Source organism: Cygnus olor, chromosome 3 (assembly GCF_009769625.2).
Source record: "Cygnus olor isolate bCygOlo1 chromosome 3, bCygOlo1.pri.v2, whole genome shotgun sequence".
NCBI classification, from domain to species: domain Eukaryota; kingdom Metazoa; phylum Chordata; class Aves; order Anseriformes; family Anatidae; genus Cygnus; species Cygnus olor.
In genome coordinates, this window is record NC_049171.1 from 98,711,673 (window position 1) to 98,853,321 (window position 141,649).

A 141,649-nucleotide genomic window follows, 5' to 3' on the forward strand; every position below is an offset into this window, starting at 1 on the left:
GGACAACGCTCTCAAATAGTCAGGAGCTATTGGTCTGATTTTGGGGCAGTCCTGGGTGGAATCAGGAGTTGGACTCAATGATCCTTACGGGTCCTTTCCAACTGAGGATATTCTGTGATTCTACGAACAGGGGAAAGCTCAGATAATATGGAACTACACATCACAACTAGGAAATCCTTGAGAAAAGAGTAGAGCATCACTGATGTTCTTAAACACAGGAGCACTCATTTTTGTGCAGTTATTATTTATTTACATTTCTCTGTCTGTAAGCCAGCTAGGGAAAAAAAATTATTTTTCACTGTTTATACATGCAACTTGTTTACTGGAGGGAAGGTGAAGAAGAAAAAGTACAAAATTTACAACAATAAACAAATTAGGCAATGAGGTTGGTACTGCTGTGCTTTTTACAAGAGTTATGTCCCAGATCTCTTTACACTAAAAATTCAGTGTTGAGTCACTTTACAAAGCTTCAAAAGCTACAAAAGGTCAAACATGCGTTTTTGAAAAATACTTAGCATCAACAAATTAAAAAGGAAACCCACCTGTAAAAATTTCTGGGGACACCCCATGACATAAAAATAGATGCAGGAGAGTAGTATTTCCCAGGACAAATAAATAAGAGACACTAGACTCAGTATGTTTAGTGTTTTCACACAGAATCTGCTCACTTAAAAACCTGCCTTGTAGCATTAGCAGCAGTGCAGAGCCAGCGGGAAATCAGGAAACCCAACCCTAAAGCTACAGGATGCAAGAACTGCTTGTATTTGAACTGTGGGCAGGTCCTGACTATTTGCAAACTTTGCATGAGGTTAAGAACAGGTAAAAGGGAGAGCAGACCAAGGGGGTGGGTAGGAATAGAAATAAATAAAAAAAAAAAACAGCACAAAGGCATACATAAATTGCTACTCTTGAAAAAACGTGGTAAGAGTTGTACTTGCAGGTTGTCAAGTACACCACACGTGGAAGAAATAGTTAGCATTTTACCTCCTTAGGCTATGTTTTTCTTCTAGAAGCTGAGCTAGATCCTCAGTGGCTAAAGGGCATTAGCATGAATTTACACTAGGAAATGAAAGAGCCAGCCATGCCTCTGAGAATGAAAAAATGTGTTCCTTATAAATTTATTTGCCACCTGCTGGCAATGTAAAGAATTGTGCAGCAATCTGCACATATGAAAGTTCCTTCACGTAGCATATAGAATATCCTACAACATCACATACCTTTGCGAGCGCTGGAACTTTGTATAGGCATACCAAATCATGCTTAATGACTTCTCTTTTTTAGATAAAGAGAACCTCTGCCCCTCTTCCTACCACCTGTCTTGTAGTGTTTCATTGTAGCTACTACTTCTACACGCACCCAATTCACAAAAGTACCTTGCTTACTTAAGTCTTCCTGTGGCTATACAACAGGGATAAAACATTCTCTGTAATTATTACATTTGTATTAAACCAGAAAAAGTAACATTCATGATAGATTCGGTTTCTTGCTATTATACTTAATATTTTAAATGATGAAGCAACAACTGACACATTCAGATTGTTTATCTTAAATGATATTCTGAAACTTGTGGTTATATACAAATTCTCAAACTATGAACGTTAAGATCGCATGGTGACTGTCTTCATAAAACAGAGCTGCTTGGTCAACCTCATTGTATCTGATTCCATTGAAGTTTAATTAATCAGAGTACAGGCTTGCTTCAGATAGGCTGCAATCCACAAAGACACCAACACCAACGAAGTTAGGACTTGATACATGAAAAGCTGATCAAGGGGCCCTCAGCTGCCATGTGACACTTGTTCGATTTGAGAGCATCGCCAGCAGAAAACGATCTGAACAAATCCAAACGTCAATGTGGAAAGGCCAACGTGCTGCACACTCAAAATCTGGAGACAGATACCCACTACAGGGCCTTTTCTGTGCCAGACAATTGATACTGCATTTTATTCCTCACTCAACTGGGCTATACTTAAAAACAATAACACCCACCAGATCCTATTGCAGTAATAATTTGGCAATGACCTTTAAAAGACAATTTCTTCTGTTTGTGTGTTTCAGGAATAAATAATAGGCATGAACAGGATTTACGTTAATGCTGAAACTTCAATTTAGATACTAGTTAGATACTAGGTGCAGGTACAGAGTAACACATCATCCCTCAGCCAATACTGAGAAATTTAACTTCTCTGAACTCACATGGAAAACAGACAAATTACTGGCTCTTCTCACATTTCCTGAAGAGAAATGCTTCATGAGTTTATTTTATTCATAGACAATTAAAAATACATTTTAGTAATGTTTCCCATAAAAATCTTACCAATAGCACAATAATGAAATCAGTGCAACCAAATTAAAAGGACAGAAAGAAATATTTACAATCATATCGTATGAAAATTGCAAGACTGGAAATTCTCAAGTGCTAAGGTGGCTGCATTCTACACGGATACGGGTATGTTTTCTTGCTTACACTATGAACCAGTACCATCATTACAGGCACGCCACATATTCATGCTAAATAGTCAGGTGACCAAATATTATCCTTAGGCTGACAGGCAAAACTCCTCTACCAAAGCCAGTGGGAGGCAGGCATCAGCATCCTAGGGCCAAATTTAGTCCTTCAGTTCCAGGAGTGTCACGTGGTGGGTGGAGATTAACTACTGTAAACCCAGAAACATGAAACATGGAAGAAGCGTATTAAAAGTATTTAAATACAAATCTTACAAAGAACTTAATAGTTTACTTTATGGAAGATTAAAGACTATCAGTACATTTTAAAAGCACAAAATAGAGGGCCTAGTGCTCAGTATTCAGACTGAGCACAAGTTTTTAAAGACTATTTACACCAACAACATTTGCAGATTCAGCCTTGAGAGCCTCTAAAACCAGTGCCAGAAAAAACAGGCTCTTGCAGCAAAAGAATATTAAAAAGTCACCATTCAAAATACGTCATTCTTAAGAATTACAAAAAGAAATCATAATGGAAGGAACATGGTTGTTAGGCTTCCAGATTAACCGAAACTTCCAGTCAATTCATCTATATTCTTGAGCATATTGCAAAGGCAATCTAAATAATATTTACAGTAATTCTTGCCGCTACCCAACAAAACCAAAGAGAGAACTGTTCGTTGACTGACGGCACTCTATGCTTTGCACACAAAACAGTCTCCAGTTTCTTGGGCAAAACAATCCAGTGTTTGCCACAGGATTTTAACTACGAATAAACAAAGTTTGTCTTGAAAAGCAACACATGTTAAGTGAATTAGTTTGTTCCATTAGTCTATTTTTAAACTACTACATCATATTTACCGAAACAGCTATGGCATAAGAGGTTACACAGCTAGGCTTAAGTAATACCGCAATCTGACACAATCCACTTGGTTATGCCCTGAACTATTTACAGTGAACTTGATTCAACCAAACCGCTTGGTTCACGAAAACGTCCAAAGAATCAAGAATTACAAGTCCATATAAGAACCTTTCCTAAGAAGATTTTTTGGGAATGATTTAGTCATGATCTGCTTAATTTAAGATATTTATATACTGAAATACACCCACAGCCAAAAGCCTCACTGGAAACAAGTCCCAGCATCTACATGTGCACTAGCAAACAAAGGTAAGTCTGTGCCCTTGGACGTAGCAGATGGAAGGGAAAGTGAGGGGAGAAGGAAAGATGGAATCTAGTTGTGTAGAAAGAAAATCAATTAAGTTGAGATGTAAGTATTGACATAAATACACAATTCTGAAGAACAATGAGCAACTAAAAAATCGTGATTATGAAATGAGTTAACTTTAGCTTGATCCTTAAAGGGGGCAGGCTAAGCAAATGCAGATGACTACAGCTGCAATACGTTTTTTAAGAGAATTAAAAATCTGTATTGGCAAAATAGCTCCACATTCCATTTTGGCAAAAACTATGCTAAAACTCAAACTTTCAAGCACTTCCATATTACCTGCTGCATCACTTTCATATACAATTTAATACTAAGGGATTTTAACTTAACGACATACAAGATAAAGTACTTCACTCAATACAAATGCTTATACAGGAACCTTAATCTAGAAAGGAAAGAATGGAGGCTAAGAGTTTCAGGAGAATATAAATTGTGTTCCATTTATGCAGAACTTAAGATTTTCCAAGTTCTGTGAAAGTGCTGTTAAATACCATAGAATCGTTAAATACCAAACCCAGATTTTCTTCACTTACTACATTTAAGTGAACCAGAACACAACTGGATGCTAAGCCTGTATGACAAATGTGAATAAATATAACTGTTCCTGCAAACTTTGGTTTGCAGAATGTGACATCATAAGCATATATTTTAATGGGAAATCTTTAAAAATTACAATCATGATACTTCCGTTGCTATTTGTGGGCAGAAACTAAACCCACAAAAAGAAACTCTCTAGAGGCACAATATGAACATTTAAGCCCATTCATTCTATGATATCCCGCTAAACCCCAAAATAAGTCAGATATAAACTCCTAGAAATCCATCACATGCTCAAGCAAGATAGATGTATACTAACAAAAGTAAACTAAATTAGTCTTCTAAATTAACAAAGAAGAACCAGAAAAAGGGAGATTGGAACTAAAAGCCCCAGAGTCCAATTAATACAGTTTTAAAGCGAATTCAAAGCACTTATGACACTTAAGAAATCTGGCATCCACTGTCTTTTTGAGGCTTTATATCTGGTTCCTTCAGAGGCTTTACTTCTTCATCTGGTTTTGGTTTAGCCTGTGAACAAGAAAAAAAAAAATAAATACCACAAGTACAAACCACTGTGTCTGCACAGCATTTATGCGTGGCTAACTTTACATATCCTAAACTAACAGTCCTTTCTCTTTTCAAAGCTGTAGCCTTTGACCAAAGAGGAAGGAAAAAAGCTCAACGTTGACTATTTCAGCATCCGTAAATGAATAATTTTCTTAAAAGGACCTTTCTATAGCATTCACTCCTGTAACATCTCAGCATCTTATACACATCAGAGAATTTCCTCCTATTCAAGACTTGAAAAAGAATTACTCCTAATTTCTAGATGCCAACAGTGTGGCAGAGATTAAGTGACTTGCCTCCTTGCACAGGAGAAATGTGAGCTCAGGTGGTAGCCTTGTGTTTATACCCTGCATTGAGGTGGAAAGCATTACAAAAGAACAAAACACCTATTTATTATAGACAGAATAAAGCTAATGGGAAAGAAAAATGTATAAGGTTATCTTACAGTGTCATCCTTTGGCCTCTTGGTGAGATCAAATGCATTAAGTGTTTCAGGAGTCCAGTGTGCATTCAGTGCAGGAAATTCAAAAGGAACAGGCTCTACTAGGCCATAGTTTGCTTTTAGTTCCAGCTGGGGAGCCTCTGCTGGCACCTTCTGAAAATAGCTGTAATAGAATACAGCAGTATATTGAAAACACAATGAACTCTCTCTGCAAGTCTCGTTTGCAATTCTAAAGAAAAACAATCTGGGCTTTTACAGTGGCTATCGTTGCTGCTCTCATTCCATTTCATTAAGGCACCGTCCAGAATGCATTCTCTCAGCAAGATTTAAAACAAAAGCAATTCCTTCTTGGTATTGTTCATACCCAGTTAGGTGGGTTCTTTCCTACTTGGTAACCATTATTCCCAAGGCATCAATGAGAAGACCACCTTTTGTCTAGAAAGACATTTAGAAAAACAAACAAACAAACAAACCTCAAAATATGTCCCAAAGTAAAGGATACGGACAGCTCTTTGCTTTGCTACTGCAAGATCAATCTTAATGTGCCACACTGCGTAACAGCGATGACATTGCAACACCCACAAAGACTTGCTCCAACACATAGCCTGAATGAGGATATAAATCTATCCTTGGCAAACCAACAATGGTTGGAAGCTGACAATTACTGATATGCACTAACTTGCTTCCTGTGCTGTGTCAGAGCCCTGTGGCAGGCACATCTCCCTAAACAGTCACTGGTTACCTGCTTTCTTTTCCTATTTGCCGTTCAGCTTGACATACTTGACAATCCTTTGTGTTTAGTCAATTCTTGGTGAAGACACAGGTCTTCAAATATTATAAAAATGGGAAATAAACCTATTATGGAATACTAAGTCATGAGGGGAAGAGAGAAGGGAATCAGCAAAAGAGTTCTAAAGTCAAACTAATCTTGCTATTTCAAACCATTTTGAAACTCGTTTTTTGGAAGGGACAATAACAGAAATCCCTACTCTTAACGTTAATTATACCTAGCTTGGTAAAGCTCTTAGCACCCTAAGCATGTTATTCATGGAAGGCATGACTTCTCTGGTAGCAAAGCGGAATCAGCTATCAGTCTTCTCCATTTCCCCTCCGTCCTCTTTTGTCTACTACATCCCAGCAGCAGGGAAAAGGTCATTAATGCAACCCAGCAGCCTCTGCAGGACTTTCTCTTGTGTAGAAGAGAAAGTAGCTGAGGAACGAAGGAAGGAAACAGCTTAAGCTCTCCAGCACATCACTTCAACCTACATAGCTGAACTGGCATAGAACACAGGGTGATAGCACAGACCCACAGCAAATCTGATAAGAGAAAAAACAAAGCAATTTACAGTTCCAAGTTACATCTCATGCCCTAAAGAAATACAAGAACTGAAGAATAATTTACCATCCCACCCTGAAATAAAAGCAAATGAGGTATTAACAGTCCATATAGAGTACTGCACCAACCCCAAATTACTTACATGAAACCATTCTCTCTCTGGCATTTTTCTAGTGTGTTCTTGATCAAAGTTCCTAGTTTCCTAAAGAAGAGATGTCCAGAAGGTTTGGCAGTAGTCCCAGGCCCTTTGGTTTCTCCATATTCTTTGCACAATGCTTCAGCCTTGGCAAAAACTTTGCAAGAAAGGAACGTAATAAAAATCTGTTACATGAGTTTGTTAAATGACAGTTCTGATCTACAGCTTGAGCTGTAAGAGACATCAGAATCCATTCAGGCTTCTTACTTCTTAGAAACAAAAATAAACTAGCTAAAAGGCAGCAGCACTTCCAGCCAAGATTTCCTGCATCCAAAAAGTAGACTAGGAACAGGAAGAAAAAAAAAAAAAAAAAGATAGCTTTCTGAGTAGAGAGAATCACGGAAGCATTCTTACTTTTGGGGCAAAATGCAACAGTAAGCCTGAAAACTGTGCAACACAATAGGGAACAAGAATGGGTATGAAGATATCCATGCAGAGCTGCTGTACAAAAATAAACAGTACTTAATATGGAGTGGGAAAACAAGCACTCTTCTTTGAACAGCAGGCACAGTAAAAACACAATATTTGTTTTACTGCAAGTAATCCAATTTAGTTTGTTCTTACTCAATTCTTTTTATACATTTTTAAAATTATAAGTTTCACATAAGATGATTTGAGCATTTTTACACATTGTGGTAAAGTTACGCAGTGCGGGCCACTGGGGTAAAACAGAAAAAGCTGCCTGTCTTTACACAATACAGTAGGAACAACACATTTCCACATGAGCAATAGTTTTGAAGGAGAATGCTGTTCAGAAGTCCTTGAACTACTACAAACCTGTATGTAGCTCCACTAATCTACCTTTCAAATGAATAGAAAGGAAATAAAACACTGAAACCTGTTTAAAAAATGAACAAAACCAAAACAAAACAACTTTGAGAAATGAGTGATAGTCTAGATTTACTATTTAATCTAAGACAAAGCCATCTCCAAAGCAGAAAATATTGCAGTAACTTAACACACAGAGCAGAAAACATGCTGACCAATCAATTCATTTTTATACTGTATTGTAGGCAGTTCAGAGCCAGCCTTTAACAGGCTGAGAAATGAAGAAGAAATTTTCTGCAGCCCCCTTATGAAAGACAGCCTTTGGGATGACAGATCCCTCCCCCCCCCCCAAAAAAAAAAAGTATTCTGTCTATTTAAAAGTGTGCCGCATTTTTACCAGGCAAGAGAGAAAATCTTCAGTTTGTAAGAGACAAATAAACACAACACAGCAAAATAAAACAGGTATGTCATCATCAGATACATAATCCCGTCTCAATCACACTTACATTTCTCTGATTCTTGGAGAGATCTAATTGCTTCCCCACATTTATCACTGGCCAGTAAAGTTTGACCATGGTAACAGTACGCCTAATGAGAGAGGACAAAATCATTACCAGTATCAGTGGGTACTTCCCATGTCAACTCACTTTTGCTCTTCCTTAGATCAGTTGTCTTTGAAGCTGCCGTTCCCTGTAGACAGGTGACAATTCGGGAATGCAAGTCAAAGCAGCACGCGCTGACGACACAGTACATTTACTCTGAACAACGCAGTTCAACACAAACACTCGAGCTGGGTCTAAAGCAATCTGCCTCAAGTCTAGCCAAGAGTAACTTTGAGCTTCATGAAGGCTTTCGCACCAAAAGCATCAGTAAATAGTCTAGTTCAAATCTCTGTCTCACTGTCTCAGTGTGCAGCATTAAACCCTATCACAGAATGAGGATCAACATCCGTCAAGTTTACAAAGCAAAGACTAAAAACTAAACCACCTTAACACACAAAAACTGAGCCTGCAACAAACATTAGAGAATCCAGAAGAGAGACCAGTTCTACTCCCTGAGATATCTTGCCGTAGTCTAACAACTTTTCCACCCCAAAAAGCCCCATTCCTGCACACTTACGCTTGAAGACAATACTGTATTCCAGTGAGAACTGAGGCCTTTTTGCTATTATCAGGAGACATTGAGTTTAAATACTTAGCTACTAAATACTGTAAGTTAAGGAACAATGTCATGAACTAATGTATACCTTGCATATCTTCCTCTAATATCCTATCTCACAGTACATCAAGCGTTAATCTGTCATTGCCCATATTACAGAAATTAAAAAGTAAAAGACAATCAACTACTGCAGCTCTGACCATCTCTTACTCTGAAGCTTGCTAATAAGACTAGAAGTTTTTAATTGCAGGTTTAAAGTAAGAGAAAGACAACTGTTTTAACGGTGTAGTTTGGGCCCTTTTTTTTTTTCCACTATGAAATAGCCACATCACATACTATGACAGGACAGAAGAACTAACCAGCAATCAGCAAATGGAGCAGCTGATAATCCCAAGAGTGCCATTGCACCAGAGATCAGTCATGATAAAAGGGACAGGACTTGGAATTGCACTTAACATTTGATGCAGCTTCACTCAAGGCTTTCATAAAAAAAATGAGCAGCTCTGAATTATGCCTAGAATCAGACTTTGATAAAGATAATGGAAAACAAGTATTATGCTCAACCTGATTGGCTTCACTTAAAGATAGGTGATCACAGTAAATTCCACACTGCAGAAATTTCACCTGGCTCAACAAAAATACCTTAAATGCCCCTGATACTGCAGTGTCTCTTCATAGCATGGAAAGAAAGTCAAGGCAATACATAACCCCCATTCCCTATGCAGACCTTAGATAACATTAAAAATCGTGACTGATGTTAACCAAGTACTTACGTAGGCCATATAGAAACAGGTCTTCAAGTTTAAGTACTTCCTCCATTTACCTGCATAGGCTGGATCCAAACTGGACAATGTTTGATCTGTGAATATATGTAATGTTACTCTTTAAGACATTTTGAAAAAGAAAATCCCCACACACTCAAAGACTAGAATTCTTAAACTTAACATTGGATCTTAACTACAAAGTAGCTACAAAGTGACATAAATTACTCCCGCAAATGGGTAAAGAAACTATGAGAAAACCAAAAACATGCAGTTTATTGAGCTGTCGTGCAGTTGTTCCTAGAATCCCCAAAACAGCTGACCACTATGTTTGGAAGGCTAATTTTCCCAAATATTTTTAGGCAGCATTTCAAAGTTGGATCCTAGCTTAATTTCAAGCAGCGACTTATAAAAATACTATGTACGTTACAATATTCTCTCTCTCATATTTATTCATGTACTCTTGCACTTTTCCCACTTGCCTTTGCAAAGCTACAGATCAGCTTGCTCATCTGTGAGGACATAGAGAATTAAACTGCTACACAGCTTACTTGTCTGCATCACACTCTGCTGCCCAAAGACAGCCAAACACACTCCACTTACACCAACCATATGTTTGTTGCCGTTGCTCATTACTGTCTTGTCTTCTCTCACTAGCATTTCCTACCACTAACTACCCACTGAGAAGCAGCCTTAATATTGCAATTGACAAGCAATTGAGTATGTCTGCTGGTAATAACCAGGTCACTAAGGATAAAAAAACAAGACGCTTACCAGCTTTTTGGTAAAAGTTAGCTGTTTCATAAGCAAGAGCAGCTATTAGACCTGGATTGTGTTTCAGTTCAATAGCCCGAGCAATTGTCACTGAAAAAAAAAAAAAAACCAAACCAAAAAAAACCACATTCCACACCACAGTACTAAAGCTTAATTGAAAACTTCACACTAAATTAGCAGAGACATTTTAAACCCTTTACATTAGCAGAAAACAAATATGTTCTCACAAGTTAAGCAAACTGCAGAATGAAGACAGACTGTTTCTTGAATAGAATAACTTCAAATTGATAGGAAAGCTGAAGGACTGTTAGTCCGAAGACTAAACAGTAAACAGACACTGGAAATATTTTAAAGGAAAGGAACTGGGAATTTATGTTAGGCAAGTGTGAATTAAGTATGGAGTATGTTGATATTTACTGCATGAAAGTAAAGAAGAAGACACACATTTCTCCAATGTACTTAAATTTATAGTATCAGACTGATTTGGGGCATTTTTCTCCTAAAATTGTAACTTAGGTTTCATTAAAAGCAACCACCTCCACTAAGCCACAGTACTTCAGAAGAAAAAGCTGGTATTGCTGCAAAGCAGACTTCACAGAAGTCATAGACAAAGACTACCATTTCCCAACCCCAACAAACAGGTATTTGAAGGTACCTTCTTGAGCTTCTGCTTGGCACTGTATGATGTAAGAGTCTATAAGTCGAGCTTCCAAATCTCTTCCTTTTTCTACAGGTGTAATCAATTTTGGAATATGACTTTCCTAAATACAAAGCAAGTCTAAAGTCAGTTTAGGTTTAATACCACTGTTGCCAATGCAAAACACGTCCCTTATTCCTAAATGGATGGAACACTCAGTGAAGGTCCCAAGACAGCTGGCCACACTGTTGCAGGTACTAGTGGGTAGACAGACTGATTACTCTTCCACTGCCAATGAGAAAAAGGGATCACCTGATAACAACATATATTAATACACTTCTCTTCCCTGTATCACTCAGGTAGTCTAAAGTATTGGTTTACTCTGTAATCTCATCAGAAAAGGAAAGGCTTTTCTAAGAGAAAAAGTCAAGTACTCAGAGACAAAGAACAGACAGCAAAGACAGTTTTTCTACCTTCAAATGCTTAAAGATCCCAGCTGCTATCTTCAGGCTTCTGTGGACATCTTTTGCTTCATCTTCTGTTATACTAAGGAAGGACAGAATACGGAGTGAATCACAGAAATTTTAGTTGGAAAGGACCTCTAAGTGTCATTTACTGAAACACCCAGCTTTGGAGCAGAACCAAGGCCAACAGTTGATCAAGTCAGTTATGTCTTTGTCTAGCTGAATCTTGAAATCCTTCAAGAATGGAGATACCACTCTCTCTCTAAGTAATCTGTCCCAGTACTGTGCTACCTTCATAGCAAAAACTTTCTTGTAGTGTTCAATCATTTAATAATCAAATAGAACTCACCTGTAAAAAGAAACACAAGAGCTTGTAATGACTTTTAAGTAAAAAGGACCCTCGATGTTAAAAGTCAAAGCTTTAGAAATCTGCAGGGCTAAGCGTCAGCAGAGTTGTGATTTTAAGAATCTGAACTTTGTACTTAGATGTCTAGAGCAGGAAACAGGAAGGCTTTATTCACAACTGACACTTTCTCTATACCATAGCCAGGTGGTATCAGTACTCTTCATTCACAAGCAGAAGAGGGGACTGAAGTGCACTTGCACATTAAAAACATAAACGAAGGCCAACTGCTCCCTTGAACATTTAATGTCTCAGCTGGACATGAACTATAGCAGTCAGAATTCAGAACCTATGATTTTTGGTGGGATATTGCTGCAATAGAATTACTAAGAAAAGAAAAACACTTACTCTTCTTTTCCAGCAAGTCTTGATGCATATTTTGTGTACCACAGAGCTACATTAAAACCCATGGAAACCAGTTCAAATACTGCATCCTGCTGGGCACTAAAGGAAAACAAACAAAAAAACACCACCCTAAACAATTTAGTATTTTCAGTTTTGTTCTGACAAACTCTCTGCTGACAGTTCGGCAGCATAAGCAGGCATTTCTCTTCATAAAGCACTTTTCTTGTACAAGTCAACAATTCCCAGTTCAAACATACTTACTTGCGGAACTGACTAAAAGATTTCTGTTTTTACTTATTCCCTTTAAGAGTTCATAATTTTAATTTCCCGCATTCAAATGCCTACCCTTCCCATTTGGGAACTTTTATTTTAAAACAGTAACTTGAGATTTGTTTAGCTTTGGGCGTGGCTGACATTTTTCCAATTTTTTTTTTTTTAAATTGCACATTTTGTGGAAAGCCTTGCTCTGGAACGTCTGCTTTAAAAAGCGTAGCTGTTAAGTGAATAAGTCAGAGTCTATTACATCTCCCTCAAATGAATGCTATTGCAAGTATTTATATAACTGCAGTCAAATGGCATGGGCAAATAACAAGAAGTTTCCGAAGCTAAAAACATGGCTTTTGAAAAGACTGCAACTCATAAGCACAAGTTCAGTATAGCCTAGGAGCTAATTATCTTTAAAAAGAATGGTGTGAGAGTGAGGAGAATAATGCTGGCACCAGAACAAATGTTCACACCCGTGACAAAATTAGAAGAGAGCCCTAATCATCAGATTGTCTTCTAAGGGGAATAAAAGGTTTGAGGAAGTCGAGCACTGCTTCTAGATTAAGTGTGATAAATGTGTAAGCATGGTTATACAACACAGTTACCTACAATATAAAGAGACAATTGAATAAACCAGAAGGTTCTCTCCAGAGCTACACTCCTACATAAAGCAGGAGCTTTGTTTGTTTGTACTAGGAGTGTATGTACCAGGAGTTTCAGAGGAAATCAACAAAATCAGACCTTGAGAAACATCTGGACTTCAAAAAAAAAAAGTCACAAGGTAGTACTGCCAAATGAGAAAGTTTTAAAACGTAGTAATCTATGCTTTCATATTCAATTCACAAATATTCTCAAGGTTCTTTTTTGCACTGTTCTAGCCAACCGTAGATATAGCTTGTAGATCAACTTAAAAACAATGAGTCCTCCTACCATTAACATGCATTATCATGTCTTTTTATATAAATGCAGCACATGCTTCAGTACGTACACCTTAGTACACCTAATACAGTATGGCAACTATCAAAAACACAATGCAACAAATTTTTGAAAAATACTCCATGTGCAACATCTGCTGTATGTTTTGTAGCATTCATTACATTTTCAAGTTTTCCTTCACATGTTCTATTACATATATGCGCAGATGACAGCACAAAAGAAAACAGCTGCATACCCTATAATCATAAAAGCATACGTACCTGGGAACATGCCCTTGTAATGTGTCTGTCCACTTAAAGTTCTGAATATATCGCAACTTGCATTCTTGGGAAGAGCCATCCAGTGAAAGGATAAAACCTACAGAACAAGGAAAAAAAAAGTACTGCCAGGCAATATCAAAGAAAGAAACAGAAACTAGTAACAAAGAAATGGGGATGAATGAGAATACAGATAAATGTTTCTTGTTGTACCACTGAAAAATCCATGTTACTTGCTGGGACTTTTACTCCTCAGTATCTTGAGAGTAAGACTTGCAAAAAGACAAACTGGCTATGATAAAAAAATAAAAAACACCTTGCCCAGCAGGCTACCATTCCACAGAATCATACAATGATTTGGGCTGGAAGGGATCCTTACAGATCATCTAGTCCAACCCCCCGCCATGCACAGGGGCATTTTTCACTAGAACAAGTTGCAAGCCTTCAACCCTGCAAGTCTTTTCCCTGCCTACGGCAGGCCCCTTCCAACCCAAGCCATTCTATGATTTTAAGTCTTGATTGCTTAAGGAAAACCTTGCAGATGTCTCCCTGTCCCATATGGTGACTAGCTGGGAGTTTGACAGAGTTGGGTACAGGATGGCTGTGGCTGCTCACGAGTGCCTGTTGCTGCTACTGTAATGATGACAGGGAAATTCCAGGGAAAGCTGCCTGGTCAACAGGAAGAGGAAAAAAAGGCTTATAAGCATGGACTCAGCTAGTCATTGGGGCTGCAGGAAATTGCTTCTTCATGTCCAGCTGCCCAGAAAGCAGCAGGCACTAGGATGGAGCTCATGCTATGGAATGTTCAAATGCTAGCGTATGCAAGCCTAAGAAAGATTTTTTCAGGGAGGAAAAAGATTGGTTTGGGCCTAGTCAGGTCTTACAGACTTCAAGAACTCGAGACTTGCAACACCATCGATTTGGGCTACAATTCTCATTTCTGACACATTTATGAAGACAGAACATACTTGTTTCTTTCATGTGCGAGAGATTTTAGTGACCAAACACAGTGTTTTCCTGAAGAAACTCTCCAACTCTTATCTGCAGTAACTTTGACTGTTATCTTAATTTTTCTAAAATGTTTAATTAGCTTACACCCCTGCAAAGACTGAGAGAACTACACCAACTTGAGCTGCTTCACCTTCCAGACTGAAGGGTAACACATTTTTCATCAGTCATCTGATTCCTGTAAACCTGATCCTGAGTAACTTGTCTGAGCACCTGACTGCTACAGAGAGAGTTATAAAAATATTGGCAGGAGGAAGATTTCAAGGGAATGCTCCATCACAGGTGACCACCTGCTGAAAATATGGATGCTATGCTAATGAGAAACTATATATGCCCAAGATAAATAGCAGCAGAAGTGTAAACTTGCAGTAAGTTCGATTATCTAGTATTAGACAAACCAGGAGTTTACACTGAAGAGGGACTCCTAACAACTAAGTAACAAGATTCAATTTATACCCGAGCAATTCACCCCAATGGTAAGAGACAAACATTTGCTCCTCCAGCAAGCAGAACGAGGTTAAAAGCAAGAGGACAGGACTGCCGACACTTTCTGCTGTCAGGTCACAAAGGACACTGAAACTTGCAGAAAGGGCCTCACAAGTGCCCATGACTGGTATCAAGCACAAAAACCATGAAGATACTTGGCTTCCTGAGAATTGCAGAGCTTCTTACATTAAGATTAGCTCAACGGACAATCTGAGAGAAGTGTCATTAAAATGCAAACTATGTATTTCTTGTTTTATTAGCAGTTTTGCATGTTCTTACCTTGTAAGAGTGAGAAGTACAAGTCAGTTGCATTCTTCATCATTTCTGGATTGCAACTCGAGTCTGTAAATAGCTCCAATAGCCGTGTTCGAGATAGTCTCAAATCACTGTATGGGGAGCAGAAAAAGGAAAAAAAAAAAAAAGAAAACCAAGAAGTTTAACCTGAAAACACACTGTTAAACCCACCCATGTCTACCACCACTCTTTTGGCTAAGGAAGCTAAGCATTCAATTTAGCTACCTTAACACAAGGAAAGCTGCTTTAAAAGAAAGATGCCAATCAATAGAGAAAAATCTTCCTTTCACCTCTGGATACGTAAGGTTGACTTTTTTAGTTTAAAGTGTAATCCATTGTGGACAGATAGCAATGGGTAACCAGTACTTATTGTTTTAGTTTGTGATAGAACAATAGATTAATAAATATTCTTTTATCTCCAAGAGGTTGGGCGCAAGAGAAGGAAAGAAGTAACAAGAAGCATTCTTCAACATTAGAATAGGATAAGCATATGAAGAGATAAGGATAGATCTACGAAAACTGAGATCTCATTTCATCATATTCCTTGCTACAATCGAACATTCATGTCTTACTTATGGAAATTACTTTAATCAATCTTTTGCAGAAGAATGCATAGTCATCAGAAAGACAATGAAATGTTTAGTCTTTTGCCTCTGAATTACTATAATAGGTCTTGCTGTATACTAAGAAACTTGAAAACTGGATAATTCATTCTTTGTAACTAAATGTTCAGCATTATCAGTGTTTCATTGTCTCCCAGCCCACACATTCCTAGTTATCTTCAGAACAAAAACTGAAGAGTAACCATTATTTTTCAAGATGTCCTCCAAACTGTCAGAGACAGACTGAAGTTAATCACAAGCACACTTACTTGCAAATCTTTGCTGCGGCTGGAGTGGTGGCTACCCCGTAAAAATTGAACGGGACAGGAGCTGTAGCCTTCAAAGGGTTGCGATGAAACCAGTGAGTCATTTTCTTTCTGTAGTGTTGTTTACGTCAAATCTGAAGTGTGGAAAGAAGCGAGTGCCTGTAGAAACAGAGACAAGTGGGGTGCTCCTCAGTTCACAAAAACAAAATAAAATACATTCCAAATGCAAACAATTAGGAAAGACATTAATTTGAGCAGTTATATATATAATTACACTAAAGAACGTTTTCTACTTGAAACACTAAGCTTTCATAGGCCTTGTCCTCATTGTTCACATGCTTAGTTTTAGAATTTCATTCTGTTAAAATACATATTTTTTTATGAAGCAACTATTTTAGGTAGGGCAAAAAGCTATACCTTCTTTGTTCTATGTTGCTGCATACCTTCTTACTTAAAGAACTAAAAAATCGTTCTCTCTTGTGTAAGGCTGAATATTTCTGACGTCATTTACAGGCATATCTTGGTTCATTACGATCATTATATTGCGTCTGATCGATGTATTACTAGCTTTTATTGAGACATTACTGATATCGATGAAGGTAATTACGTAATAACCCTTACTGAAACCTGGACATACTTGCAACAGAGCTGGCGATGTGGTAGGGTACAGCTAAAAGGGCCTATCTTTTTTCTTTTCCTTCAGTTTCAGGGAACATATCTAAGACAGGCGTTCTGACGATGGGTTTTTACAAGCTTTCAGCAGCGATGCACGGCGAGAGGACGGCACGTAACAAGCCCAAGCTAAACCAAGGAAGGTTTGTACAGAGCAACAGGAGAAGCCTCCTCACCACGAGGACACACAAAGAGTGCCCGGGCAGCTCGGGCCCACGGCGGTTTCCCAGACCCCAGCGGACAAAGCCCTGAGGAACCCAGCCCGGCCCCACAGCCGACGCCCGCCCCGAGACCTGCCTGGATCTCCCCCGGGACGCGGCGCCGGCCTCCCGCGGGCTCAGGCGCGGTGCGCCGGGCAGGGACCGGGCCGGGCGCCTTCCCCGGCAGCAGGCAGGCAGGCCGCTGCGGGACCCGGCGCCGGGCCCGTCCGGTACCGGCCCCGCCGCCGCTTCCGCCCGGCCGCAGGCAGCGCCAGCGGAGCGCCGGTGCCATCGAGCCGCGCGGTGCGGATCCGCCGGTGACCCCCCCCTCCGCCCCCAGCCCCCGCACCGGGCGGGCACGGGCACGGCCCCGGCCCCGCTCGCCGGGCCTGCCGTGCCCCGGGGCCGAGGCGCAGCAGCCGGGGCCCGCTGCCGGGGCTTACCCGCGGCCTCCCTGCCGGCGGGGACCCCTCGGTGCCACCGGCGCAGGCTGTCCGGGAGCGCGGGGCGGCCCGCGGGGGGCACGGGGCTGGCTCCCGCAGCAGGCGGAGCGGGGCCGCCCGCGGCAGCGCTGCTCACCTGGGGCCCTTCGGCGGCGGGGAGCGGCGGGGAGGAGCAGAGCGCCGCGGTCCCCGCCCGGGCACGGTGACGGTGACGGGCTCGGTCACGGCCGGGGGCGGTGCGGCACGGCGGGGCCGGCGCTCCCCCAGCCGCGGGCGGGCGCTGCCGCCCCGGTAGCGATGTCGCGGGCGCGGCCGGCGCAGCCGCCCTCGCTGGGCGGCGCTGGCGGGAGGCGGCCGCCGCGTTTGGTTGTCGCCGCGGCGGGGCTGGGCTGGGCCGGGCCGGGCCGTGCCGGGCCGGGCTGGGCTGGGCAGGGCCGGGTTGTGCCGTGCCGTGCCGTGCCGGCGGCGGGAGCGGGGCTGGCGGTGGCGGTGCCCGGCGCGGTGCCCCGGCCCGGGGTGAGCATGGTGCCCTAGTGCTGGGGCTATGTCGGAGGCGGCCCGGAGCCTCCTGCAGCGCTGGGGCGCCAGCTTCAGGAAGGGCAACCGACTTCGACTCCTGGGGGCAGCTGGTGGAGGCCATCGACGAGTACCAGATGTGAGTGCGGGCACGGGCCGGGCGGCTCCTCGCGGCGGGCCCCGGGCCGGGCCGGGGCGGGGCAGGTGGCCGCGGGGCCTAGGCCTTGCCCCCCCGCCCCGGGCCTCGCCGCCGGTGCCGTTATGCAACGCGCGGGGGCGGCGGAGCGGGGCGCCCCGGGGCCGCCGGACCCCTCCCGGAGCGGGGAGGGGGGGGCACCCGGCCGCGGCCAGCCATGGCGCCCGGCCCGCCGGGAGGCAGCCGGCAGCGGAGGGCGGCGGCCGGGCGGGGACCCCCGGCGGCAGCGAGGAGCCCGGCGGGCTCTGAGTTTGTCCCGGTTGCTTCCCAGCCGACTTCGGCTGGTGGGTCTGCTGGAGGGAGGCGGGAGGGCTCGCACTTGTTCCCCGGACAGCCCCAGTGCTGCCGGCTGAGCTCTGCCGCTCAGAGCAGCCGTGAGGTACCACGGCCTCGTCAGCTCGTGGGCTCCCTGGTTAGGATGGTGTGGGTTCGGTTATCTGCAGTCTGCTGGTGGTGTCCTGGTGGTGTCCGGGTCATGGCCAGCCGTTACTGCAAACCGTGTCGCGGGGACCTTTTCCAGATCTGCATATCAGAAGACAAAAACATCCTTCAGAAAGTAAAGGAAGAAAAAACATCCCTCAGAAAGTTAAATAACTGCCCTTATGTGGGCATTTACAAGGAGCAGAGTAGGATCCTAATGCTTCAAACCACCTTGGCAGTATCAGCAGTCACTTTCATTTGATGGCTTTCCCTCAGAATGAAAAGTGTTTAGGCTTCTCAATCTGAGCCTGCTTCACTAAGAAGAAGGGTCACTAAATGTCCGCAGACAGTCCAGTTCAAGAGATGAAGCATGGCTTGTATTGCCTGCCTCCCAGCATCACTCGTGTCTGACAGGAACTGAGGTGATTTCCGCACCCTGGCTTTATCCTGGCTTTGTAGCAGTGCGATACCTTTGTTAGAAAGCTCCTCTTGGTAGTCACACTGTAAGTTACTCTTGCAAGCTTGATCAGTGAGTTTCTTCTGAACAGAGAAGTAGTCAGTAGATGAACTCTGCGGCTCCAGAGGAAGAAGAAAGGGGGGAGAAGATCAAAGGATTGCAGGGATTTCCTGGGAAGGAGCAGAACCTTTTCGGGGTGCATATCCACTTCCTTTAGGTACAGCAGGTGGATTAATGACCACTTCGATCTCTAGGGTAGAAGCTGCCAATAAGCAGCACAGAGCAAGATACGTCCGTGTAGCTGTGGAGACATAACAGCATGGTTTCATGCTGTCGCCTTTTCAAATGGCAACCTGAGATGGGAGTAATGAGCATGCTGGTGAGCTGGCTGGATGCTGCTGGCATTGGCAAGGTCTGTACAGATCAATGCAGGAAGGCTGGGCATAAACTGGTTATGATGAGCTTGCTGACACGGAAAAAGATCTTCTTGAGTCGAAGTTAGTTTCTTTCAGGGGTTTAATGACTGCTGACTTAGAACATAGGTGTAGAACGCTTGCCTCCCGTGTCCAAGGGGACCTATATCTGCTCAGGTATTTACGTTGATCTGGGAACTTTGTTGCAAATATCAACCCTTTCTCACTGAGGTGCTTAATCCCATGAGAGCCCCCTGAGCCACCAGCAGCACCTTCTGTGTCGAACACTCCTGTCTGTGGAACTTGGTCCGATTCAACTTTGAACAAGCTTCAAGTGGGACACCAGATGCATTGATGTGGATTAGGGTGTGTGGTGTTCTTTTTTTTTTTTTATGAGTGACAAATGGAAAGAGCATTGTGTCACTAATGCTTGCAGAATTGTTAGTACCATGGTGCTGTCTGTTGTGGGTGGTGTATCACTGCTATGGTGATGTGTTTTTCTGAAATTGTTGGTTTTAAATGCCCTATGTGATGGACATGCATAGCTTTCTGTTTATCACCCATGCTATACCGCCGGGGCAGCGCTGAGGGACTGACTGTATGTTTGGGTTCCAGTGTGTTTGTGCTTTTTGACTTTCCTCTGCCAGCATCTTTTCCCCATTACGAACAGAGATTATGGCACTGAGCTGTGAAGTTACATTGTCCCATTTGACTGCTGTTTTGCTACTGCTAGTTGAAAGCTGCAGTAGCTTCAATCCTTGTGTCTTTTTAATAGGGTTTATTTTTAGGAAAAAAGCAAAGGAGTAGTTGAGGTCTGGTATCTGTTCCCTCTACAGGCTTTGACAGCAGCCTCTTTTTGTGTACGTATCTGTTTTAACCTTCCCTCCCTGCCCCCCCAAACAGACTGGTGCCCACTGCACCCGTGGCATAAAGCTGAATTCCCCTAATAGCACAACAGTACAAGAAGGTTTCCGATGGAAGTACATTGGGGTGTCCCAAATGCTGCTGTTTTGCCTGGGTTTTCCCCTCAACGCCCCTCCGTACTGCCTTTAAATAAATGTGTATGTCTACATAGATATATTTTTGCAGAGAATGACAACAATTGCACAGTTTCGCTTGTTTAATTTTCCCCTTCCTCCCCAAACGGAAGCTGTGACTCTTCCCATAGGTTCCCTCTCTAGCTTCCTTTCGCTTTCTCCAGCTGTTTGCTGACTGTTACTTCCCAAACCCCTTGGTACTCCCGTCTCTGTGCTGGTAATGGGTGGAGTCTGGGCTCTGTGTATGATGCTGACAGGCGCAGATGTGAGCTAATGCACCCTGAGGGCCACAGCCAAGGTGCCCCGGTCTCTCGTGGTGGGAGGGCATGTGGCCAGTACCTGGGGTACCAGTTCTTTATGCCTGCACCCACTTCTCCTGGCCATCAAATTCTCTGTGAGAAACACGTGGGCTTGTGTTGCAGTGGGCTGTTTTCATAAGCAGTATACTTTATGTAAAAAAAACGAAACACACAAAAAGGGAATGGAAAGAGGAAAAAAGGTCAGTGCTTATAAAAGGGGCTGTTGGTTAGAAGATCATTCATACCTGTTCTCTCTTCATGACACATTATATATGTGGTCTTTCCTGCCTAATGTAGGTACTTACTGTGTCTGACTTCTGTTTTGTTTGTTTTGTTTTGTTTTTCTGTATGGCCTACCATACATGAGAAAAAGAAACCGTTTGGAGCAGCAGTCTGTGAACCTTTCTGCTGGCACATTTTCAGGAGTGGTGGTGGTGGTGGCGGTGGTGGCGGCAGTGGTGGCGGCAGGGTTCTGTGTTGTGTTCTCACTCTTCAGTTTTCTGCCCCTTTCCCCAGATTAGCGAGACATCTGCAAAAAGAGGCACAGTCTCAGCACAACAACTCAGAATTCACAGAAGATCAAAAGGTAAGTGTTACCATTTGCTCAGTCAAGGAACTTGACTCATGGATGTTGATGTGGTATATTGTTCTTTCTATCTTGCAGACCAAAGCCTTATGACACCTTTTTTTTCCTCCCATAGTATGCAAAAACACAAGCAGAGCCCAGTGTGGGTGAAACTGTTGCTGTCATTAGATGTGACAGATGCCTGGCTGTGTAATACTGAAAGTCTCGCATGCCAGAGTCCTTCATAAGCTGGATGTTTCTTTTTGTGGGTGACCTTTTGATAACTTGCTTATACAACATTAGCACAATTTATGTTGTGAAGCCTGAATACAAAATGTATTGAGCCGCAGCCATCGAGGGTGTGTGTGAACAATCTTAGCTTAACATGTAACACCTGACTGGGAAGAGTCCTGGCAGAATACTCCCTACTAGTCTCAATGTTCCTTGTTTATAACCTTTCAAAATATTGAGCTGATTTTACTCCTTCCTCTCTCCTCTCAGATGAAAAGGCTGTTTCTTGTCTGAGCATCATATTGATGCAATTCTATGACAGGATTTAACAAGAAAATGCTAGCTAAGGTCCAACAAACTCAAACATCTTCAGCAAAATAAAAGGAAGTACTTTGGAATATGAGGTCTTGCTAAACTCTAGCACCTTGTATAAAACCGTGTTTTTATTAGGAATACTGAATCAGAGAATGCCTGTATTTCCAGACTTCCAGATGATAAGATCACTTGTTTGTGCAATGGCATTGCTTGGACAGTGACATTTCCTAGCCCAGAGTCCAATGTATGGTAAAAGGGTGCTAGCGTAAATGGGATCTGTGTTTGGAAATGTTAGTCCGGAAAACAGGTCTTGGCTACACAAATTGGAGATGAACTTGATGTGTTTAAAAAAAAAACACAATGCCTCATTTATCACAAAGAAATACAGCTTTACATAGAGTCTGTCAGTGGTTTATAAATGTTTCTTTGACATGTACCAACAAAAGAAAGCAAAGAGCTGGCCTCTACTGTTCTATTTACCTTCTGTGAAGAAGAAGAGAAGGCTCATGATAGTCCTAAACTGAGTCAGAATCTTGGAGAAGGGTTGGAACCACCTTTCGTGACCTGAAGGATCCTTGTTAACATCGGGCAGATGTTTTTCCTTTGATCAATTCTGCTCTGTATCCCTTGCTGGTATCTTTCTCTATTGCTCTCAGCTATAGTCGTCTTTACTGCATGTTTCCCCTCGGTGGTTGCTTTTGAAAATATGGTTATTTCATGCAGGAGAAGCTGTTAATACTGCTTCAGAGGCACCATCTCCTGAGAGTATAGAACCATAATGACACAGGACTTTGTTTCCAGACGTTCCCTGAGTCTTAGGGAAAGGATCTAATGGTGGAAATGAGTGAGACCAGCCACAAGGAAAGGCCTGAGAGGTTGAGGAAGCAGAGATAAATGACCTCAGATGCAAGTTGTACCACTGTAATCATGTACTAAGGAAACAGTCTTCCAAAAAGAAAAAATAAGGAGTGACTGTTCTGAATCCCTGCAGAATGATACCTGTATTTCTCTCTCTTCTTTTCTCTCTTCTCATCAGCTGATGCACTTAAATTTTGAGCCTTGTTCTCAAATTGTGATTCCTATTTCATTAGCAACATAGGTAGCCAAGTTCTCCAACATTTTGTGGAATCTTTCAGTAAGAACATTCTGTTTCCCTCCTCTATCACAAGTAATGCTAGTCACAACAACAAATGAGACAGCTGCCTTCTGCTTTCCTTTAGGTATTTCATGGTTCTGCGGGCTCAGTCATTTTAAGAATGGGTTTATTTTATTTTTAATAAAAATTCATAGTAATAATTTTTAAATCATTTACAATTATTTAAAAATATTTAAATTTTATAATTTTAGTTATTTGTTTTTATGTATTTTTTTTAATATTTATGCTGTTGCTTTCAGTGAAACTCTGTACAGCAAAATCTTATAGTCTGACAGCTCGTTGCTCTCCTGGTGTTCCCTATCTCTGCAGGAGCTTTGTTGGTATAATTTAGCAACCATGAGCAATTACTGTCATCACTAGTACCATTCACTCAGTGTCTCGGAGTAGAGTTTAGCATGCTTCTAGGTTTTCAAGCAGCTTAATTAACTCGAAGTATATCTTCTCTCTTGCCACCCCTCAAAAATGTCCATGGTTAAACAGCCGGTTTTGCTGCAATATGTTCCTGCCGAGGCATCCACCAGTGTGCTATTTCTTCTGGGTTTTGGCAAGTTTCTTATTCCCTAACTTCTTGTCTTTTCCGGGTACTGTATGCCATGTAAGAGCCCCTTCTTTATTTATCTGAATGCATACTTGTGTGTTCACTTCAGGGTCTATCTATCTGATCTCACAAGCCCAGGCTGCAGATAGCATTTCATAGATTGGAGAAGGCAAGTTTGTGAAGCTAGTTATGATTTCCAGTTGCTTGGTCTACCCTCATTTCAATCTTTGTATGGATTTACAGCTAGGTGTTTTTTTAAAGGACTGTAAATATTGATGAGAATTCCTGTGAGATTGTTACTGTTTCTTACTACATGTGAAGAAGATGGATTTCAGCAGTGATTCCTCTGTACAGAGGGAAAACTACTAGCTTTGCCACTACAAGGAAGGGGCATGGCTAGGTTCAAATCCCCAGTCCTGTCTGTCTGTATAAACTTTTAACATGTTTGGGTTTCCTTCATGCATCACAGGTGGTGTTACAGTGCAGCTATGGCTATGTCGTAATTGATGGTGTGTTACTTGCTAATGTAATCATTCAGTCTGGTAATCTGACAGCACTTGATAGCTATTACCAATTTCTTTCTTAGATGTAGTGTGAGCTAGTTATTATTTACTTTATAGTAAATGTATAGTTTATGATAAGAATTTAGACATTTGAAGATTTGTACGTCTTGCCTTTTTGCTGTCAGTCTGGAATCTGTTTTGAAAGACTCCATCGTCGTGCATCTTCATTTGATAGGGAAAACTAGGCTCTAGAATTTGTAGTTCATTCCTGCGTTTTCAGCTTGGGGGGGGTTGTCTGTTTTACATCTACTGCTGGATATAGTTCTGGAGTTTTAGTGCTTAGGGAAGGCTCTGTCTTGATTTGCATAATTGACAGTGCTGGCATCTTCATTAACCATTATGAATTTTGTCGAGGAATATAGAGAAATACTGTAAACAACAAATCATTGTGTTTAAATCTAGTTGCTCTGCAACAATTTTAAGGAGGCTGTGCAGCAATTTCATCACCTAGAAGCCGTTAGGGTATTAACATACTCTTACCGATGGACTTAACCTCGGTCTTAACATCTGCATCCTGCCGTTGTTTGTTCTACCTTCATTCTCTAAAATGATGCCTTCACTCATGATCAATCACTGTGTTTTGCTACATGAGTCGATGTAGTTAGGTTTGGCCGTAGCTGTCAGCTTTCCTTCAGCTATAGCTATCGTCACCCAGTTCTCTGTGCAGTAAATTTGACCTTTAAAGCCCTCTGCTAACCGCAATTGTTGTTTCTTGTGTAGCTTTTCTTTTTTTTTTTCCTTTTGTGCTAGGCTGGGTTTTGTGCAGTATTGGAAAATCATGCTTTTTGTGCAATGGTAACTTGCTGAAATAAGAGCACTGTTGCACGGTCTTAGCATGATTCATGGAACTACTGGTCTCCTAACAGCCTAGACCTCTCTTTAAAGCCAAACTCTGCTCTGGCTCTGTATTTATGCAAACATCTTCGACTGCTTTACAGTTAGCACAGTCATTACTCACACAACTGCACTGAAGAAACCTTGACTATGAGATCGACTGACATTTTCCTTTCTAATCACCAGTTTACATTAAACTGATTCTTAACTGCTTTAATCTAGCAAAATTAATTATGACTTCAGCCTTTCTAATGAGATGCAGAACATTTTCCCTGCTGCAAAAATGAGCTTTTGCATGGGATAGTTGCAGCTGAAAATGATAGCAGTGTTTAGCTGCATTTTTAACTTTTGGGTTGGGTGTGGTTCCTTAAAAAAATAGTTATGAATAATGCCTGCTGGGAGCTTGCCATATTTCAATAGATTCCATATAAAACCTATTCTTTACTATTTTAAGACTCCCAAACTCTCTTCAATTAATCTGTTTCTAGGGATATTGTTGCCCTTCAGCCCCCAGAAGCCAGAAAACACACATTTTATATAGCTGTTTGTCCTGTCACGAGTTACCTAGTTCAGGCAGTTCTAAGAATACCGAGTTAAGAGTCTGCAGGATTGGGAATGGTGGTGTTGCTGAGCTTATCAGTGAATTAGCTAAGGAGACAGGAGATGGGAAGTCTTTCTTGAGACCTAATTTATAGTATGGGTTTCATGCTCTGTGTACAAGATGGAGAGCAGTGTGAAAATCTGTTCACAAGTTTTGATTCCATAGTGGGGCACTGAGACTGTGCTGGCACCCTGCAAACTTACTCATAGCTCACTTTCTCTGGTGCATTTGGAAGGGGTTTTGATCTAACATGGAACTGGCATGCTCTTTGCTCAGCCATGAACACCCGAGCCATAGGAGCAGCTGGGTTTTTGCAAATCACGCAGTAGCAGTCAAGCCTCAGAGATTTCCCCTCCCTTCCCCAGGGAACTTCTTTGCATTCCTTTCTTTTATCCATTACTTCACACCTTCCTCTTTGAGATTGTACCTTTGCAACCATATCTTTCCAGATGTTCTCGTATAAAAAGGAATTCCTTATGGTACACTGCAGCTGATGAAAAGGATGCAGTGTATGCCCTGCCTAGAGACTGAGAATCTGCTTCTGTAGTACTACCTGATGTCCTCACACCAAGCCTGAATATGTATGTACATCTACAAAAACAGTGTGTGGACATTCGTATGTGCTCCTTTCCTTTTCAGAAATCTGTTTCCCTAATCTATGCTGGAGATGCAGCTGTAAATCTCTGTTATGTGGCAAGAATGTATTTCAGAGAGGTAGAAGTTTGTTGACTGAACCTAGGCTGTGGAGTGAACCTCCACAGAAATGATGAGCCGTAGTATTTTTACTTTGCATGTTGCATGCAAGCATACAGTCAGGTTGCCCAATGTTAAAATTCCCAAACAAGACACCACTGCATATCCTAGGCAGAGGAAAGAACAACGAATGCCCCGTGCTAATGATGCATGTCACTCACTGCTTTCCTGGAAGGTGCTCAAAAGAACTTTTATTTTTTAAAGATTCCATTACAATGGGCAGTAATATAAACTGCAAGGATGTAAAGAGCGGATTAATGCTGTGTTGTAACAGAGCATTTAAAAGAGGAGAGAGAACCAGCTGGGGAGAAATGGTTTTGGAAGCTTTGAGCCTGTGGTGGCTGTCAGAAATCAGCTATCTGAGGCTTTTACACAGTCTGCCTGTTGGCTCTGCCCTTGAGGTAGTGATGTCCGATCTGCTTACAGATCAGCTCCTTCACTCTTTCAGCTTTCAGCGTGGCATACAGCAAACAGACACCAGAGCTGCTTAGCTTTCAGCCCAGCGTACTGAGCACGTGGTGGCCTAGGAGCAGGTTTAGAAGCAGCTGATATCCCCCTGCAGAAGTCAGGGCAGATGACCGGCAAAGGTAGCTGTGAAAGCATGCCCAGTTCTTATCTGCTGCTACGAGTCTCTTGTAGCCCTAAAACACATCCCTAAAACATAACCCTCCTTTAAAGGGAAGTTCTGGCTTCTGACTGATACCATATAACTTGCCAGATGCTCCTGCTCTTGAAGTTCTTTGCTACAGTTGTACTCTAGGAAATCTTTGTCTCCCCCTTGCATCTAGCTTAAGGGGAGGGCTATTTTTTGATACTGTCTGATTTAAAAGGAGAGAACGAATCTCACATGCATATTTCAAGTTTTATCTTCCTTCTGGGGGAAGACTTTGAAAATGAACTCCTTTTCTTTATAGCTTCACTGTTGCTGTTTCTCTTGCCCTATAAATGTTCCACAGACTATTTGGAATTGTATTTTTTCTTATCTGTGCATATAGACTTAGTTTTTCTTCACTGAAGCCTTTTGGTTAATGAACAAACTTGTGTGGTCAAAAACAGTAAAATAAACCACGCAGGTGTGTCCATTTGATGCCAGTTACCTTGTCTGAATTCCTCTTGATGTTTTTCATCTGCCAGTAATAGAAACTAATGTGACTGCTGCTCCTCAAGCTTCTTTTTTTGTGAAGCGTAAAAGCTTCAGTAGCACTGTCTTAGAAGTAGGACCGCTAGTGAAGGATGGTTATGAAGCTCTTTCCTTCCTTCTACATTTTAAAATAAAAATGAGAAATTACTTCACTGTTTTGCTCAGGGATATTTTAGCTGGCAAGTCTGAATCCAAGAAAATCTATTTCATGCTTCTGTCAGACTTTAAGTGTCTTAGCAAATTACAAAAATAAAAACTTGGAAACATAATCCACCTTTATACTTCATTTTACACAAAAACCCACAAAAGCGGACCATGCTTTTTCAGTGTTGAGATACTGGGCATTTGTAAACTCTGAGGGGGGCTGACTTGGTCTGTTGGGATTGTAAGCTAGATAAACCCTACAGTTCCCTGAAAGGTCAAATTTTAACAAACCACTCCAGGTCTCAGAAGGTAAAATAAACTGTTTTTTGTATTTTTGTGTATTTTTTTTTCTGGCTCTCCCCTGTCACTTCAGAATAATTGAATTTGTAAAAATATTATGATGTGGTAGGCATTATTACAGTTTTTGCAAAGTGAGTGACCCTCCACTTGTGCTGATGAGCTGTGGAAGGGGAGTTAAATGGCAGGTGTTTCAGTTTCATCTATTGCACTTACAGAAAATCTTGCTTGTGTATAAAAAGCTTTTGATGCTAAGTGATCAGATACTGAGTAATAGATTTGAAATCTTTGCAGGAAAAACAAATTTTCATAGTTACATTAAAGAAGAATGTGAATACGGAAGAACACAATTTCAATTTTTTTTTTCTTCCTTTCAGAAAACCATAGCTAAAATTGCAACATGCTTGGAACTGAGAAGTGCAGCTTTACAGGTATAGCTCTCTTTCCCATGTGATTTCATTCTTTGGTGATAGGTAACTAATGCTGGTTTTAGACAGTTTTGTGTCTTCAGGCATAGCTAAAACTTCTGGAAACAGAATGAACAGCTCCTTGAACATTTGGACTTTCCAGGTTGTCTACACGATGCCCCAGGTGATAAAACCTTTTCTGTTGAGTTAATAAGTTGAATAGGCTTACTCAGAGAAGCAGATGTGCTACTAGCCAGATGAAGAAGCTTCATCATCAGGGTTGGATGGAGATGAGAATCATTGTGGTGAGCTCTTAGGCTTGGCAAAATACTGACATATCCTGTATACTGTAACTTCTGCTAGTGTTACAATACTGGAATTATGCCTTGAACGGTGTGGGCTCCTGTGGGAGCATCACTTTTGCAGTCTTAGAGGTGATTTTGCTTCAGAACAACTCGATCGGGGAAGAGTTAGAATAAGTCCCTGTGTCCTAATGTTCCTGTGCATGGTAAGTATGAAAAATCAACCAGCTCATTTAAATCTTTTAATCTTGTATTAGAACTTGGAACATGGGATACATTTTTGTCAATAAATGAGAAGTAGCTAACTTTCTGCCTCATCTGTGAACCTAGCCTCAGTCAGGGAGGTTTTGTTTGGTTGTTTTGTTGTTGTTGTTTGTTTTGTTTTTTTTAAGACAAAGCTTTGAAGTAACTTGGTATGCTTGAATAAAGGGAACACCTTGCATGCTTATTATGAGGTGTGATAGTTTTGTCTGAGGGGAAAGTGCATACCCAGATTTAACGCTTTCTTTGTAATGTCCTAGTCCACCCAGTCGCAGGATGAATTTAAGCTTGAGGATCTGAAGAAGTTGGAACCAAGTAAGTAGTATCTTTGTATTTTAAGTGAGTGACATTGACCATTATAGTGGAAAATGTGACAGCAGGATGAATACTGACTGACCACAATGTGGTTTGACAGTAATGTTGTTTTTAGATAGTTCTTCCAAGTATCTGTTACCACATAGACAGAACTTGATGTGTATTAAGGAATTTAATGTGGGTAACTTCAAAGTATAGTAGTCCTAATGTTTCAGATAATGTATTAGTCTTTTTGTCTCAATCAAGTAATTCTTTGGGTACTGCTGACTTCACACACAATCGTAATTTAGGCTATCTGTTGTGCACTATGTAATCAGCTGGAAAATTTACCTGCACATAACTTACTTGAACTGAATTTCAACACTCTGTGGTCTTCCTACTTGCAGTATTGAATGTATTTTTCTTCCGAAAATATTTAGCTTGCGCTCATGGTAGTCAATCACCTGCCACTTAACCACAGTGATGTTACGAGACTAACAAAATTAGGAGCAAAAGTGAGGATGAGAGTCAGTCTTTGAAGGGTTTTGTGTTGTGGCTGTTTATTCCAATCTGATCCTGGGTCAATTTTTGGTATGTCAATCCAGAAGTAACTTTTTCATGTAGGAAATATCTGTTTATCTTCTACGTTTTCCTTCCAGTAACACTGGTTGCTTTATTTGCAAAGTATCCTTATGATCCGAACTTCCACATCTAAGCGGTATCATCCTGGATGCTGACATTTGTTGTTCCTGGGGAACAGGAGACGTGGAAGAGTTTCTTCCATGATGGAGAAAAATGGGTTTATTTTGCTCTTTTCACAACGGTATCATTTAGGGAGATGTTGGGGATAAAAATGACGTGCAGTGTTGCCACTTCATGAATAAGCAGTTTCTCTGTTCCCATTCTCTAAGTAACTAACACAGCATCCTACAGAGAAGGTTTTGAAGAAGCAGGACGTTGAACTGAGAGGTTCCTAATATGCGGACTCAATATTTTTGTACAGACGCTTTTAAACTGTTTCCTGAAAAAGGAAAGCGGAGGTACACTACAGGACTGCTAGGTTTGTGAAGACCATAAACTCAGGAAAGTCTTAGCAATGTGTTAAAAGTATGAGTTTTTTCTCATGCTGTATATTGCATGTTTTGCCTGTGCATCCTCTGATTTGGGATTATTTCATAGGTACACATTCTGTTTACAAAGTATTTTAATTGTTGAAGTAATTTAATGACTGTAGATCTTAGACTCCATTAGGTAAATGGCCTTTGAGTGACTAAATGATGGAAGAAGACTCACATTTACAAATCCAAGGAAGTGAATATTGAAGGGTAAAGCTTCCCTCGAAATGCCTCCTTTTCTTAAAGGCCAGTATTTCAGTTACAGTGCAACAGTCCCCTTCCTCAGAGAATTGATTTTTAGCTGTCAAAAAACTGTTCACCAGTGTGAAGCACATTCAACCCACGCTTCATGCAACAAGCGACTGTATTAAAACTGAAGAAGAGCGTGTGGCCATCAGTCTTCAAAGACACTGAGTTATTTTCCTTGGAGGAGAATGGGTGCTTCTGCAACAACAGTTCACCATTGATATCCTTGATGTTGCTCTGACTTGGATTGTTCTCTCTCTCTGAATTGTGCCTTTGTTTTATGGTTTTTAAGTGTATCTTGAATAGGGTAAATCTTAATCAGGCCAACACTAATCATTTCAAAAAATACACTGTGAAGTGTTTCAATTTGTTGTCATTTTTTTTCTTACATTCCAGAAGAAAAAGCTTTAAAAAAAATAAAAAAAAAAAGGACTGGCAATGCAAATAAGCAATTCCTTTGTTAGGTCAAGACATTTTGTTAGGGTGGAATGAAACAGCTATTCACACAATTTCAGTTGTTTTAATTACTTTTGTGCCTGAAGTGGTCAAAATGGCTGAGAAATTTGGTTTGGGTATTGTTCTAACAACCAGGGCCCTTAGATTTGCTTTTTTTTTTTTCCTGTGTTGTCAGGTTCTAACTTTTCATAATTGTTAAGCTTGCATTTCGCACTGAAGCTGTTGGCTGGTTTTGTTTGTTCATAGGATTTGTCACTGAATCTCTCGTGCTAGGATAATGCTCCAGGAGGGTCCATACACAGAGATAGTTCTTTTGAGATTATGTTGTGTGAAATCATTGCCCACACGCTGGATCTTGCAGATCTTTTTCTTGTTAAAGCTTATGCGAGTGTTATAACATACTTTAGAATTAGAATTAGGCTGTGTGCCAGTATTGGCATCTGTGTGTAAATGAGATGAAGTGGATCCAGAAATGCTCTAGCTGAAAACCGTGTTTTTTGGTGAGTCAGTTTGGTGACCTCCTTGGGCATGAGAGTAACACTGGCAAGAAGGTGTACTTGGGAAGGCGCAGAACAGTCTTTAAAAAAGATTTCTGTTGTAAAAGCAACATAAATACAAGACACATTGCCGGGGATCTGCCCTTTAGTTACACAAACCACGAGCTTTCTGTGAATCGTTTTCTCAGCAGCGGCATTACAGAGGGGAAGTCCTCTTTACTCCAGAGGAGATGCACACTTAAAAATAAGTAAATAAATAAATAAAAGTAGCTCTTAAGCGTGGGTGTCTTATGCAGTGTTGCAAGGGAGATTCCTCCTCGTAATAACCTAATGTATTTTCTTTTATCTGATTATTTTGATTTAAATCAACTGAAACTCTAGCTTGTGAGAGGTGTAAAGAGGATTTTCCTTTTCCTCGAAGGGTGGTTGTTGCATTGCTTTCGTATTTCATCAGACTGAGAGCTGCAGATCTGGTTCTTATCCTGGTGATGTGTTTAAGGGGTGTGTTTAGTAAATCCCAGTATTGTGACTTTGCAAAATTGCTTGCTATTAGTGATTAGACAGAGTTGAATGCATCCTAAAGTCTTGATCCACAATGCTCTGCTGTAAAAAGGCAAGAGATTTTGGGTGGTATTTCCAGAAGTGTTTCTGATCTAAACACTCAGCATCATTTTTGTTAATACTGTCCCCAGGAATTTGGAAAGCACTGAACTGTCAGAAGCGGGTTTGATACCAACACGTGTGTAGATGCAGCTCTGCGGTAGAAGTGTGTATGCCTGACTGTGCATGTAGAACGTGTCAGGACTTCAGGTGCTGTAAAGCTGTTCACCTTTTTCTCATGGTGCTCATATTGGTGGAGTATTTTGTGCCCTCTAGTGATAACTGAGATTATTTATGAGAAGGCTTTTTTAGGGGATGTTCATTCATGTCGTAGGAGAAGCTGGTTACTGGAAGAGGGAAGAACCTAGTGCATACCAAACTTTGGAAGAGGGGAGGAGAAGTACTGCAGTTTCTGTCACTTCTGTATAATGTGCCTCTGATCTGTATGAAATATTACTTCACTGAAATTTTTCTTTTTGGGGCAGTTTCGCTTTCTATCTTGGTATGATAGAGCTTTCCAAGAGCAGGGGAATTCAGAGGGAGATAAAATCCCTTCTTTTCCTGAACCTGAGCTGCGCTGGGAGGCTGTTGTCTGCTGTTAATCAGCCACTTTCCTGTTGGGAAGTGGCTGCGATTCTTTGCCGCCACGTTGAGATCTGCATTGCTGATCTCTCAGGGCAGAAGCCTTGGGAGAGGGGGAACTGACTTGGTGTCAGTTTTGTCTGTCACATATCCAACAGCAGACAACTTAAAGCTCTCTCTGTATTTATGTATTGGGTCCCCCTGGAATCAGATAGCATCCATCTTCTCAGGTCATGGTACAGAAATCAGAAAAAAAATGATGAGCAAGGACTGGGAAGGTTTTTTGTTTGTTTCTTTATAGTTTACTCAGGGGTTCTTTATTCACTGTAGTGTTTGGATGTCTGGTAGCTAACGATGGAGCCCACACGGAGTGACATGACTATGAAGAAGGACAGAGAAGGTCTCCTGCTATACCGGCTGAGTTACAACGCGCAGAGACAGAAAGGGCCTAGCAGTGGTTCTTTAAACATAGCTGGTGTTTAAGTATGTCTGGGATTTTGTGTTATGTTAGTGCTGCTTTAACACAATTTTGTTCTCATCCAGAAGTTCCAAGGGGAGATTTCAAAAATGTGCTTTGAGAGGGCTTACTGCAAAGTGAGACCAGTGAGAGGACTTGTTTTTAATACCTCCTCTCTCCCTTGCCCGGGCCAGGATCCTCATTCTCTGATAGGGGACTGCCTCTCCCTGCAAGCTTTCTTCTCTTTTCAGGCCTTTTAGCCATCGTGAAATGCTTATTTCATTTATATGCTTTCGGAAATAGAACTTTTACTAGCTAATGCTTTCGGAAATAAAAGCTAAAGTTGTGATTATTAAAACTTGAGTAAGGTTCTAATACAAATGGCAAAGCTGTGGCATTACAGTGGATGTTGGAGGCCATAGCCAGTGTTTCTGGATCTTAATGCTCAGATATTGCTCTGTGTCTCTTTTGAACTTTGCAAATCTACCCTCCACATGCAGGAGGAAGTAGGAAATTTCGACTAAGTTATGTGTTACCAGCATTCTCGGACTCCCACGGTGGCTCTCTGAATGTGCAGGGTAGGTGCATATATGCTTAAGCCTGTCAGTTCTGGAGACTTCAGACTGTTTGGAGCTGATTCCAGTAACATCACCCTTGCTTCAATAGCTACCAAAGATTGCTACCATTACCTCAGGGACCTGTAGCTTTTCCTCATTGTGCTTTTAGTTCTTGCTATGTTTATCTTCCCTGCCTGTATAAATGTGGTGATTAAGTACTGCAGTCACAGTTAACCAGTATGAAAGTTGTAGTGGTATGACTCATCAGGTCTGCACTGATGTTTAAAGTATGAGATTTTTTTTTTGCCATGATCTGATTCTTTTAAAATTGTATTTATTTTGTGAAGTTGCTATGAGAATGGACATAGTTTTGCAAAGTGGTGGAATTAATGCTTATTTAGGAAAATAAATTCTTACTGTTTTTTTTCTCTGCAGTCTTAAAGAATATCCTCACTTACAATAAGGAGTTCCCCTTTGATGTTCAGCCTGTCCCACTCAGGTAAGAGAGAGAACTGTGTCACTGCATGTTACACATAGGTATCTGAACGGGCATGGTCTGGGAACTGCTGTACGTGAGACACGTGAGAACTTCGAGAGCCACCTACTTGCTGCACTGCTTTGGGTAAACTGGTTAAAAAAACTTCTGAATTCTGGTTTTCTAGGTACCACTAAAACTAAAGCCCTTGCTTTTGGTAAAATCAGTATTTGGTAGGCCCTACATCTCTGGAATTGCCAATATTTTCTTTTTAGACTTTGTGCTTTCTACATAGCAGAAAGCTTTCTACAGCAGTCACCTAAGCTTTCTACAGTAGTAGCTAATGAGAAAAGTGAAATGACATTAATGTGCTCCTGTTCTATACTCAGTTGCTGATGTGCAAGTTGAAAGTGAGATGATGAGTGACCTTTGGTCTCGTTCTTCTTTTTCATATTTCACAGGAAGATTTTAGCACCAGGAGAAGAGGAACACTTGGAGTTTGAGGAGGATGATGAGGAAGGAGGAGCTGGAGCAGGGTCTCCAGACTCGTTTCCTGCTAGAGTTCCAGGTAGGGGCACCAGCCTTGCCGTACCAACCTATACAGCACGTGTAAGTTCTGTCTCTTTCTCCACCTGTGATTTTAAAAGTTTGGATGAGGAGCAATAGGCTGTATTGGAAACTCTAGTGCTGTATTGGAAAACCACAAAAGTGACCTGTGGACCTTTTTCCTCAGCAAACTAACTCCTATTCCAAATAGTTGTACCCATAATCTGTGAGGTGGTACCAGCTACCTCAAATAATTTGTGCATTCCATGCACTTCCTTAACCATATTATGCGAAGTGTTCCAAACACGTTCAGATAGAAACTGTGGCAATGTTTGCTCCTTCAAGGAGCATGACATCCTGCTAGAGATGTGGGGAGTTGTTGCTGGTTAGTTTCCTGTTGTGTCATCTGGTGAGACAATAGCTTGGACTACAGTCAAGCTCGGTGAGGAGAAAGAAGAGTAGCTTTGGCTTGCTGACTTAAGTCCTTGTCCACACGAAGGCATTTTATAAATGGATATACCTACTGATTCTGCAGAAGGTCGTCTTGTAGCCTCAACTTTTGACAATTTAATAGGTAAAGAAGTAGAAAGTTCCAACAGAAGGTTTTTTTGTGTGTGTGTGTGGTTTTTGTTTGTTTGTTTGTTTGTTTTGTTCCTGATGTAGTTTATTTGCAGTAAAAACAAGTTTCTAGTTTCAGAGCAGCCTGGCAACCTTCTTATTTCAAGAAGGAGGTAACAAATAGGGAACCTAGAACTGGAATTATGGTTGAAAGAGATAGGATGTTTCATTACTTATGCAACAGTAATGAGATACGTGTCTCTGTCCTTAGATTTGAGACTTGGCATGCTGCTGAATGTGGTCCCTGCAGCCTGTATTGGTGTAGGAATGTACACTCTACAGTTGCTTATGCTAAGCTTACAAACAGGCTATAATATATTGTAATAGTTTGATGCTGGTATTCTACTGTCTTGATCTTTGATATCCACTGTGATTAATCCATTTATGAAGACGCATTCTATCCGTCCTAAGTATAACATCTATTGGAAAATTCATTTAAGGCTTCCTCTGAGTACCCGTGTGTGTGTGTGTGTGTGTGTGTACGTCAAACTCTAAAGTCTTTTTGATTATGTTAATGTGCATAATTCCATTTTTTTTCCTGTGTGGTATTATTTTTTTTTCTTTGACAACTCTAGGTAGCTAGATAGATGTCAAGTTTAAGGAAAAGGGAGATGCATACTTCAGGTTTTGCTTTTTCTGTACTTTTCAGCACACTGGTTATTTAAGGTGTAAGCTGGGGAAAAAGTGAGAGACATCTTGAGTAGCTCGTGATATGCTTGTGAATCAGTCAGGTTGTGACTATTACCATAGTTACCTCTGTGCACCCTATTGGCACTGTATGCATATAATGGACATAGAGACTGTGTGTGTGCTTAAGAAAGAATCTAAGCTGACTGTAGGCAGGTTTTGTCTACAGTTAAATTATTCTCAAAGAAGTAGGGTAACTAAATCAGAAAGAAGGGAGGTTTGAAGTATATATTTTCTTACAGAATTATTCCTTGGTAAAACCATGCTTTTAAGAGGAGTTGCTCACACCTCTTCTTACTGACGTTTTACATTGTCATCTACTTCATGAACTGTCTGTCTGACTTCTCTGAACCTTTTTGCATTAAGGTAAACCTCCCTATAGCTATGATAATCTGAACCCCTAGGGTGTTGCTGTATGAGCTGAAAACAGATCTAGTTTTCCTGTTGAATGTAAATTTGTGTGACGTTTCTTACCTTATTGGATGTTAGTTGGTTGCTCTTTCTGTGGGTGACGAGGTTTAAGCGAAAGCAATTTGCAGCCATCTGAGGTGAGCCTTGTAAATGGACTTTCCATATTGATTTGAGAGAAGTGTTGCACTCTTTGCTTCAATATGCCTTTAATCCATAGTGCATAACTGTATTGTCTAACTGACCATTGTCTTGTCTTCTACATGCATGGCTTCATCGTTATCACATTGCACCATTCATCTAACCCAGGAGCCAATGAAGGTATGATAACGTTTTAGTACGTACTGTTATTTCTCTGATCTTGGTCATGTAGCTGTAATGTTTGTCATTCAGCTGTTACTTTCAAAGCTCAAAATACAGCCTTTGGTAACACAGTACTAGGCATCTATGTGTTGATCTTCATCTCCTTTCAGTAGCAGGAAAAGGGAAACTCTTATTTGGTGACAGATGTTACGGTGCTCTCTAGAAGTCTTAATGTGCTAATAAAGATGTGCTGACTTGTAGAGTAGCCAAAGGCAGGAGTAGCTAGATTTTCTTTAGTGGAATACACATTTGATGAGAAATCTTACATTTAAAAAAAAACAAGGACACATGTAGTTACACTTCTGTGCTGTGTGAAGATGAATTGACCAGGGTCTTGCTGTCTCTACCAGCTGAGGTTTCCCATCTGCCTTTCTTCTGGTTATATACTACTTTATTCCAGTGCTGTGCTGGCAACAGATTCTTCTGTAGTCCATTTCTGTTTGTAAACCCAGCAGGAGACCCGTCACCTTTTCCCCTTTCTCTGAACTGGGGGCTGGGTCTGGAGAGACTGGACACCTGTCTTGGTGGCAGTGAGCTATTAGGTTGGCTCACCTTTATACATCTGAAATGCAGTTGTAGGAGGACACGAACAATACACTTGTAGATGCTCTCTTCCCTCTCTGGCAATGACTTCCTGCAGTTGTGTTGGAAATGGCTGATACTTTTCTCATAAAAAGCCTCAGTATTAGCCTGCCGAAGACTTATGGGCTCAAGCTATGGCAGAAGACTGGCACTGTGATGCCCAGCCACAGCGAAGTTATACCTGAGATAGGTTACTGCCAGCTAATGGCCCCTACGTGAAGTGACTGCAGAGGCCTCAGCAGAAGACCTGCTTGGGTGATTGTGGCTCATGTGGGACGGGTTACAGTCAGCCGCTTTAGCCCATCGCTGGTTTAGATGCTACTCCAGCTGAAGCAGCAAGGAGAACACGTTCCTTAAAGACTGTCTGTCGCAATGTCCCCTTACCTACTGGAAGTGGGCTTGACTTTTTGTTCATTGCAATTCTGGAATTTCATACATTCTGGAAAGCATTTTTCAAGAACAGAATTTTTCTCAAACCAGAATTTTTATAGTAAGTACCAGAGTCTGATACATCTCATAGGTGATTTTTGTGTGTCAAGTATCCCGTCACTTAGCATATTTCAGAGATGGATAGGAAAACTGGAAGTTACAGTTCTTGGCTCTTGGCAGGGCATGCTGCTTTTAGGAGACAACTGAAAGGTGGTAGACCAAAGTTTTGTGCTGAAGAGAAGGCCCTTATCTACCTTCCATTAGATTGTAATAAAAACTCTGGCTTTTAACGTCTGTTCAAGTGATATAGCAAGATGAACTAGATCGTGTATGCTTCTTGGCAGAAATGGATGCTGTCAAATAAATTCACTTTTTAAGGTATCTTCTACTATGGTCAGAAACCCGTCCCATTACTTTAGAAGAGTGGGTCAAATTCTGCCATGATATGTTGTAAAGCGTCCGCAGATGTGGTACCTTGAAGGTCATGGCTCTGCTAGTAGCCAAGGCAGGGAGTTACAGATACGTAGTGTCTCACAGACGGGAATTCAGACCTTGATGGTGGTCCTGAAAGGGGGACTGAGTGCAGGAGTGCTCATAAAATCTTGCTGAGGCTGTAGTGCTAGAACTGGATACGCTGCCACCTCTTTTAAAGCTAGTTCCTCTAATATGATAAAAACTCCTCAGTTCTCCAGCTCTTCAAGCTTTGATTGGGGAGAAAAAGGATCAAAGAAAACCCATATTGGACTTGCCAAAGGAAACTATTACTTTGTTTAGATCTCATGCCTTGGGAATAACTTTTTTTTTTTTTAATTAGAAAATCAAAACTTTAATTTAAACTTGCTCGTGAGTCTGAGCATTTTTTGTCTTGATGCTTATTCATCTAATACCAGTTTTCTTTAAAATCAGCATGAAGAAGCCTACCGCATTACTGATTACAGAATCTCTTTTTTTTTTTTTTTTTTACAGCTTTTAGTAAGTTTGGGTAATTTTGTTTTCTTGTCATTTTCATTGTCTTCCTCAACTCTACAAAGATTCACCTACACTGTCCACAGTGTGTGACCACAAAGATTACCTGATCCTAAATTTTCTTGATGAAGAGCTAGGAACTGCTTCCTTAAAGCAGAAGGAAACTTGAGGGATTCAAACACTATTTTTTTACTCTACCGTTTAAGTACAGATCAATACAATTTAGATAATTAAGAATGTCTCTCTTGATTCCCTTGCACCCAGTGGGATTTGCAACAATTTCATTTTCTTCCTTGTTCTCCCAGACTAAATGTTCAGCATGAAGCCAAGTCATGTTCAGTGGGGTGGGTACTCTTGATTATGTGTCTGAACTTCCTGCAGCTGCAGATTGAATCCAGCTTCCCAAATTTAATCCTGAAAAACTATATAAATTGAATTCCATGCATGAGTTACTCTGCATGAGAGCAAGAAAGAACACTTTAAACAAAGCTTTTCTCTGTTCTTAGGACATTTTTTAAATTTTTGTTTTGTTTTGTTTTACAAATTCATTTAACCTGAGGCAGTCCTGTATTTTTTTTTTTGTTTGCTTGTTTGCCTTTTTGGTGTGGACTTAGAAATCCACCATTTAATGTGCAGACACACATTGTGTGCTGGCGGGATAAGAAACCTTGGGTTTGGAACTCCCATTGGAAAACAGCCTCTTCCCTGAGAGGTGATGGGATGAGCAAGGCCTCTGCTGTAAAATGACTCAAAGGATTAATGATGTGCTTTACTCTTTTCAGGTACTTTATTACCCAGATTGCCATCTGAACCCGGGATGACATTACTCACCATCAACATAGAGAAAATTGGTCTGAAAGATGCTGGGCAGTGCATTGATCCTTACATCACAGTCAGTGTAAAGGGTAATGATTTCTGTTCCTGGCTCCTCGTTTCTAGTTTGGAGAAAGTATTTTCTGAAAGTAGTGTTTTTTATTTATTCAACCTGCAGGGAAAAGCATTTGTTTGGACTTGCATTTATTGTTGTGGTCTTAAGGCTTCTGCTTTTTTGAGGGTGGAAAAATCCTGTATTTGGGAGATACTGGGAGGTGAATCACTGCAGAAGAAGTGCCTTCCCCAAGCTGGGAGACGAGTACTAGTGACTTGGCAGATTGTACTTCTCTATGTCATTTTCTTTAGCTGACTCTTAAGTACGGATCTGTTTGGACTGCTTGTACTCCTCAGCAGATATTGGTCTCTGGGCTTCCTGGAGACAGCAAACCACAGCCCACTGGCTCCATTCTTGCCCTATCATTAGGCCAACTTTTTAGTAAAACAAAGATCTCCTTACCAAAAGGAATGGGTATGAAGTTGAGAAGCAAAGCTTTAAAGTGCCAGCCTTGGCACTGAAATATTTCAGCTCATGTGTTGGGCTAACTGTCCCATCTTCACGAGTCTCCGTGAGTCTGGAAGAACCTGTGTCGCTATCAGCTGCGGATATGCGAGGTGAGGTTTTCTCACTGTTTCAGATAACAACATGGTTGATGGCTTTTGCTTGAGGCTGAGATTTTTGGTATTCAGTCTTTCTGGCAGGAGCATCTGTCTCGTGCCCGTTTCTTAGAAGGAAGCCACCGTAGTCAGAATTGCTTACCTTTACACCATCCTGCTTGACTTGTGCTCATCTTTACAATCTTTTGAGGCGTATGATTTTTCTTTATCAGATAAAAACTTGCAGCTGAGCTCTGTTCCATCGGTGACAGCCTCTATTCAGTTGTGACAGTGACCTTCTATATATCCTCTTTAGACATGCTATTAGTCCCAAGTGTAGGGATGCGATGCCTGTGTTATCAGGCTGCTTCACCTGCTGGACAAGTTCTTTGTCAGAAGTGGGGGTCACGGTGTTGAATGCCACTTGAATCCCAGAGATGTTCTCAAATGTTACCTGCCAACATACATACACAGGGAGCCTTATCTAATCCTGCTTCCTGTGATGATTTTTCAGCAGTGAAGCTGGAACATGACTGTCGCCTTCGTCAGCCGATACAACTGCCTTTTTGTGTTTTCAATCTTAGAAGTACGCAGTATTTGTGTTTACGGTGCTGCCTTAAGTTTGCAGCATTATTTTTAGCTTATGTAACTATTTTTCAGGCTCCATTTCTCTGGTCACTTTTGGATCTTTCTTTGCCTCCAGTACGCCAGAAAGCTGAGGGACAGGTGACTTCAGTGGTGAGGCTAGCTGGATGGATGTGGGTTTAATCAAACTGAGTTTTTCTTGGCCAACAGGGAAATACCAGCGCTAACAGGGTTCAAATGTTGGATCCTGGAACTTATCAGAATTTGTAAAGCAAACATTCGTTGTTCCTTTCCACTGAAGTGTTTGTCAGTCTTAACTTACTGCATATTGTTAAAATTGTTGCTTGCCTTCAGAGCTAGCTTTCATTTCCTTTCTGGAGCTGGGGGAGTCTGTATTTCTAGGCTTGCTTTCCCAACAAGTCATTCTGTTAACGTGTGGCACTCTATTAGCAAACTCTGGTAAACGGCGGCTGCCAAGTAATGATGTAGGAAACTAGGGTCAGAAGGGGTGTGTGTGTGTAGGGGGTGTATCACCTATTCTAGTAATGGTGACTTTAAACTTTATTTTTTCAAGATTTTTGTTGAGTAAAATTGACTCCAAAAAGTCGTTTTGTCCATATTATAAAGAGTCTCAGGGTGATTAGTTGTTGGTGTTTTTGTTGTATGTGGTTTTTTTTTGTGTGTGTGTTTTTTTGTTTTGTTTTGTTTTTAATTAGGCTGCTCTCCTGCAGATCAGCAGAGAGAGATGTTCCTGCTGACACATTGGTGATCCCTTTCCATTCCCTGAACGAAGTGTGTTCAGCAGTGCTTCAGGTCCCCATCCTCAGCAGAAAGAGTATTGTCTGTGGTGGCTTGTGCCTGAGCAGCGCAACTGGTGCTGACAGCTGGAGTCCAACCTGTGGCCGCCTGTGCCTCTGACTGTAAAAAAAACAGGAGAGAGAATGCATGTTGACCCAAAGAATTGTGGTGCATGGAGTTAAATCCAGTTAATCTTGACCCAAAGATTTGTTTGTGGTGAATGGAGTTAAATCCAGTTGGAGGCCAGTCACTAGTGCTGTCCCCCAGGGCTCGGTTCTGGGACCATTTCTCGTTAATATCTTTATTGATGATCTGGTGAGGTGATAGAGTGCACCCAGTGCACCCTCAGTAAGTTTGCAGACGACACCAAGTTGTGTGGGAGTGTTGATCTGCTTGAGGGTAGGGGGCTCTGCAGAGGGATTTGGATGGGCTGGACCGATGGGCTGAGGACAATGGGACGAGGTTCAACATGGCCAAGTGCCGGGTCCTGCGCCTGGGGCACAACCACCCCAAGCAGCGCTACAGGCTTGGGGAAGAGCAGCTGGAAAGCTGCCTAGCAGAAAGGGCTCTGGGGTTACTGGTTGATAGCCAGCTGAATATGAGCCACCAGTGTGCCCAGGTGGCCAAGAAGGCCAACAGCATCCTGGCCTGTATAAGAAGCAGCGTGGCCAGCGGGGCTAGGGAGGTGATTGTCCCCCTGTACTCAGCTCTGGTGAGGCCGCACCTCGAGTGCTGTGTTCAGTTTTGGGCCCCTCGCTACAAGAAGGGCAATGAAGATGGTGTAGGGTCTAAAGAACAAGTCTTACGAGGAACAGCTGAGGGAACTGGGGTTATTTAGCCTGGAGAAAAGGAGGCTCAGGGGAGACCTTACTACTCTCTACAGTTAAGTTACTTCCCAAAGGAAGTTGTAGCAGGGTTGGGGTCGGTCTCTTCTCCCAAGCAATAAGTGATAGGACAAGAGCAAATGGCCTCAAGTTGTGCCAGAGGAGGTTTAGTTTTGGTATTAGGAAAAATTTCTTCACTGAAAGGGTTGTGAAGCATTGGAACAGGCTGCCCAGGGAAGTGGTTGAGTCACCATCTCTGGAGGTATTCAAAGGACATGTAGAAGTGTTTCTTAGGGACATAGTCTAGTGCTAGGTTAACCGTTGGACTTGATGATCCTAGAGGTCTTTTCCAACCTAAATGATTCTATGATTTTCTTGCATCGAGGCAACAAAGCAGGGGGGCCTGCAGTGATTGCAGCTTGTATAAGCAGTGCCAGCTTTGACCTGCATAGAGGGGAACCTTTGGTGCCATATAACTCCCTGCTGGTTCTGCTGGCAGTTCTGAAGCCCTGCAGGAGTCCTGCTTGCAGAAGGAACGGCATCATTTGCTGGCAGCAGACAGAAACGTCCCCTTAAAATAAAAATGGGAATCACTCCAAATTTTCATCTTAAACTGTCAGAACTCTACCTGCTTTCATGTTGCTGTAAAAGATAAAACTCACTGACTGTGAAGGGGTATGATTACCCCTCTTCACTCCCCCCCCCTTTTCTTTTTTTTTTTTTTAAGTTTAGGGAAAAATCCAGGTGGACATTAACTTTTTGTGAAAGTATTAGGATTGATTCATAAAAGTCTTGAAGCAGAACCTTAAAGTCTAAGAAGCTTCTCCCATTCTCGTGCTATTTCTTTCCTGCAGATTTGAATGGCATAGATCTGACTCCTGTGCAAGATACTCCTGTGGCTTTGAGGAAAGAGGACACGTATGTCCATTTTAATGTGGACATCGAGATTCAGAAACATGTTGAAAAACTAACAAAAGGTATGTGATATGAAGTACCAAAGTGGGGCCCAGAAACTTTGAAAGTGTGGATAGTAGGTTGCTCCTCATCCAATAAATAGGCCATGCCTGAGCTGCTGCAGGGCTCAAGATCCAGACAAGGATAAAAATAGACATTTGCATCCTATCTTTTCCAAATTGGTCATTGTGATGACTTGCAGACAAGGGAGGAATGAATGAAAGCAAAAATGCAGCAGTCTGCTCTGCTGCACTGGTATTGAGTTTCTTTGTGACGCTTTTAGTTGCCTGGATATGAATAATTGAGTGAAGAGTACAAGCTCTTGTGAGTGTGATGAGTATTGTAAGAACATGGTGTATCTTTTAAATGAATTGCTAAAGTGTTGGAAATAATTTCATCCAATATATGTAGAGCATCTTAAACTGCAGATAAATATTAGCATAACTGTTGATCATAATTGCTAACTTTACTATTAAACCATTTTCCATTTTAGGTGCAGCTATTTTCTTTGAATTCAAACACTACAAGCCTAAGAAAAGGTTTACTAGCACCAAGTGCTTTGCTTTCATGGAGATGGATGAAATTAAACCTGGGGCAATTGTTATAGAACTGTAAGTGACTTGCAATTATTAGATGCCGATGACAGAGGAAGCGAACTATACTTCAGTTAGGATGTGTAGCTTGTTGTATTGTGGAAGGTTTAATGAACTCATTGGATTAAGTTACATAAGGAATATTCTATTTTTAATAAAGAAGGGAAGATAAAACACTTTTAGACAAATAAAATAGCTATAGACCTTTCTCAAAAAAAAAAAAGACTATTTCCAAATAAAATGCTGGTGTTTGTAACTGAATTTTATACAAATTTAACAAATTCTGTAGGGGAGATTTTCATTTTGACGTCTGCTTGAATGTCAGATCAGCTGTACTTAAAAACAAAAAAAAAACAATAATTTTGAACTCCCATGATCTTCTGATACAGGACTTCTGTGCAGGAAATATGAAATGAGACATGGGATACTGATTTGAAATAGATTTTTATGAACACTTCAAAGCAGTGTTAGGTGGTGGTTTTTTTTTTTTTTTTCACTCTAGGTAAAGAAATAGATTAGCCAGTTATAGTGCAGTGGTTATGATGTGCATCCTAACCTTGCTGTGTGGGTGAAGGTCTGTCAAGTGAGGGTTTTGAGTTGTTTTTGTTTTCTCTTTCCAGGAAAGAGTGAACCTTGCAGGTGAGGACGGTTGTAGGAAGAGAGCTTAACTTAATCTTTGCTAGCTGGAGTACTTGTTTGAGTTTCTTCCTGTAAATCCATTTATTGTTCCAGTAAATCATATCTGATGTATTTAAAGATTATTGTAATAGGATCAGGACAGGACAAGCATTCTAGTATGCTTTCATCTTCCTCGTGGCCATTAGCACTCGCATTAATTTACTTTCTTGTGGTTACAGGTACAAAAAACCCACTGACTTTAAAAGGAAGAAATTACAACTGTTGACCAAGAAACCACTTTACCTTCACCTCCATCAAACGTTGCACAAGGAATGACCCTATTTGTGAGACTTCTGTGAACTGAACCACAAGTCATGGTAGCTGTGTGTTGTAGCCTTAGGCTTCAAGGGGCAGGAAAACGACTGTGTCCATGCCAGTAGGTCAAACGGGACCATCACATACTGCACAGCACTACTTCAGGGTCAGAGGCAAGCCTACCATCCAAGTGCAAGTTTTTTTTCAGTACCTTCCAGATCCAGGTTTTTCTGAGAGCCCTGAAATATTTTGACTGCTTTTCCTAATTTTGCTGTTCATCACTTTTTATCGTAACCATTATTATCCTTTTGCCTCAAACTCCACCGAAGGTTGGAGACTGCCCCTTTGCCAAACCTGTAGCAATAAAGATGTGGCAGGCCTACTAACCTGTTTACACTCGCTGTGCTATTGTAGTTCCTCTCATCTGCATTTCAGAGTCCTCTGTAGGGGGCTGGGTGGCAGAAGTTGGAGGGGAGGGACGAGGTGGGGTGGGAAGGAGCTTGAGCTACTGCAAGTGATTATAAAGTGAGGGAGGAGGTTGTGGGGTCAAGTGGCCAGGAAAGAGCTCCTCAGTCAGCTTTAGTCAGGCCAGGAGGAGGACGACTGCAGATGAGAAAACTGAACTATGATTTTAACAGCTGAATCTTAGTTCTTAGCTGTGCCTGATCCACTCTTACTGAGTTTTGGATACAATATATATAGGTCAGTCCTTTAAATCACAATTACTCCCTAACAGAACTAATTTTTGTGTATCTCCTCACAGAATGATTTGCAAAGATGGGTGGGAAAGGAGAGAGGCTTCCTTCAGGGCTTCATCCTCACGGTGGTGGGTATTTCACCATTTCAGTGATAGGACAGGCCCCTCAGTGTTCAACAGGATCAATTTTCCAGAGCTTTTGATACAGTAGATCTGGCTAGCAGGTTGGCCCACCTTTTACAAGAAACTGCTGTTCTTCTGGAAACTGATTGTATGCAGTTTTCTGCATATTTTGTGCGAGTCTGGAAACTTACTCCAAAAATGACCTTTTTATGTAAGTAGATAGGATTATCATTTTCTGTATTTTTGATTCAGTGTATAATAAGCTGCAGGACATGGGCTTATTATAACACACTTGCATTCACTTTTTGACCTAATAAAGGGACAGAAGTAGAACCCAGTCAAATCTTTCATATATTTAATACAATACTGTAAGGTTTGATGTATTTCTTGCATATCTAACTAGTGCCTAAATACTCTGCTATGCTAACAAAAGACCCAGCACCCAAACTAGTGTCAAATATTAAGTTTATTTTAAACAGTCTGGATGCAGATCTATCACTAGTCTCTTTTTTTTTTCCTGTCATGTAGCCCCCCCAGATGTCGCAGTGTGCTTTAAATGGAAAGGATGTTATTTTTGTCATGAGAGTTGTCTGCCTGTAGACAGGCATTCAACACTTTGCTTTACCATACTGATGAGGACAAAAAGCTGTTTTGAACAGCTTTGTTTTTGTTTTGTCCTCACCTTTGAATCTTTTTTTTGTTTGTTGTTTTGTCCTAGCCTTCGCACCTTCCCTCTGTATGGCATAACTAGGGATAAATCTTCCTTGCTGAGTAACTAATACGTTAATATGACAAAAGCCAGCAATGGTTCTTCCAAATTCTACCAATAATTGGAGTTTTTTTTTTTAAAAACAAGCAATTGAATGTTCCTGTTTACAGGTCTTTGCAGTGCCTACTCCAGTGGTATGACATGTTGACAGTATCAGACTATCAAGTCCTGAAAAGATATCCCTATGAGTTACAAAAATACCTCTGAAGGAAGCATTTTGAATACCATACAAGAAGAGGATCCCTAAATTCTTAAAAAAAAAAATAAAAAATCGTTCATCCTTCAAACTCTGCGAAAGGATAGAGCAAAGCGTTAGTTTAACTTCTACAGCTGCAAATAAATCTAAGCTAGAGCAATAGCTGTGTTGCCAACAGCCCTTGGCTAGCTCAGGTCTCTTTCTGACCTAGGAATCTGTAGCACCAAGCTTCTGTGCAGCTTGTACAAGCTGTCTTGCTCAGCAAGTGACAGTTGTGTGGCTCTGCCCCTGCTCTACCATCCTACCATTGCTTTTGGGAATCAGTCAATGCCTGGTGAAAGCACTGAAGCAAGTTACGTGTTCTGCCTGTGACTAACAGCGCGCTCACTGCCCTCCTGTTGCTCCCAGAAGATGGTTCCTTCCAGCTTTAAGTTAATCCCAGCTAGGGTGGGGAAGGGAAGAGACGTTCAGCATCACAAAGCTTGGTGTTGGGGAAGGGAAGATTCTGAACTTGGAGGACCTGACTTTCAAATACAAATATTCATCCATGTATATGTAATTAGCCACCGTTCAAATTGAACATTTTCACTTAAATTACAAACCTGTTGTTCCAGCTGCTTGACTCTTCCCCAGCTTGTAGATGTCTGTATTATCGCCAGTTATATGAAATGTCAACTTTGAAGTATTTTTGTTAAATACACAAGTAGAGCTTTGTATTTAACTAATTGTGAATTAATGTCTGTCGAGTGTGAAATACCATTTTTATGCTTCTATCCTTTACATTTTTTTCTGTCAACTGTCTTTCATTGAGAGGACTACTACTTCCCCCTCCACAAGCACTTGTATTATTTTATGCTTTAGTAATGTTCTATCTTGTCCTTCATCTAACTCTGAAGTTTAATACTTGTACTGTAAGACTGTAACACCTACGTGGCAAGTTTAATGGCTGCTTGTACTCTGGCAGTAAAGCTGTAATGGCCTTCACTAGATTTTTATTATTCCTAGTTTTCTCTTCCCTTTATTTTTTTTAGCCTCCCTAAGTACTTACGTACAAACCTAAGGTTTTTTGGTTTTTCAATATAAATGAATAATCTTATGAAGTGCAGACTTAGTATTGAAGAACAGTTTAGCTTCCTTGCCACTAAGATGCAAACTCACCTCTCAAACCTTGGCTTGGGAGCATTTAGCAATCTTGAATGCAGAAAGTGGTTATTCAATTTCTTAACTTCTAGAGTGCTGGAGCCCTAACCTGTATTTCTGTACTAACCACATGACCATGGAATTCAAGAGCTCAGGGTGTTCAAAGTTTCCAGCTCTGGCCTGCCCTTCAGGTGAGGAGGTCTCTATCCCCCCCCCATCTTCATGCATGAAGCAAAGCAGTAATTTGCTAGACTAGTCCAGCATAACGTTCAGTCAATCATTAATCTTGCAACATCTGCAGTTACTCAGCTTGGACTCAGTTCTTCAACTTGGTCATGGCTGGTTCAGTAACATAGCATTCTCTGGTTATAACATCCATTCTGAACAAAAAATGGCACTGAAACAAAGCCTTCACGGTTTAGCAAAAGGAATTTTGCTTTTTATTATAACCTTCCTTTGAATACAGTGTCATTTGTGCTTCTGATCTCTGACCAGACATCTATTCAAAAAAAAAAAAAACAAAACTAAAACCACACCTCACAGTCCTCATGTAAACTCCTGGACTAGAATAGCTGCAGCTGAATGATGTGATGGAGAAGGCAGGTAAGATAGCATTTTACTTAAAAATTATTTCCACAGGAAATGATTTGATTTACATTTTTCATGAAATTAATTCATTCACCAACTGGTTACAGAGGCTACATTTAATTAGAACTAGCCACACAGGTACTTCCTTTCTATTGCACGTTTAGAGTAGGTTCAAGTCCATCACAAAAAGGTTCTTGCAGCCCAAGAGGATGGATGAGTTTAAGGTGATCATAAATGCACATAAGATGTCTGCAGCAACTGGATAAAAATTAATCCTGCAAAAGCTGAAATATACTGAAATGAGACAAACGGCTTCAAACAGAAAACCATTTCCTAAAATCCTGACCGCAGGAAGTGTGCTAGAGTCCATTCCATTGAGCTGCTGACCAGACACTGCAGTTAGGGCTTCTGCGCTGGAGGCTGTGTGTAGTCCTTTGAGCCTGCTGGTGGTGGAGGAGGGCCTGCAGGGAAGTCTCTAGGTCCTGACGGAGGCAAGTCTCTGCTAGGAGAAGGTGTATAGTCCCTTGAGCCAGGCGGGGGTAGCCGTGGGCCTTGAGGATAATCTCTCGGGCCAGGAGGACCTAGAGGTCGGAAAGAAGGGTGCCCACGTCCATATGCTCTGGGATCTGGAGGGGGTGGTAGCGGGCCAGGAGGCAGATCTCTCATTCCTAATGGGGGGCCAGGTAAGAAATCTCTTGCAGCTGGAGGTGGTAAGGGAGCACCACGAACTAGAAGGAAAGGAAAACACGAGAGGTAAATTAAAGTTTAACATAAACTTCAAAGCTCCTGACTTGTTCCTTGCTTATTAATTTGCTGGAGCAGTTCTGGGGTAGGTCATTGCCACATGCAGACTTCACAGGCCATTAGTTATATTCTCATGCCTTTTGGCTGCTCGTTTCAATTTTAGACTAAGCAGGCAAAAACACTCTGGCATTAAGGAGGCTTGGGAAAAAGAAACAGCCACCCAAACCTTCTGAGCAAGACGGCTCGAACTCATGAAGAATGGGGAGGCTGCATGCCACCAGGTGGCAGATTCCCAGCTCTACAGTAGTCTTCTGAGAAGCTCAGTGGGAAAAGTTCAGTTTCAGCACAAGGCAATACAATTGTACCTAGGGGCACAGGAAGAGGCCGGGGCCCAAAGTGTCCACGCAGAGGAGCTGGCGGCGGTCCATAACGAACAGGCGGTGGGGGTGGAGGTCCCATCACTGGAGAGGTCATGATGGGTGTCCCAGGGAAAGAAGGTGGGCCTTTGGGACTAACGTTAGCCTGCGTGAGATTAGGTTAAAAATCCAGTATGTTACTCACTGCATCAGAGAAACCTTTCTCACTGCTGAACACCACAACCACTCACCTGAAGGCCAAAAGGTGGAGAAAAAAAAGAAAAAAAAAAGACACAGCCCAAACTGCATTAACCAAGTAGAAAATAAGGAAATACACTGCACCGTCGCTGTCCCTTCACCCAGAAGGCTGCTTGCACTACCTAGGAGTGAATACTTTGTGCATCTTCTGAGATGACAAGTTTCTTGAGTACAGCTTTAGCTAAAGAGAGCGACCAATCTCTTTAGAAGCGTCTTTGGTTAATACCTCTTTGGTAAAGGGCCTGACACCTTAAGTCACATGTGGAATTAAATAGTACAGGTAAGTCAGCTTCTTAAGATTATTGTAGTCACTCCAAAGTTAAGTGTTTCCCTGCAGTCCTTAACAAGAAAGGTCTGATTTCCTTAATTCCATAAAAAAACAGACAGCAACCATTCATCATTAGAGAAACCTTTCAAGATAGACATAAGCCCTTGGTTAGTTTTGCAGAGCATTTTGTTATTTAGCAGTTCAGAACACCAAGCCTGTTACTCTTCTCCATCGAAGCAGCGTAACACCATATTCAGCCTCTGAATACTCACTGTAGGTGGTTCAACAGATGAAGGTGAATCAGTAGTTACACAGGGGGCTTCAGACTCTTTGGGAGAGGACTGCTTTTTTTGGTGAGGGTGGAAGGGGACAGCAAATAAGGACAGTGACAGGATATAGACAAGACAGAACATGACACAGTTAAAGCAGCAGCAAGGAGTACAGTGAATCATGTATTAGAAATGTTGCCTGAAGGTTGGTTTTTTTCAGCTTACCGCTCTATCCATTGGTGTGGAAGGGGAGGAGGTTCTTGGCCCACTACTGATCAGGGATGCTACAGCAGGCCCAAGATCTGTAGAGAGAGCCATACATGTTTTAATGATGCTTTGGGAAAAGGAATACTGGTCTTGAAGTTCCAATTCTGAAGTGAAAAAATAAGTGAGTACATTGCAGTGAGTACGTTGCAATTGGTTGCAGGGACCATGTAACTTACCAGGAACAGACATCCTTCCAGGGATCTCTGGTGGCCTTCGTGGAACAGAGGGGCCATCTACCACTGTACCTTAAGAGAAACACCAGAGATTCTGATCAACACATGCCTAAGCTATTTCTATTAAAATAAATAAATAAATAAACCTCTGCATTAATAAAGCAGGTGTCAGTATCTCTACAATCACGATCAGACCTTCTTGGGTTTGTAGCATATAAGATACTTAGGGCAGAAAGGAAGCTTCACTGCTTACCAAATTCACCTCTTGAGCCTTCCCTTCGAGGAGCAGAAAGGGGCCGACCAGGAACTTCTATCATTTGTGTGGGTGACGGATTTCCTCCACTCACAGGTGATGGGCCAAAAGAACCATCTCTACTTAAGGGCCCTACATCAAGAAATAAAAAAAGTGATGTACTTTCCTACAATATATCAAAGCCTTATTTTTTTTTAGAATAAAATGATTTGAAGACCAAAGTTTTGGGAGAAACGGCAGCATTTACCTCGTCGTGGTGGGACTTGGCGATCGGGTCTGCCTGGAGTTGGCTTCACAATTAATGGTCTTTGAAGCATAACAATTTTTTGGTTTACTTCTATTAATCTAAAATTAAAAAAATAAAGTTATTTTTAATTCAAGTAGCACATGTGAATTGCATTCATTAGCATGAAACAGTATCATAAGCAAACTGCATTGTAAAATGTTACAGCTTTTACCAAGAAATCTTATATTAACCATCGAAACAGTTTAGTAATTTAAAAATCAGTTAACTTGTATATACACTGCAGGTTTTACACAAACAAGCTAACTGAGCACCTCGCATAGTTTGAGCTCCTCCCCTCCCAAGAAACACAGCATGTTCACAGAGCAATAAAGACAGCCTGTACTGTACTTACTTTTGCCTTAGGTTGGCTGCTTCTCTTTTTTCTTCAGCCAGAGCTCTCTCAGCAGAGCGGGCAATAAGCTGTCAGGGAAAATTTTGCCAGCTGCATTAACTGCACCAGCCTGATGCCAAATATATTTTTTTGTATCAGAAAGGGAAGGGCATTCTTACCCAATTGTCGTGTGCTTTTTTCTCATGAGCGGCAATCTGAGAAGAAAAGAATTGTATTAGCTTTCATTTGTCCAACAACTAGTATTTCCAAGAACTCAGAGCATTAAAACGATGCAGGAAATGGTGACGCAATAACCAGCAAGCAGGTAATTTACCTGGTTTTTGTATGATCTCTCTGTTTTTTGCAATTCTTCTTCCATATCTTGAATCCTTTGCCTGTACAAAAGGAAAAGAGGTTTAAATGAGTTTTTTTCAGCAGCTGAAATAAAGGAAAACAAGAGTCTTCAGAAAAATGAAGTTACTTGTAAACTTTCACTTCCTCAATGGCCAGCACGGCTTTTTCGTCTGCAGCAGACAATTTCTGCTCCTTCTCCTGGCGCTCATATTCTTCTTGAGTTAGTTTTCTACATAGGGGGAGAAAAAAACAGTGCAACACAAGCAAACAAAAAAACCAGCAACAACACCACACAACGATGTATTCCACCATTCTACATCTACTACAACTCAAAATCAAGGGAGATTAAAAAAGACAGAAATACCGTCTTTTGAAACCAACAGACAAACTCTTTGTGTGTAAAACCTGAAAATTTACAAGGTAGAACTGACTGGAAAGATCTGTCAGAATCTAACAGTTGCAGAATAATTCATCTCTTCAATCCCCAAATTTACTTAACAATTCTACAGATGGTAATCCAGATTTAGAAAGGTACGAAAGAAATATGCAGAACTAACATCTAACTAAGGGAACCGAGGAAAGGTCCAGAGAAAAAGGGGGAATTTAGCACCCAGGTAACAAACACACCAACAGTCATCAAATGTGTGGAAAGACGCTTTTTTTCCAGTATTCTCCACATCAATTTATTATCAGACCAATTTTCACACTATTTTTAACCTTATGGTTCGCTAAAAAAATATTCTTTGATACTATTCTGGACGTATTTAAGAGGCTTACAGTGTGCTCCTATCTTACAAAAGCTATCCCACAAAACTGGAACCAATAAACTAGTAGTAAGTTAACTATTGCTAATAGCCAGTTCAACATAATCCATCTCCTTAGCTACATGTGGAAACAGTTTTCCAGAAATACAGGAAGTCCTAAATTCAAATCAATACATAACAGACAGCATAACTTCCTAAAAGTTTTGGAAGGAATATAAATCCTTCAGTCAGAGATGTCAAGAGGAAGTTTTTTTTCCTTAAAAATTGGGCTATCCTTTACCTCTCTAACACGTGTTCATTGCATCGGGTCCTGAGGTTATGAGATCAGACAGCCTCACTACCGAGGCGCTATACAGCCTAAGTTCCTTAGCTTGTTCCAACCCTGTGCTTCTCCCAGCCCACACACTTGAACCTTAGAGCTTTCAATTGCTTCTCCATCGAATTCCATTCTTCTTACAGAATATAGCTGAAAATGTCCCTCAATCCTACCTAAAGTTTTCTCCACAGAACAGATTTTATTACAGACATTTTAGTAAGTAAACAAATGTGTGAATGCTAAATGAATACAGATACACATTCATTCTTCACCAGTAGTGTTTCATTCACCTCAGCTACCACCATGAACTGAAACTTAATTTAGCCCTTTGAAAAAAGCAAAAACCTCACAAGGGTAAAGTATTAAGCTGCTACATTATGAAAATTAGATTAATTTAACTAAAAATCAGAGTAAGTGAAACAAGCCTTTATCAACAGTCTTTAACTTCGACTTGACAATACGACATACCAACCACAGAATTCTCAGACCAAACCATGCTTGGTCTCCCCCATTTTTTTTTTAATTTTTGTTTTTGTAGAAGACGATACTGTGTGTGGAAAGTGACGCTGTTCTCAAGTGACAGCCTTGAGAATCTGTGGGTAGGCTACTAGCTTGAACTGTACTTAAATGGCAGTCGTCAGTTTTCACTCTAAGCGCAACTTGAAATCATTTGACCCTACTGAACAAAGAGCATTTGGATAGTGCTTATGATCGAATATGTTATCTCGTGAAAGAGTAATGAAAGGCTTACTTCTGGAGCGCCATTTCTTTCTGCTGGTAAAGTTCACCGAGAATCTCTACTTTCTGCTGTAGTGTTTTACATTCATTTTCCAGTCGAGCTTTGGCTGACTGCAGCGAACAGGAGTCGTGTTCTAATTTTTTTATTTGCTCTGTCAGAGAAGCAAAGGTAAGTTAAGAAGTTGAAAGGAAGTTACAATGAGAACTATTATGCCACTTCAGTGTCCCGTTTATTTTTAAACCACAAACAGCATTTCATCCTAAGCAATTATTTTGCTAAGCCTACCCACCTTCCAGCTCATGTCTTGCTGTTACTTCATCACTCAGTTTGGACTGCAGAAGATTTCTGTCTTCTTCAACTATGGATAACATAGTTTTTACCTGAAAAAAAGCAACAAATGTTTATGATCTTAGGCATAGCAGTAACATGGCTGCATTTATTAGATATCTTGTGCAGCATACCCTGGAGACGTCCATCATCTGCTTAATCTGAGTCTTCATCTTTTCATTCTCATTATCTAGAAGATAAAAATAAATTTGTTTTCCTTATTTTTTAACCCCAATTCCCTGGACTCTGTAGCTTTTAAAAATAATACTCCCTGCCTTTTAACCTGGGATAGGTACAAAGAAAAAATGGTGGGGGAGGGGGCAGGGGAACAGGACAAAACACAGTAGTGTTCCATGACCAGCACAAAAAAAACAGTAGATTTATTTCAAAAGGCGTTCCAGAAGATTCCTCCTTGTCGCTCCTTCTACCACAACACTAATATTCATGTGAATGCAGCATCTATCATTGGACACAGTATATGAAAATCAAGAAGTGGGAATTTCCAGCCCACTTATACTGTACAGTTAGAAAAACCACGGGAAAGGGGAAGGATTCAGAATCAGAGACACAGCAAATGTTTACAATATTAAGCAAGACAAACTTCCTAAATAGTCTTGCAAACTTCCATTCCCGTTTTTCTTACTAAAAGATGTGCTTACCGAAATTAGCTATCTATCCTGAGGTAACCGTAATACTCGTATTAAAATAAGTGTAGCCTAGCAACAGAGCTGAGATTCTCAGCTTTCCCAACAGTCTTAACTGCTAACTTCATTATATATTTAATTGTTAATCTTTAAAACTCATTACACTTATAACATGCCTAAACAGTAATCTAAAAACAATGATAGGGCTTTTAACCATTTCTCCCTTCATTTAGGTATTTTGTGTTGTTGACAGAAGATTAAACCTGGCAGTCTCTTAACCCACAAGCAGCTACACACGTGGATTCTCCTTGTTCCCCGTATGACATGAACGTAACACCTTATATGCTTTAGCTACTGTGTGCAGCAGCCAGCAGGTAGGATTACTATACCTGGCAACTCTCCGTTGGCCAGATCGTCCCCTCTGCTCCATTCATGCCCTTCACCATCCTTCTTGGCCTCAGATGCTGGATCTATGTCAAGCTGCTTCAGCTGCATAATGCAGTTAGTTAAAACCTAGTACGGAAATCATAGGATTACTGAAGGAGAATCACTCTGCGTTTTGTTAAGTATTCCAAAGTATTTAACAACACGTTCTGTTTAAAGCTTGTTAAAAAGAACCTACCTCAATTTCATTTTCCTTATAGGCAAGTGCTTCTTCTATGTCCTTCTGAGACTTTTGATACAGTTTAATCTGCTCACTGAGCTCAGTATGTCTCTCACTCCAACCTTCAGCTTCTTTTAGCAGCTGTATGAAACACCAAGGCAAGATGATTTTTTTAATGATTATTTTTAGTAGAGGCTATGTGTAACAGAAGTCTGTTTTATTACCAGCTCTGGTGATAACTGATCACCACAGGTCACAGATCAGGTGTTAACTTCACAATTATCACACACATCACCAGTCTACTGGTAGAACTGGATGCTGGGAATCTTTTTGCAAATTATACTATTAAGCAGTTTTCCAAATTTTATATTTTCACATCTTCTACCCCAACATCAGAAACAAACTGCTCACACACTTCAGAACATGAAGAATTAATTGCAGCCCAGAGGTTAACCAAACCAGATTCCTTAAGACAGCATTTACTTCATATATGGAGAAAGAAAGCACAGAGACACTTGCAACTATCTGCAGAAGTACTGTCATGACATTTCAGGGCTAAAAGTGCTCTTCATTTAGCTTTGCTTCAGAATTGCTTTTTGGCAATTCGTTACTCAGACATCCCAAGTAGCAATCTCCTGATCATACAGTGACACCGTATCAGCACAAGTTTTCTGTGAAGTTACTGACAAAAACCAAATCACTGGAACTGGCAAAGCCTGCATAATGGAGGCGTGGCTAACTTGCACAAAAAACCTGTGCAAGAAGCATGAGGGATTTAAATATTAACAGTGGAAATTCTAATATGTTAAGAAAACTCAGACACAGCGAAGATACACTCAGGAAAACTAGGAATAAAGCACTGATATTTAAGTCAAAAGGGAAGCAGTGTTGCCTGGTCTGGTCAGAACTTACTTGTTCCTTGCTCTTTTTCAGCCTAGCATTCTCCTCCTGCACATGCTGGAGCTCTGACTTCACCTTTTCTTCATTTAATTTAGCTTCGTTAAGGGCTATCTGCACCTACACATCAAACAAACAAAAAAAAAACAGAACAAAAAGAGTGATAAAGGTCAAAATGTAATAGAGTAAGAGCAACACATTACCGGGAAACAAAAAAAAGGTATACATGCACAAACTGAAATCTTACCAGTTAGCATTTTCTATTAGATACTAGGCATGAATTTTCCTGCACAGAACTTGAACCTGTGACTGCTGAAAGAATGCAGATACCTTACTGCAGCTTTTCAATACTTAAAGGGGGCTTATAAAAAGCAGATGGAGAGCAACTTTTTGCTCAGTCAGACAATGACAGGACAAGGGGTGAAATAAAAGAGGGGAGATTTAGATTAGATGTTAGGGGGAAATTCTTCACTCAGAGGGCGGTGAGGAACTGGAACAGGTTGCTCAGAGAAGCTGTGGATGCTCCATCCCTGGTGGTGTTCAAGGACAGGTTGGATGGGGCTTTGAGCAACCTGATCTAGTGGTAGGTGTCCCTGCCTTGGGGTTGGAACAAGGTGATCTTTAAGGTCCCTTCCAACCCAAACCATCCTGTGGTTTTATATGACAGGTAATGCTTTACCTCTGAAAGCTCAGCAGAATGCACACTGACAGCCTCTTCAAGTTTTTCCAAGGACTTCTGGCTTTCAGAGATCTATACAAGAAGAAGATGAGCAGTGAGTCTGTATTAGCCTAGTACATGGCTTAACCTGAGCGTGTCATTATTTTAACCTGTGCATTTTGAAAGCATAAAAGAAATTTTAAGCACCAACAAACTACCACTCAGACAAGCCATTAGACTAGCAGCAACAGCGCTGCCTTATCAGCAGGGCGAGGAATAAAAACCACACAGCACTTTAGAATCACCTTTCGCCTTTGACTCTGCCTGTGCATGACTGGGAAAGCTCCCTTTACACCTACGCTGCCTAGAACAAAAGTACCACAAAAGTACCACGTGTTGCTGTCATTAGCAACAACCTTTGATCAAAACACCAAAGAACCTGTTGGAGCTTACAATAGTAAGTATTATTTTCAGCAAATCAGGCTTTAAAAAGGGGAAGAAAAAAAAAAAAAGAGTATCACCTCTGGACACAAGTTATGGGCAGCTTAGAGATCTTCACACTTACTATCAAATTAGATGCTTCCTCTAAGCACGAGAAAAGTTCTCTTACCAGCCTGAAATCTTCAGCCCACATTGTTAAGGAACTTCCTGGCTTTTGCTAGGATAGACCAGCCCGCAAGTGGAATACATCTGTTTGTGTACGAAAGTACAACTACAGAAGTTTACCAAATCTTAAAAAACAACAAAAGTCAACAGAATCTTCCTCCTGAACTTGGAATGAACCTGAAATTTCATTTCAGTTCTTTTTGAGGTGGGTCATCTCATTTTCTATACCTCTGTCCATTAATGAACAGTTTGTAGGGCATTTTAAGTTAAGGGCAATGCAAGACCTTAGTGTGATTGCTCTTACTTTTTTCTGTTTCTTCTCATTCTGTTTTCTCTCTGTTTCAAGCATTGAGTGCAGACTTTTTATTTTGTCATCCAGTTTACGATTTGCTTCTTCCAGCCCTTTGACAGTGTCCTACAAAAAAAAAAAAGTACAAGACCAACTAAAGCAAGTTATTTTATTAACACATTTGCTTTTAGTACAAAGATGATTAACTGTTCCTTACCTTAAGCCCTGCAGTTTCATCGGAGAGAATATTTTTTTGTTCTTGGGCTGCTTTCACTGATTCCTTTGCTTGCTTTATCTAAGCACAAGAACAACCAACAGAACTGAGGAAACTGTCAACGTAATATTCAGTACGAACAGAAAATAAAAATATACACTATCTGTTACACTTACTGTGCCGATAAACCAATAACAAAGTCAGGAAGCAAGAGACAAGAACCTAGAATGGTACCTTTTGATCATATTCTGACATCTTGTCTAGGATTTCTGTTTTTTCTTGTAGAAGGTTTTTAATCTTTTCTGCGAGTTGTTTTTCAGTCACTAGGAAGAAAAAAGAAAGCTTACAGTAACTATACTTCACATCCTGGAGGAAAAAAAATTAATCAGAGCTATTACTTTAGGGAACATTTTCAAGAAAGGAATAAAGCACAAGTCAGGACAGTTGTAAATTTCCTGGCAATCAGCCCTTTCTGCAGTAGTCAGAACATCTCCAGCTTTCATTTAAAGCTAGGACTGAAAACAAGACCGTAAAGCATTAAATACTGATGCAAAGCGTAGAGCTCTTGCATCCACTTCACAGGAGCTGGTCATTGACCACACAGCAGAGAGAAGTGAGGTGCTGGCTAGAAAAAGGGAAGAATTGACAGTGAGGATGTTGTAGTGGTCTCACACTGCTGTTTGATACTCAAGGGAGATGCAACCACTTTCCCTAACAACTACCTCTTTCTGCTGTATAGGAACTGAACGTTTGGACAGCAAAGGTAATAGGATGAAAGCTCTGAGTCAGCGGGAACAGAAAAGAGACCGTCTGCTAGCAGATGGCATCACTGACCCTCACGGAGCTGCATGGCTTTCTAACAGACACCGTTACTGGACTTCAAGAAGAGCCGTGACCTTTCATCCTAAAGATTCTAAGAACTGTTCTTTAGTCACGCATTTGTTTCTCAACCCAAACAACTCTCCAACCAACCTTTAGGATTCATTGTACATTATTACCACACTTAAATTATTTTATTGCAAATTAATGCCGATCCAATTGGCATTCTTTTTCAAGTCCTAAACCACCCCCGTATGTGAACATCCCAAGGCCCGTTTGCCTCACAGCAAATCCTGGAGCACAAACAACAGGAAGCACCGGTTGTTCCAACTGCATCCTACACAGTGCAATGGCAACTGCTACTCCTCCCTCCCCTTTTACGTGAGAGCTCCTGGCCTAGATGATCCCCTGGCCCTTCCTGCTCAGGGGAGAGGAGGGCCAGCAAGCAACTGCTGAAGTACAAGATAGTTCTGAGCACTTTAAGGGGGCAGGAATCCCCACATTAACCCAATCTCCCAATTTTACTGTTGTGATAAACAGCAGGTAATAGATTTTATCTTCAGGATTCCAAACGTAATCTATCATTTAATGTATTTTTGTCACTGTTAGTGTTCCTCTATTTTACATAAAGACTTTTTAATATCAACATAATCTATCATGCTTGAAGAGTATTTGTTCTTAGCTTCAGTAGCTTCTATAACACAAGAAAATATTTAGGAGAAAAAAAAAGTTAGACCTACGTTCCTCATTCTTTCAGGAAAGGCTGCTAAGTAATTTATACAGCAGAATAGCAGTGTTATTGAAGAGGGAAAAACATGTGTTTTCCAGCAAAAGAAAATCCCCTTACAGACTTAAGATGGATTTTTTTCATCTTGCCAATCCACATGAACCGTATGAAAAGAAACTGCCGTACAACTAAAACAAAAACTAGAAAGAAGTGGTAAATAAGTACTATGGTTTGTGAGGAAACAAGCAGAAAGAATATATGAAGACGATTCTTTCATATTTCCATTTGCATTCAATTACAAATTGTAGCAGTCACCATACTTTGAATTCTACTTCCTTTCTGCTCAATACAGTTTAATCTTATATACATCGAGCTATGAACTAGCCACAGGAATATCTGCGTATTTGCATCTACATTTAGAAGGTCTCTTCAGAACTGCAAAGCAACCAGTTTCAGGCTCCCTTCAACAGGAAATGGCAAGAGGAATTAGATACTGCTTTTTGTGAGAAGCACCAAGCAAAAGCAAATTCACTGTTAGTGAGAAAACAGAACAAATTCTTCTCCACTGCCACCATACCAGCTAACCAAGGATCACATTTAAGTTGAACAAAGTGGAGCTTTTCCTTGCCTTTTCTTTAATTTGCAGGTGTGGAATGCATTGTTTCTCCTAATCAGAGCATATTCAAAATAGTCAGATTTAAGTAAGCATCTCACCTACCAGCCTATCTTACACCATAACCAGACTTGGCATTATCCTTGAAAGGAAGTGAAGATTAACACTGTCCACTGAAACGATCTTCAACACCTTTACATGCCTAACCATCAAGTACACCAAAAAGCACAGTGAAACCTACCTTGATAGATTCTACTCTTTACCTACAGAAAAAAAAAGAAAAAAATTAGCCATAAGGAAGTGAAAATGTCTTTTTTTTCCCCCCCCTAAGGAAGCAAGTTACCACATATAGCCAGATTAAAGAAGCATACGGAAAGTACAACCATCACTGCCAACAAGAATATTGAATAACACTACAAACAAGCTTAAGCTGTTTTCTAATAAAAGCTTCTAGGTTAATGCCCTGTCCTAGAGCCTAAGTAAATATCTGTTTACTTAGTCACTGAAAGGATACCAGTAACTGGCCATATCTCATAAAAAAAAAAAAAAAGAAAATTGAACTGTTTTGCATCAAACAACAATCATGAACCTGCAAACATAAAAAACACTTGCACCCCAGTTTGACCCACGATCCTAAAGCAATGCATGTTTGCATTACAGCTGCTCATTTCAAAACTAACACCATTAAAGAAATCCACAAGCTCTCCTTTTTATGCTATTTCAACAGTATTTTGCATTTGAAACCGACATAGTGCATTAAACATCAAAAGTCAAGCAACAAAAAAAATTACCAGTGTTGTTCCAGATAATATTTGGTTTTAATTTACTTTCGTCAAGCAAAAGTATGCCACAGATTTCCAATGCATATCATCACTGAATTGGGTAGCTATAATATAAGCTGTATATAATGAGAGCTGACGATGGTATTTTTCTTGCACAGAAAGTTATCCACGTATGAAAGAAGAGGAGAAATGCAAAGTGAGAAGCAGAGTGGGGAAGAGGATCTTCAGTGAGAATTATGATCGGGTTTTAGGTTTTGCAGTATGGTGCTATGGACAATATGAAGGGTGTGATTAACTGCTTGTTTTGGAGACAGCAACAGGCTCAAGCACACAGAAGGCTTTTCATTGCAAATGTTCACTGACCCTCTCTCTCCTCGGCCCTCTAGATTTATATCACACTCTCCCACTTTGCTTTAGAAATTCCCTCTTACTAAGAAATCTTCAATTAATAGCTTAAAAGGAACGCCTTCTTAGTTTGAGGAAAATTACAAGTTACTTTAGCTATGAACCCCAACATTTAGTTCATATTTGTGCTTTAACTGGAAAAGGTAAAAATGCAGAAGACTACATATTGCTTTGACATTGGTAATGCTGAAAGTTTAGTCAAACACAAAAGACCGCTCAGTCAGTTAAGTATCGGTAGGCTCATAAGCAGGAATTGTACTCACTGAAAGGCAGGTTCTCCAGAAAATTATAGCGAGCGTGGCAATTCCCACTAAGGCAGTGATAATAATAGGCTCCCATGGAAGTCCATGGAAATCAGGCCCAGGACGAATATCCTCAGGCAGGGTAGCAACCAACTAAAAACCAATAACATTGAAAACTGTGAATACATTCTCATCAAGTACAGTGGTAAGATAAGCAGTCTGACAAACACTTTTATCCCTCTCACAGACCCAGAGAACCATCTAGAGCTTTCTTGCAAGTTTTCTGTAAACCGAAAACTGAAAACGAAGAAAACCACAAAGCTGCTCTGCTCAGAAGAGTGAGCGAGCGCTTGAGAGACACCTGACAGTAACCACCTGCTGGCGAAGAACACACGTCTACACCTATTTTGTTACGGGGCACTAGCAGCCATTTGATCCGTCTCCACATATTCCCGAGGCGGACGGAGCCTCACGAAAACGCAGCGCTGCCCACTCCCCGAGCAGGGCTGACACCTCACACCGGGGGCACCCCCCTGGTGCCCAGCAGGCTGCCCCCCGCCCTAGTGCGCCCCGTCCCGTGGCCGGGGGGGGAGGGGGGGCTCAGCCGAGCCCAACGGCCGTTAACGGCCTCCCAACGGCCGCCCCCCCCCCCCCCGCCCCTCACCTGCAGCAGCGGCCGGGCCGGGGGGGCCGCCAGGCGCGCGGCGCCGCCCGCGGGCTCCATGGCGGCGCGAGCCAACCCCAGGCACACGTCAGCCCGCGGCTCCCCCCGCCCCTCCCCGCCGCGTCATCGGCGCGCGCCGCGGCCGCGCGGGGACTCACCTGCAGCAGCAGGCGGCGGGCAGCGGCCGCCGCCCCGCCCAGCGCTGCCCCTGAGGCGCCGCCGCCGTCGCCGTGGGGGGCTGCGGGAGGGAGAGGAGCGTTAGTTACAGCGCGGGAGGCACCGCCCGGGGCTACACGGCTTCCTGCCCTGATCTGAAGGCTGCCCCCTCCTGCCAGCTGCTGCTGCTGCCGCCGCCGTGAATTCACCCTAGGAAACTGCCTGGTGTTACAGGGGGGTGGCTCCTACCAGCGGTCTGACTGACACGCTGCTTCCCCGCGTTTCCGGCGGTTCTCACAGGAATTCCTGACAAACAGCATTTAACCACAATTAAACTCAAAGTCATCATAAAGAAGTAGAAGATGGTCCAAAATACAACTGAACATCTGACCACTTAACTCCCTAAGTAATCCAAGAGCCATTTAAAGTTCATTCGGTACCTCTGCATTCAACTTCAAATTTCCCCTCAGCAGTTGCTTAAAAATGCTCAGCTAACGGTGTGGTACAGTTCCTCAGGAGCACACAAAGGCTGAGCAAGATGTGCCTGAATTTTGCCTAGATGCTCAGCAAAGCACAATCAGAGGTGAACGCAGAAGAGCAAAGCTGAGCTTAGCACAGAGAACGGAGTCAAAAGTAATTTGATATCAAAACAGAGCTAGGGACGATGACAGTAACAGGATCCCTCCTTGGCACAAGGAGCCGTCAGCAGAGGTCAGCACATTTGCTCCAGAGGGCAAAGGATTGATTTTAATTTTGGTCCCCTCAGCAGAACTGAGTCAAGCCTTTCTCCTCCTCCAACAAACCCTTTAGCCAGAAATTACTAGGTTGCTTGAGTGAGGCTATAGTCCTCCTGGAAAAGTATTTTTGGCAGGGATATAGCCCAGAGTCACAAGTTTGAAAGAACAAGATGAGAGATCATGATTCTACAGCCTAATGGCTGGATTGCCAGTCCGCTCTGCAAGTGGAGGAACCTTAGCTTCCAGTCATTTCTGCTCTTTATCTGCTGCCACCCTGAGACACAGTATACCAGCCCTTGCATAGAGCTAAGATTATGGTGCTTACATTACAAGAGAACATTACTTTTCTCATTTCTATAGCACGAAAAGGTAGTAGAAAAATCTCTCTACTGAGATGAGTCGCAGCTACACAATACTACCACTAGAGGGACTGTCACAGGATTAGTAAAGTCCGTTAGGATTACAGCAACACAGAATGGAAATACTAGTGGAAAATCTTGCTATTTGCCTATAAGAACCATTCAGCCATGCTCTTCTAAGAGCAAAATAACAAAACAACCAAATTCGAAAAGGTTACCTGCAGCAATATCTTCCCTGGCACTCTCTTCTGAATCAGTTGACCCAAAGGAAGTATCAGCCAGTGGCAATCTTCTTTCACTATTGTACGCTTCTTTGGCTTCTCTATTATCCGAAAAGCTAGCTTCTTCAAGCTCAGGTGGAACATTAACACTCCTCTCCTCCTCCTCTTCAATAGGCTGAACTGGCCTCTTATCTTCAATCTGCTGAAATTTCTGATAGCTCTCATCAATGGCATCTGGATTCCTAACAGCGTCTGTGTCATATTCAGCCTCTTTTGCAGTATCTGTGGCAGAAAGACATGAATTTAAGCGTTGAACTAATGTGCATTTCTTACTCCCAACCATCTCCAGTGAAATACTGCATTTGACAAAGCTATCTTGATGCTTTTTGACACTTCAACTTGTGTACTGCTCAATATATTCTGTCAAGTTTCAATGGCATCTAATTAAATGTTGATATGGAATTCGTAGAAGGTATCAACCACTGACCAGGCAGTGAGATATTTCCATTGTTTGTGATGTGACTTTATCAGAAATCACATACTGAACATTTATTACTACGAATGGAGTCTTGCTAAGAGCATGCCCTACCTTATACATTAATTAGAAAAAACAACAGCAAGACTGTAGCAGACTCCAGCACGTTCTTCCCCTGCTAAAAGATCAGTTTGTTCAGTATTTCTACTTTCTACTCTTTTTTATGAATGTGGACCAAAATAAGACAATATAGACACCTGAGATTTTTAGGTGCATGGATTTAGTGCCTCAATGTTGCATGAGTCACTGCATTAGGGCCTAGCTAGTTCAGAAAAAGGCTGCTCTGAGTATCCTAGAACATCCAGCACTTTCGTGTATGCGAATCCATATTTCTTGAAAGGGAAGCTGAATGTCTCCTCCTAGCTATATTCACCCTTTGATCCCCCTTTCTTACATAGACTCTGGCCCATAAAAACAAACATAGTGAGCACAATCTCTCGCAGGATTTCCCACCCAGCACAATGGCAAAAATATGCATTAAAAAGAAACAAAATGCCAGCAGATTCTGCAGGCCGTTTTTCCAATTCTGCTCCCTCACCCTTTTCTTAAAGCTTTCTAGGTTACATAGCATTGTCTGGGATAGTTTTACTTCATCTATTAACTGGTTTGGGGTTTAATGATTTATTGATTTCATTTGTTTTAGTTTTTGTTGTGCAAATGAAGAACACAAAGCTTTCATGAACTCTCCACAGAATGGTCATCATACATGCATTTTAACATCCTACCTTGAGCATTCAGCTGATCATCTTCCTGTTCGATAAAAGATGCCAGTGGGACACTCTCACTAGCAGACGAATATTTACTTCTTAAAGAATACATTAATTCTTGAATATCATCCATAAGTGCACTCTCTTCATCATACAAATCCATCTCTTTCACCACCTCCTCTTTATTTTCTGCTACCCTGGAATCCAGAACTTTTCCTACAACATCCATAATGTTTGATTCTGAAAACTCAAGTATCTGGTCCAGCGCTTTTTCTATATCTTCATTATTATTGCTTGCCTTCCGAGCAAGTTCCATCTCCACCTTCATGTCATAAAACATAGCTTCTATCCTAACCACATGTTGGAGCCCAAGATACTTTTGTAGACGTATTACACGCTTTTCATCAAGGAAATCTCTAATTATTGTGAGCCGCTTCACAGACTCACTGTATTCTGTTACAGTGTCGTTTGTGGCTGCTGAAATGTCAGCAGGGCTGGGGAAATGTGCAGACTGCTGGTGGTCATTTCCTGTATCCTCTATATTTTGCATCTCTTTTGAGTCTCTCTGTGAAACGTCCTCTGGGAGATGATCTTTCCTTTGGTGAAAGTCATTGCTGTCCTCCATGTCTGAAGACTTGAAATTATATTCTTCCATGGCTAATGGGTCCTCAGCTTCAGAAGACTCCTCATCGTCTTCTGCGATATGTTCCATCTCATCCAGTTTAGCATCTTCGCCCGCTGGTACATCAAACTCTTTGTTTCCAGTCTCGTGTTCATCTTGCATGTTTGTTATTTTTTCAGCCTCCTCAGAAAACGAGTTTGTTTCCTCTCCTGTTTCATAAGTAGGATCTGCAGTTCCTGAAAAAGCTTCATTTGGTACTTTTAATTCAGGGTTTCTTCTTTCAACATCTAGTGTATTACCCTGTACATTTGCAACCCTTGCATGCAACAGCTTTGCACTTGCAGCATTCTCATCTTCCAGTAGTTCTTCTTCCATTTGTTTCAAGTCAGCTTCATCTTCAGCATCTGTCTCTTTGGGTTGCAATTCTGGCCTTAGGTTTCTTTCTCTAGCTAAATTCGTGCCAAGATTTTTGTTTGAATCTTCATCCTCAGTATGAGCAGTTCCTTGCTGGGTAAAATTTGCTCTATTAGTATTCTGTGTAGTACTTCTTGATTTTTCTTCAGGGGAACTTTTCTCAATGCTTTTTTCAAATTCTGTCATCTTGCCAAGATTTCCTGAAAGCTCTTCTTTCACATCTGCCTCTGAATACTCAGTTTCATTTTCCCATTGCATAGGTTGCTCAGCAGCTCCCCTATGGCTTGGGTCCCCCTCACCTGCAGGGGTTTCTTTCACGTTTCCCCCTTTTATTTCAGGTTCTTCTTTAAAAGAGGTGAGTTTTCGATTTTCATGATCAGCCTCCCCTCTTTGTTTTGAATCTTCTTCATGTCTTAGAATTTCTTTCTCCACAGCAGGCATTCCATGCTCCGGTTTGTCTTTTAAAAGCTTAGTATCTCCTGTGTCACTTTGAGATCCATTTTGTACCTGTTCCACTGGTTTGGCTGGAACATCAGCAGAAGACTTATACTGATCTCTTCCTTTCTCCTTCATTTTCTCCCATAACTTTTTGTGCTTTAAATCACTTTCTGAGATCTCTTCCAAGGTGTCATCCTCAAACTTTTTATCATCTTTCTCTATTTCAGCAAGTGGCACACTTTCTGGACTTTTGTTCACATCACCAGCAGGTAGACCTAAAGCATCTTGCTTGCTTTCAACAAATGATTTGGTCTTCAGACCATCTCGTGGACTAGGTAAAGCATGAGGATCAGGCACAGTTGTACTTTGCACCTCGTTAGTATGTGATGCCATTTCATCAGCCATAAGCTGCTCTTCAAACTCTTCAGTTTTGTTTGCTTTTTCTTCTGAACCTGGATCTCTTGCACCTATAGGTTCATGTCGAAGGAGCTCTCTGGAGAGATCCTCAAGTTGAGCTGCTGGTGCTTCTCTCTTGCTAATTAGCATCACCTCATCCTGTTTCTTCTTTGTTTGCTCAGATTCAAACCTGTCCACATTTATACTGTCACCTGACTTCTCGCTCTTAGTGAAGGCATCCTTAATTAGTGCATCTGAATCACGCTCTTCCTCATCATCTCTTTGGTTATTTAGCTCCATAGCACCTTCATTTTCGTCAAGTTCATGATTTTTTGACTCAAGGCCATTGTTTTCATCAGCGTCTGAATCCCCTAGGGATATACTCCCTTCTTCCGCCATAAATGACAGCAAAGGGACTTCTTCAGACGGATCTGCGAAGTCTGACTCCTTCTCTGAATCGTGAGCATTAATGCTCAAATCTTCATTAAAATCATCTTCCGATGATGTAACAAGGCGAGTCACTTCATCATCTGATACAACAGCATCAGCAGTTGAGCCAAATTTTGTTTTCAAGTTTACAGAGAGCTCTCTGTCTAAAAGTGTATAGGTATCGACTTCTTCACTCTCTTTGTCAAGTTGACTGGTTTCACCCTGAGCAATACTAGTGTTTTTGGTATTTTCACTTTCTAGCCCTTTTAGTCTCTCATTTAGCGTTCCTTGCAAGTGCTCATGTGCAGTTTGATCTCCCTGAGAGTTTTCTTCATGACTACTGACACTGGAGTCTACCCTAGTACCTTCAGTTCCTTCTATAAGAAAACTATCTAATTCCTCTGTCATGGTGAGGGCTTCCTCGTCCTTCTCTGTGCTTAGTTCAACATTGTCTGCCTCCAAAGCATCAAGGGACTGTACTGTATGAACCTTTTCAACCTCCTCCTCCCTTTCCGTTCCTTCAGCTGGTTTTGTCCTTGGATCACTTGATTCAGTTTCCCTCTCATTTGCTATTGTCTCTTTCGATGACTTCAAAAGTTCATCCACATTATAATTATCAAAATCGTCCCTTCCACCATCAAAGCAAACAAAGTCTGTCTCCTAAAATGAAAAATAATATGTAGTCAATTTTTATTTTTTACAGTGATGAGATCCAATCCATTTGGTTGACTGCAGAGATGCAGCAGCAAAGTAAATGTTAGATGTTATTAATCATGCAGAATCCTTCATCCCCAGATCTCTTTTTCAAAGCAGTGGAAATTTTGCCCAAGGACTCATAAAAGCCTTAATAAAAAGTTCATGGCTTAACCCCGTCAAAGACCTCCTAGCAAGGAACAAAATGGAAGCCAGCAATGGACTTGATAGTATTTTAATTTACCCATCATATATATCCTGAACTAAAACCAATTCTATTGCTGAATGCTAGAGACAAGAAGAAAATGCCGCTAAGCTTCTTTGTCCAAGGCTTTATTAGCTGGTCTATCCTCAAATGACTAAGCCCTCCAAGCAGGAGCTGCCTGTCACACAGTTTCTGAAAAAGAAATTAAAAAGTCGTGCAAACCACTGAATACAATTTCATAAGGGTCTGAAGCTGCATCCATGCAGTTCTGGAGTTACTAGCTATTAGTACACAAGAGCCATTTGTGTAAGGGTTAAAGGATCAATTCTAAAATCAAAGGGCCGGCAATGCAAGTTTTGTTTGTTTCTGATAGTACTTTAAACTTCTGAAGTTTGGAAACAATTCTGTATACCAAACAACTTGTGTGTGAGCCAATTAGCAGCGTTTCCAGAGCTCAATTCAAACACATTTTATTAGATCAAAAATGAATTATTCAAGAACAGAAACATCAGTGCCCACATTTTGGGCTGGTAATTAAACATAAACATCCACCCACATATGTACCTGTAACAAACATTTTGCCACCCAACATATATGTGCACATACCATATATGCTGCTTACCAACAACAGATAACTAAGGATTACTGATATCTCCATTCTTTTTCTCAGCGATTTTATAGAATGCTGAGGAAACAGTAACATTGCAATTAAAAAAATAATAAATAAAAAAGTAAAACTTACATCTGTTGGTAACTCTAGCTCCTCATTGGTATAATTATGATTTACTTCAAGTAAATCCTTTGGAAAATATCCAAAATCACTTCCAACCTGCCAGAAAATAAGTAAGCAAACAAAAAAGCAGTAAAGAAGTTTCTGAAATCATATGACTTAAAATCCTAATTACGGACACTAGTCACAAACATGTCAGGCTCACTCTCGAGTATTTCTAGATGGAGTTTAACACAGTAAGTAGAAGAAAAAGATTAGCAATACCTTGTTTCCACAAGAGTTTCCATTGAGGTTGTATACCTACATTCCACAGTACTTTTGTGAAGTTGGTAAGCTTTATCAATTGTGCTTTGAAGACTGACATAAATTATTAAGAGTTGGGAGTAGAAGCCCAAGGACTCTGGCTCACATGTGCTTTAACTGCTATTCTGTGCTCGCATTAGTGCCATATTTGCCTTGAGTATTTTCTCAAGCAGTAAGCAGAGGAGGGCCTTTGACTAACAAGACTTACATTCGTGCACAATATTACATGACTGTAAATAAACTTATATTGTAGCTCAAGGAAAAAAAATATGTATTTCTTAAAGCAGATTTGAAGAAAATGAAAAATTGTCCCTGAGGTAATAATAATAATATATTTAGAAAACTGTGTGGAAAGTATATATCCCCATCTGTAAATGCATCACTGATGTGCAGTAAGCAATATGAACAATTAGTTACAGATGGCTATTTGAAAGAGAGGCAAGATGCTACGCCAAGGCAAACAGTGGAAGACATTTATCACTCACTGCGTAAGATACACAGTAATGCTCACTTGAGAGTTCTGACAGCTGCTGTCAAGAAGCCAATATTAACAGCATGCTATCACTACACAGATTAGATAATCCAGGCAATTAGAGCCTGGTGGACACACCCAGAAAGGTACAGCATTCCTAGACGACCAAAATATCTGGAAGAAAAAAAAATTATTGGTCATTTCCTGAATTTTTGTTATTGAAGGAAAAAACAATTGCCAATCTGCTTGCTAAGCAAGCAAAGTAAGTACTGGTACATTATGGGATTTCTTTTATTAACTATTCCTCATTCTTAACCTACAATCCATAGTTGAGACCTCTGAAGATTGTTAGAGAAGAGGTTAAAAAAATCTACTACATCCCCAATCACACACACTTATTTTGTGAACACACACTAGGGAGACAACTAATTACACTCTTAAGGAAAAGATCACATATGCAGGTTTTAATAGAGCAAGCCTATTATTGGGAATTGGAATTAAACTAAACAAGTCAAATCAAAACCTTGTCCTTGTACTGGATACCACAGTTTTATTCTAAATTGACATACTTCGCTCTACAAACATGTATTCCAGTTTTAAATGATCTTTCTTGAAAACAAAAGCTGAAACTTTAAAGTAGCCTCCTTACAGACTAATATCCATGACTACCATTATAATTAGGCATCACAATTTGGAACTCATTTAGAATAACCCTAGCTGCTGACCATACAAGTCCTCTGCAGTGACCCAGTTTGCCACTTATGTGGTTTATGAGCAATACAGGATCTGCATGCCCAAAATGTTATCTGTTTCTTTCCCTACAAGTCCAGTCTTGTAAGAGAAAAAAAATATGCCCCACTGTGCAAATAAAGGAAACATTCCTTATTCTATACAGATATGATAGAGGAAAGGGATTATGAATGCCAAGTAAATGAGGGAGAAAAAGATGCATCCTTCAGACCACTTAAAAGACAGTTTCACTCCCTCCCCAGCTGAATTGCCCTGGGGGGACAAAACCATGTAGCTGTGTGTACAGCATCTACCCCCACCAGTGCCCACATGCGACAGCCAGCTGTGGCAGTTTAATCAAACACTGCTGGCTAAGAAGCCAGACCCTTACACCACCTACCTCCATGAGAGGACAGACACAAATATTATAGGTACTTAAAACTGCCAAAATCACCGGTTAAAGAAGAGAGTCGATTTGGTCTGCCCTTTCTGAATGCTGGCATTGTTAAGAAAACACAGAGACAATGGGAACAACTTCCCTGATCCTCTGGATCCTCCAGACATACTCTGCCTTCCTGTCTTATCTGAAATTTACCTTTCTTCCTATTACCCCACATATAAGAACGGGGAGGAAGTGTGATCTGCAGCCAAATCCATTTCTTGTAATATGAAGCCAAAAATAGTTTTCTCAACCTTGAATTAAAGTAATAAACCTCAGCCCTTTGCTGTATGGTTAAATAACAATCTTCTGCAGCAAGAATTTAAAGCTTCTTTGCCGAAATGTTTTGATAAAAAGGAGCGGTTTTAACTTGAATTATCTACGCAGTTTTGGAGCTCTGGACCCTACTAAAGATGAAGGCAGAATGCAGGCAAACTGCCTAAGAGGAAAATCTACACTGCAAAACTTGACGTTGTAAACAATGTGAGGTGGATGCTAAAGAAGAGGCTACTTGTACAGTAGAACATGGTGCATTGGACAATGACAGTACCAGATATGCTCCACCTTCTGGGGAAAAAAAAGAAAAAAGCATTTTCTTACAACTGAAGTGAAGTACTCATGACATTCACAACATAAAATCACTATTAAATAATGTTCATAGAGTATTCCCCTAGCATTTGGCTTTGTGGTATTAATGAGGTTGAGACATGTATGCTAAAAAACTGTATGCCAGGTCACGTACAGAGTATGTATTATAGCTGGGTTCCAGAAGCTTTCCATGTGCAAAATACTGAGCTCAACAGGAATTCTGCAAGCAATAAGGTATGACCCAAGTCTTGTATAAAGGCTCTGTTTTGTTATAATACAGTATGTTTACTGACACTGTGCAAAAATCAACAATAGCTTGAAAAGGGTGGAGTGAACTCGATAAGCAAAGAAAATAAAGCCCAAACCCAACTGGTATAGATTTTTCAGCTTTGGTGAATCTTTTCTTAACAGATCATTTCCCTTCAGGTCAGGAATGCTACTGTAATTCTCATGCCTCCTCAAAATCAATTCCAGGATTAGAGCCTATATTTATAACTCTTTTGAAATAAGCCCCAGGTTGCAGTAGTTCAGACTTCTCATACAGACATTCTCCTAATCTCTGTCCCCATCTGAAGGTCAAAAAGTCAAAGCTGTCCCTTGAATTCATAGTTTATAACAGGCCCTAATAAATAATTTCCCCCAGAACTTCGTAAAATGGAAGAAGCCAGTAGGGTAGACACATGGGACCAAATGACGCACATGGGCACAAAGTCGTGGGACAAGATACCGAAAGGGCTGTACCAGAAGGTAACATGCCTTCCACTGGAATATGTTTGAACGCAGAGCTCACCAGGTAGCTTGCTTTTAATTAGCCAGCGACAGCCAGCCCATAGCTCCAAAACTTCACACAAAAGGCATGGGTTGTCTGCCTAAATCAAGCCATCCAGCCAAATCTGGCATAGGAAGTCACAAAGCCTGAGAGAGACCACAGCACTGTTTGCAAGTAGGGTCAACGGCAGGCTCACACATACCAGTCCCCCTGCCGAATGTGCGAGGATAGGCACCTCTGACCACTCTGCAGTATTTACAAACTAGTTGCAGTATTACTATCTGTGTAAAAGCAGTCAGTAAAACCACGGAAATGAGGAAAAAAGACCATAGCCACCGACTGAAAGGAATTAGCCTGTGATCACGGCCTATAAGAAACAGAAAACTATGTAACACAATAAAAAAGTACAACAAACAATTCGGAGTTTCACAGTTCTTTTAGACGTGCCAACTTCAGTTTTTACTTGTTAAACTCAAAGCAAAAATCCTTTTAACTTGGAGACACACCTAACTGTTGCATGAGCTTCCTATCAGTGAACTCGGTTAAATGCAAATTAACTCAGTAATTATCTTAAACATGTCGTCTGATCTTACAGCCTGTGCTACATCTTGTTAGTAAAAGATGCAAAATTGGCCCCATGCTACTAATACTCATCTCAAGAACTGGCAAGCCTGGAAACCTGTAACATCTAATTAACCAGATTATTTATGGTACAGTACATGTCAGAAGGGAATTAACAGCACCATACAATTATAAATTCTTCTTCTTTAACCACTGCTGCAGTTTTCTGTTCTCTCCTGTATTGTTCTAATTGGATTCAGCTCCTGCTGAGAGCCTGGCTGTCCACACCCTGCTTGAACAGGTTAGAGAAAGTGATACATCCTGCTTTCCACTAAATCACTGGGCCCACAGTAAACACCCAGCTGTGGCTTTCAACCCGTCTAGACCACTGTCACAGGCAACTGCCTTCCTTTGGTAGCAGGGCAGAGTAAGAAACGAGATTGAAATAAACACTTCAGACGCACAAAGAAGGTGTGGGGGAAAGCAAGGGAAGGGGACTAAACAACCGCCACAATTTTCAAGGGAAGCCCACAAAACCATCTCTTCCTCTAGGGTTTCTCAGTTCTGCTTCTGTCTGGCAAGTAAGTTGTATATCATGAAAGCCGAAAGAAGTTTTGTCTGTTTTGTTGTTTTTTAATAAATATAACTGCAAGTTCACACCTAGAGAAGGGCTTGCTACAGGGATACTCCTTTCCTATTAACGTCACTCTCTCAGATTGCCAAAAGAAAATGACGACCTAGATATAGTCGCTATTCTGCAAGCTGCTACAAGGAGTTACTGAAGCTGAGACATAGACAGACCTTTTGAAATACAATTTACCTTAAATCTTTTTAGTTTTATTACTTTTTCTTCCTTCAATTCTGCATGCAGCTTAGATAAAAATGACAAGACGGCAGCTGAATATTAGGAAGAGAAATGTAATTAAAACACGTATGGGGAACAATCTAGCAAGATCACACAGAGGGCAGGATGAGACCACGTCATGGGTAAGTACAAGTGCAGGTTTAAGTCTCCCTAGATGGGATAGGAAGCTTAGCTTCTAGATAGCACAGGGATCACCAATTACAGTGATGCAAAGTATGGTTTTCTACACAAGGGAAGCTTTCTAAAAGAAACAGTTTTTATCCCGTATTAGCATATCCATTTTCCCACAGCTCTTAATATCTTAAGTTTGATGCAACTCCATCCAATTTTACATTGGTCTCAAGACAAAATGGCATTCCTTACGCTATTTCTCTATGTTAAAAACCTCACTCCTTCTTGTAATTTTTTTCTTTTCCTTTTGCCTTGTACAAGAAGAAAGTGCCAAGAAGAGCAAAGAGAACAAACGCTTTGCAGTACTTACACTTCCAGCCCAAAGCTCAGTTGATTTTCCTATTAGTTTGTAATATACATACACTGCTTCTCCTTTCTTAAAATTTACAAAGCGGCAGTCGGGACCTTTAAAATCCTTCATTGCCTTCCCTCGGCACATTAACACTGTAGAGAGAAGAGAAAAAGCAGAGGATTAGTACTGGAAATGCATAAAGCAGTCTTATGAGAATGCACAGAAAATAAGGCCTCCCTGCATTCACAGGGGTGAACTGTCAGGTCAGGAGAGGAGGATGTAATTGAAGGGGTAAGATAGCAGGTTAAAAAAAAATAAACTCGCTGATCGAGTGTTTGTTTGATAAAGCACTTGAGGATCAGCGTTCACAGCAGGTCAGCCCCCACATTACCCAAAGCACAAAAAATACCCACGGAGAGCACTTGTGACAAGAGCCGGCGGGACCAGAGAACCCTCTCGGGAGGATGAACCTGGCGAACGCCCAGACGCGGGCAGGGGAGCGCGGCGCGTCCCCTCGGCGGGCACCGCTCCCCCCGCACCCACCGGGCCGGCAGCGGGGCCCGAGCCGCCGCCCCCCCCCCCCTCCTCCCTCCCTCCCTCCCTCCCTCCCCCCTTGCCCCCTTTCCCTCCGCAGACCCCCGGAGGAGCGGGGCTGGGCGCGGAGGCCCGCGGGGCCGCCGCCACTCACTGCTGCACTCGGGGTCGGCGCAGCGCTTGCGCTCGGCGAAGCGGCGGCCCAGCTCGGGCCCGGCGGCGGCGCAGAGCGACGGCGGCGGCGCGGGCAGGGGCAGCAGGGGCGGCAGCAGCAGCAGGGCGAGGAGCAGCCGGGGGTCCGGCGGCGGCGCTGCGGCCATGTTGGCGGTGGCCGGCGGCAGGGAGGGAGCAGACACGTCAGCAGCGCCGGCGGGAGGGCGATGTGGCGGGGGAGGGCCCGGCCCGGACCCTCCCTCCCTCATCCGCCCGCCGCGGCGGAGACGGAGCCCCGGGACCATCCCCGCCCCTGCCGGGGGCAGCCCTCGGAGCCTCTGCCCGGTGCCGGGGCTCGAGGAAGGGCGGCCGGTAACGGCGGGCAGCCGTGAGAGACCCGAACGGCCGCCGCTGACGAGAAATCCTCGCCGGGCAAGCCTGTCAGCCCCCGGCCGGCTCCTGAGAGCCTGAGGTGACGGCTGTGGTGAAAGGAGCGCAGGCACTTCCCCGCCAGCTGTCCCACCGAAGAAAGTGCATGCAAATAAAGTGGTGCAGGCGAAAGTGCTCAAAACATCGCACCCTGAACAGGCCCGGCCCCGGCTTTCCGTGGCTTCGGTCTCCACTTGCTGCCCCATTTTAATTGTGAATGCTTGCAAGACAAAAGTGTGCTACTTACACGTGAGCTTTCTGTTAGCTCCTCATTGCATCCATTACATTTATATTGCTTTAAAAATCTAAAATGGCAGAACAGCAGAAGTCACAATGGTCACGGACAGGAGGAAAATTAAGAAAATACCTTCTCCACCTTTGTTTTCAGACCCATGTCATTCATTCATCACAGACTCCAGACTGGGCAAAGGGCATACAAGACAGCCAGGAAGGGATAGGTATGATCATAGAGTTTTATTGATGGCTTATCTAATGGCAGGGGAGAAAACAAACAAAAACAAAGACACACACACACACACACAAAAAAAAAAACTTTCCAAAAGGCAAATGCTGAAGCTGCTCCAAAAATGAACAGGTGCTTGGCAGAACTGATGGTCAAGGTGAAGGACTCTGCTTTTTTTTTTTTTTTTTTTCATGTCAAAGAGCAGCTCCAGACGACTAAGTTTGCTTTCCTTGTTTTTAAGAGCCCCTTCTAATGATGTATCTTCAAGCACACTTAACATTAGCTATTGAGGGTTTGTTCTGCAACTGCTAAAGAAGCAGTTGATTGTACTGTTGCACTTATTGCCAGCTCCCATCACAAGACTTTGCAATCACCACTGCTAATTGCATTAGAGATACTGCTCATGTTTTTACCATATCATCACAATTATTGATTTTTAGTTTACACACACTCATTTCTACAGCCTCACCGTTAGGGATCTGAGATCTAAGCTGAGTTAAATGATGCTTAGCTACATGATGCTAGGCTTAGTTAGATGATGCTACATCATCTCTAAGAAAAACATAACCATTCTATTTTCACCCTCCATCTACAGCAATTTAGTATTTTAATCACCTTATAAAAAAGCTTTTGAATTGTGTTTGACATTTTGTTGACATTTTTGAATTTTGAATTGTGTTTGAAATTTTTGAATTCCACATTCTGTAAAAGAGATGGTACCTATTTGTCATTGCTAGTACTGCCTGATGAAAGCTCAAAGAAAGCCTAACTTGTGAAGCTTGGATTTCAATTTTATCACAACTTGCAACCAGCCTGAGTTGTTAGCTGTACTTCTCTTGAAAAATACCTCATAAGAATGCTTAACTCATAACATAACCATAAAAAATACAAACATAAGTTTTACCAAAGAACAATGGAATACAAACATGGCAAAATTATAAGATAGTAAAACACTACTCAATATGGAATAAGTATATATAAGTTATGTTTTACAACAACCAGAAGAATGAAAGACAAGTGATTTTTCCCTTGACATTAAGGTTGTTTTCCTTTTTTCTTTTCTTTTTTTCTTGACATAATGCTCAGCCTGGTCTTTTGGTCCACTTGCTTGTGAAGACAGAGCTGTTCGAAAATTAGGTGTCAGTAAAGGTTATCAAGCTTATCTTTCTTAAAAGACCAAGATAAAGGTAACGGTGTCTGTAGTCATAAAGACAAGGGCAAGAAAGGGAGATGTGAAAAGAAACAAGATCACATACGTCTTGCATAAGTCATTGCCTTTATTGTGCAATAATTAGTAACTTGCAGTCGGTATGTGTACATGAGTCTAATCGCTGTAGCATTTCCTACAACTTCAAGTATTTCATGGTAACAAGGTACCCACAGCTTTCCCCAATGCATGACATAAAAGAGAAATATTTCACTTAATTTTAGGTATTTCAGGTAAAATTTGCTTCAGCCTTCAACCCCAAACTTGGAAATGCATGTATTCCAGTACGAGTGTTCTGTTAAGTATGGGGAATGTAAAGTTTTGTGTGTGTCTACATTTGCAGAGCAATTTTCCTGCACAAAGGTATCTATCAAACTAGTAACTAATACTTATTAACAAGATCAATTGGCAATGTTCACATAACAGTCAGCAAAGAGTCATGAGTGACAAAAGAAGATCAAAAATAACAAGCCAAATGTAAACATGCTTCTACGAAAATCTGAGAAATAAATTGGGGGCAAGCTGGATAGTGAAATTAGGGTACTAACGTAAGGCAAATTAATGTAGTGTAATAGGATGTGATGCCACACTGTTAAAACCAGTGATCAGTGAGACATGGATAGGAAGGGCAAATTATAAAGGATAGACAAAGAAGATGACTGGTTAAAAAGTGGTGCTACAGAACAAAGACGGTTTATGGTCAAGTTAGCTATCAACAAATAAAGCAGAATACTTATGAACTGAAATTGTTGTCAAAACAGGAAGAACACAGCTTTAAAAAAAGCAGTAAAGGGACACTTCTGTAGCCTCCCTCATCTATTAAACATGATATTAAGGTATGACACTGAGGTTAAATCTTTAGACACCACAGGCGGCTGCTCTGCCTTGTATTTTTCCTCTTGCCATCTGTTACTGATTACAGCCAAACCAGGATACTGGGTGAGGTGAACCTTTAAACTGAGCCAGCTTATTATTTACTTTATTATTTACTCATCCTCACGTGGCTGAGTTTTCAGGGAGGGCGGGCGGGCAGGCAGGCAGGGGTGGGGATGGGGGTTGGACGGGACTCGCTTGGAGAACCAAACGCGGACTTTAAACACCCCATGTTTTGGGATGTCCCAGGTTCGGGACGACCCCATCTGTGAGACGTCCCAGCACACGGCCGGTTGCTGGCAGCCATTTCACTGCGCAGGCGCCCGGGGCGTCCTTGGCATGGCGACGGTGCTGCCGGTCGCCCGCATCATGGCGGTGACGCCGCTGCCTTCAGGGCGCACGCGCCGCCTCGGAGGGTTATGCCGCTGGCCTAGGCGCTCTGGGAGCCCCTCTGTCAGCCGAGAGCTGCTAGCGATGGCGGGGGCGGGGTGGTGGCTGTGACACCAGGCTCTGAGAGCTCTACATCTTATACAGCAGTTGGGCTCGGCTGGGCCGCCTAGGATGAGCCGGAGCTACTAGCCGGGGCCAGTGCCGCCCCTCCCCTGCCAGGGTCAAAGATGGCGGCCGCCCTGAGGCGCCGCTCGCTGTAGGGGCCGTGGCGCCATGGACGGCTTCGTGGCCGAGGCGGGCAGCGCCCCGCTGCCGGCCCTGCACCTTCCCTGCCTGCCGCAGCACTTCTACCGAGCCGGTAAGGGCCGGGCCGCTGCTCTCCCGCCCCGGCCTGCGCCGCCCTCTGTCCTCCCGCTGCGGCCCGTCGTGTGCCGCCCCAGCCCCCCTAACCTCCTTCGCTGGGGCGCTGCGGGTTGCCGGCAGCCTCTGAGCCACGGGTGTTCTTCATGGTTTTTATTTTCAAAGGTTTTAGAACCCGTGAAGTTAGAAATAGTCATGAAGGCGATAACGTACAATACTGTAGGTTAATTAGAGGTACTTTTGTAGAACGCACTGTATTAAAAGTGCTTTGAGCCAGTATTTGAGTTATTCCTTCTCTTACAGCATTCAGGTAGGGAGTTGGTTTGATGAAGAAGGCTCTTGTGGCATGGGTTTTGTTGTGGGATGTGTTAGACTGCAGTGTACAGCTATTACACAGCTGTGAGCTTTAAACAAATGTGGGAACAAGAATTCAGTTTTGTGCCATAACAGAATTTGAAGCAGTGTCCGTATAAACAGAGCAAGTGGCCTCCTTCTATGGTTGTACTTGAGAGAATAATTCTCTACGTGTATTTGTGTTTATAGCGGGGATTATTTAACCGTTGGTCCTGGAATGGCCTGTTTGTATGTGTGCATATGAATCATCAGCACGCTGGAGCCATAAGCTCAGCTGACAATAAGTCTCTGAAGAGAGAGGTCCCCAAAATATAGCAAAACATACTGTGAAGTTATCAACGCACTATGGTCTTCTAATTCTGGTGGGGCAGTAATATGTGATGTTGGTGCTTTGCTGTTTCAAGTGCCTTCAGCTGTATGCTGCTGCATGTGGAATAAATAGTTTCATATTTCCAGCTGTTGCCATATTCTCTTTCACTACTGCAGAAAATAGGTGTGTTTAACATCAAGAGCATGTAGCTTAAGATGATTCTCTGTGGTGTCTGAGAGAGATCATCCAAGAGAGATAGCTAAAATAGCAGGTACGTTGTTATCTGAGTAAAGACTAATAGTGGGTTTGATTCACTTTGTGTTTTGATTTATTTAGCATCTTCCCATGAACACAAATTAAGCTTCAAGAAGAGCAAGGAAGTGTGTTTAAGTTACATTCAGGATGCCATACTACAGAAGCAGTGGAAAAGAGCTGCAGAGTTTCTGACCTTCTACGTTGAGTCACTAGAGAAAGACTATTCTATAGAATACATGGGGCCATCAGAGGTAAGCCTGTGTCCCTTATCAGAGTTCTTTTGCAGTTGAAAAAAAATACTTGCAAAAAGCATCTGTCATCTTCAGGACCATCATTTGTCTTAGCAAGCTAATCATAAGTTTAAATAAAAACGTGGCAAGACCTGAAAAGTTAGGTCATGTTCATAAGTTAAATTAGTTCCTGTAAAAATAAATAAATAAAAAATAGAGGCATCGAAGCTTCCAAAAACATCTAAGCTGCTGTGTAGGTGCTGATGTAGAAACTGTTGGATGGATATATATATGATGACTGATCCCATTTTTATACTAAGGTTAGTTTTGAATCTTTTTTCCCCAGATTATTTGGAGAATAGGAACAGAAATTTTGTGCAACCATTCACATAGCAGCATTGGAGAATTCAACTCTTTCATAGAACAGATGAAAACTTTAGGAGTAAAAAGGTATTTGAAGGTAAGTGTACTTAATGCAATCTTGATGATTTTCCACACATTTACCTGAATGTTTACTTGAGTATTGCTATCTCTGAAAGCTCTCTCTCTCTTGAAATGTTGTTGACAATAGTGTCAAGAAAGATAGTACATTTGAGTTACCAGTTGTATGGTATTTCAAGGGCTATTCTATACCTGATCACTTCTCATTTGATCATAGGTACATATGTCAGTCTTCAGCAGTGCCTAGATTCTTCAGTTATTCTTAATTTAAAACTGTTGAATTCATTTTCATGCATGCCCTGTTAACATCTAATTACACATTAACACCTGTGAAATCTTGTGGCCACTGTGGTCCTGACCACAGTTGTAGTTAATTTTTGCCATCAATATCTGCTCACTTTCCAAGCAGCTAATCTGTATATAAAACAGTAAGCATTATTCTGTGGACCTCTCTGTCACCCAGCTGTAGTTCTTTTCCTATGATGGTGTATTCAAACTCCTGTTGTTTTGGTTTCCTTGACTGTTTCTCATTTGTGTCAATGCTTCTCTCTCTCATTCTGTTGCATTTGTTCAAGGCCTCCAACAAAAGTTCTGTACAAGAGTTTACTGGAGCTAACTGAAGGCTCAGACTTTTATTTAGTGCCTAATCAGTGTGATAGGGTGCTAGAACATCCCTCTTTTAGCTATTCTGCAGTTGGGTAACAAACTGAATAAGCTACCAAGTATAACCCAACTGGTTTTCCTCAGGTCATTTCTAGGCCTTCTAAAATAGGCAGAGCACTTGTTGATGGCAAGCAGGTTTTTGAGACAGCTTCTTTTTGCTGCCTTGGTAAGTACTGCTGAATGTTTACCACCTGACTGATGACTTTCTGCCACACAGATTTCAAGAGCTTAAGCCCTTTTCCTTCCCGGGGATACGTCTTTGTATGTCAGATATGCTTTTGATTAATAATCTTTCTCCAGCGTCTTCTGACAGGAAAAATTACTTAGGTGCTTGTTGCATCTCCCTGTCCCCCAGTGACACCCATATTCTCCCATTCTTGCATTTTTCTCCAAAGTTTCTTGTAAAGATACTGTTTGAAAAATAATATGTGTAAAACGTGCTTCTAAATAAAATGTTTTACCATGTTTGCAATATTTTACATGGATGTCAGTAATGAGTCTCTGTTCTTGCCCTGCACATCTGTGTAGACCTTTGCTGTATTGCTGAGGTTCTCCATTTTTGTTGTGAAACACTGTGGTATGGAATGTTTGAATTGCAGGTTTGTTTAGAGCATGCCTTCCATCTCCTTTGTAATGGACTAATAGATGAAGCCTACCAAAACCTGTCCCTGGCAGAAAGCTGGAGGTTTGGAGAACAAACAGCTGCTCAGGATAAAGAGATGAAACTGGTTCAGGCTTACAGGGGACTGCTGGACTACTACAGCTGGTCTAAGCAGAAGAATATCCTCTTAGAGTATGGTAAGTCCTAGTACTGCTTTTGTATTGAGCTGTGAACTTCAGCTTCCTTGTTCTGGTGTTTGCAGCAACAGCATTTCCATGTGGGCTGCTCTTCTGCCTGTGTCTACATATGAAGGCACCAAAGTGAAATGCTAGACTTCAAAAGTTGAGGGTTTGGATTGTAATTCTGTGTCAGTAACACCAGTGGTGCCAAAACAGAACACTAACGTGCACTTTTCTAGTGTCCTGAAATGCTATTCTGAAACAAAACAATGCTTTCACCGTGAATCACAGTTCTTATATCCAGCAACATCACCTAAAAGAATCATCAAAGGAATGTATTCACCTATAGCAGTGACTTCATCCATGCATAAGTACTTAACTGCTGCTAGAATTTTGGGTGCTGACAAAAGCTCCCGAAACCTGTATTTGAGTTTTCCCTTTTTCTAAAGGTAAAGATATGTAGGTTGCTACTTGTATGTGGCACCTAATACTGCATATACCTGCTTGGCTGTATGGCTGTATCTCTGCTTGTTTCTCTGAAACGAAGTATTGTTGGTTTAAAGTCTTCGTGCTAGTAGCATTCTTGTCTTGGAACGCTACCCATTATGCCCCACGAATTGATTGTAAATTGAGATGAAGAGCAATGAAAAATTCTTATTTCAATACTGGTGGAACTGAGTCCTTTTTTCTTAAAAACTTTGATTGGAGTCCTTGCTTAGCAAAATGTGTTTGTCTTGTAGGTACAACGCTTCAAGAACTCTCTTGATTAGCAAAATTAACTCTGGCATTCTTTCCTGTTTTCCTAGAGCAGGACGGACTTGAAGACTCGTCTGTTGAACGGGAAATGCACAGTTGCTTTCGGAAGGCAGCAATGAGCTTAAAGGAGATCATTAAAATACCTGGAGTCTGGGATCTCTTTGTGAAATCCTATGTGGATGTAAGAGCATGTTTTGCAGATCATCTTCCTTTTGTGTCCCTGTCTAATTTTCCTTAAGATGTCTGTCTGCAGTTCAGTTTCGTGTGAGTGAGTGTGTGAAAGGAATTCACAGGTGGCTTCACGCTGTTTCACACGTCCCTGAATTAGAGATGATGCGGAAACAAGCGGTAGAAAGGAAAACTTGAGCAAGGTTAAGGTAAAGTAAATTGACTACAGTGTTAAAGATGAGCTTTGGGCGGTGGCCAATTGCTGGCTGGCTCGAGGTGCGTGTCTGAGGGTCTCTGACCAGTTGTATGACAGATTCGGGCGCGTGGGGCTATGGGGAAAGTATATGTAGTAGTGAAAAAGGGCAGTAAACGTCTCCTGTTCAAGAGCCATCAGGAGTCTGTGTCTTTCCCTTCAAGTGACAGTGAAGTTTTTTTAAAAAACATGTAGTACGTGGTACCTCACTAGCTTTGATTTGGAGCGTTTGCTCCTGGTAGGGCTGCAGTGCCTCCATAGAATACACAAAGGGCTTTATTTCTGCATTGCCACGAAAAGGAAAGACAACCAACTTGCATGTTCTGTTTTCATGGTGCTAACAGAGAAATAGGAGCACAGCTGCTTTGTTTAAATTCCTGAAAGCAAGTTCTCTTTTTGGCAGGGCAATGTTTTTCTTGCTATGCTAGATCTTGGATGCCAAACACGCAGTCCTGTTTTTTAAATATCTTCTTAGAAGTTGTAACTAAGAAATAAAGTTAATCTTAAAATCACTTTGAGAAGATTTACTTTTTCTAAATGCAGATAAGCTCTGACTTCTTTGAGCATTTCTTCTGGAATTTTACTGGGTGCTGACAGCTGCCAAGCTCTGTCACTGAGTTCTCTTCAAAGACATGGCAGGCTGCTTCTATGTCTTTTTCCAGTGAACAGTGATGGTAATTCTTTAACAATCAAAGAAGTGTTAATATAATTTTCTCCTATATAAAATTTTTCTCCTTTTCTTCTATGTGTGAATTTTTGGTTACCTGTGATAAGAGAGTAACCAGTAAAATTAAAATATGCTCGTGTTACATCTAACATGCTGTACTGTTAGACACAGACTGTGCTATCGCATAATTCTATGTCAGCCCAAAATTAGTTGTAAGAGTTTGATTGGTAACATGGCAAACTAATGGCAGACTTAACTTCTCTTAGTTGTTGGAGTTCTATGGAGACCACCAGGAAGCTCGCGAAGTATTAAGTGAATATGCCTACAACTCAAAGTTTCCGGCTAATCCCAACGCTCACGTTTACTTCTATCAGTTCCTAAAGAGACACGGTGCATCAAAGAAATCACTTGTATCTGCACTCAAGGTATATATTATATAATGAGTACAGCCTGTGGTCATTTGTGTTATGTGGTGGTCTGACAGTTCAGTTCAGTTGTCTCCTGTTACAGTATTTACCTTACTTGATTCTTTTTGGGAAGTAGAGGGTTAGAGGAAACTTAGTGGGAGGGGTGCTGATGGGTGGAGCAAACAGTATCCCATACCATCTTTGCATTCAAGTCTTTGTTCTACCTGTATGATTGATGCATCCTGTACCTTAGGGCAGAAACAAGCTCAGAGTGCATGTTTACATGGCTCTGGAAGTACGTGTAGACAACATGCATTGATTTTTGTTGTGGTTTGATCTTTACAATATTCAAGAAGTTATTAGATGTTTGCTTTTTTCACATATTGATCCTGTCTAGCAGTTAAGTTCATTGTTTTCAATTAGCTGTTCATTTAACCTGCAGTAGAAGTTCACTTCTGCTGGCTGGCGGATAAGGCCTTGTTGCATTAAGCTTTTGCAGGGTTGCTTTTAAATTCCCACTTTCATTGTCTTTGCTTATTGATCTTGTTAACTTCTTTCCAACAATGGTTTTCAATCTCTTCTGCCACTTGATGGCACTAAAATGCCATCAAGTATTAGGGCAAATACTTCAAAGAAAAGCTTCATTAAGTTTAGGCTTTTAAACTGCAGCCTGTATGTTTAAAATTCCATCTCCACAGCAGTTTTTAGCATTAGTTTGAAACACTAATCTCTTACAACATGGTGACAGATCCAAGAACTGGTCCGATAGATACTGCAAACACGATCCAATGCACAGGGCAGTAGATGGGAGCTGGAACTGGCCTAGGATGGAAATAACGTTGCCTTCTAGGAAGGAGACACTGGATATGTGTTTGGGTTGCTCTTAGATATCATGTTTGTTCTCACATGCATTGTTTTTCAGCAATCACCAAGGTATTTCATCCATTGTGTTACAGTGTAGTGTCACAGACGTGCGAAATGGCCCTTGATAGTCATTCTCGGTATCAAGATACTCGGGTACCAGATTGCTTAATTTTCCTAAGACACCCAAAACTCTGAAGTCAGTGCTTCTCTTGATCAGGCAGTAGTCTTGAGAAGCTTTCACATTGAAATAATGTATCTGGTTTTTTTTTGGTTTCAGATCTTGCATGATATTGTTCCCTCTCATGAACTAATGATAGACTTTAATATCATGCTCCAAAAATCAAGTAAGTCTTTAAATATATTTGCTCTTTTCCTTTATGTTAATCTAGAATGATATTATAAAATTGTTCTGCAGCCTCCTCTGTATTTATTGAAGTAGTTCTGTTTATTAAAAGAAAAACCCCAAACTTGACTTTCTGATCATAGGAAACTTTAATGCGTGTGAGTCAGCAGGCACTTACAAACTTGTGTAAACAAATACCTTTCTAAGTTTAAAGGCTGATCAAAGCAGTGTGTTGTAACTCACAGCCAGGATCTCAAAAATATATATTTTTTGAGGTACGCTAGTCTGAATGCCAGACTCGCTATTTCCTCGATGAGGTTTCTTATTTCTCTTCTGGAGGAATTGCGATGGCTATATGCCTTAGTTTATCGTTACCAATCAGAGAACAAAATCTTGATTCTCTTCAGCGGAGGTTTTATTTTCAAGCTGGTAGAAACATCTTCTAATTTGGAGACTAACTTAGATTTTTTTTAAAAATTTCCTTCTAATTTCCATGCATCGATTGCATTCCAAGCTGCATATTTTCTTGTAAGCTGGTATGTTTCAGCTAGTTGGCAGATTAGTGAAATGTCATGGAATCAAGATGGTTCTTTTCTCTTCTTTCTTTCTGGAAAGAAAAAAAATCCCTCTTGGCTGAAACCTCCCTTTTTTTGTTCATGCATGACATGTTTGCTAAGTTCTTGTAGCTCTTGTGGACAGCTTGATATCTGAAGAAGGAATTTATAATGATAACTTTCCCCACATTTACCTCCTGTGATAGGTCATTTTTAGAACTCCTCTGGTACATTAGCTGCCGATGTGAAATGCCTGTTTTATTCATATCAATCCAATTTCTTTGTTTTGGTATCTCAGGGCTTGAAGTGTTCCAGGGCACTGTGTTCCCTTCCCATAGAAAGAACATGTTGAACAGCAGCACCGGCTGGAAGCTTTGATTACAACAGCAGCAACTGTTGTAAGCAAGGCAGCGTGGGATAAGCGAGCAGTCCTATGTGTGCCTCTTGAGTCAGCAGTTTTTGAGCAGGATGGGAGTAGGGAGAGGGGATCTTTCTAATGAATTATGCTCTAGACCCAGGAAGTCTTCCTTAACTTTCTCTCTTGGAAAAGGCAGAAGATAATGGGGGAACCCTCAGTAATTGGGAAAGCGGCAACATGTGGGAAGGCTGGATGGTGAACAGTATCTCACTTGTTGCTTACTAATGAGTTCTAATCTAATTAATTAATTGGCCTAATCTCTTCCCAGAGAAACGAAAAAAACGTCGACTGGGGCTAGAAGTAATTTTTGCAGCCTTGGATTATGCTGGCTCGAAGGAAAACGTTAAAGCATGGAGTTGTTTGGCAAGACAGGTGAAACAAATTGTAATGTAAGTGTGGTATCTCGGATACAATATACTAAAACCAAATTTGTGTGTCAGTTAGAGGTCTTCACCTCTGGAAAATTGATGAAGTCCCCCTTTGTAGCCTTCATCTTCCATGCTGGTGAATGGAAGAGTCAGTTCACCTGCACAGTCAGTTCACCTGAATTCTGTGGCAGTACTTGGCTTCAGTATGCTTTTGCTGGGAGAAAAGAAGAAATTATTGAAGAAAATTCTCAAATTTCCAGTATTGTCATCACCTGACAAAGGTTTTTACTTCATTATGTGCTTATGCACAAGGAGCTGTTCAAACATTTCGATGTTTTTTGCTGCCCATTGCTATTCTCACTCTTCCAGGAGTTAAAAAAAAAAAAAAAAAAAAAACAACAACAACAAAACAAAACACTTGTTTGGTCTTCTGCTCTGTTATGCATACATTTTTAGAAGTTGGCTTGAGAATTGCAGAGCTGCAATAGGGGCATGGTATATTGTGTACAGACTGGTGTGTTGTGTTTTCCTTTGCTGTGTGGTGATGGTAACTGTTACAGAATGCAGCCAGTGTATTCTTAAAAGCTGAGCCTGGGGATTGATGTGTCATTGCCTATGCCATCAGACAGGGACTCTGATTTAAGAAGGAACCATCTCCAGGCAGTCCATGCCCAGAAGGCCTCTAATGTCTAGACTTTTTTTCCCAACAAAGAAGATTTTAAGTCTTATATTTATAGTAAATTAGTTCAGTACTGCATTTGACCCATTTTTCTGATTCATTGCTGCTTCTACTTCTACAGCATCTGCTGTTAAGGTCCAGAAGTTAATGGATTAAAGCTGGGAGCATTGTTGCATACAGTAAACAAAAATGGCATAATACTTGAACTTTTCCTGCGTTTTTGTATTTGAAGACACAACTTCAGAGTATCTTGAAATATACAGGACATCTTGGTCATATTAGGGGAATATCACTTTCTTGTTATAGGTTGTTTCCATTTCTGAAATGTTTGGTCTAAGGTCGTTGTTATGTGAGTTAATGGGGTAAGATAAGTATTTGGGACTGAGGTAAGATAAGTATTTGGGATAAGTTAGTCTTTGAGTATGCCTAGGGTAACACAAACCTTTTTTAAAAACAAACCTGTTCATACTACTAATTTGTTGACATGAATCAAATGTCTTATTACTATTGACAAATCGTCATTTGAGTCAAACTCTTGCTTCATTTCACACCATAATCTGTGTTATTGCCAACTTTCAGTAAGGCTATTAGAGTTTACCTCCTGCCTCACTAGTGTTGCCAAGGACTTTAATTAAAAAAATAAAGGCGTTTCTGTTTAAAATTAATATTTCAGTCTGCAGTGTAAGGTCAGTCTGTTAGCAATTGCTGAGACTTGTAGCAAGCTGATTATAAAATTCAGTGCCTCCTATTCACCATTTCATCCCAATTTAAGTTTTTCTATATTTGTTTTACCTTTTTTAGTTCTGAGAAGCATCTTGACTGGATCAAGGAAGAGTGGAACTCCAGAAAGGACTGGTGGCCTGCCTTCCATTTTAGCCGCTACTTAGCGAAAAGGAATTGGCAGGAAAATGAAAGCCTTACGTATGAAAAAGCTCTGGTGGCTGGAGTCTTACTAGGAAAAGGTAATACTAAATGTTCTTTACTTTTTCACTAGATAGGATAGAAATAATGTCTAGCTCTAGCCTGAATGAGAGCCAGCTGGTCTACTCCCTGTAAGAGATGCAGATCCATTCATCTAGGATTGACTATGGTTTTTGAAGCTGAACATGGGAAAAATGTTTAAAATGGTTGGGTATTCCTCAGTAAGACATACTTTGCGTAACTTGTCTTATCCTGGTTTAGGGTTCCATTTTATTTGGCCTTGTTGAGCAGTCACAATAATACTTATTCTCTTGTTTATAACCTTGAAACCACGATTTCAAAAATATCCAGCAGGCTCCTGAATGGGTATTGTGAGGACAGTGAAAAGTTTGCTTGCTGGATTACAGTTCGTGCAGTGTATCAGCAAACACTGAGGAGGAGACGGTCCCTAAGGACCATGTGAGTGTTGTAGTGCTGGAACGAGGAGGAAGGAGTGGAAACAGTCACAGTTTGGTAGGAAGATGAAGATCGTGACCTCTTTGGTAGCATTCTCTGAAATGCTGCTGAAACTAAGTGGTAAATCAGGCTGAGAAGCAGTAGCTAAGTTGAGAATGAGAATATGGTCTGGAGAGCACAACATACAGATGAGTTTGGACTTTTGGATGATTAGACCTTTTGTTAGCTTTTCTACAATTTACCTTCCATAATTAATAAAAACAGTTTCTTGTGTTGCAGGCCTTTTTTGCTTTCAGTAATATGTTATTAAATGTCTCCCAGCTTTTATTTCCAGATGTCTAATACATTTTTTCCAGTCCTGATTTTTCTCTAATGAAGCTTCTATGTGTATTGGTGTTGATGCAAGCTTCTATTTTACTTATCCAATGTGATAAGAAAATATTTCTTTACTCCTGACATTTTACTTCTTAATGTATCTGAAGAGTAATACAGTTTTCTGCAAGATACAGCATACAGTTTTATAAATGTAGAATGTTCCCTGGGTAAGATGAGGATAGTTTATTTAGTACTGCAGTTATGTTGCTAATGTGCCTTGGGTTATTTTATTACTTTTTGTTACTGAAAACTTAGATGTTTGCGTGTTATTTAAAAAGTGGAAGGATTTTGTTTACTTGTATTGTGGTATAACTGACATCATTTTTTCTTCTTTTTGCTTAGATTGTAAGTACTTTAAATACGTATCACACCAAGGCTGCAAAGCTCAGGTGAAAAGATTTCGGACACTGAAGAAATTTGTGAATAGGCACGGTCCCGTCTACCTGAGAATATCTGGTCTTTGAGGTTCCTCTGTACAGCTGTGATTAGGTGTCTTTGAGGTTCTTGCTGTATTTGTTTTTTCTCTGTGAAACTGACTTCTGTATTGGTACTGCTCTAAAAAGGCAGACCCTATCAACTCAGTAGGTTTTTTATATATTTGTCTTAAAAAGAAAGATGCTTTGGTTTTTATTTACTTCATAATAAAGTGAATATCAATCAACATATGGGGCTGAAGAATTTCTTTAATATTAGTCCCATGCTTTTGTGTGAAATGCAGACAACACTGATTTCAAATACACCTTGAAAAGTATTTGGTAATTGTGGTGTAGAATTTTGGTACCAATGATATTGTAGGGTTGCTCCTTCTTATGTTCAGATGTATAGATGGTGATTTAAAAGGCTGCTGGAAAGTAGTTCAAAATCCCTTCACAGCCAGCTGTAGCATTCGTAATGGCTGGTGTGTCTTAACCTAGAAACAGTATGTGATACAGTGTGAAAACAAGTTTCTCAACCTGTGAATATTACATAACTTGTGCCTATAACTAACTGATTTCCTGAAATATATGGAAAATGGGGAGAGGTCTATAGCGTGTTTTTTGCATCCTATATTGAGAAGAATTATAGGTTGTGAAGGCATATTGCAGACCGCTCAAGTAGATGAGGCACTTCAACGTATCCAATATCAGTCTGCATGTGACATCTGTGGGTTGGGTCCAGTTCAGAGGACGTCTTCACGTTGCTGGTAGCAGTGAGGGAAAGGTTGCCTCAGCTGCATGGTTACAGAGGAAAGCTCGTGTGCCAGTGCCTGAGAGAGAAAAGGCACCGAACTGCTGAAAACTTCACTACCTTGGAAGAGACTTGCTAGAACCTTTTCACAGTCTTGCCTAGGAGTTGAAATGCACACTGTTGCTGTGTTTAGAAAGAAAACGTTAATGTGTTGTCATAAGGTAGCATTCTGGTTCATTTAAAAACAACAACGTTTCCAAATACTACTTCTGTCTTAATGACAGGTCTGTAGAACTCCTTTGCATGACCTGCTTGAACCACACCTGGGAATGAAATAAAGATGTCTTTAACAGCATGGTGGTATATGGATAAGTTCATCTGTGCTTTTAATAGCCAAGTGTTTATCTGGGTGTTTGGTCTGGGTTAATATTGAGTCTTGTGATGTGCTTTGAATGTGAAACATCATGAGCTACTTGCCATAACTGTGTGCTTTGTCTTAAAACAACGAAAAAAGACCAGCAATTACCCAAGTTGTTTTCAACCTGTGTGCTAGTTTAGTTCTGACTCCATAAGAATGTTGCTACCTCATTCTGTAATAGTGTAGGGTTTTGTTGTAGGTCTTAATTGAACTGAGTTCTGCCTGTTTTAATTTAGACTGTGCAGTTTCAAAATGCTCTTCCTCTACAGCTGGTAAAGTGTCCCACATCTCTAGGAAGCAAACTCCCTTATTCCAAAGGGTGATCCAAAGAGCTGCTCTGTGACCCTACTTGGTAGGTCTCATATCTGGACCGTGGGGGCTAAGGTTCTCCTGGGCAAGCCCTGGCGGGCAGCCAGACAGGATGTCCCTTCCTTGGTGCCCTTAATTTGGGTTCCTGCCTACCACTGTGCTCCTCTGTTCCTCTGGGCTTCAGAGCTGGGCCTTTGATGGAGCTGATGACTCCAGTCAGGCCTAGGAGTAGCCTGGCAGGGTAGTATTTGTCCTCTGTGCTACCACCTCTCTTTCCCTCTCTATGCTCTTTTGTGGGTGTGCAGATAAGGTTTTATCATATAACCTGACATAGAATAATAACAAAATTAGATGAATTAGATGTTAGTTCCTCCATAATTTTCCTTCAGTGCAGTTGCCTGTGGGAAACATGTACTCCTTGCAGTAGCTGAGAAACCGTCTCTTTCTTGAGGGGGAAAAAATGTGAAACAAAGCAGCAGAGATTTGGGTGGAGGTAAGGAGAATGTGAGAAGGAGGAGGAGATGGATGTATTTGAAAAATGTGTTAATCCGTTGTGCTCACAGCTTTCTACTGTGACCTCCTCTGGAAACAGGATTGCTGCCAGGGATCATGTTCCCTCCTGGTGCTGGAGCTGCAGTCAGCAAGTGGAAGATGAGCACAGTCCTAGCTTTCGCATAACAATCTCAAGCATTACTCTTTCATAACCTATAAGAAACTTGCTATTTCCTTACATGTAGTACTTACACCTGAGACAAACCTGCAGATCTCAAGTCCTGTGTGGAATTCCCTGTGTGAATTGTTGAATGCATACTGTGTTTCAAGCCTGTGCATTGTATTTTGAATATGGTAACTTCCAGTGGATCGGAATATTCTGCTTTGGCTTTGAATTCTGTGGTCTGGGTTTGGTTTTCTTCTGAATTAACTCTTTGTTCTGTGTGCAAAACTTCTGTGAGTTGTTTGTTTTCCATCCATGAAGCAAATAGCGTATCTTTGCTTTTCCCACTTATGCCGAGGTAAGGAACTTGCTAAGAGAATCAGCATCTCCTGGGCTACCCACCCAGTATGTGTTGTCCTTCTGTTATTCCACCTCTTGTTCTGGTATTTTTAATATTCAAACTGAACGTGATGATTTCACAGAATTCATTTCAGCTCTGCCTTCTGCTTTCTGTGTTTGTTCACGTTTGTGCTGCCTCTGTTTTAAGAGTGCATTCCTAAAGGCAAAGAAAAGCGAGTTAATGAAATGTCAGCTGCTTTTCAAGCACGATCACCCCCACATGTTCTGGCCCCCTCCCCACCTTCCCCACCAGTTTCTCTGTATCGTGAGCAGCTGTCTTGGAACTCGGGCAGGACTTCAGAGCAGTGTAGGCAGGTTGTTAGCGCTGAACAGGTGCATGTGCTACTCTTGGAGTAGTCCCTGCAGAATCAGAGCATTGGTGTGCTTTGTACTGCTTTGAATTTAAAGTTTGGGGGGGGATTTCCGTGACTGATGTTCTTACGTGTGATGGTAAATGGAAAGTTCCACTCAGACGTGTCTTGTTGCATTTAAAAAGTGGCTCAGGGTGGAATGTTAGCTGAAGAAAAAAGACTGACCGCTGCAGAGTGCTTGGGTAAAGTGAGGAGCAGGCTCTGTGGGAGGTGTTGTGTTCTCTCCTTGTCTAAATATCAGTAAAGCTGTTCTAGCTTTCTGCCATCATCAGGGGAGCAGCAAGGAGTGCTCTTGTCTTCTGGTCTGAAATCTACAGAAGTGCAGTTCTCTAAGTGTATAAATATTCTTCTTTTAATTATATTTATTTTTTATTTTTTGTCTGCAGGTGGCATGTCTCCTAAGAAAGGAAGAGAGGGGTTTTAAATGCTCCTAGCAGTAAAAAGTTGAACTAATGGACAATGTTAGTTACCCCAAAGGGACAATAATGCTAAAGGAATGAAAAGTTTAGGCTGTGGTTATAAATGAAAAGCGTGCTCATTTATTGTCCTTGCTGTTTGTAACGGTTTTGGAATAACACAATTGCCAGAGGATGCAAAAGTAATGCCTTAAATTCAGTGACACTCTGTAATGTATGAGAGCAGTAACTGAGATAAGCTGATATTTGAACAGATCCAAATACTTTGATTTAAAATGCTTTACCTCGTGACAACTGAATTGTGTGATTGGCGTATTTCCAGTCCAATTAGGTCAAAGCAGAGGCAGTATTACTGACAGGCTGCTGGACAGGCAAGCTGCCACCACTTAGAGCTACAGTAAAAGAAGTGATGGTTTAAAAAAAAAAACTTTTTTTTTAAAGCAATCATTTCCCAGTACAGACCGTGAGGAGACCCATAATCACAAAGTATTCTCAGCTATCACGTTGCCCTGATTATTGTGTTGAGGATCTAGGACTTGGAGCTTTGACTACCCCATGAATCACACGCAGATAAGACCATGGGAGTAAATGATTATGTGTGGGGAGAGAGGAGGAAGTTCTGGACGAGTGGAAGTGTCCCTATACATGAAATTCTCCCTTCAGCTTCCCTTTCCCCATTCTATGCCTGTGTCCCATCAAGAAAAGAGAGTGAGTAAGAAGCTACAAGAAGCGGCTTAACAGATATCTGTGCATTGGCTGTAATCATTTCTCCTAGGACCTGTGATAAGAAGACATCTAACTGCTTTTTGTGATTGCTTGGTTCTTTACTGATGTTTCAGAAGCAATAGAACAGCTCGCAAAGTGTTATTCTTTAGTAAGGTCTGTCGCATGGAAGTATCTAGTGGGGGAGTGCATGCTGAAGCCTCTCTGTGGACTGAATCGTACGGGCTGCATCGCTCCTCTGCCTGCAAGGGAAAGCACAGCTTGCTTCTCTTCATCGCTTCTCTTCATCGCATCTCTTTGGCTTCTGGTGCGTGGCTGTTCTTGCCTTGTGATGCGCACAGCACAGGGGTGATGAGTGCTCAGGTGGGCCTGGGTTTGTGTGGTTGTGAGTAGCGGTGTATGCAGGCAAGGAAAACACTTGGTTATGTGATAAAGGAGCTTGGTTATGATCAGAATGGTCTCTGGGCGAGAGTGGAGTTAGGCAAGTGTCATTCGTGGTGTTAAGAAACCCAAGCTGAGTTTGACCCAGTTTAAAAGCCAGGTAAAATGGTAGTTAGCAATTGGGAACTATTTATCTTGTGTTTTGTAAATGGGGAGAGGTGATCATGTTCTCTATGTAGGAATCATATGTTACATTTTAATGGTGCTTGTGTTTCTTGGTGAACGATTTCTTAGCCTATTTAAACTAAGCTATAGGGATTAGATTAGTGAGCCCTTCTAGGGGCATGAGAAAAGCCCAGAGGGGAGGGCTCAGCTATGTGACGTGTGAAATACCAAGGAGGCAGCCTGGAAGGTTTCTCTCCAGCCAAATAGTAAACTTCAGAGAGAAAGGAGAGAGAATGTAAGCAAACCTGAGCAAACGTTGATCTCTGTGGCTGGCAATTCATAAAGCAGAAAGAATGATTGAATCATACCAAGAGGCCCAGGATTTCCATATACCTGACCTCAGGAAACCTACCCTGAAGAAAGTGCACGTTTGGCCATGTGCTGGAAGGAGCAGCAGCAGCCCTAGAGCTTCCTTTTCTTGCTCACGTGTCTTTCTTTGCCTCTCCTTGTTATGCTGGGTAGGCAGTCTCCTGGGGCACCCTCAGTGCCTGGATTATGGGCCGCCTTTCCAGCCCCCTGTTCACTTGGAGTTCTGCTCTTCCTATGAAAACTTTGGCTGCTGTGACCAGGAGAGAGACACCAGCGTCGCAGCAAAGTACCGGGAGATCATGGATTCCATCGACCCATGGGGGCGTAAGCTGTGCGGAACGTATATCAAAGATATTCTCTGTCAGGTAGGGTGGAAAATCAGTACCCGTATCCTGTGCTTTTGGCTGATTCTTGGGTCATTTGTGGTTCTGGTAGTCTCTCATAGCTAGCTGTCCTGCTGTGAAAGAGGTGTGGGAGCAGGGGAAAAGCAGGCTGACAGAATAATGGTGCTGGATCCTCAGCATGCGTTCTGCCAAGTGCTTTGTGCGAGGACAGCACTCTGTGGTATCTGGCAATACACACTGACACTTAATAGCAATAACGATTTCTGTGAAAGCTCTGCTCAGTTCAGGTGATGATGGGAATCCTGCTGCTCTGCTAGTTTTCCTGTAACAAAGGGGAGAGTTACAGATCAATATTTATTTTCTGCTTGCAGCTGCTAGTGGCTGGATTACAAACTCCGCAGGATGCAGCGACATGAGAATGATCAGGAAAGGATTTAGATCCCTGGCTTCCAGTAAGGGTGCGTTTTGATTGTGTTCCTGCTGAGAATGTTTCAAATGTTGTGATGGGTCAAGTAGAACAAGATCTATTAGGCAGCGGTTTCAGGCAGCTGCTGCAAGGTCCTAAGGCTTCAGTCCCTGCATTTCCATGGGCGCTGTCTGCGTGCTGTTCACCTGGCTGGCAGAAACAGGCATGGCGCAGTGACAGAAGACCAACGGCACTGCTCTGGCTGGGCTCTCCCTTCCTGCCCCCCCCCAGCTTTTGAATAAAGGGCAGAACTGACCTGTCTTTTTAACAACTGTTAGTCATGCAGAGCAGGACTTGCTGCATGCCAAAACACCAAGCAGCCAAAAGCCACACTTAGTTTTACTAAGAACATATAAAAACTCTTCCAGTTAAAATTTCCTTAGTCCTAGAACATTATCTGTGCACCAAAATGTTTCCCTTCTCTTGGTTGCTGGCAGGGATTTTTGTATCTGCCTGGGGGATGGAAACCCTTTCAGCACCGGGGTGAGAAAGCAACAGCTGCCTTCTCTTCGTCATTTTGTAATTGGTAAACCAGCAAATGATGCCTTACAGGTCCCAGCAGAACCACCAGTGGTGGGCTTAGGAAGACTTTCTGCATGTTGCAGGTACAAAGGAAACAGTGTAAAAAACGTGACTGTTGTCTCTTTAGACTTAAGTTGGTCTTTCTGCAGTGCATAATTTAATTCTGCATTTGTTATAAATGTATTTTGTAGCACCAGCCCCTCCCCCAAATCAGTACTCATGCTTTTCGAAGTAATAAGTTATGATTCTTCATCTTTTTCTGGAATAAGATTGCTGTCCAGTCTTTGGGGAGGAACTTTCAGTTGTGTTACATCTTGCTGTTCCTGATCATGTTGGTGATAACCATGGGAATAAAATCGGGTTATTTGGCAAATATTACTTGGCTGTTTAATTGGTGGAGAAGCAAAGATCTACTACATGGTTCCACTTCAGGGATGTCACTTTGCTGGATCAAAATATTACTGGTGATCTCGTATGGAAGGGATGGAAAATGATGACGGTCTCCATTCTGCCATCTCTCCGCAGTATCACAATAATGTGTAGGCACTACCCATGAAGCGTTGACATGTTTAGTGCACCCTCAAATACACGATGACAGATGCATTGATATATCACCAGATGTGATTTTGCAAAGTGCTTATTTTTGCTGTGTGCAGCAGTACCAGGATAAACTGTTCCTGGTAGCAAGTTTTCTTACATATGCTATTTGAACTTGAGGCAGAAAGACTGGATCCAGAAGCATTGGCAGACAAAATGCTACTAGCTTTTCTTTTGAACAAAAAAAAAATTCAAAAAAAAAAAGTGTAGGTGCCTATTAATAAATCTGAATGATCAGTGGCTGCTCTAAAGCAAAACCAGCATAATTCCACATCTTTGAGGCAGATTGGAATAGCAGTGATGCCTTGTAACAAAGTGGATCTTTCAGGCAGGTGTTCCTCCAGTGCCAAAACCACTGAATGGCAAAAAAAAAAAAAAGAAAACGTGTGTGTGTGTGTGTATGGTGTGGTAGTGAGCAGTGTGCTGATAGCTGCACAGAGGCAGCTGTTCTTGGCAGCGATGGAGCTGTGCGTCTCCTTGCAGGTGGAAGAGGATTAGATGGGGTTGCGTTCTGCATCATGGATTTCCTGCTGTAACAGTACACCAAACATGTTTCTTTCTATAACTGGTTTGAAGAGGCTTCCAAGCAGCCTATAAAGCAATCTAGTTTTACTGATAGAGCTACTTCAGCTTGCATCTCACAAAATCTGGGTTTGTTTTTGCTAGTTAAGCATTCTGTAAGCATTGGTAGGTTTAGAGTCTGACTCTCAGCTCTGTAGTTTGATGATTTTAGCCTCAAAACTGACAATGAAATTCTAAAAAATTGCCTGAAATGTTCTTAAGGAGATGTTGTACAAGTAGCATGGCTGTGAAAATGCCCTGGATGCAAACCTTGGTACGTGCATTAGGACAGCTGTTCGGCCACAGGCTGAGAGGATTTTTCTGTGCTCTGAAAGCTGCTCAAGGAAAGGCTTAAAAACCAAATGGTCATGAAAAACAAAAGGCCAACTAAGCCTTTTTCAAGCTGATTGAAGCCATGATGTTAGCAGGGGATAGAAGGTGTGGGCAAATTAACTTACTTTTAAAGCCAGTTTTCATCTGAGGCCTAACTTTGCATGCTCTTTGCGTGCCCTTTTTTCTTTTTTTTTTTCTGAGAAACTGTTTTAAAATAGTAAAGAAATATTAACATGATCTGGGCAGCTTCTGCTCTATAAAGTAGCTGGATTGATTGTATTGTTTTGTGCATGCTTCAGCAAAATGAAGGCAGACAACCAATAACAAATCAGCAAGGCCACCTGCTCCTTGGGGTGTATGTAGATTCTAAGCAATGCTTCCACCTGGTGAGCTGTGCCGGGTCTGGGTGCTGCAGGCTATTCTTTGCCAGGTAAATAATGCCTGGGAAGCCGGATGGCTGGAAAAGCACGGTAGCTGCTCAGGGACTACAATTATTTGAGACAGACTGTGGGAGACCCTCATTGTGCAGGCTGCCAGCAAAACAGAGCTGGTGGAGCTCTGAGGCAGTGAGAAGATGCCTTGTTTCAGAGGAAGATGTTTCCTTTTTTTTATTGGTGGTGGTAGCACTAAGACTGCTGTTCTGGGAGCTTAATTGTGTTCCCACTGACCGAGGGAAGGTAAATGTGTTTTCAAAGACATTAATAAATTAATCACTTCAGAACGAAGAGGAGCTTTAGACTGCAAGTGAATTATGGAGACCTGTGCACAGCAGAGATGAGACAGCTGCATCAGCACATCAGTGGGACTGAAGGAGCTTCCCAGGCTCAAAATGCAACACAGGTTAGGTTTTGTCTGTTCTTCCCCACCTTTCCTTGGTGAGTCCTGAGTGGGCTGCAGCCTCTCCCTGACTCCTGATCACTTGAGATCAGTGCCATGTTTTGTGAAAACTATGATATAACCAGAAATTCAATACATTCAGGGATGTGTGAGTGCATGCTGGCAAAAGCAGAGGGAGTGTGCAGTGGTAAATGGAGCAATCACGCCAGCCAAGTGTTGTTGAATGCCTGTACCCAAGCTACTCTCCTTTACGAATATGAGCACACAAAGGCACTTACCTGTAGCTTTGGCTTTTGGGGACGGAAGGCACTCAAGGCCTGTTGGTGCCCATCATGTTCTGGTAGGACTTTAAGCATGGGAAAAAGCATGGTGTGGTTCAGCTGTTTGGGGCTGGGCTCAGTCTGCAAGAGCAGGTCTGGGGGACTTGGTTTCCCTTTGCAACCTGGGGACTTCTGATTTGGGAAGAGGAGAGAGTCCTTATGGGTTTGAAAGCAATGGAAACCTGCTTGTTCCACGAAGATTTATAATCAAATGGCCACAATGAAAAGTGAGAAATCTACTACTGCTGTGTAAGAGCTGGAAAGTGTGTGAGTACTTACAAGTTGTATCTGTTCTTAGTGTGGCCAAAAACCCTTGGGTTCTCCTGTGAGCAAATGAAACAGTTTGCTAGACTAAGTTTAGAATGGATGTTTGTAGCCTTCACACTTAATATCCTGGAATGACTGCTACTTGCAACAAAAACAGTGTCGGTGCGTATGTAATTGCTCCAGCTTTTATTTTCATTTAATGAAGTAGATTTATTTAATGAAGCAGAAAAAAAATACTAGTATAATAGTTTTTCATTCTTGGACTTGTCCATGTACTTTCTATTATATCTGCCCGCTAAAAGCCCTGGGTAAACTGTTTCAGGCTGCCAGCATGAAAACCAGTAAAATAACCTTTTTGCAGAGTTTAGGTCCTTCACTTTCAACTTTTTTTTTCCTGCTAATATAAATAGGTGGGATTTTAACAGAAATGTTTTATAGAAATTCTGGCCCAGATTTTTTGGAAGATGAGGAATTTAAATATAGGTACAAATTAAAGCACACTTCTTTGTTCTTTCTTTTCCTAACGCTTGATTAAACTTAGGTATGGGCTTAAGTGGCTTAATTAAGTGAAATCTTAAATATATCTGGAAAAGGCAGTGATACTGTCTGACCTGAAGGGTATGCCCACATTTGGGACTGCTGGTCTGCAGAAGTCTTAAGTATGAAGTCCGCTGCTCTCTGTAGAGCAATACGTTGCTGCAGTGAGGGAGCAAAAAAAATTCAATCAGTTGAGAACAAGTTACAGAGTACCAAGTTTAAAATCTAGTAGAGGGAACAAAGGGACATTTCTAAAAGGAAAGGTAAGAACAGGTTGGTAGAAGAGATTGTCTGTCACTTCCTTAAAAACCTCTAGCACTGGAGAGTACACAGCCTCCATAGACATCCTTCCTTTGGGAACTTAGGTGAGGCTGATTGTGCTTTGATAAAGGAAACTGCTACTGACCTCTAAATCCTGTTTAGCTGTATATTGAGTGACTTTTTGCTACTCCACTTCAAAAATGACTTATTGTGCTCTGTCTTATTTTTAACTTTTTTTTTGCTCCCATGAAGAGGAGTCCTGGCTTTTCCTGGATGTGTGTACACAGCCACACATCTGATTTCTTTTACTTTCTAGGAATGTTCTCCATATGCTGCGCATCTCTACGATGCTGAAAACCCCCGAACGCCTCTAAGAAACCTTCCCGGGCTTTGTTTTGACTATTGCTCCGAGTTCCATTTCAACTGCCGCTCCGCCATCAGCCTGCTGACTAGCGATGAGCACGTTCGGGAATGCTGCGAGAGGAACAAGACACACTTTTGCAACCTCCTTCACCTACACGACGAGGACTACTGCTTCCCCAACGTGCTGAAGAACACCGTCCTCAACCGCAACCTGGGCTCGGTGGTGGAGGGCCACAAGGGCTGCCTCCAGCTCTGCCTGGCTGAGGTCGCCAACGGGCTGAGGAACCCGGTGCTCATGCTGCATGCCAACGACCAGACCCACCGCGCCTTCGTAGCTGAGCAGCTGGGGGTGGTCTGGGTCTACTTACCTGACGGCAGCCGGCTGGAGGAGCCCTTTCTGGATATTAAAAGCATAGTGCTGGCTACACCGTGGATAGGGGATGAGAGAGGCTTTTTGGGGATGGCTTTCCACCCCAACTACAAGCACAACGGGAAATTTTATATCTATTATTCATATATGGATAAGAAGCGAGTGGAAAAGGTCAGAATCAGCGAATTGAAGGTTTTGGCCTCTGATGCCAACAAAGCTGATCCACACTCAGAAAGGTGAAGTCCATGTTGAATGCTGCTGTATGCCATGATGAGAAATAATTTCCTCTGTCCCTTCCTTTCGCTGTTGCAGAATCTGTTCATGTGCAATCACCCTGATCTAGGGACATGACTAGGGCTGTTATAAAGCTACCAGAGGCAGGTTGGTTCAAGGCCACATGGCAAACTAAGACATGAAACAGAAAATAGAACCCAAGACCTAGACTTTCAGGTCATCTTCTCTTTTTGTCTTGTACTCCTGCCTTTTTAAAGAGCAGTAATAGCTTTAAGTCTATTGTGGAGTTAACAAGTGCCTTGGAAATTTTTTGTACTGTAGAAACTGTTTCACTATAGTACTATATATTCATTTGATCTGATGTGTCCCCATCCTGTTCATCCCTCCACCAAGGCTAATTCTTAGTTATGGAGAATAATTTATTAATAGCAGACATTTTCTTTCACGTTTCACAATCACCATGTAAACCCCCAGAGATGGTCCTGAATCCCTCAGATTCACCAGCTGCCTCTCATATAAAAGAGAAGCCGCCTGTCACAATCACTATTTAAAGGGCAACAACTCTAGCTAGCACAAAGGTGTTAATGCAGTGCAGGTTAAAGGCATGGTGCATGGAGCAGGAGTGTGCTGCATGGCTCATGGCAAGCGTGGTTCATTAAGGGATGCTGTACTGAAAAGAGCTCTGCTGTGAGGCATGCAGCCAGCACTATACTGCAGGCTCCTGGGAAAGAGGATGCAGCTCTTGCTCCATATCTGACAAAGCTGAAAGGTCTGCACGAATGGGAAATGCTGTTTTCTTCTCTAGAAGTGATGCAGTATTTCTGCGGCCTACCTCAGGTCTTTCTACTAACTATATCAGGAGGTCATTCTTTTTATTTATTTTTTATTTATTTTTATTTAGGAATCTTTTGGAACTTGAAGAACCAGCCGCAAATCACAATGGTGGGCAGCTGCTCTTTGGGGTGGATGGCTATATGTATGTATTCACAGGGGATGGAGGGAAAGCTGGAGACCCTTTTGGAAAATTTGGGAATGCTCAGAACAAGTAAGTAGGAGTATGTGCAAAAAACTTGAGCTTGTCCATCAAGACACTGGGTTTGGAAATGAGACAATGTGGAAAGTAAAGCAAGAGTGCTTCCTGGAAGTGCTTTTTCATCTGCAAGTAGTCCAATGCAGTATCTCAAAATTAGTTAAAATTTTGTGTTTAGCAAGTTGTGGGTATCCAATTTATTGATGGGGTGGTAGGGTGGGGGGAGAGTCTTCTGTGGCTTGTTTGGAAGACATACCAGCTGTTGTTTTATTTCTTTTAGACAGATAATTTTTCCTTTGGAAAGGGGGAAGAAGAGGGAATTGTCCATATTTTCAGTTGTCTCTCGCGTTGGGTTTTATATATCTCTTTATCTGTTTTCTCTTTAGGAGTGTATTGTTGGGGAAAGTCCTGAGGATTGATGTGGATGGAGAAAGTCCTGATGGCAAGCCTTATCGCATCCCTCCTGATAACCCTTTTGTGTCTGATCCCAAGGCCCGCCCTGAAGTTTATGCGTATGGGGTCAGGAATATGTGGCGCTGTGCTGTTGACAGGGGGGACCCTGTCACGAAGAAGGGAAGAGGGAGGATATTCTGTGGGGATGTTGGGCAGAACAGGTTTGAAGAAATTGACATCATTGTTAAAGGAGGAAACTATGGCTGGAGAGCAAAGGAGGGATTTGAATGCTACGACACAAAGCTTTGCCGTAATTCCTCCTTGGGTAAGGAAGAAGCTTCTTACAAAAGGTTACTTGATGCATTTGGTTGACTATAGGTATCGGCTTTTTCCATGTAGCTAAATAATCCAGTGTTGGGTGTTAAGTGGAGATTGCTTACTTGCTAAGAGCATAAATCCCTTCTCCCCAGCATTTAAGTGTTGGTATGAAATGCTGCCCTTCCTCTTTAGGGAATTCCTTGTTATGCACTGTTCTGAAGGTGGAGGTTAGGGTCAAAGCCTGTGGCTTTTGCAGACAGTTTTCCCAAGGAAGGCAGTGGATTGAGTTTAAGTACAAACGTGATATGCTGTTTTATTTAGAGGCTACTAGTGATTATTGGAAAGCATAGTAGAAGAACTGTGTATCATAAAGCCCCTTAAGCTGTTGGAAGGAAACACCTGGTCTTAAGCTCATGTTTCTGAAATATTTGCATGAGCATGTACACACAGAGTATTTGTTACCAACATTTCTCTTTTGGTATGCTGGTACCCACATGGCTCTCTTAAATAAATAAAAACAAATCACCACTTTTAACAATGGCCCAAGTGTCAACTGACAACACATCCGCTTTAGTTTTTGCTGTTAATTTTTTAATGAGCTACATTTGTGGTCTTTATGCTCAACATTAAAGATCAAAGATGAGGTATTCGATCCAGGGGAAAAAAGTGAGGACAGGACAAAAATTCTGTGGGTTCTGATATTGTGCTTCCAGAAGGGGTTGAATTCCATGTTAACATTGCCAGAGACAAAACCTTTATCTTTAGAAGCCTTATGGTAGAAGTTGTTTGTAGGTTGCACATTTATGCATGTTCTGTGCTGAGAATGGCAGCAAACCTATGAAGATGCTGAGCTGACTTTGATTGTATCCCGTTCTGTAGATATACTGGAATTTGTAACGACAATTTCTGTTAAAATGATTGTTGCAATGACAGACCTGTAAGATAGTATTTCCTGCAGCCATTGCTTGCTTGGCGTAGACAATCTTGGTTCTACATCTTAGAGAAGCTCATCAAGACTAAGCCTTGACGAGCAGCTACAGGGAGCTCTTTAAAGCCCCTGGGTCATTTCTGTCTTGGAGTAAATTACTGAATCCCCATTGATGTTTACTATGCTGTTTTATTCAACTGTACCAGTTCTTCTCATTGCTTTTGTGCCCGTTGGTGTTACTGAACAATTGCTTTTTGATTTTTCTCTGGATGTAATTTTACTCACTTCTCATGCTTCCTTGTTTAACAGATGACATTCTTCCAATATATGCATATGGCCGCAACGTGGGGAAGTCAGTCACTGGAGGTTATGTATATAGAGGATGTGAATCACCCAACTTGAATGGTCTCTATATTTTTGGCGATTTCATGAATGGGTAAAACAAATCATTTTCTTTGCATCTCCCATTCTGCACATGCACTTACTTTAAACATATCAGAGCATCCTGAAACCTTTTGAGCTGCAGTAAATGAGAATCCCAAACGTTTGTGTATTAGATTAAGGGATTTGACCATTATAACAACATTTCGGTGAGGATCTAAACTTGTTCAAAGGTAGGGTCCTTAGGATAAGTTTGCTTACAGTTGGGCTTATTTTTCTGAAAGACAAAGCTAGTCAACAGTCCCTGCTCACTGACATTTTATTTCAGTAATGCATGACTTTGCCAGGAACTAATCTTGATAACCAAAACATAAAACACAGAATTTTACTTTTCATCTAGTCGACTGATGGCTTTACAGGAAGATGAGAAGACAAATAAGTGGAAGAAGAGAGATATCTGCATTGGTAGTACTAAAGTTTGTGCTTTCCCTGGAATGATCAGTTCTTATAGCAAATTCATCATCTCATTTGCTGAGGATGAAGCAGGTGAAGTATCTTGCTAGTCAGAACTTTATTGGAAATTATACTGTCAGTGTTATAATCTATCTGAATCTTTTTCTCTTCATTAGTACAAATTCCTCAGTCTTATTCGCAATAACAGCACTTCACACTGTTGCATTACAGACCAAGGCTTTATTTGGGGATGAAGTCAGCTGCTAATTTCAAAGCTTAGTGGAAATGCCTCAGTGCCAAGGATTACTATGGTTGTGATGTCTAGAACTTTCACCAGGGTAGAAGTACCAAAGCATACTTTGTTCACTTTTGCTCGGTCTCCTGACAAAGTTCTATGCACCACAAAAAGTGACATCAATTTTTCTGAGGGAACTCAGATGTGCTTTAGTGAGCTCTGGTGTTTTGTGATTTAGCAGAAAAGAGCTTTGCTTGCTGTGGAAAGATCTTAGATCATTTGGCTAGCTTACATCTGTCAGATGTAGGCTTTTATTGTGAAATATGTACAATTTTTAACTGTTCTAACAATGTGTGGAGTGAGGGGATGTTAAATGTCTCTTCCACTGATTGTTGTTTTAGAAAATAATACGGTATTGTAATGTAATTCAAAATGCAACAATAGTGTTGCCTCTTTTGCAAGCTACTATAATTTGCCTGGATATTGTTTTAGTGGCTGCTGAAGGAAGGAAAGGCATCAGGAGCAGTTGGTCTCAGCAGCCACGCAGTAATAAGAAGCTTCTGTCTTGCATGGATAGCCAATTTAGTTCATTGTGTGTGTGTGTGTATATATATATATATATTTGGTACCACTATGAGATGGCTAAATATTTGTTGTGTGTTTTTTCTCCCCCTCTAATTTGTAGCTTCTGGATGTTTCTTTGGTGCAAACAAGTTTAAAAAACATGTATTTTTACATAGGAAAGTAACCTTTTGGAAGGCAACCAACATGAGGTAATGAAGGCCCTTCTCATGCACTGTTTGATTAAGGGCTGCTGGCTCTGTGTGGAACTGTGCTGCAACCAGGGGCTCATGTGATGTTCCCAGGTCCACTTGCATAGGGCAAGGTGAGACCAAAGCCCGCTGTTTGGAAGTAAGAGACAACTGAGGGAATGGCTGAAGGGGTTTTCTTTTCTAACCACGTAAATTAGTGAAGAGATGGAAAACAGAGTGAAATGGAGAACCAGGATTCAGTTTGGGCACTTGCATCTGAAACTGTTTTTTGTTTTTCACTTCCATTTAGGTGAGCTGTATTTTTTGTCTACATCTTATCCCAGTGCCTATGCACCCCATGGATCTCTCTACAAAATTGTTGATCCTGCAAGGTTAGTAATTAAAGATGGTTTTCCATTGCCAAGTTCTTCTATAATCGCCTTGCATTCTTCAGCTATCACAGTAGACAGAATGCAAAGTATTTCCAATGCATAATCTCACTAGCCTCTACATCCAGACCTTGGTTTCTGCTGACCCACTGTACGTGCGGTGCAACTTTATCAGTTTCAGTGAACGTACTCCTCACTTATCGTATCTGTGTACCCAGAAGTGGACCAAGTTCAGATCTTTATGGTCTGGGACAGTTAGGATCAAAATAATGTCGTCTTGTTTGCATGTCTAAAGTATAACACGGTGGTTAAAAACAACGATCCATATTTTTCAAGGTCATGAGGGAGAACGTTTTGCCTACACTTGAACCAATGATTTTGTAAAATTAAAAATTAAACAAAATTAATTTGGTATCAGCAAATTAATGTCTCTTCTCTTCCTCTTTCTCTCTCTCAAAAAAAAAAAAAAAACCAACAAAAGAAACAACTTTGTACTGGCCAGCAATTACCTTTCCATCATGAAATGGAGGTCAGAAAATGAATTGATAAGCCATGAAATAGTAAAACACAGTAAAAGGCTGGTGATGCATGGCAACATGAAAGCAAATAGTTACGGTCTTTATGGCTCTTGGCCAATCTCATAAGTTCAAACCTAGACTAAACTGTGAAAGGTTGAAACTATTTCTTTTTTACTAGCAAATTAAAGACACAAATCAGTTCTCTTACCACATGTCCTACCAGGACATGTATTCTCTGACTCAGGTGTGCCTGAGAGGTTTTCCTCCAGCCTGCACAAGCAGGCACAGGATGGGCTGTGCAGAGACAGGTGACTTTCCGCCCAGAGATGTGGGCACCGTGCATCTGTTGGAGAAAGAAGGCACTGACAACCCTCATGCCACCCAGTTCCTTTTCACCAAAGGACTTTGGTGTTCTGGATGGTCAAAGCAGCACTGACCATTCCCTGCTGCTAACACGATTTAAATGGAAAACAGATGTAGAATGCTCTACTGTGGTCAGCCTCTTAGGCTCCTGTGAACTCTGCAATGCCAATGGCATTTGACAAGATCAGCTATGAATCTCTCTCGGGCCATTTAATAGTGATCTTTTGCTGATCATTAAGTAATTGAAAAGTACTGATTCTTCCATGACTTACTGCCATTTCTGACTTGGCAGAAGGACTGGAGGGATGTCTGTCCCTAAAGGTATGCAAAGGAAAACTGGCTTGCAGGAGTCAATGTCATGTGCCCTTAAGAAACACCACATGGCAGGCAGATGAGTAATTTTGAATCCTTGTTTAATTTTCCATGTGAAAATCCTCCCCTCCATGGAAACTGGGAAGGAAGATTAGCTCTCATTGCAGAGACCTTGAGGAAGATCTTGCACAGATGAAAATGAAAGCTGAAGGGGGAAACAGGTTGCAAGATTGTTTCTTGCAGGTTAAATACCCAATTCTCCCTGAAATCGGTGGAAACTAATTGTCTAATGAGAAATCGCAGAAAGGCTTACCTTAATTGGCAGAGACCTGAAATGACATATTTGCGATGTATTTTGATTATTTTTAGTAAACAAAAGTTTAAAAAGCAGTCAACAGTTTAGCTGCAAAGCCCTCTAATGAGGGGAAAAGAAACCTGTTGGTTCATGCAGTGTTCAAATAACTGGAGCCTGAACCCAAGTTTTCCAAGCAAAATGTTTTTTCCCCATGAAGTTGTTATCCCTGCAAAAGTCTGGTTTTACAATAATAAGCATGCTTATGCAATTTTTTCCCCTACTAAACTTTGGCTCTTACTTAAAGCATTTTTTGGATCATGCTAAAAAAGCATTAAATGAGTTTTTCAAATCACCCTGTAAAGAAGATAAAGTGTCTGTCTGCTGTTGCTGAGATTTCAGACACTAACGCCACGAAGAAAACAAGACGTGCTTTCTTGGGAAGCTAAATCCAAAAAATCCAAAGCTAGGTAGTTGACCTGAGCTCTGTGCCAAGGTGGTGGGAATAGGACCTCGAGTTCTTTACTCTAGGTGCATTTGCTATAACTGCTTACAAAGAGCCTCCTGTCTTTAACAGCTTATTGTCTGCCAGGAAGCCTTTGAGCTGCATGAGCTGTGGCGGACCAAATGTAACATTTTAATCTCTAAAAATAAAATATGGTGAACTCACATAAACGCTGACTATTTGAGCATGCTCTGTTTCATCAATAAAAGCCACGCAGCCCCTATGCTACTCCTTACTGTCTTATGAAGACTATCAGAATGGTAAATCCTCTTCTTTCTAGCTGTAAAGGGAGACATGCAGCTTTCTGTATCCCAAGCAGCCTGTGGGAGCCTCTCCAGGAGGAGATGTAATGCACCACGTTAGGCTGATTCCACAGGGGGCAGAAAGCACGATGATTTCACTGCCCTGAAAGCCTTTCTGGAAAGAAGCCAGCTCTTCCCTGTGCTTTTTAGAGCTTCATACCCATCGTTTCTGGAGCAGGTTCGGGCACTTATTCCCTTGGCACTCTGGAATTTATTCACGTGTTTTCTGTCTCCCCTCAGCCTGGGTGCTGTGCTGCTCAGTGTTGCCCTCGCTTGTTTGGTTAAATAAATACTTTACAAGCTTGTCCAGGGTGTGCAAAGCTTTCTTCTGAAGCAGAGTCCTAACACCTACAGATCCTCGGTTGCACAGTGGTCTTCTGATCTTACCACGTGCAGAGATTTTTCCATTCCCCTCTGCAATTTCATGCTGTTTATGGGATTATTCCATTTCCGTCCCACAGGGTGCTGTGGCTGGGACAACAGGCTCCTCCTAACAGGCGCGGTCCTGTTCAGTCCAGCCTGGATGCTCCCTGCTTCCAGCTCATGCTTCAGCAAGGGTAGCAAGTCACGCAAACGCCTGCTCTGAAGTGCTGGTGGGGGCACTGGCATCTGCCTGAGGGCAGTTCTGGCTTCCCTATGAACCCTTCAGGAAAATGAATGGCATCAGAGCCTGGTGTCCCCATGTCTGCTTGCCTCCCCAGCCATGCTCTCGGAGACATCAGAGGGGCTGGCGTGCCTCTGCCCGGACTGGTACCAACACCCCCTCCACCTCCCTCCCAGTTAGGAGTGGAAGGAAAAGGTGTTAGAAGGTGCTTAAAAAGTTGGAGAGGCAGAGGGAAAAAAAAAGCCACTATCAACCCTGCTTTGGTAGTTTTTTTTTTTTTTTTAATTGAAATGATGTGGAGGAAGCACTTCCTTGGCAGTTGCCCATGTCTGATGGAGAACGCTAATTACAAGAAAATGTGATGCCTGAGGTCATGCTCTGCTTTGCTCTGTGCTACCAAGCATGCCAAATAGGAAGAGCCTGTTCTTATTTATCTTACAGCAGATCCTTTGGTGGGGAACAGAAAAACATAAGCAAATGTAGGTCTCTGTACCCCCACCTTACTGTCATGGAACATGCTTTTTTGGGGGTGCTTTGGATTGTAGGAAGCTGTCAGGGAGTGCCAGGAGAGGAGCTGGGATAGAGTTTCTTTGCCTGTTCCTTTCCTTCCTCATGCTCAGCTCTTGCGGCAGCACTGTGTTGTGTCTGAAGCAGCGCCCTTTGAACGTCACACCAACTTCTGTGGGGTTGGGTGGGCATATTCTCCCACATGGATGGAGTTCCTTATGCTGTACCATCAGTGGGAGGAAAGCACTCTGTCATTGACAAGCCTTATATATATTATATATATGCATATAAGACTCTTCCACCTCAGCGTGGGATGCAACAACCAGAACCTGGCTGTTTCTCCAAACCAGGGTGAGAGAACAACCCAAACTGGCTTTTTAGGCTGGAGTTCAATCAATGCATTACACCACCAAGCTTCTGGAACCAGTGTTGTGCTGTGCCTCCAGCAGCAGGGCGTAGCTGAACGCACCTAATCAGCACCCTTGAATTCAGTGGTGAACCACAGGGCCATGCAGGCAGGCCGGTATCCCATAGGCTGACAATTCAGCTATCAGTGTTGAATAAAGACAGTCCAGACTCTGTGATGGCAGAAAGCTTACCAGAAGGGTGGTAGAAGAGAAACTGTAGTTTTCCAGCTGCTACTGCTATTCAGGCAGGGATTTTACAGTTTGTACCCCTGAATTAAGCTCTCAAATTCCACCTTTAAGCAATCTAGGTGCCTAAAGTCCTTTTATATCTGTTCTGGTGGAGGCAAGGGATGTGTGTGTGTGTAGGGAGGCTGATATATGCATCTGGAATAAACAAACTTCCTAACAATTTCTCAGATATCTGCATGTCTTTTTGTTTTTCAAGGAGAGCTCCACCAGGGAAGTGTAAATACAAGCCTGTTCCAGTGAAAATAAAGAGTAAACGGATACCATTTGTTCCACGTGCAAGTAAGTTGTTAGGCTTAAATTTCACCAAGAAACAAAACTGTCAAGTCTTACATATTATGTGATTAACATTGCTAGTGATCTTAAAAACTAAAGCACTGAGCAGGACGTGTCCTGAAGTTAGGTAATCATGTTTTAATGTGTGCTTCTGTTGTCTGCTAGATGCTGTACCTTTTCTTAACCCCGGTCTCTGAATTTTTCTAAATGTTGTCAAGTAACAGTGTAAACAGGCATCACAAAAGAGTTGGTGGCTTTGATGTAAGCATTTGGTCTGGGAAATTCTGAGTGCCTGTCCTGAGTGCTCTGTGACAAGCTCCTCGGGTCAAACAACATAATCCCTTCTCCGTAAATCTAGGGGAGTTGATCCTTTCTCCGGCTTTTCTGTTTTAGGTCCTTTGCAACTAGAGCAGGGGTTGCATCGTATTATTGAGTAGAAAATGTTCAGTAAGCTGAAGTCTTCTTATCTGGGATTTCCAGATATTAGCGTAACATGAAAAGTCCATACTGTTAAGTTTGTCAAAGAGCAGTGTGTAAGGCCTCATCATATTCTTTCTGGACTTATTTTCCTAAATTCATACTTTCTAAGATTAAACAAATTTAATTTCCAAGAAACCCAAGGGTCTTTTGGTAGAAGAAAAGATATTTATACAGTCTGTATTTCTTTTCCTAGAATGTTAGATTTTTTTTCTTAGCTATACCTCTACTAAGGGTTTATATCAGTAATTTTCTAAATTAGCCTTCTGCCTTAAAGCAGGGATGATGAAACATCTTAATTGCTTTTCTCAGAGACTGTCCTTGAGTTGCTTAATGAACCTTCAACCAAACCTCCGAAAAAATCTTCTACCCCTGCTGAAGCCATCTCAACAATTTCTTCGAAGAAATCTAAAAAGACACCATCCCCCAAAATAAAAGCATCAACTGTGAGAACAGCTCCATCCAGTAAAACGACACAGAAAATCAAGGCTGAAGATGAACATCACAGGTCAAAGCAGAAAAAGAAGGTTGCAAGGGTTGCCAGAACTACACCAGCACCATCTGTGCCAAAAAAGAAGAGCTCCCACCTAACTGGAAGCAAGAAGCTTCTTCCGAAGAAAGCAGCACAAACCAAGAGAAACTGGAGAAGACGAGGAAAGAGAGTAGATTAAGCAGCAGCTTTTGAAAAAGCAAAAGTCATTTATAAGATGGTGAAACAAGTATTTTGAATAGCAACTAAATAAAAGAGAATCAGTTGATTTATATATAATAATATGTTTTCATGGACGAGCTCAATGTTGCTCTCAGGCACTCCTCCATTTATGTCAGCGTTAGCGGTCTTTGTATGTTCCATTAAACCTTAACAGCACCAACTTCCTAATACCAACTTTCTTTGCAAATGCTGCTGTGATGTCCTTTTTTGACGTAAGTAGTTATGAGAGTCTGATGGACTTTCACTGTTAAGTTTTGACCATGTTTATCTGTCTAATAAATCCAACTTCCTCCAGATTTCAAGATTTGGATCTTTAATGCAAGAATATGTCACTGGCCTCACCCTTCTTTTGGCATGGTTAGTTTTTTGGTCCTTGGCACTGAATTTCAGTTCAAGTATATTTTAAAAGTAGTTGTCTTGCAGGTGACAATACAATTAACATTAAAAAAAAATGTATTTAAGTTGTAGATCCACCTGCAGGTTCCAAAGGATTCGATATGAACTTGGAAATGTTCAGCAAATCTAAAAATCCCACCAACCCATCAAAACCCAAACTGAAAGAACAGAAACTAGGCAATCCCCCCAAAAGCCAGTTACAGCTGAGCTACTGAATTGAACGATTAATCAGGCTTCTAGTTGAACACAAAACCTGCAACTGGATTCTGTCCTTCTGCGTGCCATGACATGGGGGCAGTTTGTGTTGCTTACACCTCTTCCACTGCATAAACTGCACCAAACTGATTTTCCCCCCATTGCCAGGTACACGGGTGTCCAGAGGGAGCAGAAAAATGGACCTTGCAGAACAGCAAGCACCTAGTGCAGCCAGGGGCAGGTTCCTGGGCACACCACCTCTCCTTTGCCAAGTCTTTTCTCTCTCTGTGAGTTTAGGAGGTGTTAGAGCCAGGGCTCCGGCCTTGAGGGCTCCTGGGGTGCAGACACCATGGCAATAGCAGAGTTCCCTCATGCACGGGCGTTACTGTGCACAAGGATTTGGAGAGAAAGGTTTTTGTGTTATTCTTGGTGTAAGCTGGAGAGTAACAAAACAGCAGCAGTGTGTTTGTTCCAGAGAAGTGTATCTGCTTGATTTGCGGAGCCATGGCCTGGCTTGGGCTGGGCCCGCACCTCCTCCCGTCAGGCTAACATGGAGCCAAAGCCAACTACACCATTTTGCCCTTCAGCTTAGGATGGAACCGCCTTGGGCTTTCTCCTGCTGCCATCTTCTGGACTCGCTGTTCCGGGACGCAGCCGTGGAGCTAGGCCGGCCCTAGGCCGACACGGCCCCTGCTGCCTGGGTGCCTGGGGGGCGGCCAGCCGCGCCAGGGCAGGGCCGTCCCCGGGGCCACGCGTGTGTTTTCCACTCGGAGCGGGGTAGGACCGAGACCCGCCCAGCAGCGGGGAAGCGGCTCCGGCAGAAAATCACCTCCTGAGAAAAGGAAGGAAAAAAAAAAAAAAAAAAAAACTATAGAAGGGAAAAGCTGGAGAGGCCCCAGCGAGGATCGAACTCGCGACCCCTGGTTTACAAGACCAGTGCTCTAACCACTGAGCTATGGAGCCACCTATCACTTCCAGCCCTGCCGACGGCTGCTGTACCCGCCGTCCGCCGGAGCGGGGCCGCGCCGTGTGCCCGGCACCCGGGGCCGCCGCCCCTTGCCTTGCACCGGCACCCCCCCGGGCGCCCGGTGAAGCCGGGTCTCTCGAGGCCCCAGCCGGGCTTCGTCGTCCTCCGGGGCCGGCTCGGCGTCGCCTCGGCTGCCCCCGGGGCTCGGCAGCGGCTGGAAGACGTTTAGGCCAAAGTCGGGGAGCTGCAGGCCCCGTCCGACTTCCGCTTCTCGGGTCTCAGGGGGCGTTGTAGCCTTCGTGGCCCTGCTCAGTCGTGTCCCCCAAAATTTTCCCTGAGGTGGAAGAGATGAGGTGAATGGGAATCAAAGCCTGAGTCCCCTCAAACAGCACGCTCACCCATGCCATATTGCCCAGGGATAGCTGAAGTACCTGGTTTATCGACAAGCTGGAGCAACTGCGTGTGCAGTTGCTATAAATGTGGAATAAACTAACATTTGCACATAAATTAAATACGCTATTGCAGTAAGAAGTATTTCAGCGACAAATTGAGGCTTGTGAAAGTATTTCTTCAAGGGTTGTTAAAGTATTCTCCAGCCCCCAAACCATCTAACAATGTAATCCACTACGGAGAAGTGGGAGCTGAGTCAAGATTTTGCGAAGTTGGGCTGCACAATGCTCTGTGTAGGGTGAAAGCCCCCTCCTCCCCCCCAAACAAAACCCCAAACAGCTTACACTGAGAGATTACAATTAACTTGGTATTGTAAATCCAAAGAGGTTTTGTGAAATAACTGTTGCAGAAAAATGGGTTTAATTTTCTTGCAAATAAACCATGGGCATATGTTGAAACCAACAGCATGATAGATATTGTACAGCCTCAATTTCTCTTTTCAGTTTTTACAGCGCAAGAAAGTTTGAAGCCATTGAAGATTTTCCGCTTTTCTTTGCATAGGAGAGCCGATCTTTCACATATAGTCTTCATCTGTCAGAGCTTAGAAGAAGGTGAAAAGGCAACCAAATTGGGAGACACTGCTCTGGAATAATGAGTCGGAGCAGTACTGCTGCACACTGGAATCACATTCTAGAAAAGCAGACACGATTTGCTAGGTACACGCCTCAAATTGCATGTAACCAAAAATAAAGCTCCTTGAAATAAGAAGGCAGCGAAAAAACTGCATTAAGGCATTAAAGGCCTTTCATCCATTCCACACTCCACAGATTGTGAGCTAGGTCCTTTTTTTTCTTTTTTTAATTATACCTTCTCTTTAAATAGATATTATCTCTGTGGACAAACTGAACGTGTTCTGGTGAACTCTGTCTTGTTGTTTATCTAAGACACTAAAATTACTTTAAAATATCTTATCAAAATGCTTTTGACCTCTAATGTGGCAGCTGATATATTTGTGAAGTTTCACATTTCTTTGATGGTTGTTTTTTTTTCCCTTCCCTTTGAAGTTGGTGACTCTTTAGAGCTGGTGAAATTCTTCTAAAGAGGGCTAAAATGTCTGTGGTGAGTGTTCTGTTACTGCAAGGGGGAACTGAAATATAATTGCAGCTTGTGTTGTTAACTTTCCCTTTAAACTAGATAGGAGCAGAATTGTCTTACCCTCTTCCTACAGTAAAACAAACCTACTTTAACCAATCTAACAGAGCTGAACATCAGGGTGAGATATATACTGAGGACAGAACAGTGTTGAAATCAAGTTTTCTGTGGTGGTATGGCTATTTGTCACTGTTGATTTTTAGGTGCAAAGTCTGTAACTGCCATAATTGCCCTGCCTCCAGATTCCCTTACTGTCTGCTTAGAGCTCACTGGAAGCTCTATGTAGTGTAGCACACAGTCTTTGTCAGGCACCCTGGGCAGGATTCAAGAGATGACGGAGAGACCTTTTTATAATAGAAATGAGGAAATGAGAAACTTCTCACAGATCTCACCTGAAGATAAACCACTAAAATAGGTTGTCTGAATCATGGTCTAGAAATTGCCTGTTTCTCAGTTGACTGTAAAGGGAGTCTGTGCTGAAAATGTCAGCTGTTAAATGAGACAGATCTCACTGGTGCTGACAGGCTTGTTACCAACTAAGTTCTGGTAGTGACCAAACATTATCCTGCAGAGGCATGGCTTGGGATGGATATGGTAACTATTAAATATAATTTAACAGACATAACAGCACTGCATATCTCTTGTCTGCAAGCAGCTAATGCTCTTAGCTAGCCCATCCTCTCAGTCACATTTGCACAGGAATAAGCTTTAGTTTAAGACTATTTTGCTTAGATGTTTAAACTAGAATAAAGGTACCTGGAAAGTTCCCATCAGAGGGCCAAGAGAACTTTTAGGTAGATGGAAAGATAAATGTCTGAAAAAGACTCTCAGAATATTTCTGCACCTAAACACATAGATTTTGAAAGTTAAGCAGTTAGGCAATAAAAAAAAAAGCCCATTTAGTCGTCAGTCTGACATTATTACCGTTGAAAGCCACTAGGTGGAACCTAAGTACTGCGTGAAAGCTAGGGGAAAATGTTCATGTTTTAACAGACTTCAAATGCTGTTAAGTGTGCATTTTTAACATACAGGTTTAAAAATAAATAAATCTGTAGGACAATTTACCTTTAGGGATGTGCCAAACATGAAAAATCTGTATTTATATATGCCCTGTGCATTTTCTGCTGATTTGCAGTTAAAACTTGTTACATGTCCCCCTTGCTGTATCAGGCCTTTACCAAGCATTCATTCTTTTCAGTCTGGTTCACTGAATTAATGCTAATAAAAGTGGAGGGCTAATAGCAGTTGTATAGTAAAAGCAGTGTGAAAGCAAGCAGGCGGGCCCTTTGCAAACTGCCTTGCAGGTATAACCCATTTGTTTTTTTTTTTTCCTTTTATACAGAACAGTTTTGTAACAGAGTCACTCCCAAGGTACGGAGGAATGCTGAAGGTCATTGGGAGCAGCACATAGCACATTTTCCTTTCCTGAGGAAAGCTGTTAAGAAGGAGCAAGATTTGAAAGGTACATCCTAAACCTTCTCTACACCAAGGATAGGCAGTGAGCTAGAAAAGTTCATGGCCAGTGTAAGAACAGGTGTAATTTTACCCTCAGTCTGCACCAAGGCCATTATTAAAAAAACTGAATTAGTTGTTCCTGATTGGCTCCCTGAATGCCCTTAACAGCACCACTGAACAAATGTATGTTTAACTGTGTGTGAAGCTGGTGTCGGTTTGCAGATGTCAACCATGCTGCTGTGAATTTACATCCATCCCACTGTTAAGAGCAGAGAGCTAATCTCACACATATTCCAGATGATCTTGTTGTCATATCGTACATTCAACTGTTAAAAGGAGAAGCAAACCAAAGGATTGACTCTTCAGACAACAGGTTCATGATTTATCCCTGGAAATTTTCCTATACTCCAGTATTCTCCTCTCTAAACTCCTTTGAGTGGCTAGCCATCCAGGCTGAATTCAATTTTACCAGTGTTTTTGCATGATTCAGTTCTTTGTCGCACAAATCAGCTTTGGGCTGCTTCGGTCTGAGATAAATAGCAGTGAGAGCTTTCTCTGCAGATGTGGTGTGTCTCGTAACAGGTTGTCGTGGCTTGCCTACCTTTGTCCTTTTCACATCTCATTCTCTATTTCCTGGGACATCCTGGTGCACCAGGGATATTCTCAGCAGAAGTACGGATCACCAAACACGCATGCTTGCCTTTCATTGCCAACCTCCACGAGAATGGATTTTCAGCACAGCACCAGTCTTTTTGTGAAATGTGATGTTCTGGGCCTTTTAGTTATTTGACAAATTCGGTACTGTCAGTTTTGTTTCTTAAAGAAACTCAGTAGTAACCTAGAGATGCCCAAGTTTGATGTTTTCATTGTAATTGTCAAGTGCTGATGGATAAATTTGTTTTGTTCAGACACAAGTTTTTTGTTTATTTGTTTGTTTTTGAATAAAATGTAATTATAGTCAGGGGAACACTTTCAGCTAAGTTTGGGTGACTTTTGAAGCTGGTCATTGTGGTATTTCAGGCACTGAAGGATCTCAGGGTGTGGTTGAGCCCTGCCTTCTCTTCTGTGTGTGAAGCTTTAGGTGTTATTTGATTGAGAAATACCTGAAATGTCCTGTTGTTCTGTGGTTTAGACCTGAGCAATATTTTATTTTATTTTATTTTATTTTATTTTATTTTATTATTTTATATTCTTTAAATTACACAGGAATGATTCACTTGTGCTTGAAGCACAGAGTACAGAAAACAAACAAACAAAAAGACTAGATAAAAACAATCAAAAATAGCCTGTCATGATTTTTCCACCAGCAGTTAACATTTGCAACAGAGGCTGCGAAGGCTATGTACAGGTTTGAGCTTGTGTGCTCTTTGCATCCCTACTCCATTCTAGCATGAGATGCTGGTGAGCACCATTCCCTTTCTCCAGTACTCCATAGTAAAGAAGTTCAAACACGCAGCAGATACGGTGACCATTCAAAATTAGTTTGGTACTGCCAGTAGTCATCTTTTGGACAAATATCTGTTGTCACATGCAAAAAAATCTTGCCTTTTTAACAGCATTTTGTGCAGCTCTGGAGGGGAGCCAGGGATTGATTGTCTTATGAAAATTAAATTCTCCTTCTTTTTTCTTCAGGAAGGTGGCATAGTACATAAGGGACCCATAGAGAAGATCATTTTCCATGTATCTCTGTTTGCTCTTACGCCAGCTCATCTAATAGGTGTTTTGGTGCTCATCACTCATATTTGAGCATCACTACTTTTCTTTGGAGAAGCCATCACTGTTCTCAAGTCAGACTGCAAAGTAACAGCTCTGTTTCTTCCTCATTGTGCACTCTTGTTGTGGAATATAAAGCAGTATTTTTTTTTTTGTTCAGGCTAATGTGCATCTTACACACGTCTTAAAGTGGAGGATTGAGGAAGAAGAGATGTTGTCTAAGGTAGTTCTGTTTGCAGCCAAGTTATTTATTTGATCCAGATCAAATTTGAAGATATTTGCTAAAATAACGTGTTTCTGATTGTGATATATCTGGTGATCCTTAAGATCTTTGAAAAATTAAGATGTTACCTGCCTGCTCCAAGCTGAACTGGCTGCAAGGGAAAGATATTTTTGTGACAGTTCTGCAGTTTGAGAAAGAGCTAGAATATTTTTTCTACCCTGCCCTGGATTAAAAATAAGTTGTGTCTATTTACATTGCTATCAAAAATATCTACTTATTGAAAATGTTTAGAAAGCATGCTAGCCATAGGACATAGTATTCTTCACTATGTAGAGGACTTGACAACATCTGTCCTTTGCCTTGGAAACAGAGACACTCTAGAAGCCCAGATGTGGAGGGACAGAGAGATATGACCACACACTTCACATCTCTAGGCTTCCTTGTCTGGAGCCACCAGAATGGTTGTCTCTGTTTAAGCACATGGTTGTCTGTGGGTAAATAAAGTGCTGTAACATCTACGTCTCACCATGCTCTGACCAGTGAAACTGTGTACACGCTCCTCTTTCTGGGTGTGCTTTTTTTCTCTCTGAATCTTGTTAAAACCTACCCAGAGCTCCTTGCAGACTAAGCATGGCTGCACCATGCCTCTTAGCCCTGGCAAGCATGTCAGCTGTGAGAGCTGCCCCGAAGAGCACACTGAAAGCTACGTGCTGCCATTGCCCTGCTTCTTGTCCTCATTCTCACCTTTAAAAGCCCACGTGTTAGGAAATAGCTAGCCCACAGCTGTGCATGTGCCAGTCAGTCTGTCAATAAATATGTGTGTATGTACGTACATACAAATGGTTGTGCTGTCTGGTTACATGCTGCCAAGTAGAGTATACAGCAACTGAATTATTGTCTGGAGACACTAACCTTAAGGCCTTGGCTGTACATTTTCCAAAAAGTGAGGAATGTAGGACAATCTTTGAGGTTGGTAATCCTGTCAAATTTGGCTGAGACCAGTTAGCAGATTTGAAGGTTACTTAGGAGTGGGGTTGGCAAACAGTGTAGTTTCATGAACCTTTTTCCAAGGAAAACCAAGCTAAAAATGTACTGATCACATTTTCCAAGCAAGCTTTTAAAATTCCTTGGAAAATTGACAATTCAGGAATGAGCGTGAGGCAGAGGAACCAGGAGATCCATACTCTAGGATGGACTTAACCTTGTGCCCTGTTTCTATATCTACACTTAACCTTGTGCCCTGTTTCCATAGCTGTCCAGCATTTCCCTCCTGACTTCACAAAGGGATGGTGTGTGTTTGTTTGTAGTGTACTCTATAAATACTAAGTATTATTATTATCAGTGTAAAAATAGAAGATTTCAGGTGGGCTGTAATGGAATAAAAATGTAACAGGATGGCCCAAAATTCCCTGTCTTGGAAAAAAAAAAAAAAAGTTAATTTTTTTTTGCTGTTTTTAGACGCAAGGAACAACACTTAATAAGCATCAGAATTTTTGTTTTAAATAAATATTTTATGGTGATTTCTTCCAAGGAGCTGTAAAACTATAGGTACTAAGTTCAGTTTGAAACTCAGTGGGAGGTAGGGAAATGGGAATGTGTCCCAATGTGGCCAACACTATTGTAGAAGTAGTTGTCTCAATCATGTCCTATTTGCAAGGGTTTGAATATTTGGCTTAACAGAAGATGCAGCTACCCAAGGAAGACTGTGTTTCAATTACTAGTAAAGGCAAAAAAAAAAAAAATCCTGTCACAATTATCAGGCACTTTTCTTTCGCAAGTGCTCACATTCCCTTTCCTATGAAACACATTAGAGCCTCAAAGGCAGACAGTCTGTATGATAAACAAGAAGTAAATTGTTCTGGAGCTCTCTTATGGTAGATGGAGGAAAGATGCAAGCATAATAAATAGTACATAAACTGTGAAAAGCCAACTGTTGCTTAAGTGCTGGACATGACAAGTAGAGCTAGGTGATTTATTTTTTCTCCCAAGAAAAGTAAATGAACTGAAAATACTTTTTTGTTCCCAGCTCTTTTCTGGTTTTGCCATATACTTGCTGCTAGAGACAAACATTTGAGGGTCAGAGACACAAAAGTGGCTGTATGTTATTCTTCTATTCAGTTGAGAATATTCTGGCTCCATTTTCTTCTCTCTCTCCAATTTGGAGATCAGGATGTCACATGGGACCATGTGAAAGACCTTACAGAAGTCCAGGTAGATGACATCAGTAGGTCTTCCCTTGTTGACTGATGCATTCACTCCATCACAGAAGGCCACCAGGTTGGTCAGGCATGATTTGCCCTTGGTGAAGTCATGCTGGCTGTCCCGGATCACCTCCTTGTCCTGCATGGGCCTTAACATTGCTTCCAGGAGGATCTGTTCCATGATCTTGCCAGGGACAGAGGTGAGGCTCACTGGTCTGTAGTTCCCCAGGTCTTCCTTTCTACCCTTTTAAGAAATGTGAGTGATGTTTCCCTTTTCCCAATCATGAGGCACTTCACCTGATTGCCAGGACTTTTCAAGTATGATGAAGAGAGGCTTGGCAACTACATCAGCCAGCTCCCTCAGGACCCTGGGATGTAGTCATCAGGCCCCGTGGACTTGTACCTGTTCAGTGCCATCAGGTGGTCCCAAACCTGCTCTTTGCTTACAGTGGGAAGGACTTTGCTCCCCTTGCCCTCACCTAGAGGTTCAGGGACTTGAGAGATGTTGGAAGCCTGAGTACCAGTGGAGACTGAGGCAAAGAAGTTGTTGAGCACCTCAGCCTTCTCCATGGCTGTTGTTACCAGTTCCCCCTTCTCATTTATCAGAGGGGGTACACTTTCCTTGGCCTTTCTTTTCTGGCCAATGTACCTACAGAATCCCTTCTTGTTATTCTTTGCATCCCTTGCCAAGTTCATTTCCATCTGTGCCTTGGGTTTCCTGATCCCGTCCCTGCACATCTGCAGGGATGCACATCTGTACTCTTCCCAGGCCACCTGTCCCTGGTTCCACTGCCTGTGCATTTGCTTTTTAAACCTCAGTTTGACCAGCAGGTCCTTGCTCAGCCGTATCAGTTTCTTGCCTTCCCTGCTTGATTTATTACATATGGGGATGTTCTTGCACTCTAAGAAAAGTGTCCTTAAAAAGTTGCCAGCTCTGATATGTTCCTTTGTCCCTAAGGACAGTTTCCCAGTGGATCTCATCTACTAATTCTCTAAATGGCTGGAATTTTGCTTTTTGCAAATTTAAGATCCTGACTTTGTGCTTTGCCAGGCCCATATTCCTTGACACCATGAACTCAACTGGGGTATGGTCACTGCAGGCCAGGCTGCTTGCAGCCTTAACCTCTATAAGGAGTTCATCTGCACTGGTGAGTTCCAGGTCCAGTAACGCTTCTCCTCTGGTTGGTTTGTCTAATACCTGGACCAGGAAATTATCCTTGATGCACTCCAGGACTCCCCTGGATTGCTCACAGCCTGCTGGGTGGCTTTTCCAGCAGACATCTGGGTGGTTGAAGTTCCCATCAGGATGAGAGCGTGCAAGTGTGGTGCTTCTTGTAGCTGAAGCCAGAAGGCCTCATCAGCCGGCACCCCTTGATCAGGTGGCCTGCAGTAGGCCTCAGCCACAAGGTGTCCTTGATTGATCTGATCCTTGATTTTTACCCACAAGTTCTCAACCCGTCTGTGGCTGTTTATCAGAGGCAGCTCTTCACAATCTATCCGGTTCTTAAATAGAGAAGGGAGGTGAGCCTCACCTCTGTGCCTGGGAGGATCATGGAACAGGCCTTCCTGGAAGCCATGTTAAGGCACATGTAAGACAAAAGGAGGCGGCACCCTTGTCCTTCCTTCCCTGCCTATGTCTTCTGTAAAGCTTGTAGCCCTCTATTCTACTTTTCCAATTGTGGATTCATCCCAGTGTGTTTCTGTGATAGCAATTAGGTCATAGTTTTCTAATTGCACTGTGGCTTTCAACACCTCCTACTTGTTTCCCATAATGCATGCATTGGTGTAGAGCAGGGCTATTGGCCTCATCACCTCTTTAGAGGAGCCCTCCCTAATTCTTTTGGGACAATTCACAGGTATTTCCCTGTTACTTTCTAAACTGTTGGCGTTCACTGGTTCTTTTCTGTCACTCAGAGGCCAATCTCCTTCCCCTCCTGAATCTAGTTTAAGATGGGGAGGGACTGTTTTTCAGGGCCTATAGTGACAGGACATTGGGTTAGTGAGTGCTGGGAAGCTGTGTTTCTCCCCTCAAACTTTATGCTAGCAATTGTTAGAAACCTCTCCTCCCAGATTTGCTGCTGTAAAGCTTTCCTGAACCATTTTTTGGAAAGATGTGAAGGCCAGCTTTCGAGTCATCCACTCCTCTTCTGACACTGATTCCATAAGCCTGCCAGCTGAGCACCGAAAATCTGACCTCCTTGTGGGTTTAGGCAGATTTGCTGCTTCAGAATATGCTTTTGCTGACAAATCTCAGGTTTTCAGAATGGTAACGGGCTGTGTGCAAGTCTCTTCTTTGCTTCTGAAGGACCAAAGTGTTCACAGAACCTTGAACTTTATTTCTTTTGATTAAACTTAGTACCACAGTTCAGCTTTCTAATTGGTTTTATCTCCTCTGACATTTCTCCTCCTTTTGATTGTGTTGGAAATACTGACAGTACAGCCTTCTTCGGAGTACTTACTGTTTTCTTTGGCTTTCCCAAATGTAATGCATCATGCAGATTTGAAAATCAATGGGAAATTAGGGAATGAAATATTTTGAATCTTGAAGATACGGATTAAGCTTTGTGCATAGCTTTTAGTTTGAGGCTTTTGTCTTTTAGATTAGCTCACCCTATAACAGTGCAGATATATCTATGACTGAGGTACCGGCTAGCTAATGAAGGCTAATGCAGGTGATACAACATAATTCAGACACTAGCTTCCAATCTCAACTTTAATGGCTTTGAAAAATCCAATCAAGCAGAATTGTCAAGCAGACTCCATGATCAAATGTGTCCAAAAGCTTTAAAAGCACCACTAAGCATGTCAAATGAGACTGATGAGGTTAAATCACATCTGCATGAGGGAATAAATAGTTTTTGAGTGTAATTCACAAATCAGAAAGTTGGACTGTTGTAATCAAACTCCAAGCGAGCCTCTGCAGGCCATAAATACTAGCAGCTGTTCTTCATACATGATGGATCTTTTTCAAAGCTTATGCATGTATATTAATTCTTCTCCTAACTGAAATTTCTTTAAAGGATACCTCAACCTGCTATAGAGCAAAGAAGATATCTAAACATCTTAACTCACATAGATAACTGATGTATTAATGGTTTTACTGTGTTTGGAAATGCTCTTTCCAATTTACTTAGCTATTATGTGAGAAAATTTAAAAGTGACTCATTTGTAACCTCCAGTCAGGTCTGGTTGAAGGGCAGTGGATTTATCAAGCTCATGATTTCCGCAGCATGAAGTAGAACTGATTCAATGCCTGTGGAAAGTCTGGGTTAATATTTATGTGTAGTTGGAAACGGGAAGTGATCAGTGTCAGGATACAGAGGCACTTTTGCCCAGTAAATAAGAATCAAATCAGTCTTGAGTGGAGGTGGTAAGGAGTTTGTATATATGAATCTGAGCCTGTTTAGATCTCAGATCAGCAAAATATTTAAGTGGTGTCACTGTCTGTGGTATTCAGAAGTGTGCTGAAATGCCTGGATGATAACAGTCCATAGTCCTTTTCTCTGCCTTCTAATATGCCTTCATTTAACAGCTCTAATGTCTTGCTACTTTTCAGATTTATCTTTTCAGAAAGCCTTGTTTGTTTTTGTAATGGTGTTTTTTTGCCAGTCTCCACAGTCAGCCCCATTTAGAATGAGGAGAGAAGGAAGGATTCATTCCACTTACTGAAATACTGACTGTGAAACAGACAGCAGGGTCATCTAATATGACCTCAAGCACAAAATCAAGTGTGTTAAGACTACACTCCTTATCAGCAGGGCAATTCAAATATAGATTACATTGAATATCCTCAGCTTTGTGTTTGTTATGTATCACAGTGGCTTTATATGTCTGGGGCTATCAAACGCATCTTACCTGATGAGATAGGGAATAATTTAGCAGAATATCTATGAATTAGTGTTAGTCTTCCAATTAAGACGTCGGATTTTCTGGGTGTGCTTACGAGACATTCTTGTTTCCCTGCTAGCATTTCTGCATGGTAGGAAAGCTCTATATCAGTGTTCCAGAAAAATCAAAAAAGAAAGGATGAGATGTGCCTTATGTACAGAGGGCAAAGCTCTGGTGTCCTCTCCACCAGTGCAACTATAGGCAAAAACCGACAGGAAATTGCACGTTTGTTTAATTGGCTGTTCTTCTGGTGGAAGCAATTCTGGCAGTGCAACAAATCTCCTGGCCAGTAGCGGACTGCTGTTTTCTTGTCAATAATATTAACTAACTTTCCATTTAGTTCTACAGTTGAAGCAGGATTGCTTCAGGTTTGAAGGTACTAGTGCCCATTAATAAGGCACAAGTAAATAAATATATATTATGTGGAGGAAACAGTACTAAAAAATAAATGCTTTTCAAGATTGATTCAGTTATTGTGGTTTTATAGGATGAGTGACTGAAACTTGTTTGGATTCTTCCCAGAACAAATACACACACTTTTAAGTCCTCTGGAGAACAGAAAAAGAAGCAGCAGTGACACAGAAGCACAGGTTTAATCTCTAGCCCAACAGATAATTTTGTGATAGTGTGCAGTACACATGTTCACTCCTAAACCAATCTCATGCCTGTAATTGCACATGTACATGTTTAACATTTTGAGTCCTTAAACATGTCTATTAAGGAAGTGTATGCAGATCCAAGTTGTTTTGCTGGTGCACTAAGTTAAGAAAAAAAATGCAAAGAAGCTTGGGTTTGCTTGTGCCCATTCCCTTACAGATGTCATTGGACTGAGAGCTCTCTGTAAGGAGAATTCTTGGTATATATTCTGGGATGTCTGGAAAAAAGATAGTAATAAATACATCATTTCATATGGAGGGTGGATAATTCAATGCCTAAGAATGTGAACTGGAGAATAAATCAATCCAAAGAGACATTCAGTTCTTTGGCGTTCATTTCTCCTTTTTCTTTCCCCAGTGAATGTTCCTCAGCAGTCCTAGCAAGGGGGTGTTTTTATAAATGCCTTGCTGAAAATCTCAGATCTTACTGGCTGTCCCCGTGAGAATTCAGAACTGCAGACTGGAAGGTGGTTCATTGCAGCTTATGTTTAAAGCAGTAAGTAGCAAGTCAAGATAATTTCACAACTAAGTTGTTTTAAACTGAACTGAATATTGCTTGTTCTAAATCACTTCTACTTGCTTGGTGAGAAGGAATAGCACATTGCTGTCCCCTCTGAACTCTTGAATTTGCAGTGATAATTGTACCACATAAATCTGGGTTTAAGGTAATATCCAGTTACCTTTTCCATTTTCATCTTAGTATTGCTTGCTCCCAGTCTGACTCCCTTCAGGCTGTTAGTTCTATAAATCTTTGCCATAGAGGGCCATCAGGTTTGAAGGAAACTAGAAAAGATTGTTAACAAAAAGAAGCCTAATATCCTTTCTCCACTGGATACTGTACCAGAGGTAGATGTGATTACTCCAGTCTGATTTAGATAGTGCAGATTCCACAGCTAAATGCGTAAACTGAATACAATCTACCCCTACAACAATAGGGGTTTGTTAATTAGTTTGTTTACAGAAGCACTTACAGAAACAATACGGTTCAGCAAGAGCTGGGCAATCAAACCATAGCTGAAGAAACACCAGAGAGACCCTTTCCACCTGATCTGCTAGGAGACAGGTTAGAAAATATCAGTAACACCAGCTATTGGCTGCTGCAGTGTGCTTTTAGTGTCCTCTGTATGTTTTTGAGAGAAGCAGGGAGGGACTGTTTTTTCCACCTCGGTTGAAATACTCCTCCTTTTACAAGTACAACTTTGCCAAGAGAGAAGAGAAAAAAAAAAAAACCTGAAAACTTGCCAGTCTAATAAACACGAAGATTATGTAGATGAAAATCCCAAAGCCCTTAGGCCCTGACCACAGTGTTGTTTAGATGAATTGGCAGAGCCTGAAAACCTTTATCTCATCTCTCTGACCTATGGTTATTCCCTTAAATGCCTTCTCCAGGATCATTCTCCCAGTTCCCATTTTAGCGTTTCTCTCCTGTGAAGCAATAAAAGGAAGCTCTCAGCTCATGTTCTGTTTAAGTATTACTTGGAAAAGGAGCATCACCGAGACTGATGTTCTTGCTGTGGATCAATGTGTTTGTGGCCCAGCTTGGACTGAAGTATAGGTGTTGTTCTGAGACATGGTAGACAAAGACAGCCTCAGAGGCTGAACAGTATTTGGGATAGTGCACGTCCATCTCCCATCAGTTTTGGATGCTGCTGCCACCAGCTTTACTCACGCTGGTGGGCACTGTCTGTTGCAAGGAGTCACACATTTGTGGTATCAGTCCTCACCCGTGAAAGGCCACAAAGCTTTGTCCTTGAGGAATCTTCTTCCTTAAGTGCTCCTTATGCTTGGATGGAGCTGTCAGACTTTAGATGATTACCTTATTTGACAATGGCTGCTTTGCAGGTCCCTGTGGGTGTATCCTAGATTCTGGGGTCCAGCCAAGCAATCCTTCTTTGTTAGGCCCAGGTAAGGCACTCTGTGCTCTTGGCAGCGTGAATTATTCTCCGTTCTAAATGTGGAATCTCATACTCAGAATTAACATGACAGGTTGAGCTTCTCAAAGCTCTTTTGGGCTGATCATGAGTTCAAGCTTGAAACTAGTTCCTGCATTAGAGGCAGAGCTGCGGTACACCCAGTAGATGTATCTTGTAAAGGAGCAATTTACAGGAGTTGGGTAACAGGTCAAAGATAGAAGCAAAGGACATAAAGTTTCTTTCTTTTAGGAGAGAATCAGAGTCTGTTTTATACCGTATTTATGTTGTGAAGAACAGGTACTGCCTTATACTATGCTGTTCTAATCTATGCTAGATGACAACCTGAGTCTATGACAATCTAAGCCTGTTATTTTAAATGAGAATTTTAGCTGTGTAATTGAGGATCTGGACATTGTTTTGAGGTGCTTGCATTTCAAGCTACGTTGCTTATGTTTAACATCCCTTCTGACTCTCATGATTGCTGCAGGATGGAAAAATTGTTTGGCTTGTGGGATGCTATTTAATAAAAATAATTCTTCATGTCTGAATTTATAAGCTGTGATCAGTACCAACAGAGAAAACTGTAGGTGATCCCATCAGCAAAATCTCTATCAAGTGCTCCCCTCTGTTTTTTCATTTTCACCTTAGACACAAGAGGAAGAAACTGGGACCTTTTCAGAGCTGTAATCTGCAATTGCCCTATGAAATTATGAGATTTGAATTACATACCTTGCTGTGCAGGGAGGGACATCATCTGAAACTGTCAGAGTTGGAATATATAAAACTGCACATATGATAATTTGTCCAAAGTTTCTATCAAAAAGAAAATAAGGGAGATGTCTGTGTCAGCCAAAATGTCACACCGTGCAGATTTAAAACAGGATGAAGTGATTTGCTGACCTCCATACTACTCACATGGGCCAAACTCCCTATATAATCCCACCTGTTCTTGACACTCCAGCCACAGCTAGGCAGCTGGTATAGCATCACTAATCCACTGGGTCACATACTGTATGAAGCTCAGCATTTTGCAGGTTGCTGTCTGTCTTTGAAAGAAAGGCAGTGGCACAATGCATAAAGAGTTTATTTGTCTTTTACTATTTGTCTTCATCATCTCACTGATTTTCATCTGTAGTTCTGCTCAATAATGGCAGTAAGAAAATGTTAGGGAAATGTACCTGGGGGCTATATCCCAGAATCGCCAGTTATGCTATCTAATAGATACAGGCTGTTTATCAAAGCAACTGTAGACAAGAACTTCTTTGAAGCAGCTGCCTGGGGAAAGTGTTTTTCATGAGCTAGGGGAAAGAAGGTGTATAGAAGGGGAAGTTCTTTAGGAAGAACTTCTTCACTGAAAGGGTTGTTAGGCATTGGAATGGGCTGCCCAGGGAAGTGGTGGAGTTGCCATCCCTGGAGGTCTTTAAAAGACGTTTAGATGTAGCCCTTAGTGATATGGTTTAGTGGAGGTCTTGTTAGTGTTAGGACAGAGGTTGGACGAGGTGATCTTGGAGGTCTCTTCCAACCTAGACGATTCTGTGATTCTGTGAAGGTTGAGAGTGGATCTGGAGCTATGTAGTTTTTGTTTGTTTGTTTGTTTATTTGTTTCAGAGATTATAGGTAGGGTGAGGTTATGGGAGTTGAGAATGTGGAGCACAGGTAGCTTGTGAGCATTGTGTGAGACAGGTTGTGTGAGAAGATCCCAAAACATATTAGAGAAATTAGAGAATTTTTCTCAAGCTTTGTTAAGCTTTGTGCAACTGCCTATGTAACCCTAAAATAAGTTCTTGTATCTACTGAACTCACTTGCAAATAATCTGCATGAAAATTCTATAAATTTAATACTCTTGGACAGCTCGAAAGTATTGGGCTGTGTAAGGTCATACCAGGTCAGTTCTCGCCCTTGTAAACCTGCCAGCCTCGTACAACAATGATTCAAGAAGAAACATAAGAATGTCTTATGGTGGGAACAGTGACATTTCTGTCAGCGTGGCTCCTGCAGTTCTTGCCTGTTGTTGCATCTGCCAGCTTGAACAAAATGTGGTGGTGAATTTGATGTAGGAACTGGAAGGGAGCTCACACCACACCCAGCCTTTGTATGACACAACTTGTGAGTCATCTTGAGCTGGTGAGGTTTCCAACTAGTGACTGATTAAGGTGGGCTCATGTGCAATGTAATGCAAGGAGGCATGCAGTCTCCCCGTAAGTGCTGCTGTTACATCCCTGTGCACTTGCTTGCGTTCAGTAGGAAGTCTGACACCCCAGATGCTGACAGTTGTGTCATATCCTCCCAGCATTCCGAGAGAGATTTAAAACATTTACACTAGCAATGCTTGTCATCCTTTTAGTTCTGATCTGCTACAAACTCATGGTTTTAAAGGCTGCAAGGTACCCTTGACTTGCATTTTCAAGCTTGGTGATGCTATTTTGTTGAAGGCACACTAACTGAACTTACTGTGTAGCGTACTGCCTAGCTATTTAACCAGTAATACCTGTGTCAGGAATCTTGCACAACAGGAGGGAATATTCTCTGTATGAGTTATTATATCACAAAGGAAAACTTGAGGTAGAAATGAGATGAGTTAGGCCCTGATTTGTCCATCTGAGCATGTGCAACAAATACAGTTCTCAACTGCACATGTTTTTTTCCCCTCTGTTTGGCTGCTGAGCAGTGGTAAGTATGATAGTAGGGTTGCCATACAAAAAACTCCTCCTTGAGTTGCAGGATCAAAAGGAAATGCGCTGTGAAGCTTGGCCCAGAGAGGAGGCTATGTGGGACACAAGGTCAGTGTGAGGGGTAGGAAGAAAAGTCACTTTTATCTTTTAAAGGCAGATGAGTTTAATTTAAGATGACAACGCCAGAATCGATTCCAGCCTTTCACTTCCACCTCTGCCTCTCTGATCGTGCTACCAGTGCTGACACAAGCATTCAAAAACCAGTACAACTTGATGCAGCTCCCAGTTGCCAGTGGAAATGGGGAGGCATGTCAGGAGTGGGAAATGAGAGTCTTTCTTGGCTGCAGCTGGTTTGCTTAAAGTAATCATGGAACCACAGCTCATGAATATAGTTACTCACAGGTTGTAGTTGTAGCCATGATTTTTTTTTTCCCCAGATCTAACACCGTTAGATTTCATATAGTTAAATATCCTTGTTTTGGAGACACTGGCAGTATGCTTTATGTCCAGTGTACCTCAAGTTATTGGTAAGCACTTTCAAACTCTTCATGTTTTTCTACTTCGAGATCAAAGAGGAGGAATCCCTGGATTTGGCTCATCCAGGTGTGGTGTTATGCTCATTTCCATGCTGCCCTTTAACAGATCACAAAAGCACATCTAGAAGCAGGAGATGTTGAACTCACACATGGGTACTAGTTTTTAGCTTTGTGCTACAGCAGTTCAGTCTCTCAGTTTGCCTCAAGTCCATCCAGTTCCTTTCCTCCTCCAGTCTCTTTGGGCATACATTTTAGGCAGTAATTCTCTTCCTTTACTCCAGAGTAAAAAAAACCAAAAATGTGAGAGGTGGGACGTGTGGGGCAGCCAGTCCTCTTCTTGGTACCTGGACACTCTTGTTGGTGTGACGGCTGGCAAAGGGTAGTTAGAACAACGCATTGGTATGGTTTTGTACCCAGTTGCTCTCCACGCAGCTCTGCTGTTCTGAAGTGAGAAGCGTTGAGCTTGTCACCTCCAGTGGGAGCTATCTGTCCCTCCTGGTGTAAAAGGCAAACTGTCTTCCTGAGCTTGGAAAATCATTAGGGGCTTGGGAGCTGCTCACTTAGGCTGTTGGTGGTGCAGATGGAAAGCAAACAGAGGCAGAAGAGGGTCAGTAACGAGGAAAAGGAAGGCAGTCCCAGTACATGCTGTTCTCTCGCCAGCTTCTGGATGGAGAACAAGCTGTGTAGGAAAACTGAGGCACACTGCTTTCTGCATAGTGGGTATAGTTACAGGTCTTTGAGGAGTGGAGAATTAATGTTTCCATTGCACACAAAGTGTTTGCTGTTGCGAAACTGATCCTATTTCATGATGTTTATCAACAGCTGATCTTCTGTTCAATTGCTGTCTTGCCCGTTACAGGGGTGAGGAGGCATTAGAAAGGTGTTCTGTTTGCTTTCCCTAACGTCTGATTCCCGTGCTGTTGGCTGTGAAATCATTAAGCTTATGCAAAAGGAGTCTGTGCAGATTTTTTTTTGAAAACTTTACAGAGATCTGTGAACAAATTGACTAAGCCCAGGGCATTTCCAGAACGCATATCCTTAATCGTATTAAACACTTCAGAGCCATCTGACGGATTGTCTCACAGTTCAGCCATCTGGTCTGGAAATTTAGGCAAGATTTACTTTATGGGGAAACTCTGAGTCACTCACACTGGAGGTTCATTAGATGGCTCCTGGGCTGCTCTTTGATGGAGAAAGGCTAGTATAGTGTCACTGCTGATAGTATGCTAATTGAGAGAAACATAAGGTTTTAGGGGCTCATTAGTTTTGATTAATCAGGCTAAAAACACAGCTTTCTCGCCTTTCTTGTCTTTGCAAAAAGACTAGTTGCTCACACTAGTCCAAACCCAAACAATTAAATATTGGTATTGTTCTTTTAGGTTTACAAAGTTCACTTCACTTTTAAAACAAATTCATGTTGTCTTTTGGGTAGTTAAGACTTGATTACCACAACACTCACACGCTTGCAACACCCATGTGAGGAAAGGAAGTATGTTTATATCATAGTAGCAATGGGGGGTTGTATGGAAAAATAAAGTCACATAGGAGATGACGACTTTCACTGAGGAGTGCACCATGCAGGCCTCTTCATGACTGCTGGTTCTTGTGTGCTCACTCTCTTTCTCTGAGGCTGAAGAACTCTGTAAATAAAGTTCAAAGAGATTCCCGGGGGGGAGATCAGAGGCTGTGAGGCAACTCTTGTCCCCAGGCCAAGTGCACGCGTTGCACGTGGGCTCAAGAAAGTTCCTCTCTCAATGAGGAGATTATTAATGCCTTCTCTTGATGTGCTCCGTGTGCCCTGTGCTGTCAAGCCCAAAGGCTATCAGGATACTGGCTTTCCATGCAGTGAAGTTCAGCACTAGGTTTTCATTTTCTTTTGCATTGATCTATATTCAGTGCTGGCAAGGGGAATCAGGGTGACTGATAATGAAAGGCAAGACAAGCAGTTGGAGAATGCTTTCAATTATATGCTGAAGTCATTGCAGATTCAGTTTTCAAGATTTTGGCCAATAAAACAAGTATTCCTATTTAAAATTATTTTGAGACTAGGGATCTCTTTGTGTGCATGAAACTCGAGATATTTAGGCCTAAGAACACACAGTGTGTCCAGGAACACTGTGGGCCATGGGAGGTTCTACCAGCCTGACTCTCCAGAGTCACTTTTAAATTTACAAGAGAACCCTAACTTTGATTTGGTTTGAAATCAAATCCTGAACTCTCAATGTCCTCAAACCTGAATTGTATCTGGAGACACATCTGGAGGCTATCCGATTCCTCCCAAGTCTCAGATTTGAAGTGAGTGAGTCAAAATGAAAAATGAAGTCTGCTGAGCTAGAACTTGTGCTCCACCATCAGATCACAGATGTATGGTGGTCAGCAGTGCCAGAAAGGGATGCTTTCCTTCTCTCTAGATTTGCCAAAGTATTTCACCAGCAGGCCTGACCACCCAAGAGGCTGTTACAGTTGTGTGTGTAATATGGGAGACTTTCTGGCTCCCTGCTTCAGGTTATATGAGTTCAATGTGTCATGGAGCAAATGTTGAATTACCTTTTTTTCCCCCTTTGCTCCCCTCTCTCTCCCTTGCTCTCTCATGCCCCTTTCCCAACTCTTCCCACTGAGGACATTTATCAAAGAGCAGTTTCATTTATGCGACCGATCTAGTCTGTCACACAAGGGCAGCCCTGCTATGAGCACACTACGCTTGAATAAGATTCGTTAATTGTAAGACATGGTGGAATTCTTTGCCTTTTACCTCTTTAACCTTCCTCCTCTGGTTAGGAAATGTCGAGCAGTGATGGCTCTGACTGCCTGGTGCGATCCCAAGATGAAAACTCAAGTTTTGATCATTTCTCTATGCTAAGAGGGGCTGACTCCTCCTGGTTTCCTAGGGGTAATTCTCAGATGCAATGGCATGGAAGTGAAATTACATAATTCAGTACTCGAGGTGGGATAAACATGATCAAAAGCTGAGCCATTTCCCTCTTTCTAGTACTTATTTAGGTGACACAGCAAGCAATGATAGCTTGCAGCAGGGCTGCAGTTTTGGTGTGTTTTTGATGTCTGAGTAAAAAGACTGTTGGGTGAAGAGACTGTGTGTTCTGCCCAGTTTTATTCCTGGTTCTCTTACAATCTGCTGTTATTTTCTGATGTGCTTCAGAACTTGCAGTTTCAGAGAGTACAACAGTGGCTTGAGGCCATCTCTGCTTCTATTCCTCAGCTTCTCAGATGCTCAGGGGCCAGTTTAAATTAGGGCAGTCCCTGTGGGTGCTCTTGTAGCTGCCGTACCGAGCTACTTCTGTTTCTGGAGCGCAGAATGCCTCAATCGCGCCCCACTCCCTGACATTGCCCCCGTGCCAAGGACAGAGATGGTAGTACCTTACAAATGTGTGCAGGCCCCATGCTGCTCTGTAGCTGCTGCTACATTGCTGGAACAGTGTGTGAAGGCTGAAATGGGTCACAGGTCTGTAAAATGCTGGTATTATTTCAAACAAACAAACAAACAAACCCCCTCTGGTTACAAAGCAAACAAAGAAGCTATCTTTTCCTGGAAGAACTTCCCATGAAGCATTCCATCCAGCTCTTACAATTGCATCACTATTTGGGCAAACCATATACAACTGAGTTTTCCTTCACTGAAGCCTGTGTAGTTTTGTGCAATAGGAAGAATTTTCCATTACACAGGAATGTAATAGTGTTTTGTGCTTGATATTCGTGCAGTGTGGTGTGGGTCTCTGACTAAAACATCCTGTTTGAACATGAAGCATCAGCAATGAACTCGTTAAGCTGTACGTTAAACCCCTCTCATAATGTAGGTCTAGTTGTCTTCTGCCTGTCACAGACATAACGGAGTAAAAACTAATCAGTTACAATCCCACAACTGAGGGGTATAATGTAAAGACACCTCGATGCTGCTGTGAGTATTCTGATGGATTACAAGAGCAGCCTATGGTGGATTACAAGAGAAGCACGTGAGTTGATGCTCCTGACAAATATGAGTTGATGTTCCAGACACATCTTGCTTTAATAGCCTCATTGCTTCAGTGAGGCATGTGTTGGCCATACCTGATCAGTGATTTCCTATTCCCCATTTAGATGGGGAGATGTGGATCAACACAGCTGTGCCCTCCCTTTGCTCTATGTGATTAGCACAGACCTTCCCCAGCAGTCTAAGTACTGAGGTCTCTGCTGTGGCCCCCACGTATATCATCTGTTCCCTTCCCCACGGTCAAAATGCTTTTCCATTGTGAGCATAGTGTGAACACTATAGCAAACTTTATGCATTCTTACATTTTTGTTCTGAATACTGAATTTTGTATGTTATTCCTTAACCTCATGACGGTATTTCTGAAATACTTACAATACATTGCCTCAAGTGAAGGAGGGATGAAGTGGCTTGATGACCTAAATATCAAGGGTCTAATTGCTCTCTTCCACAGAAATGAACATGCAGGGGACTGAGAAGGGACTCATTTAGAGGTATTTTCTTACAGTTCTTGATCCAGGACAGTTGGAATATGTCCCTTCCAGCTGAAATGTGGAATTTCCTTCCAAAACTCTCATGCAGATCCTGCAGAACTCTGATCAAGTCTGTGCCCATTGTAATGATGATGTCAGTTCTGGACTAGTTGCTGTATTCTTTGCTGCTCTGTTCAGATCCTGCCAAATCAAGTGGCAGAGCTTTACAAAGACGAGTATTTAGGTCAGATAATGATTAGAGATGAGCCAGCCCAGCCTTTTCTATGCTGTCTGCAGATGTGTGTGTTTTGTGAACTCACAGAAGTATGGGGAAGGACATTCTAGTTTCTGAAGTGTAACTCCCTGAGAATCAGTTGCTTGTTTTACTCTGAGGAAGAATGAATGGCGTTTCTTTCAAGACAATGTATGCCATGGACTTTAAGAATCCCATGCATATTTTATAATGCCAGGATTTGGCCTGGCTTGTCTCTCTCAGCCTTTTACTCCTCTCCCATGCAATGCAGGAGTTGGAGAATGTGCTGTGTACCTGGCTGAATTTTACTTATGTTATGTGCACAGCGTCAATTCCTGTATTGGTCAGTGCTAGAGAAGGGAGAAAGAAGAGGTACACATAAATCTTTTACTCCTGAAAACCTATTCTGTTTGGTAGACATCCCTGAGAGATGTACTTGGCCAGTGTGCTGAAAAGGAGTAGTGTTGATACCAAGAGCTGTAAGTACAGCCAGTTCAGGGAAACCAGCTCCCTCTTTGTCCAGCAGAAACCCTTGGCCCAGGGGCAAACTTTGATGTCACTGTGCTGTTGGACATTCCAGAGTGCTAGAGCCTCATCTCTAGATGCTCTGGTGGCAAAATGGGTTTAAACAGGCAGTATGTCAGCTATCCCTGTCTGTAAAAGTACTGAGAAGTCTGATATGGATGGGTGCTGATATCATGGGGTTGTTTGTACTTGCATAGAGCACCACATGTCTTGCTTTGCTTAACAAGCCTGGAGAATTTATCAGAAAAGAAGTAAGGGTTAAGGCGTACATAATTCAGTTCGTTTTGGAGGGGAACAAATAATTTATAAAGCAAAAATTGAAAATGTTGATCAAAAACAGACTTTGAAAACAGCTCGGTCTTGCCAATTCCTATGGCACAAGAAGATATAGCTTCTTTCCAATACTCTAGGTTTACAAAATCTTTGGGGCCAATTTTCAGTCCATATGAATCAGCAAAGCTATTTTATGCTGACTTGCGTCAGTTTATTTATGTTTTCCTACAGCCTATGCAGCACCAGTGCCAGGTCCTTACAAATAAGCCATATTTCACTATGCCAGCAGATATTTCAAAAGGCAGTTCCTAGATATAAAGTCTTGTGTACTGTGCCATTCCTAGTTGTCAAATCGTACCTACCTCTTACCACTCCTCATCATCGTGATAGCATTCTGGTGGACATCATGACATGCTTGGTTACTTTGGCATCATGACTCCTTGTTCACACCTCCTTGAGCCTAGTCCAGAGCAGATATGGACCTGGTGAGAGAAATATTTGTGAAAGGGAGGGTTTTTCCTCTTATGTATTGTTTTAGAATGTGCTCTCTACCTGCAGTGCCCAGTGTCTTAAAATGGATGGTAATGGGCTACTGGTCTGATTTTGTTTGAAAACTGTTCATCTGTTATTCATATGAGATTGATCATTTATTTATTTATTTAAATCCTTAAAACACAGAGCATACAGTCATTTTAGTGCCAACAGGGAGAGGAAAATGGTATAAGATACTCTCACTGAATGTGTTTTTATCATCTGTTCTTACAGTTAGTTTGCTCTCTGAGGTACTCAGTCATTTTTAAGCAATAGCTGGAGGAAAGAGATGTTCAGATGCACTGTTCCAGAAAGCAGAAGAGAGATTTTCATCTCTAGGTCTCAGTGTAATGGTAGCTTCAGTGAATACAGAACTTGACAGCCTTTTTTTTTCAACAGCTGCATTCCTTCTCCTTTCTCATTATATGGAGAGAAAGCGAATCCCTGGGAACTTAGTCATGGATGAAAGGAAGTCTCCTGAGCCAGGTGGCTGCAATGCTGAGATCCTTTTAGATCTTGCACATCATATGGGATTAGCCGGGGTCAAAGGTTTGGTGGAAAGCTGTGGGGCTGCTGTTCAAGTCCATGAACAGTGTCAGAGAGCAGCAGGGCCAGGCTGTTCCCCAGCAAAAAGGGAGCTGGGAACGGTAACAGGCTGGGAGATGCAGGGTCCTTACCAGCAAGGGTGCAGTGCCACAGCACCAGAGTGATGCTGCTGAGAGGCAGCCAAGTTCGGGCAAGAGTCCAGACTGCTGGACAGAGGAGGGAAACAGACTTTCATGGAAATATGTATTCAATTAGAAGAAAAACCTGGAGCCTAGTTTCCTTACCCTCTCACCTGTTCTCTTCATTTTGCAGTGCATGGAGGACTCCCCTGGTCAGACATCTCTTGTCATACCACAAAACAAATATGGTCAGGTAGTAGTAGCGAGGCTACAGGAAAGCTTTTATGTCCTTACACGACTCCTGAAAATAGAGTTGTATTTGACTACTGAGTTCTTGGCTTATATTAGAAATGCAAAATCTCATGCCAACTCAGTGTTAAGACTACATGTTTAAAATAGCTAAAGGTCCGGAAGTACAAAATTCAGGTTCCAGTTGCAACTCTGACTCATAGTCCGATTGCACATTCCAGGATTTAGTGTTTTCCCTTCCTGTTTAAGTGTATAAATGGTTGGTAGAACATATGCCTATTTCAAGACTTCTTCCAGTTCCCAGCAGAAACCAGAAGTGGAATAGAAATAGAAATTAGAAATAATTTTATTAAAACTAGAATGAATAGAAAAAACACTGGCTACATCTAAACTTTGGCATTTTTGGAGTTCGGATGTGGAGCTGAATTTGGCCGTGACCCAACATGAATGAATATGAACATCCTTTATATTACATTGTTTTATCAGTTGCTCATTATCATGAAAAAGCATTCAAATAAAACCTAGTTGCTGTTAGGACCCATTTCTGGTAAGCAATCAACAAAAGAGCAAGTGATGGCATTGCTCCAGTGAAAACATTTGGTTTAGTTTGTTCTGATTTTTTACATGACTTTTCATCACCATCAGCTGAACTGTTATTTATCATTGTCATTGGTGTTTTCAGAGGGGCTTCAACGTATATTCCTCTTTTTCTCTTAGCACAGTAAGTAGCTTATTTGAAAATAAAATACAACAGGCTTTGCTGTACATTCATTCTGCAACTGCATGTTTCTGATGTCAATTTTTTTTTTGTTGTAAAGGGACAAGTCTGCTTTTAAACTCAAACCTCTCAGTCAGAATTCCATTTAAGGGCAGTTTGCTTTGTGCTGGTGAAAATCCACTGTAGACACATGTGGATGCCAGCTCTTATTCCCGATGGAAGAAGTGAATTTTTTTAAAGTATATATTTGTTTTTCTCAAGAACTGATTTTGTCACACACTGACGAAAGCAAAGGCAAGATACGGGAATATCAGAGCAGGTGACCGACAAGAAAACCAGAGAGGGCATTATCAGATACTTTAATGCAGAAAAAACAAATCTCTGTCCTAGAAGATATTCAACATGTTGAACAGCGTGAATTTTTAAAACTGCTTACCTGACAAGGGGACTTACCTCGTGAAATGTCACATTTACTCCTACTGTTTCTGAAGTATTTTTCACTATGTGCATTTAGAAAAATGCCATTTTTGGTCAGAGGGATGGTCTCTGTGAGTTTTTTAGTTGTTGTTTCAGACAGTTTGAACTCTGTTCCCATTTACAGCGAGGTATCAATGGAAATCTTGCAAATTTACAGCAGAAGCTGATTCTGACCACTTCTTCTGTAACCTGAACTGTATGAAGAGGAGATGTTTGATAGCCTGAGTGAAAAGATAAACTCTTCTGTCATTTTTTTAGGGTGGTTTGGAGGTAGAAGTCTAAATTTCAGAGCGCTTTTATCACCTTTAAGTGCTCAAGTCCTTCTTTGTACACTTCTAGAATAGCCTCCCATAAAATTGGACTACTCTATCTTAAAAAAACAAAGAAACAAACAAAAATCCCTCAATAGTTATTTTCTGTAAGGAATGATTTAAATCTGAAAACAGGACGGAAAGCAGAAGGAACAAATACTGACAGAGATTTGCCTATGATGATTAGGTTAAAGAAGGTATAAATATCTACCTATATTTAAAATGAATAAAAATGTTCTTACTCTTTGGAATGCAGTAGTAAGTAAAAGCTTATATAACTTCCCCAATTAACAAGCCTTAATGAAGTCATATTTGATTGTACATATTTGTGTTATCCCCTCAAGCAAAGAAGAGTCTCTGTGTTGCAGAGGTGTTATCTAGTATGGACAATCATTTATATGTGCTGCACACTGCAAGCTTTTCCGTTCCCCCAGGATCCCTTTTCAGCAGCAGTTAAGGCAATATGCCATGCAGGAATAGAGAGGAGATTGTACATTGTAATTTAGCAAGCCAACAAGGCAAAATACAGCTGTTGGAGGAAGTGTAGCATAGGGCAAATAGTTAGCAGCAGCTTCACAGCCAATTTTGATAGTATTATTTATATTGTAGAAGTACATGCTCTTACCACCAGTGCTAGGACTCTTCTGAAAGACACTGTGAAGAAGGAAATCTTTGATTTCAAAGAGCAGCAAGAACTTTTTTTGTTGTTTTTTTTTTCAACTCATGTTTTTTTCTCCCTCCCACAGAAAAAAAAGCTTTACAATGTTGGAACAATGTTTGTTGTATTCAATTATCTGGGGTAATTTGTCTCACATGATAAAGCTCACTGTCAGCGGCAGTTAGCTGGCATGATATGCATTGTGTTGTTGCCATGTTGTGTAAAGTACAAGGTATCCTAAGGTGAGTGTCTGCTTGATGTGGCTGGGATACAGGCTCCGAGTTGAAAAATATGTGAAATCCAATAGATTGCTCTAGAATTTTCCCCCAGTGGAAAGGAACCGATATTGAATGGTGGGATGTAGGGTCTGTCTTTCTGACTTGGGACCCATCACAGGCAAGGAACAAGGCATGCAGTGGATCAGAGAAGAACATGACCTTGCCCTTACAGACCCTTGTGCCTACCCTTCACATTTGCCTTCTTGAGAGCTGCCTGTTGTGTAGCTATGCTGACGGGGTGTACAAGCCTGCTGGCTCCTCTGACTTCTGCCTGCCCTTGCCTGACTGCAGCCTTTTCTCTAGAGCGGTTCCATCACTGATGGTGTTCACTGGGATCAAGCCATGAAACACGCCTGTCCCCAGCGAACTGCAATTCCCACCACCATGGGATTTTTCAAGAGAATGACTATGACCTTCAGACTGAGTCTGATGAGACTTACAAGTACTAACCCTGCTAAGTGCGAGGTGGCCTTGTATAGTATTGGGATGTGCTCCAGACAAGTGCTGTTCCCTGTGCTTTTTCAGCTTACCACTATAGCAGAGCATTGGGGGTTTTGCTGCAATTATTGACCCAATTTATTAAAATGTTAATAAGAGCTGCCTATGCTGCAAAGGAGTCAGGAAGTATCTGGAAAATGTCTCATGAAGAGCCATTACAGTTCCCAGTGCATGCATATGGTACTAAAAAGCACTTAACTGCACTCAGGCAAACACATGGCTGTACTGTCTGAGCTGTCCTGTGCTCAGTGGAGTCGGTGGATGTATCTGCTCTAGCACGTGGGCTTTCATATATCATCTTGAGTTGTCACAGTTCTCCACAGGAAAGAGCGCTCAGATGAGAGTGAGCGAACGTGGTTAGCTTGTGAGTGTAGAGGAGTGCGTATTTTATAACTCACTTACTGCATCTGGCCTTGCCCTAGATTTCACAGGTCTACCTTAATCGTCCTTCTGGTGATGGCTTTGATCTTCCACATAACAGCTACAAGCCAGATTGCTCCCTGTTCCAACACATATTTCTCTGGCTGATACAAACACGTGACAAGGAGCACATTAAAACGAACAAGAGCTCTGCCAAAACTGAACTTTCTCCTGCACTGTGGTTCTTTCTGGGACAGGATGGAGGGACAGACCACAGGGGGGAGATGTTGCTCACTAGTGTACAACTAGAAGGGGCTCAGATGCCACAGTAATGGCAGTAGCATCATAGTTCTGCGCCCTTGTCCTTCTGTACTCAGATTCTGCCACAGGTTGTGCTGGCGCTGTTAAGCTAGCATAAAGGCTCTTGTGATGTCTTAACAGTTTACCAACATATTAGGATTGTCATAAGCCAAATGTGCCAGTGACTGTCTGGAAAAGATATCTTCAATTGCTTTGGTACAGCCCAGTTGGGAACTGTTAGGGCAGTCCACTGGTGGTTGGGGAAGGAATCGAGAGTTTGAGTCAGAAAGCTGGTGCTGAGAGCAGCTTTTTCTTTATCTGGAGGGTGAGCATGGAGCAGGCAGGAGGGGAACCGTTAATGAGGTGGTCACTGGTTTTGTCCCTCAGTGGCTGGTACGTAGGACTTTTCTGGGGGCCAGAAGACTGTATTCTCCTTACATTGCAAAGTTCTCAGAAGGCAGAATGATTCACACGGTCTGGGGACCTGTGTGGAGAATAGTCAGATTTTTAGTGTCACCGATAAACATCAGCCTTGGGCAAAGGGGAATTGAGCAGCTTTTTCTTGTTTATCTCCTACACAAACTTTGTGGATGGAGGTCCGCAGGCCTGGTGTGAGAGGTTGCTGAAGCAGGGAGTCTTGTGTTGGTGGGACAACCCTGTTTTGGTGGCAGAACAGAATCTTGAAGGCCACAGTGCCCAAAGTGAAGCCCAAAGGAAAAAAAATTAGGAAAAAAAGAAGAGCTGGGGGGAGAAAGCAGAAATAGGAAACCTAGAAGAGACAGTTGACAGGCTGTGTTCCTTCCTTCTCCTCCACCAAGACAGGGATGCCTTCTCGGTAAGCTCTGTGTCTTCACCCTTTGGTGAGGAATACCCGGGACAGCATTTTGCTAGCAGTATTATCATATATTAGCTCTATTGCAGTGGGTGTATTTATCAATGACAATTCTGAATCTGTTATATCTGTCACCCTGTTAAATACTTTCAACTCTGTGAAACTATCTCAGTGAAAGTCCTTGTCAGGCCATTGAAATAGGCAAATGTTTGTCTCTGAAAAGTCCCCTTTTACGTGACAAACCTGCAACCTGGGGAGAATTTTTCTATTTCTTACACTGGTGTCTCTGAAAAGTTCTACCCTAGCTAGATTTGGAGATTGCATTGACAATAATAATGAAAGATTTAAATGGCCTAAGTAAAGCATTAACAGTAGAAAAGAACCATGTGCTCATAAAGAAAGTCAAATGTGATTTTAGAAGGCATAGAAAGGGAGTCAACAGCCCCAAGAAGGAGAAGACATTTTCAGAGCAGTGTTTAGAGTAATGGAATGAGACAAAGGAAAGAACTTGGGCTGAGTACATAGGAAATTTGTGTAGCTGTGAGATTCATTACACCAACAGATACTTTCCCAGGACACAAGGTGGAAGAATCCCTTGCTTGAGTAATTGAAAACTGATGGGTGGATAAGCCCTGGGAAATAAATGATCCTTCTTGTTAGACTGGGAGATGGACTTGGACTTTCCCATCTCTAAGTTCAAGAATTGTGTTTGAGGGAACAGAGTAACAGGACTCCCTTTCTCTGTGCCAAAAGGTCTCGTCTGTCTTCTGTGGTTCTCACACCCACAGAATACCAGGCTCTTGCACATGAAGGTACGTTGGTGGCTGTTTTTATTTTTTTTTCCTAAGTATTAAAAAAAACCTTTTAGGACAGTTATAAGTCATCTTCATGGGGGTGACTACATGGAGTATTCAAAGTAAGTTTAGTAGTTGCTCTGAGCACCTGAGATGTTAAAAATGGTAAGATTTTCATGCATAATGCAAAGTCCTACCTCACCTGACTGAAGGGGGATGATTTAGCATTTTGAGCAGCTTTCCTTGAGTGAGTCGTGTCATGTGTTTTACAGGGGAGAAAGGTGGAACTTTATTATATTTACAAATCTGTTGAATCTGGAATGAGTAAAAGAGTCTGGTTGCAGTTACTGCCTCAGATGGTGCCTTATGGTTGTGATCAGGCAGAACACGGTGGCTTCTGATGATCTTGGAGTGGAGCGGGGAACAGAGGGAAGGGGTTTCATCAATCAGTCTGTGAGTGATGATTTCAGATCAAGATAG

The 141,649-nt window shown here is 41.8% G+C and overlaps 5 protein-coding genes, 1 long non-coding RNA gene and 1 other non-coding gene across 20 annotated transcripts; 4 read left to right on the top strand and 3 right to left on the bottom strand.

The window, feature by feature from the left end:
- Window positions 1-227: 227 nt before the first annotated feature.
- Window positions 228-17,813, bottom strand: BROX (BRO1 domain and CAAX motif containing). Of its 4 annotated transcripts, none has more exons than XM_040552912.1 (13): window positions 17,624-17,813; window positions 16,176-16,331; window positions 15,290-15,396; window positions 13,520-13,616; window positions 12,063-12,158; window positions 11,321-11,393; window positions 10,866-10,971; window positions 10,211-10,300; window positions 9,449-9,534; window positions 8,024-8,105; window positions 6,696-6,846; window positions 5,221-5,380; window positions 228-4,736 (listed from the first exon to the last, which is right to left on the bottom strand). In XM_040552912.1, exons 2-13 carry the CDS (start codon window positions 16,274-16,276, stop codon window positions 4,650-4,652), a joined length of 1,236 nt encoding a protein of 411 aa, XP_040408846.1. In that variant the 5' UTR covers window positions 16,277-16,331; window positions 17,624-17,813; the 3' UTR covers window positions 228-4,649. The 4 variants fall into 4 exon arrangements, with proteins under 4 accessions (XP_040408846.1, XP_040408848.1, XP_040408845.1 ...); XM_040552914.1 differs by having other exon boundaries at window positions 17,488-17,641; XM_040552911.1 differs by lacking the exon at window positions 17,624-17,813 and adding an exon at window positions 17,021-17,266.
- Window positions 17,814-17,903: 90 nt separating this feature from the next.
- On the top strand, window positions 17,904-45,348 carry AIDA (axin interactor, dorsalization associated). The gene is given in 11 exon segments (XM_040552915.1): window positions 17,904-18,088; window positions 18,090-18,142; window positions 21,342-21,411; window positions 28,341-28,394; window positions 29,194-29,248; window positions 34,173-34,236; window positions 34,674-34,780; window positions 39,594-39,716; window positions 43,340-43,462; window positions 43,933-44,050; window positions 44,890-45,348. Coding segments are annotated over 11 exon segments (921 nt in total). The 5' UTR covers window positions 17,904-18,031; the 3' UTR covers window positions 44,987-45,348.
- A 303-nt stretch (window positions 45,349-45,651) lies between these two features.
- Window positions 45,652-75,158, bottom strand: MIA3 (MIA SH3 domain ER export factor 3). Of its 4 annotated transcripts, none has more exons than XM_040552898.1 (29): window positions 74,867-75,158; window positions 74,197-74,330; window positions 69,002-69,088; window positions 65,081-68,021; window positions 63,818-64,102; window positions 62,506-62,585; window positions 61,705-61,836; window positions 60,496-60,517; window positions 58,330-58,418; window positions 58,099-58,176; window positions 57,897-58,007; window positions 57,008-57,079; window positions 56,344-56,448; window positions 55,450-55,572; window positions 55,217-55,340; window positions 54,318-54,373; window positions 54,146-54,236; window positions 53,869-54,007; window positions 52,165-52,266; window positions 52,018-52,078; window positions 51,863-51,898; window positions 51,705-51,772; window positions 51,314-51,411; window positions 51,067-51,198; window positions 50,817-50,885; window positions 50,599-50,675; window positions 50,377-50,448; window positions 49,588-49,744; window positions 45,652-49,206 (listed from the first exon to the last, which is right to left on the bottom strand). In XM_040552898.1, the coding sequence occupies exons 1-29, from the start codon at window positions 75,132-75,134 to the stop codon at window positions 48,878-48,880; spliced, it is 6,138 nt and encodes a 2,045-aa protein (XP_040408832.1). In that variant the 5' UTR covers window positions 75,135-75,158; the 3' UTR covers window positions 45,652-48,877. The 4 variants fall into 4 exon arrangements, with proteins under 4 accessions (XP_040408832.1, XP_040408833.1, XP_040408835.1 ...); XM_040552899.1 differs by having other exon boundaries at window positions 50,377-50,445; window positions 74,867-75,157; XM_040552901.1 differs by lacking the exon at window positions 74,867-75,158 and adding an exon at window positions 74,592-74,758.
- Window positions 75,159-78,157: 2,999 nt separating this feature from the next.
- Window positions 78,158-89,510, top strand: TAF1A (TATA-box binding protein associated factor, RNA polymerase I subunit A). The gene is made up of 10 exons (XM_040552910.1): window positions 78,158-78,585; window positions 79,588-79,757; window positions 80,083-80,196; window positions 81,440-81,638; window positions 82,427-82,557; window positions 83,731-83,889; window positions 85,013-85,079; window positions 86,319-86,439; window positions 87,899-88,059; window positions 89,192-89,510. Exons 1-10 carry the CDS (start codon window positions 78,501-78,503, stop codon window positions 89,311-89,313), a joined length of 1,329 nt encoding a protein of 442 aa, XP_040408844.1. The 5' UTR covers window positions 78,158-78,500; the 3' UTR covers window positions 89,314-89,510.
- Window positions 89,511-90,494: 984 nt separating this feature from the next.
- On the top strand, window positions 90,495-110,964 carry HHIPL2 (HHIP like 2). 8 transcript variants are annotated; one of them, XM_040552904.1, is made up of 9 exons: window positions 90,495-93,670; window positions 99,584-100,236; window positions 101,136-101,279; window positions 101,651-101,982; window positions 103,213-103,339; window positions 103,685-103,830; window positions 105,035-105,116; window positions 109,369-109,451; window positions 110,235-110,960. In XM_040552904.1, the coding sequence occupies exons 1-9, from the start codon at window positions 93,473-93,475 to the stop codon at window positions 110,591-110,593; spliced, it is 2,124 nt and encodes a 707-aa protein (XP_040408838.1). In that variant the 5' UTR covers window positions 90,495-93,472; the 3' UTR covers window positions 110,594-110,960. The 8 variants fall into 8 exon arrangements, 7 of the variants coding, with proteins under 7 accessions (XP_040408838.1, XP_040408837.1, XP_040408839.1 ...); XR_005818517.1 differs by lacking the exons at window positions 90,495-93,670; window positions 110,235-110,960 and adding exons at window positions 93,677-94,587; window positions 108,630-108,867; XM_040552903.1 differs by lacking the exon at window positions 90,495-93,670 and adding an exon at window positions 93,677-94,587 and having other exon boundaries at window positions 110,235-110,964.
- A 1,151-nt stretch (window positions 110,965-112,115) lies between these two features.
- TRNAT-UGU lies at window positions 112,116-112,188 on the bottom strand. The gene has a single exon. It is a non-coding gene; the product is annotated as a tRNA-Thr (tRNA).
- A 109-nt stretch (window positions 112,189-112,297) lies between these two features.
- LOC121067713 lies at window positions 112,298-116,315 on the top strand. Its single transcript, XR_005818402.1, has 3 exons — window positions 112,298-112,545; window positions 113,095-113,298; window positions 115,077-116,315. It is a non-coding gene; the product is annotated as an uncharacterized LOC121067713 (long non-coding RNA).
- The last annotated feature ends 25,334 nt before the right edge of the window (window positions 116,316-141,649 follow it).

Excerpts from the sequence above, each read along its gene's own strand:
- BROX (XM_040552912.1), bottom strand. The coding sequence starts at position 16,276 with ATGACTCACTGGTTTCATCGCAACCCTTTGAAGGCTACAGCTCCTGTC. Across the intron at positions 13,617-15,289 it reads GTACTTCTCACTCTTACAAG|GTTTTATCCTTTCACTGGAT; the intron begins GTAAGAACATGC and ends CTTGTTCTGTAG. Across the intron at positions 11,394-12,062 it reads AGACTTGCTGGAAAAGAAGA|TATAACAGAAGATGAAGCAA; the intron begins GTAAGTGTTTTT and ends GTCCTTCCTTAG.
- MIA3 (XM_040552898.1), bottom strand. The coding sequence starts at position 75,134 with ATGAGGGAGGGAGGGTCCGGGCCGGGCCCTCCCCCGCCACATCGCCCT. Across the intron at positions 58,177-58,329 it reads TGTCAGAATATGATCAAAAG|ATAAAGCAAGCAAAGGAATC; the intron begins GTACCATTCTAG and ends TCTTGTGCTTAG. Across the intron at positions 56,449-57,007 it reads ATTCTGCTGAGCTTTCAGAG|GTGCAGATAGCCCTTAACGA; the intron begins GTAAAGCATTAC and ends TTTGATGTGTAG.
- TAF1A (XM_040552910.1), top strand. The coding sequence starts at position 78,501 with ATGGACGGCTTCGTGGCCGAGGCGGGCAGCGCCCCGCTGCCGGCCCTG. Across the intron at positions 78,586-79,587 it reads GCAGCACTTCTACCGAGCCG|CATCTTCCCATGAACACAAA; the intron begins GTAAGGGCCGGG and ends TGATTTATTTAG. Across the intron at positions 86,440-87,898 it reads CAGGTGAAACAAATTGTAAT|TTCTGAGAAGCATCTTGACT; the intron begins GTAAGTGTGGTA and ends TACCTTTTTTAG.
- HHIPL2 (XM_040552903.1), top strand. The coding sequence starts at position 94,207 with ATGATTGAATCATACCAAGAGGCCCAGGATTTCCATATACCTGACCTC. Across the intron at positions 94,588-99,583 it reads TCAAAGATATTCTCTGTCAG|GAATGTTCTCCATATGCTGC; the intron begins GTAGGGTGGAAA and ends TTTACTTTCTAG. Across the intron at positions 109,452-110,234 it reads ACCATTTGTTCCACGTGCAA|AGACTGTCCTTGAGTTGCTT; the intron begins GTAAGTTGTTAG and ends TGCTTTTCTCAG.